This window comes from Sparus aurata, chromosome 16, assembly GCF_900880675.1.
Source record: "Sparus aurata chromosome 16, fSpaAur1.1, whole genome shotgun sequence".
Taxonomy (NCBI): domain Eukaryota; kingdom Metazoa; phylum Chordata; class Actinopteri; order Spariformes; family Sparidae; genus Sparus; species Sparus aurata.
This window is the reverse complement of record NC_044202.1, coordinates 15,787,421-15,931,599: the sequence shown is the minus strand read 5'-3', so window position 1 is coordinate 15,931,599 and position 144,179 is coordinate 15,787,421. Positions and strand designations below refer to the sequence as shown.

General features: G+C 43.3%; 1 long non-coding RNA gene across 1 annotated transcript; it reads left to right on the top strand.

The window, feature by feature from the left end:
• Window positions 1-26,374: 26,374 nt before the first annotated feature.
• LOC115597753 (uncharacterized) lies at window positions 26,375-96,516 on the top strand. Its single transcript, XR_003987151.1, has 4 exons — window positions 26,375-26,608; window positions 26,902-27,002; window positions 51,731-51,855; window positions 96,358-96,516. It is a non-coding gene; the product is annotated as an uncharacterized LOC115597753 (long non-coding RNA).
• The last annotated feature ends 47,663 nt before the right edge of the window (window positions 96,517-144,179 follow it).

Here is a 144,179-nt window from a genome sequence, read left to right as displayed (position 1 = left end):
AGGGCAATGAATTGTGGAATTACCATTTTCTCCTCTCTCTGTCTCTGTCTCTGTCTCTCTCTTTCTGTCTTCTCTCTCCCTCTCTCTCTCTCTCTCTCAAGATCATTATATTAAACACTTAATTATTCATTGGTAATGCCTGTCATGGTGAAATATTGTCCTCTGCCAATCTGAATGCATCATACTGCCGAGGCCTGCCTCTACTTTCCCGAGGTTAATGGCACAGCCCTCACTTGCATTAGCTTGGCTAAATGCAGTGCACCTCATAAGTCAAAGATCCCTAAGTGAGTGGAGAAGTCGTCACCTCGAGCGCTCTCTTTTCCTTTCTCCTTCAGCACGTGGGTCAGTGACATCATCCTCGCACGGGAACTAGCTGTGAACACACACACACACACACACACACACACACACACACACACACACACACACACACACACACACACACTCATACATGTCCGCATTGGATCTTTATTGTTTTATCTGAAGGATGGTTTGGGCTTGACAGAGCGATCGCAGCTGAATGGGGCTCGCCATCGGGGCTTTTAAAGGTGAGGGGTGAATGGATCACTATTCATGCAGTGCACTCATGGACTGAGCATCCATAGACGGCCCCTATAGGGTACAGACTGTTATGACTAAATTATGAGACTGACATTAGTCATTCCATACTGCATGTTCAATTTGGATGGACATAAACAGTATTAAACAGATTACGGGGGGAGATAGTGGTGACAAGGATCTCTCAGGTCTGACGCGGAGATGCATGGCACCCCTCCTCGCGTTAATACACTCTGGCGTGCAATATTTCTTCGGCAAATATGCAGTGCTAACAAAAAATGATAGTTTTGTGCACTTAAGCAAATTGCATGTTGATTACATCTTCCTGATATTGCTGAAATGAAATTCATTTTATCATTGGTTAACAGGGTATTACACCTAATAAGAAATCCTTCCGGGACAAAGAAAAAAAAAGAAAAGAGCAAACATTTAGTTGCGTGCCAATAAACGGGAAATGCTGACTTATGGGTAAACATTTCACGAGCTTTGCAGCTTTTTTTTTTTTTTTTTCTCTGTGGCAAATAAGATGAATATCAAAAAAACAATTAATTTCATTTGAAGGGAGGTCAATCTGTTTTAACCCCGGCTGAATGAAGTGGCAGAGAAAAAGGGGCAAAAAGGATGCCGGAGATTAATACCTTGTCTTAAAAGCCAATATGGATCATTATTTTACAGCCTTCTATTACCTGGTTAAACATGTATGACTTGATGTCAGCACATTATTAAAGGTGCTCTGATGCTTACCTCACCACCGGGCCATCTAGAAAAAGATTGCATCGAGAGAAGTTATTGGAAAAGCGTGCGGTCGCTCTCAGCACATTGCGTACCCGCTGTGAAGGAGTGCAACGTGTTTATATTTGCAGATCTGAATCTGCAGAAAAACACATACTTCAGTTAATTTCCAGCTTTCATTTATGAGCGCTGCACTCAGAATATCGAGCACCTGTGTGGCCTCCAACAGAAAAAAAAGCGTTTGACATTTTTTAAATTGGACCGGACACGTCGTCCACGGATCCATTAACGATGTCGTTGTTTTGCTTTGACTTTCATACTTGAGATTGCTCATTAAAACAAAGAAAGGAGAGTGAAAAAGTCTCCCTTGGGGGGGGGGGGCGCAACAGAAATACCATAGCCGGTTTCCCTTTAAATCATTTGTTTGTTATTAGTTAATGACTCCTGAAATCCAACGGCACATTTGGGTGATGAAATTTCTGACCTTCACTTCACAGTTGACTCTCCCCACTGTAGAGCTCATTAGTGAACCATCTAATCTCATTAGACGATGCTGGGGTAAGGTGGCACGGCGACAAAGTAACCACTCTCTCTCTGTCTGTGTGTCTCTCTCTATCTCTGTCTCTCTCCCTCTCTTTGCTTTGGACCAGGAGCAGAAACAGGTGTGGGAGCGGGCGTGCGAGTCTGGGACAGGCGGAGTCCTCGCTAACCCTTCTCCTCTAATTGCCGCGGATGCCAGTATGCTCGCTCTGCTCGCTGCCTTTCATAACAGTTGGTGTTTGGCAAGAGGCTTTTTTATGTTTGTTTAAGCTGATGATTTGCTACTTATTGTGTCTCAGTCAAAGGGAATACTTTTCGCATCCTTAGTCGAACAGAAAATGTGTGCACGCACCGTCCCTCTGCGGAATGCCGGTTGCCAACTGCTCCAAGACACGCTGCAGTGTGAAAAGCGGCCACTTTTGAAACTTCCAGCAACAATCTGATGTTGATTTAGCTTTTTTTTTTTTTTCTGTAACTATTTACAAGAAACTTCTGCACATAGAGTAAGAGACGGAGGCACTGCAGCACAGCTGTGGGGATTAAACTATGTATGAGCAGCCCTGCCAGTTCTACCAACTCCTTAGGCCTTAGGCATATAGGGCTAGATACTTCCATGTTGACAACAAGGATAATCAAATTTTGGCTTGCTGTAACACGTTAAAGTCTTAAATCATTCATTTCATTTCCTGTTATATTATATGTGAGCTTTGTTCTGGGGTCTGATCTCAGTAAAACAATGAGCTGCTTTTCTGATATACCTTATTGATATTGATATTTTTTTCCCGCTCTCGACATCAGATATCCTCGGCTCCAAACTTAGAATTTACTCCCCTGTCTGCACGTTTTCTCTCCTGCGAGGCTGGCGCTCCGGATCATGTGGAGCCATATTTATCGTTGCAGCTTATTTAAATAATCACAGGCATGTCAGCACACATTATGGCCCTATGTCAAGGTAATAACACATTGTCATTGCTGTTGGGAAGAAAATATTAAACCATAGATCAATGTTTAACAATGCATAATGGACTGGATCTGCATGTTGCCGTTTCCATTTCAGTTGGCCTTTGGCTATATTAGAATAATTTAATGCTCCAAATAATATGAAAAAAAAAAAACAAATCTGTTGTTATTATTACTTTTTTTGATGAATAGTTAAGGGAATCAGTGTAACATGTATTTTCGAATATGAGGGTTGTTTGCACGTGACAGTCGCTTGACCGTAATGTTAGTGAGCCTGTTTTTTTTGTCGATTAAAGAAAAAAGCATAAAGCAAAAAGCACATATATACATTTATATACATTACTTCTGTCTGATTTATGTGCCTGTGAACAGTGCTGCACATTGAAAACAGAACCATAGGAGATGGTAGGGTCGTGTTTCTTGGTAATGCGTATTCGGGGCACCTCGCTGACATCTTTGATGCTTTTATTCCACGCGAGAAACGATTTAAAACTGCAATTACTGATTTTCTTGGTCGCCGGGGGACAGTGGGGACAAGCCGTAAATGCAACGCTGACATCACCAGTTAAAGGTAAAGTGTTAAGGATTTAGTCATCCAGCAGTGTGTTTGCAGATCGCAACCAAATGAACAGCCCCATGTGGTGGCCAAAAAACTTTAAAAATGACCTCTCTGCAGCCGGTGGTTTGTCCATTCTGTGCCACTGTAGAAAACTTGCGGCACAACCATGCACTGCTGACTAATTCACAAATTAAATAATAAAGATAGCTAAACATCACAAATTCCCACAGTTCTGCATATGGTTTGTCCATGTGGTGTTGCCGTACCTAGCAGTCAAAAATGACTCGGTGCAAGCGGGTAGTAATAGACCTGCTCCCTCTGTCGATATAAAAGGCTCATTCCACCAACTGTCAGATTCAGGTGATTATACCCTCATGAAAACATGATTATGAATATTCACATTTCACATTTCTGCCCAAAAATCCTTCATGCTGGACCTTTAAGTTGATAGATCAAACTTCAAACTCCAGCAGATGCAGAGTAACATTAAGGAAAAAATAAAGAAATAAAAAGAAAAAAAACTGTGTACAAGAAACATCGTTTTTTGAGATTCCATTGATGTATGTTGCCATAAGAGGTCTCTATTATATATTTTTGCTGACTGACATACACCAGGCTCCTGTTATCCCCATGTGGGTTGGACCAAACCTACTAACTTTACTCTAGACACCCATGCCAGGTGCATATACACACACACACACACACACACACACACATACACACTCCACACGTCCTCATCATCGCTTGCTGGTGAGTCTGCTCGAGGTTCAATGAACCATCAGGCAGAAAATCTCCCCGGCTGATCCGGAGTCAGTGTGTGTTGGGTGCCGGGGGCCTGCGGCGCTCGCCCCAGGGATTCCTCTTTGGATCAGCTGTTGCTAGCTGAGCCAGCAGCTAACAGAGCCCTGGGGAGCTCCAGGTGGGTCTGATTAGCTCTCCACGGAAGAGAAGGGGTCAAGGGAAGGCAGCTCGGGTTACCTTTGCAGAGGGGGGCAAGGAGGAGGGGAGGGGAAAGAAGAGGAAAGCGGTGTGTGGCGGAACAGGCAAATGAGTGGTTGCGGGGCAGAGAGCGGGGGAATTAGACACATGTCGGCCCGAGGTCTCAATTTTCCCGCAATCAGCACGACACCTGGCCTTGTCTTAATTGGTCAGGATACCTCACCTAATCCATCGCCTGTCCTCCTCAGTGTCTGGAGCCCTCTAAGCTCTGTTCGGCGCTGAGACGAATGGACAAAAGCCAGGGATGAAAAGGGGGGCCCCTCCCTTTGAGGCCTAATCCAATTAGATAACTGTTAGAAAACTGTGAGTCCCCTTAAAGGTAGACACGAACTCCGGCAACCTCCGTGACCTCGGAGAATGCCATCTTGCTAGGAGTCGCAGCAGGGACCCCAATCCCCCCGCTCTTGATCTCTTTGACCAGAGGGTGTGTGTTTTTGTGTGTGTGTGTGTGTGTGTGTGTGTGTGTTTGAGAAAGAGACAGACACGGATAAATGTACCCAACTCGTGTACTGAAGCAGCTAGTTTACATCTCATCTAAGTCTGAAATGAGTCAGTGTCTGAGGGCTCTCTCCTGATAGTTGCGTAACGGCGCTTCTATTTGCTTTTAGTTTAAACTTAATTAACTCTTTAATACTCCAATGTAAACACAAGCAAACAAAATAAAACAAAACAACACGAGAGCCACACTCGCATATAAAAGTACAGAAAGTGCACTACGGGGACCTATCTGATTTATTCCTATTTACAGAGTCATGATCGCCTGAGGTGGCATCTTTGCCAGTAAATATATGAATATGTATCGCTGCCGCTTTTTTGAGACATGCTTTGACTTACACGTTTTTCCCCCCCACACAGCTCCCATTTATATTCATGCAAATACAGAACGTTTCCGGCGCCGCATTCAAAAAAAACAAAAAAAAAACACTGGCGCATTTTTCCCACGTTTGAAACACATCTAAGTATCGTAAAAACTTGTGATGTGCCCCGGCGAACCGGCGTGGCCTCGGAGGCCGCCCCTAAATGTTTGCTAAAGGGGGGCACCGGCTGGCCCTCGTAATACCCCATAATGTCCCTGCATAGTGATCAAACAATGAAATTTAATCAGTGGCCTCCAGTCTACTTCCCATAAAAATGTGTTCTCTAATATAAAGTTCATTTCTATGAATATTAAAGCGGCATATCATCTGTTGAATATTTCATTTGATCTCCACCTTTAATAATGCAAAGTGAGGGAAGGAACATTTGCCCCCCTTTTTTTTTTTTTTCCTATAGAAGATGACTTTGTCCACCATTGTATATAAGTACCACATATTGCATTACAAGCGTGGGTATCTTCTAATATAGGTGCAGCTAAATTGGCACCTCCTGCAATGGATAGTGTGCCACTCACTGCCCGGGGGCATTCTGGCTGTCATTGGAATGCGGCGAATCGGAATGATGAAGGTTCAAAGTGAATGTCTGAGGTGAAGCATTGCTTGATGCGCGCTCGCTTCGGCTGCTAACTATGAATTGGCCGGGTCGCCTGAGACAGGAAGAGGATTTTTTAAAAGGCGACCGAAAGAAATACGGACGCTAAGATAGTTACGTAAGGGCTGCTCGAGCTCCGTCTGCAGCCCTGGATGCTTATCGACTGTAATTGTGAGACATTATAAGGATGCAAATGAAGTGTGTAGACATGGCAACCCTGTCGGAAAAAGCCTTGAGGCTGTCTCCCCTTTGTTTCCTTTCCCCTCTCAGCCATGTTCTAATTGTATTATCCTCGTCATTTATTTGCTTCTCCTCTTGTTTTCCGTCTGCCTCCTCTGAATGTCTTTGTATGGCGCAGTCATCAAGGTGATAATTGCATTGCCAGTCCCCCAGTAAGAGACATTCTTAATTATTTCAACATTAGGCGGTAGTTATACAGGCTATTAATGCTTGACTTCGCAATTATATACTTTGTTTGATTGCCTTTTATCAGCAGGAGACAATGTGCTTATTTGCCGCTGACAAGGGGAGCAGCACAGTTTCATACAAAAGATAAGCGATGTGACATTCCCTGTATGGCTTCCATTCACATGCAAACGTCGCACGTTGCGTTGAAGTGCTTTTAATCTCGCGAACGTTCCCCCCCCCCCCCACCCTGTAAAATAGTTGGAATTGTGTGGACGCTGAATGGGCTGTCAGAGCCCGCTAAAAGCAGTTTCGGGGTCAGTCCGCGCTTTTGAAGACTCGACGCCTGCTTCGCCGGTCTCCTCCTTTTTTAAAAGCCTCGGCGTCATTATCCAGTTGAGATTGCTCCGAGTTGTTGACACCTTCCCCGGAACACATGTTTCCTTGCTCGTGCGGATCGCTCCAGTGCCATGCTTTTTCTTTCTTTGTTTTTTTTTTTTTATGTGCGGAGGAGTTGTTTGACCCTTTGTACTTTACTGCTTGCTGATGCTGGTTTCTTCTGTATCATTCCTGGAGTATCTGACGCCTTGTAACGGTAACGCACTCGAAGTATGTTGCTAATAAGTGACATTTTTATTTTATATGCTTCTTTCTAATGCGATTCAGGCCTAATTACACTGTGGTATACACCTGGCACTAGCCCCCACTACCACATTCCTCTGTCTTTAAAGCCTTGGCCCAGGCATCAAAGCCGCCTGGTTTTGATGATATTTTGGCACCGGTTCGTGTTGGCTGCAACTTAAATGGGATTAGAGTGTTGCGTGGTTTAAAAAAGGCCGCTGCTCTTCATCTCAGCATAACAGGATATTATAAGCACTTTTCAATGTCTAAACTTATAGGAGAAATTACAGGAAACTGCAGGATGGAAAAGGTCCACGTTTAGAAGCATGTCATCAGCCACCTCATCCTCAGCTTATACCGTTCCATCAGTATTATTGACGGACTAACCCCCCTTACCCCTAACGCACCAGAATAGATTTAGATTACCACGCCCCCTCCAGCAGACCGGTCCGGCGAGCGTCCGCTCAAGTGCACCTCTTTGGACAGCGCCCTTAACCGAACGCCGCTCTCCGGCCAATGTGATTACAAGCTAAATTGGATTCAGATATTGCTTGTCAGCGCTCCAGATGTCGAATTCATGACACCTTATGGTTTCGGCTGAACAAAAAAGCGGAGAGCTAGAAGCCGGTATTTAAATGAAAGCGAATTCAGTACACGCTGTTCGCAGATGTGCATTCACATTGTTTGCTAACTGCCAATTCATTGCTTATTCAGTTTTTAATTATTGTCTGTAACTGCCAAGCTGGGCTAGTTTTTGGCTGTCATATTGGTCCACGGTGAGACTGGAAACAGCACTACTGAGGCAGCATGAACTATGCTGCTGACTTAATGACTAAAAAAGAAAAGTTAAAGCTGCATTTGGTCATTTCTGACAACTAGGGGGGTTGCAAGCGCCCAAAATAAGAGTTCAAACACTGCTCGATGTAACGTTGGTTCTGTCCGGATAAAGAGACGTCAACGCCAATAATTACCACTGTAATGATGACGGTGTGAGCATCCACACTGATGAACAATATTGTTCTCTAAGCAGTGGTGCCAAGCACAGGCTGTGCACCTTGGCTGTGTGAATAGGAAACTGAATTTGATGACTTGTTACTGATGTAAAGTGCACTCAGAAACAAACGACAAGACAATCTTCAGAGTCCACATCAGCGCCAAAGACTGCTAATCAGTATTCCACAGGTAAAATGACATGTTTTAATGCGTTATTTGCAGCCTAAACGTAATCTAAGCAATTTAATAAGTTGTGAATGTGATGGTGCCATGGACAGAGATCAGAGATTTCCCAAGGTCCTGTTGTGAGCAGAGATTTCTGGGTCACAGGTCATAAGGAGCTATTGGGTGCTCCTGTGATGTTTTCCCTCAGCTGACTGGAATCAGTCAGCCAGGAGGCTATATATAATAGGGGGGTTGTACTTGCCCTGCTCAGTTGGATGTGTGTCTTCAGGGAGTCAACACAAAATCTGAATTGAGTGCTTTATCCATACATTTTGTTTCCCCCGTGCTCTGTGTCTCCCACTCCACCTTTGTTTTTTGGGTCCAGTCCTTTTGTCCGTCGATCATTTTGATAGAATCAGTGGGTGGCTGCGTGTTTTACTCCAACTGCCACGTTTCAGACACCAAGGGACCGCTTTGCTTTGACCCTTTTTGTGATTATGTGCAGTGTTTTGATAGTTCCCAAACCCGTGACCCCTGTCCGAAACGTAACAATGGCCTGTAAAATCAGATGATTGGCTGTCAGTGTTTTCTATGGTTCATGAAATCCCATTGAATGTGATCCAAATATCGTTCCACTGACATTATAGTTGTGGTGCAGAGTCCACCATCAACTAGCTATTTTATCTAGCTTAATCACAGAAAGCAATATTATGTAGAAATTGCTATTTTGCGTGATTTTGTGACAGTTTCTGAGTGCGACGCCACATTCGTAAATACTAATCCCAGGCCTCTAACAATTTGTCAGACGTAATGTAGGTGCTAACTACAAACAAAACACATTACTTCATAACATTTATTTTAACGTAAAAAGTTGCATACTTTTGGCTTTAACACTCATTTTTAAAGCTGCATTTTATAATTTCTGACCACTAGAGCGTAGCAAGACCCCAAAACAAGAGCTCCAACACAGCGCCAGTTAACATTCAATTCATTATTGCTAAATATTGCTCCCCTTTAAGGCCAGAGGAGCCCTACTGATGCAACATGAGCTATTCTATCCTTGTAACTTCAAATAGTTTTTTAAAGCTCCAACAGATGATCTCTAAACACCAGAGGCCACAAAGAGTAATCCAACTCTCAGAAACGCGGGCCGATGCAACACTTACGCATTACGTTGTTGTGGCGAAGGTGTGAGAAATCAACAACGGCCAGGCTTCACATCGAGGACAACAATGTGAGTTTCCAATAAGTGAAGCATCTCTAGTTGCCTAAAAAGAAAAAGAAATAAAATAATACCATTATTTGAAGTAATTGGGGTGTTAAATTGTTGTCATTGCTGTTGTGTTGTTATGCTTAACAGATGTGTCTTGATGAGCAAATTGTTTTGATGCATAATAAAAGAAGGATATCTGAAGCCGCAGACAGAAAAATCACAGATCCTGTAACTGCATAAATAAAAAGGTTTTCAAAAAAAAGAATGCTTGACTCCAATGCCTTTTGTATAATTCATTTGGAAAACAATTTATGCGTGTGTGTATCTTTTTATTACATAAAAGGCTCCTGTTTTTGCTCTTTTATTTACATTCGTCACTGAGTCTGTCAACAAATTCCTGCTCAGAGCTGCAGTGATGGAGTGGGAGCGCAAACGGGCCAATCAGCAGCGAAACGACTTCATCGCAATTAATATGCAAGCTATATTTTATGTATGCAACAATTAATGTGATTTATTATTGATAACGATGATCAACTGGCTTCCTGCTGTTTTCGAGATGTTCTGTTTTAAAGCCAGAGTGGATAAATTGTTGTGCTACAAACATTTCTGATCTCGCTGACAAATTATCATGGGAAGCAAAGTGATTCTACTGATCAGCAAGCATGTCGTTCTGAGTGCATTAGCACTTGTTTGGTTTCTAAATGCAGTACTTTCGTCCATGTCAGGCTTTTGTAGTACATCAATAATTTTTCCAAACAGTTGTTTAGTCCAGTGGTTTTCAGACTGGGAGACCAACAGGGGTCCTTTAGTGGATTATAGAGGGCCCTGGCAATAGGAGGAATAGAACATTTTAACTTTTATTGCAGTTTTTGGTGGTTGTGTTAAGAAGAAAATGGAATCGGTTGGACATTTTGATTGTTTAAAGTGCTTCTGTTTTGATAAGTGACACTGAAGACTTTATTTTTCAACCTTTGAAACTTATATATTACAAAATAACCTTTTAACACCAGAGACTGCTGTTTTTTTGCACCAGAGACACTTTTTAAATGATGACAAAGCTCTAACCCTAATGAAGTAGTCTATTTAACCCAAACCCCACACTGTTTCCCTATCAACAAAACTTAGCACTTATGTTTTACCTAAACCATGATCTTTGCTTAAACTCACCAAGCTGTTTTTGCTTCTAAACCTTACTCAACCCTATACATAGTACACAGACAAATTATTCTGTCTTGCTGATATGGGCATCAGATCAGACATTTAGAGTGCATGGACAAGCACTATATTTTTTTTTTTCTTTTGTCATTCAATTTGGAGCACATGTTCAAAACAGGTTAGCCGACCAGCACTGGCTGGCTTACAGTTCATGGTACCAGGTCCAGGTGATACACTATTATTAAAAGCAGAGAGGAAACAATGATAGCAACTCTGGAATATAAATGAAAATATGGTAAACTCTCAGCTAGTTACGGGTAGTGCCGCCCAGAAGAAATAATTGCACTGTTCTTCCTCTCAGCCGGTGAAAGTATTTTTGAGGTCACTGAAGGAAATGAATGCTTACACAAAGAGGAAAATCAATCAGATGCTCACCCTCTGTAGTTTTTTTTTTTTTTTTTTGGATCCTGATGCTCGCCGGGCTCTCCTCCAATATTATTAACAGTAATTAACCAGAATATTATTACTATTTACTCATAGAGGGGTGCTTCAATCAAACTGGGGGGAGTGCATTGAGCCACAATAGCCACTATATTCTGCACCCTGAAATCAACCCATACACACTGGCATCCACCCACACACACACATGCAGCTGTGACAAACACATGCACAGCAGTCATTGCCCATGCAGCAGGACATACATCAAGACCACCGTGTGGACATCAAAGATCAAATTACACCTCCCAGTATGAGACACATTGATAACCCCGATGTCAGTAGGAATCCAATCAAAAACTAAATTGTGCCCCACTAAAACGGCCCCCTTGATTAGTTCTCCAATAAAATCCATTTCCTGCCCTCGTGCCTATTTTAGGCGGTTTATTTCCCCTGTGGTATCAGGCAATAGGCCCTACCCAGGACTCCCATCTCAGAAGGCCCGGCGTGATGTGTGTCTGTCTGGAGTGCTTTACAGGGGCTTGATGCTTCTGTCCGCCCCCCGACCATTCCCAATGATTATACAGGACCTACCGTTAGCTTTTCCAATATTCACCGCTGGCTCAACCTTTTGTGTCCACCCCGAGCAGAACGAAATGGGCAGTGCTTTCAGAAAATTGTTGCACCTATTTATTTTTTTATTTTTTATTTTTTTTGTTATACCTCACAGTCCTGAATCGTTGAGCTATCTTGCAGAGAGGCACGGAGAAATGGCACAGATGTAATACAGATCCATCTGGTCGCTCCATCGCGCGGATAGTGCTGTGATTCATTCACCTACAGAAAAAGAGAGACCTCCTGATAAGTGTTCTTACATTTAAAGAAAAGAAAAGAAAAAAAAAACAGGAAAGAACAGAAGTTACATCTGGAGCTGTATTACCATTATTACATGCTTTATGTAAATTCAACTGTAGCACTTCAAGTAATATTTCTCCTTGCTGCGTTCTCATATTTATTACGCTCACTATACCTCTTTGTTAGTCACATTATGTGTTCCCAGGAGTGTGTATTTGCCATTGATGCCTCTCTTCATCCCTGACTCTATAAATTGCTGTTAAACACAAATTATATCTTGAAAATGACCCCAGAGTGCAGGATTGATGCTTCAATCATCCCTCTTTCTCTGGAAGTCAAAAGGGAGACTTTTAGAGTGCTGGAAAAAGAAGTAACTGATTGCTGATTGCAGCGGCATGCGGTGCTGATGGATGACCGTTAGTCACAGTGTATCCGGTAGGTACAGTGCGGCATGAAATATAAAGTGTACTGTAAGTTCTCAGCGCTATAAGTTACACAGAACCAAAACATATTTCTCAACTAAATGTATTTTTGATTGGATTCATTGTTTATTCTGAGCTGAGGGGGTACTGTGAAAACACTTGAATATCTTATCTGAGCTTGGCCTTGAGACTGAAAATATGAAACGAAAAGGTTTTTATTTCAAACTGGAGCTGTGGATTCCACTCAAGAAGCCTGGTTAAAGGTACTGTCGAGTTGTGAGCATGACAGATGCTAGAGAAAAAAAAAAGATGCCTCTGATGCTTGGCCCCTCAATTTTTAATCCCCCTGCTTTACAGAAATGCAATTCTAAATTGTTGGACTGCTGTTGTAAGATGCGTTCCATTCAACAATGTCCTCGAGGATGGCCGCAAACCTTTTGTTGTGCACCGCACACCCCTCTTTCTCCGCAACCATTTTCCTGTCTGTATCTCAGTTATTACTCATGAAGTGCAAAATGCCAAAAATAGGAAACACAAATCGGTCTAATGTTTTGTATAAGGTTCTGGTGACCACAGTCCCATTTTAACAGCTAATAAATCATCATTAACATCAAATTTGTTTATATAATGACTTCATCTTTACTGGCAGCCACAGGCGCACTGGGCCTTCGTCACACACAGTTTGGTTCGGTACTAAAACTACCTGATTAACTAACTACGTTATATATGTAAGTTCAGCTACAAGCGTACATACATTACCTATGTAACTTCAGTTATGTAAAGTACGTGATGTAACTAAAAGACTTTAGTAAGTTACAATAACTCATGTCGACAGTGGTCTCCTGAGTGAAAGTCCGGTGCTCCTTTGACCCAGCCACCCATCCCCGACCTCATCCTCGCCATGCAGCTGTTTATGCTACTTGCTTGACTTCCTTCTTTGCAGCTGTAATAATTCCTACAGCCACGAGGGGTCCCCGCTGAACCAGAAATGGAATCATCAGCCGTAATAAGCACACAGTCAACCTACATGGTCATGTTTTTTCTTGAGAGGATGAGCTGCTTAGAAAGATAATTTTGGACACAAGGCTTGTTTGAGAAGTACATGCATTTTTACATTTATTCAGTTTGAAATGTGCAGAGAACCCCACTGTAAAACATTAAATGCATTGTTTTTGTATAAGCTTTGTATGATCTGTAAATAATGTACCTTTTTTTATGTACCCCCTGAAAGGTTTATATCTAGTGAGTGTATCTAGTTTCTTGTTATTGGGTTTGACCCCAAACATAAGTCGTGTCAGCATGTAGGATAACATGCCGCGCATTTCTTTTGAGCAATCAAAGCCAACATATAAAGTGTTTGATCATGTGTAGTGCTTGTAATGTATCAAACATAACATCAATTTGAAATACCGAGGATGTAAAGCCAATGTCAACAAAAAAACAGGCATCATATCTTGTTGGTATTAATGAAATTGTTTAAAATAATTTTGACACACAATAAAAGGAAGTAAATATTGATCATAAGCCTCTAATTTTAGTTTCTCCTCCTAGACGAAGTGCATCCAGCGGGAGATTACAAATTCACTGTTTCTGCCGGCCGACACCAAATGAAGTGTCCTATCGACCCTTATCTCTTTAAAGGCCGGGTAGTAAAGGGTTAAATGCCATTAATCCTCCGTCTTCTATACAGGAGTGATTTATCATTGGACTTGACAAAAGGTGATTTGTTTACTCATAGATCCGCCCCTTTAGTTATACATCCTGCCGCCTGGTCCACATTCAATCGCTCTCTGTCCGGTGAAAGTATGTGACAGCTTGACATGTTGACGCGTGGACGTAATTGTGTGTCACGCATATAAAGTTTACTAAAATGGAAATTGACCATCCGGTGATGTTTTACAGCAGAATTACCTAATTTACTGTATTGACATTATTGACCTCTTCGCGGCCGGAGAAGGGATTCTGGTGACCTCAGCCAGTAAACACATTGGAGGCGATCAATACGACAAAGTCAGAGTTCACTCGGCTCCCCCCGGCCAGGTTGATTGCGGAATGAACTCCATTAAAAGTTTCCAAGGCCCGAAAGTCAAACATCATTTGGCTCAGACGTCAGAAAGCGTCCCCGGGAAAGCCAAAAGACACGCTGCTGGTAATGGAGTTTGTTTTGCGGGCTTTAATTGCAGGTGCACTCGTGCCAATAAGTGAATTTGTTAAAGGGAGCAACTGTGTCTGAGATTAAAGTCAAAGCGCTCGACTTCAGTAAGCCCTGTCCAAACCGCAGATTTCTGGCCTGGTGACATCTACGTCTCCATTGGCAGCTGTCCTCTTAGATCTCTGGCTGTGTCACCGCGGCGGTGCACAAAGCTCCGGGCCCGTCAGTTCTGCACAACTCAGTGTTTTACTTGTCATCGCCATCGCACTTACAGGGAAGTTTTTTTTTTTGTTTTGTTTTTTCGGTGACACCTCTTTATGCGAGGACACCTGCCATAGTCATTACTCTAATTGTCCGTTTTGTCTCGTGAATGAAGGGCATTCAGAATGAAATTAGGCACTCGAGTCGCCATCACAGTGTTGATTCGATTCAGTAGTCAGACTTGGGAGGTCTACAGTAATTGCATTCAAAATTGAGCACCCCTCCCTCCACCGCCACCGCCACCCACACCCTGCCATCGCCTCCTGATGAAGGCGGCATTTCTGGAGCTTTTCCCCCTCTCCGCTGCCACTCTGTGTATTCTTCCCCTTCTTCCTGCACCAGCCACAGTTCCACACTCTCCTCATCAGTCACCACCCCTTCCCTCTTTCTCCTCTCCGACTCCTCCGTCATCCTCTTCACCCCTCCATCTGCAGCCAAGACTCTCTTTCCCCCCCCCCTCTATTTACAGAGATAAAGCCGTAATGGCTCTCTTTGTGCTACTGACGGCCACTCAGCCGTGGCAGCCCAGTCAACAGATAAATATTTCTTTTCTCTGTCTTCCCTTTATCGCGAGCTCGCTTCAATTAGCGCAAGTTACAGTCATTTAATGAATTCCCTCCGTGACCTTTGCTCCGCTCCCCTCCTTTCAGGGATTTGACTAATTTAACTTTGTCTGAAAGGTTTGCCTGTGGATGTGGATGTGGATGTGGATGTGGGTGTGTGTGTGTGTGTGTGTGTGTGTGTGTGTGTGTGTGTGGCGTGAGCTGGTGGGATTCAGGATGGGGGGGGGGTGATGTGTTTTGTTTGCTGACTGATAAATGGATGTATAATGCAAGTAGATAAAGGTTTTTGCAAAAGGGGACGCGGCTGGGGTTGGCGAAGGGAAGGGAAGAGCCAAGGAGAACATTTACACCCTTCCCCACCTCATCACCACCTCCACCACCAAGCTGTCCAAAGCTGTGACATGTGGGCCGACACTCTCTGTGCCCCTCTCTTCGTTTCCCCTCTCCTCCCCCCCCCCCCCCCCCCCCCCCTCTCTTTCCCTCCCCCTCTTTCCGTAGATAGATATTTTTATTCCTTGGCACCTCAGTATAGATAGGCCATTGGGCTCCTGTCTGCTGGGGCAGCTGGCTGGGGGTTGGAAAGGGATGAAGGATAAGTAGATTCAATCGGGCGTTGCAAATCAACTTTTCCACCAGCATCCTGGGAAGACCTGATAATACAGGTTTTCTAATATCTGACCTGTCTGGCAGAAAGAGAGAGGGAGACTGAGAGGTGGGAGGAGAGCGATGGAGGCAAGAGAGAGCAATGAACACATTGATTTGATGCGGCTAATAGTTCTGCAGTTGATAAGCACGCTGGCGCCAGTCACAAAAATGAAAGGCTAGCAACGGAGTGAAATAAATTGGGTCTTGCTTCTTTTCTTTTTTTCTTTTTTTTTTTTGTCTCAGTCCCGTCAGAGTTTGGACATGTATCAGAGAATTTGGCAGACAGGGCATCGGCGAGGTTTCCTGTTTGTGTCTCTCCACCTGTCAGCCTTCATCCACTCCCCAATTGGAACACTGTTATCATCGCCTGTTTGAGAAAAAAAAACTCAAACACATTCGGGGCTTGCTTATGCGAGTCAAACTCAGACCTGCGAAGGACAAGACAAGGAGTGTGAGGCGCTGTTGACAAAAATGGCAACGGTGTCTTGCGATGTCAGGCGCACTCCTTCCAACAGTGGCTCAATTAACATACGCCTCGCATTTTACGTTCTTCATTCTGACAAGTACAATACGGCGATTTACTGGGTCGCTCAAACAGTCGGTAAGATACCGGGCTTATCATAATATGTAAACATGGCTCAGGTTTTAAAATACAGGAAACAGCTGAAAGCAAAACAGATTCCTTTAACTTAAAGCAACATTATGTAGAAATTGGCTTTTTGTGTCATTTTGCGCCCCTGTTTTGTGAACGCAGAGCCCAGGTCTGTAACAGTTACTCATTTTGTCATACCAGCCTAATGCGATGAAAACCTGAATCTCGAAGTAAACATGTATGTAACGCTGTGATCTTACCCTCTCGCTGCATCAGAAAACAAGTGATTGGGGGACAGAGTGGGTGAGACAGAGACACCACTCACCCTATTGCAAGACCCTGTACCTTCATGATGATTTTGAAGCTGCTGTAGTAATTACAAAGGGAACAAAGGGGGAAGTCAGGAAACAGTATTGTAGAGCGATAAATCTGTGCTGGGTGAACATCACTGAAGGGTGCTTTAAAAAAAAAAAAAAAAAGAATCATGATCCCTATTGTTGTTTAACCTTTAAGGTGCAATATGTAAGAATTGGCCACCTTGAATTTATACTCGCAGCATACCTGCTGCATATCACAAGAACAACTGCTTAATGCTGCTTACCATATTATTTTTATACAGCTCTGACTGTAGCTACTGTTAGCTTGTTAGCTCAGTTAGCTGTGCAGCTAGCCAGACTACCAGGGTAGTGTTTTGTTTACACTGGAGCTTTGGAATGCTGGAAAGAAATAGGTTTTCCTGCTCGTCGCTAGCTGGTTAGCATGCTACATCTATGTTATAAAGTCAAAATTGTTATTTTTTCTGTTGATAATATGAATTATTTTTTGAGTGTTTCGAGCTTAAAATCTTACATACTGAACCTGTAACCAAAGCTGTAGCAGTTCTGGCCTAATCAAAGTGCTCATTTAAAGCCAAACCATAAGCTTTTCCCTCGACCCATCCAAGTGATTCTGATGCCCAAACCTAATCAAACCTGCGTCGTCTCATCCTGAAACTGATTTATTTTTCAACACTGATTTGTAACAGTTTGAAAGAGCACCGAGACAGTGATGTGTTCCCACGGAAACAGGCATGAGATCAGAAGACCCCTTCATGTGTTGTTCCAGAGGATGTTTTGTTGTGTAATTTGGAGGGCTTGCTAAGAGTTCTGGCTTTGAATCTTCATTCTTTTCATGTAAAATGTCACCGTTCATGTAAATTGTGTTCAAAATTTAGACACTCAATTCTTTCTACAACTACATAACGTTCATTTATTTTTTTCTTTTTCTTTGCAGATGTGTACTTAACTTCACTTAAACTCATCATGCAGTTTTTGAAATAGATTTATGAAGAACAATTTACAACCTCAGACCTTGAAACGATGTTTGACACCATTTCACTTCCTCATCTTATTTGAACACATACATAAAAAAAAAAAAAAAAGAATTATATTAACAGCTGACAAATGCTAATCAAACAGGTCTGCTCTTCTCAGGCGGCTGTTTAAAAACCCCAGCCTCCGTGGATCAGGCCTGCTCAGACAGACCAAGCGGAGCTTGCTGTGTCTGTCCAGCCCGGGCTCAGTGTGACAGTGCAGACACTGCCACTCTGACCTTTCCTGATGCTACCAGCTACAACCTAGCCAATACCGGCGCTAACGAGACACTGACATGGCTTGACAGCCAGGGGTGGCACGCAATTATCCTACCGAAGAAAACTGCATGTCGGTGTGTGTGTGTGTGTGTGTGTGTGTGTCTTGGCGAGGTGTGTTTGTGAAGCCAGGGAGAAAGACTCAAAGAGTGCATGCCTGTGTCACCATCTCCTGCAGGTCTCCGCGAAACCCAACAAAGCCGCGTTCCTCTTATTAATGATTGATGTGTCCAAATCTCGGTAGAAGTGCCCTGTCAGATCCCAACACAGGTGGGTTTCATCAACATGAACCCAGTCACCTAGAATGCCTCGCGTTCGGTTAGGGGGTTCTGATCTCAGAATAGGCTGGCCTTGTCTGCTCCCGGTATTGCCTGATGTGACCCATTTATTGACTTTGTTGTCAGCTGCGCTCTTTGAAGTCAGGGTTTTGGCCATAAGCAATTTATTTTTTTTTCCCCTTCTGCACTATTGAAAAAAAAAAAAACCCAACCTTGAAGAGAGTGATATGCGAGCTCACTGTATCCACGTGGACGCTGGAGGGCTGGTTATGGCCGCCACCTGCCAGACTTCTTTGAGTCATCAGAATTCACGTTTTTTTTTTTTTTTTTTTTTTGGGTTTGCTGCGCTTTGCTTGATTTCAGCCGTTACACTTTTGTCAGAGGATTATTTCATAAATAGACGATTAGATTCATCTTCGTCTGATTAACAACGGTTAATTAGCTGGATAAGCTGCTCATCCGCAGCGCGCTGGCGCTGCTCTTCTGGAACATTTCAGATGAGGTGACTTTGAGGATAGTGTCAGTAAATCAATTAAGTCCTCAGTCAATAAATTAAACTGGCAGAAGATAATAAGAGGTACTGTATGTACAGTACGGAAGTGCCACCACCTACTCCTGAATTTGACTTTGACGAATCGATTGAATGGCTCAACCCATACATTTAAACAGATGACAGTATGCAAGGCCGTTATGTTTATTTGTATTGTTTATCTCCAAGTTGCTCCTCACTCGATATAGCCAAGGTTATTAACAGGAGCAATGGTTCATGTGTAGCATTTACAACCGTGAGAGCACAGCCATTTGACAACGCAGCAACTCGCAGTGACTTTGAACGATAAAACACTTCTATAATCCATACATTTGATAAGAACTGCAAAGAGGAAAAACAAAAAATCCCCCCGTTTCCTCAAATCCCTGCAAAGAATGGATGCTTGTATGACAGATGCAAGACACGGATACATTTGACACAAGGCTGTCTGTTGCGCTTTCTCGTCTGTCAGGTCATTGCTCCATCAAATTCCACACGCCGACTACAAGTTGCACATAGTTATTACATCAAAGCAAGTGCATGGAGTATTACAATAATCCAAGAGAGGGGGAGGCGGGCATCAAACGTGGAGGATACTGCAATGGGGAAGTGGGGTCAGGACCTTACGCTGCTGCCTGGATAATAAAAGAAGGATTTGTGCTCGGAACAAAGGAGGAGAGGTGGAGGACTTGGGAGCGACAGCGCCCCGAACAAGAGTGAGCAGCCAGTCAGCCGGAGATGACTAAAATACAATACATGACAATAAATGATTTCACGAAGACAACAGAGTTAAATTGCTCGCCATCGACACTACATCTGGCGGCGCACTGTGGAGCCTCGTAAACACGCTCGCTGTCCATCACTGCCCTGCTGAGCGCTGGAAAATGAAGTTTTTATCGCTTTAAAGGAATTAAAATCAAATGCAAAATGATCTATTCACAAAAGCCCCGTCTTGCATACTTTGATCTTAAAACTCTGTCTGCATTAAGGATAACAATTTTGCTTAACATCAAGCACTTCAATCAGACAGTTAGACACTCTTTGGTGGGAATATGTGCCAACTTCCAAGGGCATGAATCAAAGGAATAAGAGGGAGTTGCTATTCCTTTGTTGCAAAGGCCACTTGGCTCAGATACATCAGTGGCTGAGCTTACTGCAATGCCTCGGAGGACTCAGTGCTCGGCGTTGTTATTGATCTGTCTGTGTAAAGTTTCTGCAGAGTGATTCTGCGTATAAAGCAGCTATGCATTTTTAAAGGCCAGCCGCAGTCCGGGCTGGACATGTAACATTCGTCTATACTCTAAACCCTAATTATAGCAATTCCACACTTGACAAATTGTCATTTTCTGCACTCACCTAGCTTATCGTTGTTCTCAGACGTCCACTTCTTGATGCTCTTAATTTGCAGCCATGTGTTTGTGATTGATGGAAATTTCAGCTTGTGGGGATGGGAAAGTGTTGCGGGACTGATGGGCAGCAGAGGTCACTCTGTGGCTTGTTATTTCAAATATAGCACGCCACGCTCTTAACATTCCTCCCTCTCCCTCTCCCTATAAGTGCGCTGTATTCTTAACAGTGATCCATTGTGGTGCCTATGACAAGAAAATAATGTATTTCTACCAGAGTCTATCAGAGAAATGACTTTGGAGGTAGAGGGAAGAGGAGCTAGATCAATATGTTTCAGGCAGCTGTGAGTGTTTTTGAAACTGAATTTCCACCTTCCTTTGAGTTGTTTTGACCTTGATCTCCAAGAAGATATGTCTCTGCTGCTCCCCGGCTTTCACCACTCTGTGATTATCCTGTACACTATGAAAGATAACCTGCGTGGTGAGCTCCACTTTTCCCTGGCCCCCCTCGCAGCAGCGCCGCGCCATTATCTTGCCAATCCGAAAAAAAAAAGAAAAAAAAAGAAGAAGCTAACAAAAGATGTCACCATGCGGCCATTGCACACCTTCATCCCGCGCACACCCCTCATTATTATTATTATCCCCTTGCTGTCTAACTGTTCTCGGTGATAATTGAATTTAAATGAAGAAAAGGCAAAGGAGAGCGCTCTTTTTTTGTGCCGCGTTAACATGCTGCCATTAAAAGCGCTGGTTGTTTTTAATGGGCCAGGTCTTAAACTATCAAGGCTGCAGACGAGAGGAGAGAGGGGTGTAAAAAAACAGAGACGAGAACGAGGGAGAGATTAGAAAATTGGATTATAATTAGTTTACTGCAAATTGCTCAGGTTCTGGAGCACTTTAAAGCTGTGGGGATCTTCAAATCTTCTTGTTTGTGCGTGGCTCGAGCCTCCACGTGTGCATTATCTGTTTTCAGCCGGGTTTATGATGAGATGCGGGGCCGCTATACTCGGACCGAAGGAAATGGGCATGAATGCGTGATGGGATTTCTGCCAAAATAAACATCCAGCGCTGTCCCCAGATGATTGCTCAAAGGAGAGGTGCTTGTTGAGGCGTCAGCAGACGGAAACACATGTTGTGACAGTTCACACAGAGTGATTCGATGCATGCAGAAATCAAATGATATGCCACAGCCAGGGAGCCCTCCCAATGAAAACAAAATCAGGGCATTAGCATGTTTCAGCTGCGCCTCAATCAAGGTTGTCTGTGGTCTCCGGTTTTTATGTCCCTCAGAAGGATTGGAGACAGGCAGAGCCAAAAAGCAACATCCGTGTGGATATTAGATGGTTTTTTAAGCGAGAATTCTCACCACAGCACCGCGCGCGCCTTTCAACCTGACTGGTTAGCCGAGCAAAAGGAAGCGTCTACAGTTCCATATGGTCATGCTGTGCCAAGATGCAGGAAAGAGCATTAGCCTGACATGGACTTTGATAGATGCACACCACATATTGGCCTCAAGGCTGATAGACGTTTGGAATATAGAAGGTGCATCTGCAGCATCTTTTCATTTTGAGGCTGAAAAGCCTTGATGTCCTCAAAAGAAAAACACAAACCAATGCGATAGTCAGGAATGTGCACTCAAGATTTAGCCAAGAAGCTCACGAATAGGTTGAATTGATTTTTTCTTTTTTTTTTTTTTTGTGTAAAGACACCCTGAGAGTAAGTTCACACATACCGAATGTTGAAATGTCTTTATAGTATGTGCATCATTTCTTGGAACAAATTGGGCAAGTTATACGAGTAATATCAACAGAATCAGTTGTGTGTAGTGCAGTAGTGATGGCAGCTGGAGCCCAAAATGCATTACATTTTCATTATGACCAGAGCAATGCAGCACATAGTAAGGTGCACTCTTGGTGCACCCCATTTATTCTGAATGAAGAGGTGGCTGCTGCAGTTCAATGACCTCTTATCTGATGGTGTGCCGCTGTCATTGAAGCCATCAGAGTGAAAGGATTAAGCCGGGCTTATATCGATATAAGTCCCGAATGGAGCTAAACACACACATGCATACACATACAGTGCACAAACACACACACAAACACATATGCAATATAGCATGTCCTTCTGAAAAACATTAGAAAGGCATATTAGGTCAGAGCTTCTGGGTAGGAAGATATGTTTTCATCTTGCGAGCAGATGAGGAAAAAAAGAAAGTCAATAGAATTCTCTCAGCTAGATATTAAACAAATCAGCCTTGGCCGCCGCTCCATCCCTGGATGTCAATAGTACAATGACATCACATTAAATGTGCACCACAGAGCATTTACATCATGTGTTGGGAAAAGAACTGAGCCGGCGCCTGCTTTGCTGTACTGATGGAGAGGTTAGAGGACGCGGAGTATGCATTGATCACTATTTGCAAGGATGCAAATAACTATTATCCGTCAACAAGTGTGGACACTCAAGTGCACAGTGGATACGCTGCGTGTCAGAGCTTTCACATCTTCACAGTTGCTTAAGACAGAAGGTGACTGTTCTGTCAATATACATGTTGCGATTCCATTGGCTTTTCTTGAGAATACTTGACCTGATCGCACCCTCCTTTTTTCCCTTCATTTTCAGTAAACATGAAAATGTGCTGACAACACGCTCTGCTATTTCTATATATCGGCCTTCCTGTGGGGAACCTTGTGGGGATTTGTTGCAGCAATCAACGCGCGGTCCATCTGACAATTAGATCTGATGACCTTCAGACCGCGTGCTTCTCAAGCACAATGCAGCCCCCACAATGCACCGCTCCGGCAGCGTATCAAACATTTATGTGCCCCGAAATCCTGAAATCCTTTGAAAGCAGTTACTCAAATGATGAGATGGGCGTAGTTTAATATGCAGCTCAAAAAACCTGCTTTAATGTTTCAACATTGTCACCTCAAGGCCTAATAACACAAACAGTGCGATGATTAAAACCACACAGTGTAACGCCGTCTGAAGAAAACTAGTCAGGGAGCTCGCGCTTCCGTGTTGTCCTCTCTGTTTCAGCACGCGTGGTCAGAGTTGCGTGAAGACCTGCCTTTGAACCTACCTGCTTTAATGTTCGCTAATGCAGGATTTCATCAGATAGGACCAAATTACTTCTATGACATGCATAATGTATTGTTATGTCTTTACACATCTCGATCAAGATGAAGAAAAATGTACTTATGTAGAAGAAAAAAAGGTCAGCCCTTCCTGCTGATTTCCCACCGGCTGCAACCTATTGTGTTCCCATCCGTGATGCAGTGATATTTGTCATAGTAAAGTGATTAAAGGGCTTAAAATGTTACAGTGGGGGGTAATCAGGCAGTGAGTTGAATTTTAACTTTCTACAGCTACTGTGCTCTGGAGCTGTGTTGTGATATTACACGCATATCCACCTATCCGCACAGTGCTGACTGGCTGCACGTATTATCACTCTGCTGTAGTGGGGAAAAAATGGTGTGACTTGTTTGTATTTTTGAAAACCAATCACGATCGCCCCCGCTGCGATTGGTGACCCTGCAAAACAGAGAGCAGTAGGGGTGTTGCATTTTTGCAGGCTAACCCAGAAGTTAGCATCACTCAAAAGCTTATGGGATTTTTTCATCTAGATTTAATTTTATTGGAAAAAAAAAAAAGAAGGTTTTTGGCAAATACAAATTTACGACACTTTAATCGTTTTTTGAAGCTTAAATGCAATTGCCGGAAGTAAAAAGAGATGTTTGGCATAAAGAAACAACGGTGTGGCTTAATTAACCTTCTTACTACAATACACTGAACACACTACTGTGAGATGGTTGATCGACAAGTTGGAAATTCAAAGCTGGAATAGATCGCAACTAAGGTCAGCCTGTATACAGACCGACTGATACTTTAGTCTCCCTGTTCCATGTTATTGAGTGTGATGTCCCCTTTCAACTTCCGTTCCGTTTAAAAGTGGGTTATTTACTAGAGAGTAACTGCAGTTATAGGTATGTGTTATAAACACCACAACATGAAGTGTTCTCAGCCGAAGGAGAAGAAGATCGTATTTATCTCCTTTCTGAGATTTTTGTGCTGGTGTCAAACGGAGTGATTTATTTTGAAAAACTCCGGATGTTATGTTGTTGTTGTTTGGCCGTGTAACTTCCGGTTAGCTTTGCGCTGTATTCGGTTGCGGATTCGTGTTCATCATCATCATAGCAGGTGGAGAGGTGAGCCTTAGTAGAACTACTAAGGCTAAGGTGTAGCAAGCTTTTCAAAAGTGTGGGGGATGGATGTGGTGGTGGTGATGTTTTTAAAAACTATTTTGGGACGGGGGGGCTGGTATGTAACACTGTTACTGTGATGATAAATGACACTTAAAGGTGAAATATGGATGATGAGCTGAATGCCGCCATCTAGTGTCTCAAGAACGAGTTGTGACAACAAAAAAGTAATTCCAGCGGTCGGGTTGCCAGGTTTGTCTCTATTTTGAGACCTATGTAAATACAGATAGCTAGCTAGAATATTCTTTATTATAGCCACTGACCGCAATGGTGAAAGTGAACCAGCAATACTAGACAGGGCAGGAGGATTGAGCCGCCTCCGTTTACTGGGTGTGGGGGTCGATGGGTCACGATCAGTATTCTCATACCTAGGATCAACGTGATATAATGAAAATAAGTATAGCAGAGGAGTTTGACCGACAGGTAACGTTAGCTAAGTTAGCAAGCGAGTTAGCTTACCGATCCAGGAGAAAGTTCGCCATTTCCGCGTGTGTTTTGATGCTGTGGAAATCCTTTACCTGAGTCCATCGAGCATATGCTTCACCGATATTTACTCTGGTTTTTGCTCTTCTCCGGTCACTCAGCTGCTGGGACAGATAACACACCTTCGCTGGGGCTCTGAAGAGCTTGCAGACTCCGCCATTTTACCCAGTGTCAGCCTAGCTGTGCCGAGCTTTGCCGAGCATTGCCGAGGTTGCGAAATTGGCAACCCGCAATGCCGGCCGCTATTTGGCTGGTACGATGTAAACAGGAATTCATTGTCGAACCCGTCAAAATTTCTTAAATTATTTATTTCAGACTAAATATAATTTTTCAAGGAAATGCATTACTTTTAATCTGCGCCCCTCTAAACGCCCCATGGATGTATTATTTTTGAAAAAATATAGCTTTTAATAAGCATATTACATATTCAACCTTTAAATATTGAATCTGTGTCTATAATAACTATACCCTGACATGTAAATGTGACATCTGTCTTAGTTCATTTAATTTAACTTAAAATATGGACAACTGACTGCATAATATATGAATCAGAAACAGAAATGCTTTACAGCTGCTCCCATTCGAAGTCAAGAATATGCAGAAAAATAGTAGTAGTAATAATAATAATAATAATAATAATAATAATAATAATAATAATAATAATAATAAACTATGCTGCATATTTATAATAGAAGCCTATTGCAACTGTACTTTGTTTTTTACCATTAAATGTTATTTTATACATTATCATATTTTATAATGTTCTGTCATGGAGTATATCACTTCACTGCTAAAAGAAAAGAGAGCTGCTCACTGCCAGTTGCAGCTTCTTATCATGATCTGCAGTCTTTGTTAATTTTTTGTCATGATTGTTATTATTAGTGCTTAGATTATCAAAAATCACAGTTACATGTCAGGATGTGGTTATTATAGACAGATTAAATATTTAACTGTTAAATGTCATCACAGTAACAGCGTTACATACATTAGTAGCTGTAAACACATACAAACATTATAAAACACATCCTGTGGTTTGGTGTCGACCTGTATACTGAACGTATCAGGAGTAATCAACGTTTTATTTATAATCATCAGAGAACGTTACAGACATTGTTTTTGGTTGCTCTCCGTTTCCAGAGAATTCACAGAGAAGCTGGAGAAGTTTGTGACATTTTCATCCCGGATTTTTGTGAGGAAGGAATTAAACGCCTGTTCCAAATAAACGCCTGGTCTGTTAAGTGGTTGAGACAAATACACGCCCGGGTATTATTTGGTATTTTACGGTAGATCCCGCCTTATCAGCACGAGCTGAACAATAAATCTAACATAGCAAGAGAGGCGGGACTTAAGGCATAACAGCCAATCATCAGCCGGTAAGTCCCAAAGCCGGTGTCATGTTTGAAGCAGCCAGCAACAGGAGAGGGAGGAGAGAGGAGGCAGCTGCAGGGAGCGCAGACACAGAGCGGCCAGAGAAACTGAGCGACTGTAAAACTACGTTTGTGCAAAACTGCGGAAAAACTGCAGAAAAAGTGTGGGTGTTGAACCCTTTCACCGGGAAAAGCACCCTAATCCCCCACGGGTGCGACGCCCCGGCCTACAACTCCCTGCAAAAGAAAAGCTAACAGCGGCTAGCTTGTTTAGTCGTGTACCTCCAGTGTTTGTTCAGGTACAGGAAGCTGCCATTTTTCACTGTAGGTTGCTGGCCTGAGACAGGGACTTTCAAAATGGTCATAGACAGCAATAGGGGAAGACGGAAGTCGTCGGCTAATTGCAGGCTCATACCCACATCCGGTGAGTGAACAGGCAAACTTAAAAACTTTTATCGTGGCCAAAATGATTACATAAATATTATTGATGGGGTTTAAGTCCAGATCTGCTATACTATCAGCTTTAATTTAACATTAAAAGTTATAAATAGTCAATTAAAGCATAAAGTATGTGCACAGTGACCTAGAGCGCAGATTAATGTTTAGGTGCTCAAAAAATTGAAACCTAAGGCTAATTTAATTTAACACATTTTTTTTTTTTTTTTTAATAGTTAACACCTTTTTTTTCTTCCCCTCTCTTCTGTCTCTTTTAAACAGGGCTCTGCTTCGCTCTGGGCTGTAGGAGGCACCGTGTTTGTTCTCACAGATGAGTCCCACTGAGAGAGTTATTGGGCACCGGCCTAGTGGCAAAAAGGAAGGTAATTTTTCATAAAGAACCATGGTGTGAGGAAGCCCGAAGTCCACCAGTATGTCTCTGCTGCAATCTTACACATCAAACTGTCTCTGATATGACCTTCCTTATGGCGAGTGGAAGCGCAGAGGTCTTAGTTAACTGTAAATCCTATCGCGATGGATATTTCTCCCTTCACTTTGCTCGGAAATCAAACTGTTTAAAAAGCATTTAAAAATCTGACAACAGCCTTTGTTTGTTTGTTTCCCCTCTATGCTGATGCCAAGTTTGTGATCCCTGTTTTATAACATCTCACTGTGAATCACGTTGCCTGTAGATCGGGTGTATACTTGTGTTCCTCAACTCAGGATCGCTCATCAGCTTGCGAGTTAAACATCCCCCCACTCAAATTACACCAATCTCAAAGCGAGTCATATTGACTAAGACAGAACCGTATGGTGTCATAACTAATAACTCAGCGTCTTGATTTACCATCCATAATTCACTCCAGCAAGGCACTTACTGTCTCGGAATAAATTGGAATATTTAAGCAAACAGATATATGCCTTGTGGCATTTAAATAAGTAATACATCTGCCTCCCAAGTGTTTTCAAATCTGAAAAAAAAAAGAGTGCAATCCAGTATACAAGTTTGATGCACCGCTCACCAGAATGAGTGTTTTATTTTTCATGCTTTTGCCATCCATTAGCTGTGTTTTTGAGCCAGGTTGACACACTTTGAAATACAGTTATTCAAAATGTTGGAGTCAGATTGAACATTCACTTGCCACACTGAGATGCGGCATGCAACGGTGCGTATGGATGCGGTGCATTGCGGGCTTTTGCGCCTCCCCTCCAAGTGAGCTCGTGGCGAGATGCTCAAAGTGTGCATTTGTGACAACTACTTGGAAGAGCACACGTTGGTGTCATGTCTGAAAAAGCCTATACTAAGAATATAGTGCTTTCTTTCATTTCTGATCACCACTTTTATCAACAACAGAAACTGTAGCCGGAGTTCAATTCCTCCATTCTTTTGCTGCATAATCATTGCTAAGCTGAAGCTGAGATAATGTAGATATGACTCCACAACATGTTCCATTCAACAGACCTCCGCCTGAAAGGTGCTTAAGGCATGGGGTTGGATGGGTGGGGGTGTATTGGGGTGGGGGGTGCCTTCCACCTCCTCCAAGCTCTTAAGTCACTCTCCAGCTCTGACCCATGAGTTACTCACTGAGCTGGCTCCTGCCTCGCTTTTTCAAATGCTAATGACGAGCAGCGCTGAAAGCCTCAAATTGGGCCATGCAATTCAGCCTGTGGTGTTTGGTGAGGCCCTGCTCATGTTGGAGACCGTGGTCTCTCCCCTGCCTCCCCCCCCCTCCCCTCCTGGTCTTTTGTGTGCTGCGGTAATAGGCACAGATGTTCCTCTTGCCTCACACAGGGCCACTTTCCCCCTAATCGCCACCTTGTATGTGGACAGCTTTCACCTGCCCCAGCAACTCCCTCTCTCTCCTTTTTCCTCACTCCCTCTCCAGTTCTCCCCCACCCTTTCTTACACTTTTTCTTTTTCTTTGCACCACTCCCCCGACCTCTGCGAGATGGCCTTCCCTGATGCCCCCCAAATTTCTCCTTCTCCGGATCCCGATTGTTTAAACGTTGAATTGTGGCGATGGAGAAAGGCAAGGCGAGAAGGGGATGGACGGACAGAGGGTGTAAAAAGAGGCCAGGGTGATTTTTTTGTGTGTGTGATTTGGGAATGGGTTAAAAAGGGGAAAGGAAAAAAAAAAGGAATATGGGCGAGACTCTCCTTGCTCCAGCTGGAGAGAATTTGGAACATAATACCCTTGTAGCAGCTCGGCCAAACCTCAATGCTGATGGTGCATTTAGGCTGCCTCCCTCTATTGGGCTAGTGGACTGAGGAGCAAGAGGGGAGAGGAGAGAGGGAGCTTAAAAATTGGACCGAAGTGCAGCTTGCCTCATGGCCCCTGTGGTGTGGTGTGATTTTTCGCCTTGGTCTCAAACTGAGTGTGGAAATGTGTCAAAATTTGGTCTCTGTGGGGACCCCCGCGCAAGAAAAAAGAAACTCACCCTCTCACCGGTGTTCTTCCAGCAACAGAACTTTGATAAGTATCTTAATCACCCTGAAATGAGACCATTGCAGGTGCCTGTGAAGCTTAATGGCGCATGATGATGTGAGTTATGTTAGAATTCAAAAGTTGGAAAAACACACAGTTTGTGGTAACATTTAATAAAAAGGCAACCCAAAACCACCTTATTGCTCTCAGAAGATCGTATGACATCACATTTTCTTTTCACGTTCTGTCTACTTCTCGCTCCTCATGACAATCCAGATATACAGTTCACTCAGAAAGCTTCAGTTTTTTTTTTTTAATACAAGTGGGCTTATTTTCACAGCACTGCTTGTATCTACGCTGCAGTACGTGCGCTACAGTGAAACCCAGTTGTTATCCTCGGTCTCCAGAAAGAACCTGACTTTCCCCCAGTTTGGCAGATGACTGGAGCATTAATGCATAGATAAAGAAGAGCTTCAGTTGAACAGCTAAGGATTAAATCAATGGATTCTCTTTGGTGGCTTAGTATAGTGAGTATGTGCCTTATACTGTTTCGCTGTTGGAGGGAAGAAGCTTCTAAGAAAACGCCAGTCTGAGGCCAAATAATTAATCATTACTGTGCATGGCACTATAGCAGGAGCGAGGGATTTTAAAATCAATATAGTTTTTTCTGTCTTCCAACACATATTCATTTAATGCAACACCCAGGCCGCGTCAGGTTCGAGGATGTGATGATTGCTCAGAGAGGAGAGTGGGAGAAAAGAGTCTGATTTCTGTTGTGATGCTGTGTGCGGCGCATCTGACACTTTTGTGATGTATCCTGACAGTTTTATGGTTCAGCAGAGACCTCTTTATTGCGTGCCTTCGCTGAGTGCATCATACTGTAATCATAACTTAACCACGACCTTGGCCCGGCGCGGGTGGGAAAAGGAGGCTGCAGCGTCGATTGTGATGCAACGCGAGATGAGATAAGAGCTCATGGAGGTCATTGATTTGGTTTTTTTACACAGACCTATGGCCCTCAAAGCAAACTTGAGGTGAGGGCGAACTAACTTGCTCGGTTACGTCAGAGTTTATCACTAAACTTAAAGGGTCACTCCACTAACTTTGCACATTTAAGCTTTTTAACGGGTCTTGAGGAGTACTTCTACGTATGTGAACAAAGTTATACAAAAGTCTTTTGTGGCTCCAGAGGAAGCTGAATGTAATCTGATAAATTGCACCTCAGTGATGTTACTCAGTAGCCAAGTTGCATTATGGGTAATGTAGTTGGCAGGTTTTGAAAAGGAAGACGAATAAAATAATAAATACGAATTAAAAAAAGGCAAAATCGATGGTTCTGCTGTCTTGATTTTGATCCCCACAGTGTCATAGATTCTTGCAGAGATGACACTTTTTTGTAGGCTAACCCAGAAGTTAACATCAACCTGGTTCCCTTGTCAAAGAGCCAGTGGGATTCTCAATTGAATGTTGGATTGCTAACTTATTTTTGGGTTTTAGGAGTCATTCATTCAGCACTTTACAGGAGTGCGATGGCAGACCAGTGGACTGCTTCTTTAAAACCTGCTGCCAACATCACCCACAATGCAACTTGATGCCACTGAGTGACACATTTGGAAGCAGTTCATCAGATTGCGTTCAGCTTCATCTGGAGCAACAAAATACTTTTTTTCACAAATGCAGCAGCGCTCCCTCAAACCTGTAAACACACTTTAATGTGTGAAATTGTTGGAGTTAACCTTTACTTTATCCAGGAGGCAGGAGGATGTCGCCAGAAAGGTTCCAGTGTTACTCACTGAAATAGCATCTGACAGTGAATGTGAACTTAACTGAAGGTGATGCTCTTGCTGTACAGTATTCAGTAGCTCCCACACAAACAAAAACAAACACACACACACACATGCTATGCCCAGCACGTTCAGAGCGGTGTGATTATTCAGCCTTTCGTCAGCTGTTTGATTGCTTCTCTCAAAGGGCAAAGCCCTGCAGTAGCTTGCATGCAGGATAATTAGTGTTGTGATTGTACTCAATAACCACGGGTGCCTGTCTGCGAGAGCCCACAGGCCACTTTGGTCAGTTTGACTTGATGCACACCAAAGGAACTTGCACTTATTGAGCCAATCAAGCAAATTATTGCAGGTTACAAGGGTTTTGATGATATATTTATGCAGCATATGTATGACAAGACTGCTGATTCTGTAACAGCAACAACAGCCGCACCTTCCATCTGCTGAATAGTCTGATTCATATTCTGCGGAGGCCTGAAACTTTTCCAAGGCTGTAATACAAAACACTGTCATCTGATCACTTTTTCACACGCTCGGCTGATTGGATTTACCTCTCCGGGAGTTTAATTGCAGCTCATTATTTGCAATTTCATAAACCGGTGTGGGCGAGATTAAACTAAAGATGCTGCTCGTAAGCCGTTCAGAAAACATCGCCTCTCTCGCGTGCGTTCGAGCATCCCGTCTCTGCCTGTAGCCACTCACGGTACCCAGTGACCAAACAGCTTCGCCGCGCACAAGATGTGTGTCAATATTTGACCATTTTCCTCCAGAAGAGAAAGAAAACATGTATTTGTGTGGTAGACAATAGATTTTGAAGTCGCCACAAAATACTGTTTATTAGTGGATTTACCTGGAGGGGAGGGGGGGTGTTGAATCATGAATCATTTCAGCGACATTTCAGTCAAGTCTTATTCAAAGATGTTTATTTTCAACATTCAAGGCATTTTAAAATGCCTTCAGTGGCAAAGGGCAGTGGTAGCGTGTCGACGATCTAAAGCATAATTAAACTTTTTCTTTTTTTATTTCATTCACTCTGAAGAAAGACAAAACAGCACGCTGCGTCCACTTTGCTTCACAGGGACACATTTGCATTGCGTGATTAGGTGATCGACATATTTCTCTGACATCCCCGTGTCAGACAGCACATTTGCAAAGTCTTTGCAGGTCTTAATGAATATTGAGTGGTCTATCTCTTTTGCCTCCCAATTAATGAATAGATGTTGGTAATTATTTGACCAATGCCTCTCTCTCATGACATGTCCCATATCCATCACTAAGTTAAAAATAAATTAAAATCAATACAGCCAGCAGACTCTTAGGACAGTGTCAGTGCTTCCTATGGAGGGACCCATGCAGGTCTGAATAACAACTATTGATCCTCCTTGAGGAATATTCTCTTTTATCACCTCCCCTCCTCTATATGCGCACACATGCACACACACAAGATAAGTGTTTCTTCTCCCTCTTCTTTCTCCACCCTAGTTACACACATTGGCAGCCGCTGACAAAACCTAGTCTTGTTTGTTGTTATCGTCCCATCCGGCGATAAAGAATGCAAAAAGATCGGGGAAAAGTCGGAAACAAAAAAAAAGAGGCAGAGCTCTTGCCGATAAAAGCCGGCGCGGCTGTGATTTATATTTCAAGCAACTCCCTCGCCTGTCCCCGTGCCTCCGTCCCCTGTGTGGTAGGTGGCCATTGTGTAAACAGCTCCTTGAAAAACAAATGGCTTCCCTAAATCGTTGTAAAGAGCTGTGGCAGCTCGATCCTGGCGGAGGCCCTGGGAGAGAGAGGACGGGAGATAACGTGTGTCAGCAAACATTGACTGGGCTTTATCACAATGAGGTTTCTGTGTTGGAGGAGCTAAGAGGCTGGCCGGCTAATCGTCCTCCACAGAGAGCACACATTCCTACAGGTCAGGGCTCAGGGTTATATGTGTGTGTTTGTGTGTATGTGTGGACAGAAGGACTTTTGGTATGTTTATGCTCAGAGAAAAATGCAATTTTGTCATTTTTTTTTCCCCCCTCCACACTCTGTCGGCTAACTTTGCATGCTGTGACCTGCGATAAGCCCGACGGAAAAGCGGTGTTTGCAGTTATGACTGTGATGACTATTTGTTTACCCTTATCTAAACTGCGTGATAAATCACAGACGAAAAGTAACATCTGGCGTGGTAGGGAGTCGGAAAGGAGGACGAGGACCGTGTGTGCTTTTGTTTTGCCTCTCTTTTTTTCTTTTAAATGGAGGGGTCACTCTCAGCTGCCGGGGAGAGGGTGAGAGTTTACTGCTCAAGGACAGACCGGGGAATTAAGTTTCACACAAGCATGAAGGGGTTTACTCTCTTAACAAACGACATCCGAGGAGAAAGACACACTAAAAGCACTCAGGGTGATTCCGCTTCAGCTGTGAGGTTAGCCTCGAGGCATCTTTTCCTCGCGGTTCATGACTCGGGAGTTTTGCCCCTTGTGTGTCTTTAAGTGTTTTCTGCTCCGTTCTTCTAGGGCACCGCACCTCAGTGCAATAACACCCCTTCTGTCTGTCCTCCATCCACCCGGCTGCAGTTGCGAATCCCGGCCAACAGATGTCAGCCTCTCCAGTTGGTTTCCAAAACCCTGCTTTGAAAAAAAAAAAAAGCCATGCTGTCGGTGCGTTCAAAGCCTCAGACAGTGCACTGAGACTTAGAGAATTAGCAATGCAGAAGACATGCTGGTCTGAGATTTACTTTGATATACATCATGTATGTTAATGTAATTCTTTATTGATCCCCCCAGGGGAAAGTCTCTTTTTTTTTTTAGCTGCGTCCCGGTGGGGGAGGTCAGAGTGATGGGTCAGATACAGCATTACACCCCCCCCCACCCCCAACTCACCCGGAGCTGGAAGGGGACCAGTGTCTTGTTCAGTGACACTTCAACACGATGAATGCGTCCTGACACGGGGCTTTGAACCCTGGTCATGTGATTGAAAATAGCCTATGGTATCGCCACCTTTCAAGAAGGAAATAAAAAAAAAACAATCTGAATGTCGGTGCACACTGGGTTTCCTCAGAGGGGGTCAACTCTGCCCTATCCCTAAAAAAAAAAATTGCTGTTCGGTCTTTGCCACGCATAAAGCCGAACGGTTTAATCCTGTTTAGCCGTCGGGCCTGTGATACCTCCTGGGGAATCGCTGCTATCCTTATCGTATTTATCCAGTGATGACAGATTAGTGGGCGTTAAATGCACTTCACATACAGTAGACATCGGCCCCCTGATTGGTACAGCGAGTTTCAGGGAGGGAGGGCGCAGACACAGAGCATCTTTTTTCTGTTGTCAAAAAAAAGATGAATGAAAACCCACTCACTGAGTCGGCCGCATACTGGAACAAGATAATTCTTGGCAATAAGTCTCAAAGTGAACATCGTAATAATTCAGCGTTCTTCGCAGCGACTGCTGCATCTGAAACTACTGCTCCGACAAAGCGATACAGTTTGCAGTGGAGAAATATCCTGTCAGGGGTTTTGCATGGACACTGTGGGTTTTTGCATGCCAGGGAGTGGTTTTTAGAAGGTTCCAGCATGGAGTTGTGTGCATATACTGTTCAGTTACTATGAAAAAAAAAAAAGCTGTTGGGATAATGCTCATGAGCTCACATACAAACACACACACACACACACACACACACACACACTAAGGAGCTGAATGTGCAGGGTGAGTCTGTTCCTTCCAGGCAAGGGCTTGTCTGAGAATCTAAGAGGCAGGCAGGCAGGAAGGCACGAGGTGGAGACCTCTTCAGATCTGGCTGCTATTAACAGTCTTGTGATCTGCTCATGTTTACCTACTCTCACAACACTAGTACTTGGGGCTGTGTGGAGCATGGGACGCGGGGCCCGGCCCCTTTGAAGTGAAGTTGATCCCTCAGACTACGCTCTTGGTAATTGCACCTTCTCTCCCTCTCTCTCTTTCTCTCTTTCTCTTTGACCCCCCCCCCCCCCCCCCCCCCCAACCTTCTCTCGCCTTTCCACATTTTTTTTCCCTTTCTCACCCAGATGAGGTTTAGAGGATGCAGATGGGGAGCTTTAACTGTGATTGTAGGCCTCTTCACGTCCCCGCTCCGCTCCGCGCCAAATAAAAAAGCGGAAAAAGTAAAAACATATAGAGTGTTTTTCCAAGTGCTCAAAGGTGTTTAAGTGGAAAAAACATCTTAGCAGTAGTGAGGGATTTTCATGCGAGAGAGCTTATCATCGTCGCTGATACTGTAACTCCCTCTTCTTCTTTTTTCTCTGCCGCATAGCTTAAAAAAATCATGTCTTTCCACCATAATTCACTCTACCAGATTTAGATTATCATAATTGAAAAGTGGAAGCGAACGCAATGTGAACAGACGGAGCATAAAATGTCCATGTTAAGCAGCAGATGACAAAAAATGCCATTTGTTTGTGCACTTACTGTCTGTCGATAAAGTAGCCGTAATGACACTTGATTTGAATTTTGTCTTTTTTTTTGTCAGAGATGTTTACTCCATCCACTGTCAGTGACGGTGCGCCGTGTTCAGTGGCGTGTGGCGTGGAACACCTGTGTGTTGTTGTAATTACTTTGATTATACCTACTATGGGGTATTACAGCAGTCTGGAGAGAGGGTCCAATTTAACCTGCAGTGAATTTCAATTCTAACTGAAAACAAGAGAGAGAGAGAGAAAAAAAAAATTGCTTGCTGGAATATTTAATCAGCGGAGAGATATTCGTATGGTTGCACGCTGTGAGCTCCTGTGTGTGTGTGTATGTGTGTGTGTGTGTGTGTGTGTGTCTGTGTGTGTGTGTGTGTGTGTCTGTGTGTGTTTGTGTGCGAATATAATAAGCAACAGGGATGCATATTGGACTGTGGAGTTCAAGGGTTGCACTTTTCCTTTGCTTTTGATCAGTTTGCCGTGATGGGTATTGGTCTGCATCCAGACATATGACAGTCCAGGGGGCCTCATTGGTGAAGCCTGCTCTCCCAAAAGATGCCAGGTGCCTGATTCGGAACAAATGCTCACAAACAGAAACACAAACACACCAGAGGGACCCCGTGTGTGTGTGTGCATGTGTGTATGTGTGTGTGTGTGTGTATTCCCCTCTTTGACTAGCAGAAGGGTAAGGTTGGCAGGTATTGAACTGCGTTGAAGTAGAACGAGCAGCCATGGGCATCTCCCGGTTCATGACGCTAGTCAGAAAACTGACAAACCAAAGCTGCTTTTTATTCTGCAGCTACAATGTAAATGGAGCTCCCTCCTGTCCCTCATGCAATCACCCCAGACCCACTAACTGTACAGACAGTGTGTTGGATTCCCTCTCTTCCTCCCTCACTTTCTCTTTTCCTGTCTGTCTCTCGCGGTCCTTATATATCTCCGTCTCTCTCCCTCCACTCTGCTCCCCCTTGTCTAGTTAGAGGGCAGATATACCTTTCTTGCCAGACATGAGAAACCTATACTTTATCACTGCCACATACGGGGAAAGGTATTTTCTCCCAAAGGGGAAACTGGCATGCAATTATAATGTTCTCGCTGCCCCAAACATCCTTCGCAAAATATATAGCATCCTGTTTTTGACTTACATGAGTTTATGATCTCTTACATGGCACCGCAGTGCTGCATGTCTACTGTGGGTGTTTCTCTTTATGTCCCCTCATGGCTGATTCACTCAACAGTGCAAAAGGCTATTTAAACTGACCTGCAACTGTGAAATGGTTGTCATCTGTCATTTATTTGGAATATGACTATATTCAGAATTTGATACAGGTCATGACATGGTTTGGATATTCAGATATTTTCAGATATTGTTCTGGTTATTAGCACAGGAAATGCTAAAGTCTGTTGGGGCCCAATGCCAAAAAATTCCAGGGTGGCCCTCCAACCAGCATTCATGGCCATTATGTTTTAAATAGTCTAAAAAAATGTTTTCAAATGTTCAAATCAAACAGTATTTTAAAATATAAAACCATTAAAAACTGCAACAATAGGTCGATGACTAAACAACTCCAGCTATGCAATGCAAGTTCAGTGGGAATCACATGGTGGGGCCCCCTTAGGGATGTTTCCTACTGAGATGTCCATTCAAATTATCCATTGGTTTTTTAAGGGTTAAGGGTGTGTGATCAGTAGCTGAGACATATCTCTGGGGTAAAGTTGCTCTTTGGCTGTCAGGGTCAGCTCTGTGCGTCGCTTAGTCACCAGTTTGCTTGACTGGGGTAGAGATGCATGCAAAACATGACGGTCCATATTTCCAGTCAGAAGGAGAAACATGCTTACTTCAAAAAATTATAAAGACTTTAATATCAAATGGTTTTTGGATGTGCATATTTATTGCAGCAGCGACTTTTTTCAAAAGTTGGTTGAAAGGGTGAAATAAGGAGGCTGTGTCTGTTTATACACAGCAGTATGTAGACTGAATTGTTGGAATGGAATGGAATATTCCTTTTCATCAGCCATGAAACAGCTAAGTGTGAATATTTTTTGGAATAATGTGGAAAGACAATATTTTATGAATGCAAACGTCAATTAACCAGATGGTTTCATACACAGGACCCTCTGGAAAGGTGCCACTAGAACTGTTTGCATCCTTTCCATCGAGAAAAGCCTTCACCGTTGTTCTTTGCTTTTTTTTTCCTGATAAAACAGACTCTCCAATTCTGATAAGACTGACACTATTGCGGCATCTATGCTAAATGGGCCCCCAGAAGCAGCACAAGACAATTGAAGACAATTTTTCTACTGGCCAAACAGTGTAACTACAACGACATGTTGGCCCCCAGAAAAAAATTTTTCACATAAGCCTACATTGTGAAAGGACCCCCATGAAGTAAATAAATAAATAGTTTCACTATTTAATGTGTTCCATTTGGTTGGATTACATCTGGAAAGTCTACAAGAGTTGCAAGATTAAATCATTTTATATCTATTCTATAAGTTAGCCAGGTAATAAACCGGAAATAAGCTTTCTTGAGTAGTGGAAGTCTCTCCTGCACAAGCTTTATGGGCCCCACAACATGGGTATTTTTATGCCTGGGAAGTCAATATTATTTGGCTTCATGTGCCACTGTGCAGCTTTCATAGGAATCAACAGGGCTCCATCTCCAATGCTATATCTAGATTTTCCTTATTAGATCGATGATGCTAACCTCCTGAGGAGCCACCATTGTTGTTTTCAAACAAACAGTTGCTTCGACGGCCGCAGCCGCGAGCAGGACGCTGATTTGTTGAACCACTGTGGTTCGCCCACAAGTGCATAACTTGAAGCCTAGGAAGATAGATTTACGAGTTCACGTGATCGCACGACCTCGTGCTCCGGCTGCCGCCCAAGGTAAGTAGTCACTGACAGAATAAATGCTTCTCCAGGGCAAGATGGATTGAAAACAGCCTTTGTAATTATAAATGTTTCACATCCAAACAACGCAACCTTTAGTTTCACGTGTGTTTTATCCATATAAATACTCTCACGGAGATAGTGCAAACACACCTGTGATAAGTTGTGGTAAATTGCAGACAAATAAATTGAACAAGTAAATGGACAAAATTACACGTGACAGCACTTTGAGATGTCTGGAAGCAGTTTCTGGAGGCTGCACACTGCTGCAAGCGTGCCCGTCATACTAGCCGGCTCTCACCATCAGAGTGGTAAAGTGGGACAGATGTTGAGGGTTAGAGAGGCCCCAGTGGGATAGTGAGAATGATGGTTTGGCAGGGAGTGCGGGACAATAAAGGGAGGAGACGGGAGAGGCCAGGGTTTTCCTTTCACTACACCTGACCTGCCCTAGAACCTGTTCAGCCTCATCCGAAATGAAAGAAAGGTGCCCTTTGTCGTGCCCAACACTAATTTAAATTTACACTTTCACAACAAGGATTCCCGACGTGCCTCGTGAGAAAGAAGAGGGAGACGAGGCTTTTCGAAAAACGCTGTTGAGACCGCGGAGGAGTGTGGGTTTCAAACATTTAAGAGGGCGCCTGCGTAGAATAACATCCCCCTAGAAAGACGGGGAGCGGAGAGCTTCAAAGTGAGGAGACATAAAAGTGCATTCTGAAGAGTCCAGTTATCAATTCCTGATTCATTGAGGGTAGCGGATCAATAACTGTCCTCTTGAATTACAGGACAAGGCTTTGAAGTGAGCAGTGGGCGTACAGTAGAAACATAATGCTGTATATTTTGTTTTCCTGCAACTGATGCTCCACGGATTTTATAAACCAAGTATCAAACTTCACAGATTTTTTTTATATTCCAAACAGTGCACCAAACATGTCTAATAAATGAACATCAGTTAGTCCAGTTTGCATGTCCCAGAAAGAGCTTGAGTTTCAAGTTTCAGTACATTCAGAGCAATGAAAATGGATGCTCTGGGTTTTTACTGGATAACTTTTCTTTTTGTGGGTATAAAAAAAACACCCTGCTTCTTTTGTAGGAAAGGCGCTGTTTTGTCAGATTGGTATTCAAGTTATCGCCGGATGCTGCATAATTTGAGGCTGCAGCTGCCAGAGCATGGCAGACCTTCCATTGGTTTTACATTTTATGAGAGTTTACATACGCCATGTTTCTTCAAGTGGAAAATTGTTTTCTGCATGATGCCAACAGGTGGACTCATTAGAGAGTCAACATAATCTTGGTAATCATTCCTCTCTGCAATTAGAAATATTGATCATTTACATATTATCCCAAGCCACGGTTGAGTTTATTGTTTGACTCAGTAATGTTTTCGAGGGCCAAACATCTGTAGCAAACAGCAGTCGGGATGGGTGTTAGAGACGTGGACTGTGCTTCGACTGTGAATAAAAATGTGAACATTAAAAAAGGAAGCACGCTCGACTAGATTTGTTTCACGTGGTTGTGGCGACTATGAGGGACACAAAGGAGAAAATTAGGTGATGTAATCTGAGATAAGCAAAGTCCACACAAGGAGGAGGGAGGGGTTGGTGGACGGGACAAATGAGGACTGGAGTTTCAGAAGGCCGCTGTTTGTGCCACATGAAAAACCAAAAGTCATCTTAAACATCTTATACACTACCACACACTGATTGCTTTACATTACTACCATAGCTTGCTTATATCAATCCAAACCATGATCTTTTCCTGACCATAAACCAAGTTGTTTCTGGGGCCTAAACCTAACCAAACCTGTCGAGGCGAGCCATACCATGCAGTGGAAAAACGTCTGAGCAGGTGAACGAGTGTTCCCGAGTGATGAACACGGGCCGTCCTGTCAAGCACAGCTCGTGTCAACTTCCACCCCTTTCCGTCTTCCGGCCCCAATCGGCCTGCAGATGTTGACCGTGGACTGAAAGGTTGGCTCGGGGGCATTTTAGTTCGCTGCACTTTGTTGTCTACCTCTCACTTTGCGAACCAAACCTCGCCGGCCTGGCCTCCCAGGTCAACCACAACACTGACTCGCTTCTAGCTTGTCAACGTGTCAGGGTGCATGCAGGCGTGCTTGAGAGGATGGAAGGGCCGAGGCGGGGAGAAAGGGAGACAGACACATGAAAGGCTTGGATGTTGTGAAGATGGTAGTTGGAGATGGCCCTCTGAAAACGATGTTCACATTATACTCTGCCTAAAGGGGGAAAAAAAAAAAAAAGAGCAGTCCAGTGGAAATGAAATGACCCCTCTGGACCTGCTGTCATGTGACATCTTTGTTTTCCAAGCCTGTGGTCCAACCTATACGCAGCACATACCTGTTCCAGCAGCATGAATCACATTTCCTCTCCTAATCTATTTTGGGTTGCTTCTGTGGACTGGAAACTAATTAATTATGGTGCTATACATACTTGACAGCTATGGATCATCATGTAAATGTTCCCACAGCGGCTGCACCAACCCCTGCATTCTGCCGCAGCCCCTAGTATAATCTCTACATGTGTTCTCAGACACATTAAAACCGTTCTCACAACAAGTCCTGTCATTCTGCTTGAACCGCTAAAAACATTTCCAGCGTCACATCGCATTAGATCAGCGGGCGAAACGAGACGCCACACTTTAAAAAACATTCCTTTTTTTAAACACTTCGCTTTTTGTGGGATGAAGCAGGGATTTGAATCGCGTGGCGTTTTTAAAGAGGATTTTCACCGCGGGGAAACAAATCCGTCTTTCTGAATAGGTCTGTTTTGAGACTTGCACGATGATAAGTCCCGGGCCTCTCGGTTCCACCACAGTCTGTTGACGCAGCGTACACAGATGTTGTCCTGGCCAGTAGGGGACAGATGCCCCGGTGGACGTAAACCACTGTGTCCCCCTCTCTCCATACAGTTTAAGTCACTGTCCAAACAGGATTAGTGCCGTACTTCAAAGTGTCAGAACAATTACAGCACCGACATCAGCGTGATTTGGGGGTTATGGCTGACGGTGATGAACGCCTACTAGCTCTCAGTTGTCACCGCCCTCTCTCCACCTCCATCTGCTCCTTTTACTCATGCATCAGATTGGGCATTTTTTTGGGACAAAAGATGCAGCGGTCCATCAGAGGCCTGGGAGGATGATCTGCTGGGATGATTAAAGATGGCCGTTGGTCATCAGCAAACCCAATCCAGTGCTTTGGTTTTTTTTTTTTTATTTCCAGGGTGGCGAATGCATTTCCATGGTGTTTCCTTTTATCTGATCGAGGAGACAAATGGACAGATGCATTAAACAAATGGTGTCTGATGCAATCAAAACTAGTCGGTATCTATGGCGCATCCTTAAGGTAATAAAATTGTCAGGAAGTAATAATAGATAGCCTTTTATTGTTTGAAATTCTAAAGAGGAGAAAAACAATTAAAAAAACTTAAATCCAGCAGAGAAGAACTAGGATCCAACAAGACATAATGCTATCAGAAACTGCAGAATGTGCCATTTTGTTCCTCTATGCTAATCTAACTTTTCGGTGCGGTGTGGTACAGATTTGAATCATTCCTTGATATATTCTGTGAGGTGGGGGGGTGGGGAAGTAAGTTCATCACTTGATGAAAAATGAATTGATGGAAAAAAATGTACCTTGAATGTCCCGGACAAATACATCCATAAGCCACTTACGTAGATAAGCTAAGTGGCAAACCTTACTCACTCCTTTTAATATGCCTCGCTGGCGCGCAGAGAAAGAGGGAAAGCAGTACAGATATGACGTACCCTCTTGCTCCCCCTCATTAATCTTAATAAAACAATTGACCCCTGAATAGCTTATTCCTGCCCTGCACCATTAGGCTGCATGACCGAGGCTTTAAATATTAAGCAGGCTTTGTAAAATTTGATAAAATGTTTAGTAAATGGCACAAGGCGCGGTACACTCACAGGCTTTTTTCTCTTACCCCCTCGTGTTGTAAATGATAGATATGTTTTTATCAGACAGAATGCTGTTTTAAGCAGCGTTGTGGTATTGATATTTGCCGTTCGGCTTGCATGATTTAAGACGGCAGATACACGCGAGCCCATCAGGCTTTTTACCTCCCCTGCCTTTCGCAACTTACTGCTCTGACATAATCTAGTGGTGCATTTTCATGATTTAAAAAAAAAGACAGCGGCGAGTGCGAGCTTCACTCACCGCCTGCGAGAAAGCTATAAGCCGCTTCTCGTCTGTGTTATGCTGCGCTTTTCCTGCCCCTTTGCCCCCTCAGACCGCGGCGATGGAGCGCAGTACATCACACAATATACAGTAATTTGTCTCTGATTAAAATTTCTGCTGAGCTTTGAAGCCCATACTGGTGTTCTGTGCTGAAGTGGTCTTCCTCGTCTGGTAAAAATTGAAAGCCTTTTCATCTCAGAGGGCTTAAGGGGTCAAAGGCACACCAAATAACCCTCCCTGTTGTGTTTCTTCTCCCCCCCCCCACTCCTCAGAAGCTTGTAACAAACTGCACCTTTGTCGGACGCGGCCTCTGTCAGGCCAGGGCTGGGGGGGACTGCCCTCGGGTTCAGGCTTTGGAGACCCTGTCAGCTTCAAAATGGGGTCTGCTTTATTTCACCCTCTGACCTCGGGCCCGAAAAGAGCCACGCAGGAAAAACAGAGAGATATACGATACATCAAGGGCCAGTGAAACTCCACGGCTGGGAAATGAGGAAGCTGCAAACTGCAGAGTGAGCAGAAAATGAAGGAGCTTATTGTAGGGGGGATTTTTTTAACACCACAATTCCTATTTGGGGGTGAATCAAGGTTGCTACATTGCCAAATTTTGCCTCTTGATGGATAGACTATGTAAAGAAATGTATTGTTGCAACTCTGTAAATAACCTGATATGAAAGTGAACCGTCCGTCGTGAGCTTTGCATACGATTCGCGCCTTCCCTGCTTCCAATCATTTATAGATAAATAAATAGATAACACTGGATCAGGAATGAGGTAAATTCATTAAACAGAACCGTGCGGGCGTCCAATTTTCTTTAAGTGTGAATTTAAAGATAATGAAGTGCAACATTTGATAAGAGCCAGCAAGGAGAGAATGCTCATTTGCGCCCGGATTGAGATTGACAAAACCATTACATGTAAGATTTTTCTATTTTCTGGGAGAAATTGAGATCCGTGGATGAATTCTCAAGTTTGACTCATCTGCACTAAATGAATGGAATTGATTGACTTGGAGATGTTGCTGCATAGCCAATCAATCTAAAGAGGGACAACCCAGGGGGATGCGGAGAGGAAGGGCCTCCTTTTGTTTTGGGGCCCGATGTCATCCAGTCCTTGACCTTGGGGAGGGGAAAGGGGGGTGGGGGGGTTCCGGGCCTCGGCGCTGAGGCCTGGGTGAGAATGCTGGGATAAGGGCTTGGATGCTCAATATGGGAGAGCGGGGCTTTCAAGCTCAGGGTCACGGGGTCAGCATCAATGCTCAGGAGTATTAATGAGTGACCTTCGGAAAATGGTGGAGGAGGACGGCGGGATGGAGGGAGGAGGTGAAAAAAAAAATGAAGGAAAGGGGGTGGGCGGGGTGAGTGGCAGAGGGAAAACTGTAAAGCCCTGAGAGAATGGAGGCTGAGACCTGTTTCTCCAAGATAACAGAGATTGGCCTATGAAAATGCATCCATCACAAGGCCACTAAGCCGGAGCCTTCTTTTGTGTGTCCATGTCGGCTGAGAGCGAGGGCCGATGAGGGGTTGCGGGGGGGGAGGCGGATGGGATGGTGTTGGCGTTGGTGGGGGCCAATCTGCGGAGATGGAAACAGGGGTTAGGGGAGGAGAGAAAGGGTAAGGGAGGAAAGGGTCGCTCAGGCCAGGCTGGCTTGGACAACTGAAGTGGGAACGCTCCATTGCTTATACAACAGCGAGCAGATCTCTAAGAAGATAGAGGCCCACCAGTCTTTTGAATTTGGGGGAGGGGGCGCTGCAGCGGCTAACGTGTAGGAGATTTCTAATTGTGTCAGCGAGCGCTTGGCTGAGGGGTTTTGTGACGAAGCGGTTTTGGACGGCGCGAGGTGGAGAGGAAGAGCTATCGCTGTAATGCTCTTTAAGGTTAAAGGCTCAGGTACTACTCCTTCGATAAGGCTTTCAGAGTACGTTCTGAGGAAAATATTAGCATCGAGTGCATGTAACAATTAACCTGCTTGTATCCTCGCCAGTGAGTAGATTCTGTTTTAAAAAAAGAGCACCTCCTTGTATATTGATTTTGAATTTATTTCAAATACTTTTCCTCGCCTCAGTCATAATAAACTTTGAAGCACATTCTTTGCTCGTTTTTTTTTTTTCTTTTTTGCTGTGCTTAAAGTGCGCTGCCAGAGTCTTTTTCCTTTTAAAATAGTGAGCTTGTCACCCAGAGTACAGTGCATATCCATCTCCTTTTTTACATCCCAGATCAATGCTATCTGCAGGAGCGCAGGAACAGGATCGTCAACGTCCCACCGACTCGTGTTTTCCTCCCCTTCAACTGCTGCGCTCTCCAGAATTTCCAAGAAAACATTCTCCCTCCCCTCCACGTCGCTGCGCGTTCGCCTCCTGACGTGACGAGCAGGTTGACAACAGATGAGCAACAGAGGAGAGATAGATTGTGCAGAGCGTGGGGGAAGGCTGCTCCTTGCTGACGACTCCTGTTTTGCATTGGAAGTGGCACACTGACGCATTCAAATTAATGTGGCTGCCTTCAACTTTTCGCTTTTTTTTTATATCTCTCTCCTTCTTTACCCCTTGGGCTTTTTAATTTTCACCGGCCCCTTCTTCTCCGCGGCTTCTGTCCATCCTGGAGACAGATGCACCATAGGCGCTTTAAGGCTCCGTAATGTATACATTATTCATATCACTCCACAAAAGGTGCTCATTAAACTTTACATGGCCAATGGAGTAGGCAGCCACAGATTGAAAGTGTTGCCCATATCACAAATGTCACAGTGGATTGACAGAGAAAGGAGAGTGTGTTACTGGGGGTTTGATTTGAAGATGGCTTTGATTTAACTCCAGGGTTATTTGCATCTGGCTTTTTATCTATCCTCCACCGCTTTTTTTTGTATTTGCGTTTTGAAAACACAAGATTCAAGGGTAAAAATGCACATTTTATGAACAGAAATGCAACATTTACTGGGATTATTAAAGGGGCACTACGTTGTTTTAGAGAAGAAAGTCAGAACTGAGGTACTGATTCAAACTGTTTCCGTTAATGACCAAACAAGCTATTCTCAGACGAAAAATAAGGCCCCCCAGACCACTGTTTGAAATAGTGGCAGGGTCCGCCAAACATAAGTTAAACAGTATGAAATTGTGCTGTCCTTTAAGGTCAGTTTGTTTGTTTAGTGTGTTGAGGCATACATTTTTAGTCGATGAAAGTCTTTCTCTTCTGACTTAAATTCCTCCACTAAAACTACAAAGTACACCTTTAAATATAAATATATCTGTCTTGCCAAACAGATACAGAGCAGTAAGATGCTGCAAGAAGGAGCAGGACTTTGACTTACGTATGTATGTATGCATAAACCCCATACACAGTAATTCGACATCAAATGCATCTTTAAATGTGCCTAAACCCTAGCAGCGCTTCTCTCATCACAAACAAGCTGCCACGAAGGGCCCTTTGGGTAAGACCTACACGCTTTCTCTTTTCCTTGGCCGGGGTCTCAGCAGAGAATTCATCCCTCAATAATACAACACTTAACCCTCCTGTATTGTCCATAAAAGGGCCGGGGGCTTGGCAGGTACAGTAAACTGGTGGGACTAACAAAAGCTCGGCGTCGAGCTGAGAAAAACATCCACACAGGGAAATGAGCTGTCATTACAGTAGCAAGGCAGCACTCAGGCACTTCTCTGTATGCGCTCATCTCTTCTGCTTGCTACCCCCAAGGTCCTCTTGCACTCATAAATACATAATTACGCCCACCGCCCGCCATGATGATTTCTGTTTTCATCAGCTGTCAGAAATGACCTGAATTACCCATCACTGTTTGACCCAAATGCAGCCGTCAGATATGTTAATCACAGCTTACATAACCACTCAGCCCTCTCTCCACCGACTTAAACTGTGTGTACGCGTGTGCCTGAAACCCCTTTAAATAGCACCTGTCACCAACAGAACAAAATAAAGAAGAAGAAGAGAAAAAAAAAAATGAATGGAAGAAATTTTAAACTCCAGATGAGGTGTTTTGCATCCATAAATTAACCTTGACTTTGACGTGTCTCGGCGGGAGGCGTGCCGAGCTGTACCTTTTTAATGTTTAACATGACAGAAAAGGCAGAAAAACAGCAAAGGCTGATGTCCCTGAAAGCTGTGACCTGAACTCATCCGGCATGCCGAGTGAGGAGGCGGGAAACAAGATAAATGTTACGTTGACTTCAAGAAATATTTTGACAGTGGAAATTAAATATGTATTTATGTAGATATTGTGACGATAGTATTAAAAGGATGTACACAATTCTGCTTTTCATACTTTCGATGATGAATTCATCAGTTCTATTTATTCCATGCATGTCTTCGCCATGGAAAATTGACTGTGCTGTATAGAAGTGAACTGGGAAGACCTCCTTCGGGCACTTTAAGTTCATCCCCATTCATTTTCTATGGGACTCTGAGACCCCACCATAACCTCGCTCTGGTGTTTTTAGAGTCAAGCGTGTTTGACATTTTAGTGTTTGAACTCATGTAGCCGGGTACAAGAAGAGTGTTCTCCTCAGACTAAACATGGCCGAGGTCACAGTGGGATTTGTAGGTACAATCCAACAGTCTGATGCCATTAATATTTCTTTGTGGCACATTTATAGAACAAATCCTAACTCCAGCCACATCAATATATTATGACAAAATTATCTGCCTTTTTCCGAGTCCACATAAATTCATAGCCGGCGGTTGTTTGCATTTTGTGTAAGATGTTTGCACAGCGTGTCTAACGGATCATTTTGTAAAAGTACCAGTTGTTCAAGTACATTACATTATCTTGCTCCCATATCTGTTGTATGTAGCTGTAATTAGAGGCAGAATTTTATCGGCTAATCACGAGTAACATACAAGTAAGAATTTAATTTTTCGCTGTCAGCGCAAAAGCATCACGGCAACAAGTTGCAGAAAAAAAGGCTTTTTTGCAATGTTATCTCATTAGCGGTGATTATAACAGATATCATCTTGTATTATTGTGTGAACCGAACATATCCCCGAGCTAAAGTCCTTCCCCCAGCCCAACGCCTGTTTCCACATAACACCGGGTAGATTTCGCTCTGCCGTCTTTTCTTTGCATAAACAGTGCCTGCAGTCAGAGCCTGCTCTGATCAAAGGGACAAATCTATCCAGGAGCAATCAGGTTGCAGCGCTAGGCTGGGCTGCTGACAACTCCAGGCTCTTTGATCAGAAATACATCATCTTCAGCAGGCTGCCTGCCTGGATGCCTTTGTCTGGGGCCAGGAAATAGGGGAAGTGATAGCTCCCTCTTGGTGCTCCTCTTCGCTGCTACGCCTTTTGGCAGGCAAGATGAAAGCTACCCCAATTATAAGTGAAAATACCCCCAATGAACTGAGCTGAGCTTCTGGGGTGCAAGCTAGAGCCACCACCCCCTCCGCCATATCATCGCTAAATCTCTATACGCTGTCTATGCATGATGGTACAAAAGATATTGTCAATTTCTCTTTTCTCTACCCCTGTCTTTCGGGGGGAAATGAGACTTTGCTTGAGATAGTGTGCCAGTGCAATTGAGGTCACGTCCAAAAGCATCGGCCTCCCTTCTCCCAATTTAGTAACCGCAGTTCTAATAACATGGTCTTCTCGGTGAAGGGAAAAGAAAAGTGAATGTCTGGGCCCTCTAAGCGCACCTCCTTTGCTCCCCCTCCCCTGCTTTCAACCCCTTGACTATGAGCTAAAGCGATTTATTTTTTTTTTCCACACAGCTTCAAGAGGTGGAACAGGAGATGTTGAATGATGGACAGGTGTGCAGGCATTGTGCTGTTCTGCTCTGCACTGAAGGAGATCATTGATTTGCATTACAGTCCCACACATAAAACACAACCCCTTCACACGCACACACACACACACACACACACACACACGCCCCCATCCACATCTTACTGTTCCACCCCTATGACTGCACCACCTCCCACATGGCAGCCCACACCCCCAGCTCCTAATCAAGGAGTGAATGTTTATCTCACTTCCTGTCTTTTATAGGGGTGGGGTGTTATCTCCGGCTTCTGGTAGCACCTCACCTGGGCTGACCTGAGAGGGGAAAGCTATCACGCCTCGGAACTGGCTTTTACAAGATGATGTCAAAACCATACATTACCTCACAGAGAATATACATCTGGATGCATTAAACTGAGGGTTATTGCGGGAGACTTAACCTTTCTCACTGTCACGCTTGCCTCATATCTTGGCTCAAAACAAATCAAACCAATTTCACTTTGAATATATTACCCAAACATTTCTCTCTTTTTTTGCTATCTTGAATCATGCAGGGAAAAAAAAAAATAAAGAATGAAAGAAAAAAAGAAGAAGCAACAACACCCAGGGACGCCGGTGCCGCTTAAAGGTGTAATCCCCCGCGTCAACAGCCTCGCAAGCATATCAGGTGTCTTTAAGCTCATCCACCTGTCAGTGAGCTCTTCCAGCAATTACACATCTGTCAAGTGTCACCTATCTCAGCTCTCACTGACAAGGGTTATGTCAAGCAGTCAGCCATTACGGCGGCCCAAATGGAGTCTGCATTGTTTAGAGCCAGCAGGAAGTGGCTGTGGCATGGAAGAGTGAGCAGGGTCTCCATAGTGGGACTGGGAAGCCAAGCTAACGGTTAGTTTCGGATACGGAGGAAGGGAGGGGGGGCTCGTGTCCAGATCTCTTTTCTCGCGTCTACTCATATTTCTCAGAGCTGGAACGGCAGCGAGGGTGTTTTTTTGTTCACTACAGCCTCCGGACTCATCCGGGCTGGTTAAATCTTTGCCCAGGGCAACGGCTTTTATATGCATGAGCTTGATTTGACCTGTCTTCAGGCTGTGAAGAGGGGTATGCAAAAGAGAAAAAATCTGGCTGAATATTAAATATGATATCAGGTTTAGCCTTTCCACTTGCTTTAATAGTGTCTCACAGACTTATTGTTAGTTTGAAACAGATTCTGTGTGTTTTAATGGTTCTCATTCCCCTCTGTAGTTTATTTTGCCCTGTGGTGGAAGAGACACCTTGAGAAGAAGCGGCCTTGCAGAGATTTCATCAGCTATTTGTTACTGAGAAACTTAAAGCAATCATTTGCCATTTTAATAATATGAAATATGCCTCCTTGCTAAGACCTACATGTAAAGATTGATACTGTTAGCAATATCTGTCCAGTAAATCTGAGGCTTCAGCCAGTAGCCAGTTAGCTTAGGTTAGCACAAACGACCGGAAACAGGAAAATGGCTAGCATGGCTTCCTCCAGAGGTAAAAAAATAATGAATACATTTTCCTACCAGTGCCACTAAAGCTCCAGACACTTATGAACCCATTATGTCTCTGATTTATGTTTAGTCTGTACAAAATATGTGTGAAAATGACAAGTCGTTGGTCAATCCTTTAGCTTACGCTAGCATGGGTCCCTACAATGGCTGGAAAAATATGCCAAAATATGTCAGTACCACAAGAAAAGTCACTTATTAACATGATATGTCACTGATAAATGTTTAAAGAGGCTCTATGTAAGAATTTGTGGCAATTTTCATGTGTTTTTCACTGTTTTATTGGCCATATTTGAGCAGACTGTAATGTGAAGACAAAAACGAGACCTTTCCCGCCTCTCCCGGTTGCCTACACAAGTCTGTGGACGATTTGTTTAAGTTGTTTGACGCCGCTGGACTGTGGATGTGACTTCATGCACGTTCTCGGGTGCCACGTCTCAGTGCCCGTCTCTGCTCCGCAACAGTTGCTAACGTTGCAGGCTGTTCAAAAATAATGACCGACTTTCACAGAATCCCTTTAATCCATTTGAAAATCAGGAAAAAAATGAAAAGTTGTTGGTCAGTCAGCTGGGAGATTCCTTTTTTAGCCATTGAGACTATTATCATGATCTCCTCTGTAAAAACAAACCTCGACATCACTGATTGTATACCAAAAACCGTAAAACATTGCCAAAGTATCTTGAACGAGACAACCATTTAATTCTGTAAGCCAATATTGTATGCACCATATGGGTGTCACACTGCTTTTAAGGGTCTTCAAAGACTCCTTCTAAACACTTCTCGGCCCTCTTGAATATTTTATTGTGTATTACCATCTGAGAGAATCATCAGATCGTGTCCCCTCTGTGTGGCCTGTTGTAATGGCTGTTAACACTCCATCTTTGTTGCTCTCTCGGCTGAATTTTGTATCACAGGTGCTATACTCAGTGTTAAAAGCTCGCAAGTGGAGAAAGAAAGATTGAATCTGGGTCACTTTTATGCTCTCGTCCGTCGAACCGCTACATCTCCTCAGGCCTGAGACGCAAGGCACATTGTCAAGTATTAATGAAGAAAATGTCCCTGTAGGGCTGGTGTTTGTCAAACCAAATTACATACATTCAGTTGGAAAGGTGAGGATTAATCTTTCAAATCCCTTCTGGATGTGTAGGATGCACCGTGCAATTCCACACTGGAAATAACCCCCCTGACACTGACGCGAGTTGGCTGAGCAGAAGCATTGTGCTGTTATGGTATACATACTGCAGGACGTGATGCCAGTAAACCAGCAAATGTGCTGACAGCCATACAGTGGCTCCTATACAGTAGCTGCAGCAGCTGGTAAATATGCACACACTCTCAAAAAAACTGGGACAGGATAGATTCTAGCGGGCCATGCCAGCAACGGTTTTGTGTTTTGATTATTGTGTTTTTTTTTCCATTTTTGTCTTTTTCATCGAAATGAAAAATTCCGACTGGAGACGAACGTAACAAAAGGAGCAAATGTGAGGCAGGCTTTGAAAATAACCGGAGCTACGCAGCAATGATGTCTTGCTCAGGTGGTCATACAGGCAGCGGTGGGAGCTTAAAACACATGCAAATGTTTCTTTCATTTTCATTGTAATCACAGGAACATGGAGCACGTGCAAAAATACATAGTCGAACCATGTAAAACAACCAGACAAACAAATAAGCAAAAGAAAAAAAAAAACTCTGCTAAAACACCAACTGTATGTCAATAGCTGTGTATTTTTTTCTGGCAAAATTGCTTTTTTCTTTTTTTTTTTTTTCACAAAATGCTTCTCAGTGATAGTTGAAGCTTTAGTCCCATGTGGCGGTTTTATTTGGATGCCAAGAGAGAGAAAAAAATAAAATCTCAGTCAATGAAATGCCATTGACAATACGGAGACGGGCCTCTGTGAGAACGGCAAAGGCAATCCACATCCTCGCTCATTTATGGTGGGGATTTGGTCTACCATGGGAAAGAAGCACAGGAGGTGGATCTGTAGAGTTCCCCCCACCTCCATCTCTCCTGCTAGTGTCTTGCTGAGATTTAAATAAGCCTAAAGATTACTTGAGGGCCTTTAAATGCAAATTTTGGTGAGTGTGCAAAGCCCCTCCTGTAAACCTCAGCCTTATCATTTGCCTCCCAGATTAGGGCCTGTCTGAGACGGGAAGCTGGCTCCAGGCCCCCCAATAAGCTGCAGGCCAGGGGCCACTCCAGTGAGAGAGAGATGGATGGAGAGGAAAGGAGCTTGCTGTGGCTATGTGTGCCAAGGTCAGTGGTGGCTGCACTCACAATAATCAGCGAGTATCAAGAGACTTACATCTGGGGGTTTGCTTATCTCACTGTGTGTTTGTGTGTCTCCGTGTGCCAGCGCGCTCGTGTTTGTGTGTTTTTAGCGCCCTCGAACACAAGCATGGCGCGCTCAGTCATGACGGCTCCGAGCCAGGATCTTTGACAGATTAGGCAATAATCAATTAACAAATTAAGGAAAAGTATGCCTTACTGCCTTGTATCCCATGCATTATAAAACACTTTGCTGCACAGCTACAGCAATTGGCCCAGTGTCGTGCACTTTTTTTTAGTGGGGGATAACAGATGTTAGAAATGGCTTTGATAGGTATATTGGCTCAGAGGAAAAATCCAAGAGTATTTATAGTTTGGAACATGAAAGGATCATGGCTTGTGGATGCATTTATATTTGAATGGCACCCACTTCATTACTTAATGATTTGAAAAGGCTGTTAGAGGAGCTGAGCCTGAGCCAGCGAACCCATGACCCCGCTGAGTCAATGTGCTAAGCAGACACAGGCTCTGCTTCAGGCAGCTACACTTCTCACACCACAGAAATATGACACACGGAATGAAAGAGAATATATTAGATTTAAATACACCAGCCTGTGCACAAATGAAATCTCACACATAAGCTTGTTTAAGCAGCAATATTCAATATCTTAACCCTTAAAATGGATCAACTGACTATGTGTAATGTGCAGGGGGTCGCTTTAGTGACAAACTCGCAGAGAGCTGTCACCATCGCTGCAGCTCTCCTCAGTTCTTCGGCTCTCTCAGCTTCGGCTTGGTAAAAGGTTTGGCTGTAACTATTATCATTCTGCGATAAAGAGAAAAAAACCCCAAAACACTCTTGCTTATTTGATTCGTTACGCCAATTACATTAGTAATACATAAGCTGGAGCAGAATGCAATGATGGTGCGCCTGTGAAATAGTGCGGAGGGGAACTTGTTGAAACATTTGCATGGGGGAGGCAAGTCCAGACATTAAAAAAAGCTAAATCCCTGCAAGAAAAAAATATAACGGCTGCCAGGTTAATGTGAGGGTAACTGTGTTTTTGAAAACGCTAGCACGCAGATAATGTAAGGGAGGAGAATGTGACTGAAATGGTCAACCTATTGCAGACTCACGGTGTCCACGGGATGCATCGTTTCTACGCTTACAATTCATTTTGTATGCAAGCAGCTGTGAAATGCCTGTTGACAGCGTTGGGTCGTGTTGCGAGAAACGGGCCGATGATATTGAAATACTTTGAGGGCTGTTGCTGAAACACAGATTATAGAAAATCTGGAAATAGCTTTTGAGACCTTTTATTGACTTTGTATTTAAAGAGAGAGTTCCTGTTGACTTCAATAAAACGAATACAGAGTTGTCTTTGAGCCAGAACCTACCAGCCATTACTGGAACTGCAGCTTAAGCCAACTCTGCGTTGGCTTCAGGGGTGAACTGTAATGGTTACCGTTAGCTGCTAAGTGGTGTGACTCAGGCAGATGTTGCACAAGGGCACTACCATAGAAGCTATTTGGGAGCCTACATTTACTTCCCCTGCTCTGATGTTTTGGCTCTCCATGCCTCCACTTCACAAACCACGGGCCTCTGGTCTGAAGTCTGCAAAACCATCCATTTCTCTCTGTATCAGACTATCTGAGGCACCGAGGTCACTGAGCTGCGCCACCATCCGTCAGTGTAAATCCACAGTACAGCATTATGTCACTCCACCCTCACTGTAGCCTACTTTCCGTGCATCTGGCACAGTGTGTCGGCACAGCTGGTGTCAACAAGGACCTATGCTGTCAAAAAGCACCAAACTCAGGTCAAGGTCATGTAGGGAAAAGTTAGTGATGGTGGGAGGAAGGGTGGTGGCAGTTGTGACTGATGTTGTGCTTGACTGCTCTCTGTCTACAACAACCACCCACCTCCCCCTAACAAACACGCGCTCACACACACACACACACACACACACACACACACACACACACACACACACACACACACAGAATCCCCCTTTCATCCCCTTTTTCTTTAGAATGTCTCCTTGTCATACAGCCTCCCCTCCTCCCTCCCAGGTGCTCAGAAACAATGTGGATGAGGTAGAGGACATGAGGAGCCCACCAGAGAGAGAACAGATGTCACATGCCTCTTGCACCACGCTTGGGGATGTGTATGTGTGTGTGTGTTCTGCGCTGTGACAGGTAGCGTGTCGTGGTTGAAAGGTAAAGCCGGGCCTTACTCCCAGAAGGAAATGGAATGAAATGGGGGGCAATAAGGGGGAAGGGGCACCAGGATGAAAAGAAATGTATGAAAATAGGGCCTGGGTGTAGACACCTTGTTGTCTAGTGTTCAGTGTGAACTTTACAACAGGCTGTCAGACAGGACTGTAACAAGGCACCCCATTTGCCTGAAGAAAACGTTGGCAGTTTATGTTTCTGCAAACCATGGATACTTTCCAATTTGTCATATGTACCATATTGACATTTCTACAATACAATGTTCACATTACTTATGCTGAGGTTCTTTGGTAGGCTGGATGAGAAGGCTACCAAGCCAGTGACCAATGTTCTCGATGGTGTTTCAACATCTGTGTGAAACCACTGGATGTTTTTCACAAGATGTCGAGTCGAATCCAGCCGCATTTGTGGCGACGAAACCGTGTATTTTAAGCCAAAACATGATCTTTTCCTAACCCTTGCCCAGTGGTTTTTGTGCCTAAACCTAACCACAGCTTAAGCAGAGCATTGCGACAATATGAAAATTGAAAACTGATCATCAAGAAATGCAAAGTTACGACGTAAAGCAATGCAAAATTTCAACAGATTCATGGTGTGCAGAGTGGTACATTATTTTCATTTTGATCTTTGCAAAAGACCCCTGATAATCAATAAACAAACAATTAAATGTGCATTACATTTAAATCCCTGCCCCTGAAAGAGCTGGCGTAAATCACTGGGACAACCACCTCAGAGTGGAAAGTCATTTACTGCTGTTACAGCTGACAAGACGAGGTCTTTTGTCATGGCAGCATGCGCGCTTTCATTTATCATTCATGGGTCATATTGTTCTAGATTGGTGATTAGACAGTTGGCAGATTCAGAGCTGCATTAATGGCCTGAACATATGCACCTACACAAGCATACACATCGATTAGAGGTTACCTTTCAAAAAAAAAAAAATGGAAAAAAATCAAAGGTATCAGCCCTTTTGTTAGCTTCCTTGAAAGCAGTATCTCTGGTGAATTCAGAAGTACAGCATGTTCTCGATCAAGATAGCCTCACCTTTGTCATAATTACACATGCACACATGTGGCCCGCTTAATGTACACTCACCTGTGAATTAGCTCATTAGAAATCACGCTGATAACAGACCCGTCATGTCCACCTACCACGTCGAGAGTGATCCACTGTGTCCCCTGTGATACCTCCCTCTGTGATAATGTACATATTCATTATTCAACACTGGCTGTCAGATTAACAGAATATTCGGCAGATTAGCTGGTTAGCTGTCTGGTGGTCTTGCCTTTTATCCAGCGACTAGAGTGCCCTGACTGACTAAGCACATCATAATGGCAGCAATCCCAAGTGGTATGTTTGGTGCAGGAGGAGGAGACCTGCTTTTGACACTTTGGATCTGCTCTGACTTTTCTGAAAGGTTTGGATGGATTACGCTGTCTCTAAATCTTTGCATGGACTGATCATAACTACTGTATGTACATGTATGTGTTTGAATATTTACATGCCACGTTTGACCACAAGGGAAAAGGATTTATCCTTCAGTCTGAGTCAGAGGTATTCTGTACCTTCCAGGTACTGAAGCTGATGAATATCTGGTAGAGCTTAAGCGTTCAAAGCCACCTTCATGTTGTGGCTGGTGAGTCCTGCATGATAAGCAGGCGTCTATTTCCTGCAGCACAGGTTCTCTGTTTGGATGATGAAGAAATCAGACCCGAGCGCCTCCCCCCCAGAAAACGCGCTGGAAATAAATGCATGCATGTGTATTTGTGTATGTGCGCGAGCGTGTTTATGCGAGTGTGTTTGTGTGCGCAAACCAAACTGTTTAATCTGAGCCAGTCATTGAGTTTCTCATGGTTTTGGCAGCTTTTGCGTCTTTCGTTTGAAGGTGACATCACTCAGAGGATTCTCCACTCCAGTGTGCACATTATGTGAGTCAAGCTACAGAATGTGTGTGAGCGTGTGTGTGTGTGTGTGTGCGCGTGTTGCACATATGCTGACAATTATACGTCCGTTTCCAGAGGGAAACCAGTGAGCAGGATGAAAAGTGTTTTTGAACCTACATTACATAAGTGTACAATCAGTGGGTATGGTAGTGATTCAAACTATGGTAAACATGTTGGCAAGAACTAATCAGAGGATCTTTCATCTTCTAGTGTTGCAGTTTATTCATCATTCTGGCACAGGGATGTATGCTCTGGGGTTTGTGTCGAGGGTGTAACCTGTATATGCATGTGTGTGTGTGCAGGGGCCGAAAGAGACTGAAGGTGCACAAACGTGTCTGTTCCCATAAATAATTAACATCAGCCATTTTACAGCAGCAGCATTACAGTCTGCAGCTTTTTTTTTTTTCTTTCATCCAGAGCAGATGAGGCAAGATCCTCATCAACCCTGCGTATTCCAACAAACACTAAGGTTAAAATCATTAATAGTTGGAGCGGATTTTATTGGACAGGCCTTTATTAATGTTTTACAAGAGGATTGCCTCATTCTCGAATTACCGTCCGGGCTGAATGTATCGCTGATTTGGCCTTTAGTCTGGGACCGGCGCAACACTCTTCTCGGTCCCATTCGCCGGGCCCCCTGAGTGTTTACAATTTGCCTTCCGTTGTAAAAAAATCGGACTGGTCTGACACTCCGTTGCGGTTGACTTTTGTTCACTCCGAGGTGCCATGTCCCTGTTCTGTATGTTCAGCAGAAGCAGCCAGAAGAGCGCAGTGGGGGCATCGTTAAAGAGCCTCACAGGATATTGAAATAATGACTGTTGTTTGCAAAAACAGGATAGCCCAACTCAAATCATTTCCTCATGTATTTGTCCTGGGCGATCATAAAATCTTCCGAGAACACTCAAAGTTGTCTGCGGTCTGCTAATCCAATATAGAACGGGGCACATAGAAAAGAAACATTGCCTCTAACTACCTAGTTATCTGGCTGAGTCTGCCAAGCAGCCCGAATCTGTTCTGATTTTTGGCCTATCAGTCTGGAGAGTGAGGGCACAGGCAGTGAATTAATGGTCAGGAGATTTATTTGTTTGGTGTAATAAGGACTGTAAAACAGTAAGAGCTCTGTGCAGCCTTGCAGGCCCCCCTGCCCCGTGGGTACAATCAAATGTTGCCAGTAAATCAATAGAGCTGGAAGAGGTTTTTATAACCTGAGTTTAACACCAGGCTCTAAGTGCTCCAGGTGGCAGGTCATTTGTTCATTATCCCAACTTATCACAATAAACAATGGCAACTCTGATTGGACTGCTCTGCTACCACGAGAGGGGAAAAAATTGGAAAGGAGGAAGACAAAAAAAAATCTCAGGTGGGCAAAAAGAGGGCTAATAAGGAAGGCAGAGAGTGGGCAGGAGACAGAGGAGCAGCAGAAGATTAACCGCCGTAATTACGCACAGGAGCACAGAGGAGGGCTGGGACAGTAGGAGTAACAGATAGCGCGAGAGCTCTACAAGCTGTCAGCCTGCACAGATGACTCCTCTGATGCCACCGTTTGCAATCGTGCCTCTCTCTTGCAGTGGTGCCAACAGGTTTGGGCTTTTAATATTGTAAATACAAGCAGTGAGGCCTGGCGCACGCCTCACTGTCAAGAGAAGACTTCATTAATTTCGTGGCCTCTTTAAACTCCCGAGCTGTGCTGCAAAAGTGACTGAGAAGTATCTAATGTAACATATGACCTCAGATCATTGAGAGATAATTGTACTCGAAGGGGCACTATGTAGTTTTGGAGAAGAATTTTAATATGTACACTGTTAATGAGGCATTAATACAAACTCTGAATTATTTGTTTTTCCTTAACTGAATAAACAAGCTGTTCTCAGAGGGAAATAATGTCGCCACAACACCTTTTGAAGCTAGAAAGGAGGCAGGGTCCGCCAAATGTATGCAAAGTAAAGCAGTATGAAGCTGTGTAGTGCACCTTTAAACCACTACAGAGATACGGCCCGGGTACAGGCTTCGTTTCTACCAAAACACTGTTAAAAAAGGAGCTCTAAACACCACGCTCGTGCAGTAGGTAAAGCAGTAAAATGAGCCTACATGCTGTTTGCAGATGGCTTTACCCAAAGGACCTTACAGTAATGCGAGTGCATTTTTGTGACCCCACTGGGAATTGAACTCCTAACCCATGACAACCACATGCTTTATCAACTGAACTTCACCGGGCCACATAGTTCCGCACCTTGTAAAGGTGAGCGGCGTGTTTGTGTAAGACACCCAGAAACAGGAACCACATGAATTATCGCAGAGCCAAAAAAAAATAAAAAAAAAAATTCTCCAATCTCGGTTATTCAAATTGGGTGCACTTAATTTATGACTCCTGTACAGGAGCGTGGCAGCTGGAGTTTGTAATTATACAACACACTCTTTCGACTCTGCTGCAGACACACTGCTGCATAATTTACATGTCTATTAGCTCATCAATTACAGTGTAATTACTCAGATGCACAACTAGCTTTTTACCATATTATAGAGCACGTCATCAAATGAATAAGCGAGCAAACAAACAAACAAGTAAACAAGGCGATAAAGACGGCGCAAACAAAGAGATAACTTGAAACGCTTTTCCGGCGTGAGACGCGACGTCACCGTGGTTCATCCAGCAGCGTTTACACTTCTTCATCCCTCCGACTCGCCTTCGTGTGTCTCAGTCTGAGAGTGCCTTATCCACGGCTTATCATCTCCACTTGTTTACCCCTGATTCCACTGTTCTGCAGACCGTCTCATGAGTCATTACTCTGATTAATAAGCCTATCATGTGAAACAAAAATACTGTGGCGTCGCATCTCAAGGCTCATCGTCTCTCCCATGAGCTGTTTCTTCTTTGTCTTCTTCTTCTCCTCTCTCTCTCTATTTTTTTGGCCTCTTTCGCCGCCCCCTCCATCTCTCCTTCACTTTTGGATGAATTAATGACGGAGTGATTTTTAAGAATGCATTATGCATGATAAGAATTGGTCTGTAATGGAAACAAACAGAGACAGTGGCGCAGGTCGGTGGTGGCAAATCTATTGACCATCAGCGGCGCCTTCATCCAGTATGCATTACTTATAGAGGCTGGATTTGCTTTTGTGCTGTGAATACTAATACTTGAGCCAACCGCGAGCAGCTCAGAGTGCTGATGACCAATATGGTTTGAATTCTGTATCGATAACCTTAGAGGGATGTGACTGAAAGATGCAAGACTCCCTGGGAACTGACCTGTCATGTGTATAGGGTTGGGTCGGTAACATGTGAGTTTCAAACAGCGTTTCTCTAAAATACAAATGGAAATGGATGAACCAGCAATAACTTTAAATACCCAATGGATGAGGTTAAACAAAATGGATAGGACTGATCCCATCACCCACTCGCTTGGGGCGCAGTCTCGAAGACATCTTTACTGCAGCTCTCCCATGTTACACAGTCACTCTTTCTCAAAAACGCCTGCGTCATACACAGACTCAGGCAAGGTTTCCTTGAAATATACCTTTTAATAAACAGACGCCTCGTTTCTTTGCAGCATTGGGGCTCTCATTGAGCCCATATAGATTCAGAACAGCCCATTCAGCATTCAGCGCAATCACTGCTGTTGTTTTGGCTGCTGCAGGTCATAGCGGTGATAAATCTGGGAAAGTTAGCCTTGGTAATGGACTCCAGAAGGGGTCTGGGAGTTAAACAGTGATGAGCAATGGAAACTGTGGTCAGCAAGAGAGCAGCTGTAACCCTCTAACAGGCGTGGACAAGATGGGAGGAAGGAAACAGCCAAACGTTCAGAGGCCCAGCGATGGGTCTATTTTAGGAGAGGGGGCTGTAGGGAGAGGAGGAGGGTGATCCACCAGAGCAGCAGCAGTTGAGCAGCACATGTGGGGAAATGCTGCGGGCTGACTGTTGAAGGAGCTCAGCAGGAGAACAAGAGATGAATAGCTTGTACGGAGGCACTGTTAATTCCAAAAAAATTGTTTTTAATGTTGGGTGTGTCTTGAGAGTTTGTGTAAAGGGTAAGCGGAGCTTCACAAGTATAGCCCTGGAAAAAGATATGTGGCGAGCCACTGTTGCATAATCCTCCAGAGACGTGGTTAGAAAACTAGCAAAGGCAAATGTGTTTTAAAGAGGAAGAGAGCAAGAGAGAGAAGCCTGCTGCTGTTTTGTTATAAGTGCTGTCTCAGGTTTCTCTCCTCTCCTTTTCACCTTTGACCCCAAAATGATCCTCGATTAATGCCATTTGTTGAACACAACAGATTCTTTGTGAACATGCAAACAGAAATAGCTCAGGTATTGATATGTATATTAGCCCCCACGGGCTCCGTCCTCTCTGCAGCTGAACGATTTCTATTGACGAGTATTTGCTGCCACCACAAGTTATTGTGTAAATAATTGATCTAATTGATCAGGCTCAATGGAAATCATCAAAATGACTGGTTTAACGCGTGAAGATGTTTCTTGGGAATCAATACTGATTATTGCTCAGAAGGGCCTGACTGTTATTGCGAGGTCACCTATCAGATGGCCTTAGCTGTTTACATTTTAATCTGGTTTTATTTGTGTTTTTGAGCTCCAAAGATTCATGCCATAAGGCTGAAACCCCCTTGTCTGGCTTATGTCTTGACAAAGTAAATAAATGATCCAGTACCCTCTCTGGTCGGGTTGGAATGTCAAAGGTCAGGGGGTCAGAGCTGCAAGCAGCCAAATTAGGTTTGAGGACACCATACGCTCAGTTCCCCTCTATTTGATTACTGCCTACCCATGCGCCCTAGAACATGGACAAACGAGCCGAGCACAGCTCACTGGAAAGTTAGATGTTGGAAACGTGAAGGTGAACATACGAGCATAGTGATTTAGTCACCTTCAACATCCAACACTCCAAACTTTTTAGCTCTGTTTTGATTGATTATATGGTTGAAACAAATAGTGAATTTGATGTAAAGCAACCATGTTGAGACGGTTAGGTAAAGTATTTGGCAGTGCGCAGCGTCGCCATGGGAGGAAAAGAGTGCTATGTGTCTGTTATTGTTGTAAGTTAGGACTTCTCCTGCACAATCTGTCATTTGTTTTCAGGGCAGTAGGCAACCCACAGGGAATGGATCTCATTTCCATCATTAAAGAGGCTTCAAGGCATTTGAAGTAAACAAATTAGACTTGGTGGTTCAGATGGCTCAAATGACAATATTTCTCAATAATTGGAAATGATAAAGAACGTCTTTGATATGTTAGAGGCTTCACCATGTCTAGAAAGCAGTGCGAAGGGAAGCCTGTGGTTTCCCTCCACAATCTCAGACTCATTATAAATCTTCACAGTGATACATTTTATAATGCTGTGTTTGGCTGAATAAACAGTTATGATTTGGCACAAAACAGACACCGTGGACGCCTGATTTGAGCGAGCTGCCAGCCTCTCTGTGTACACGATGGAAAGCAGGGAGCCGAGAAGCCTCTCCGGTGGAAATTATGAATATAAAGTCATGCATTATAGATTTGCAAGTGAATTTATTTATTCTCCTGCAAAAGTCGGAAATGTAAGCCGGCCAAATCAATGTGGGAGAGTTCATCTCTGTCCACCTAATCATTTGCTAATGGCTACTATCAATTGTCTGCCCACGGCCTCTGCATCCAACACTGTTGCAATTAAAGTCAACAAGCACATACTGTACTGTCGGCTAAAGGTGCTTTAGCATGGGATTCCAGGTTAATGTATTGATTATCTTCTGCATGGTAAATTGGATTTATTCCACATCATCAGTCTTGTTTATTTATTTATAATAACACTGTAATTTATCAAAAGATGAAAGATTTCCTATCCCGCTGATGGGTGAGAGCGTTAGCTGTCAAGGTAATCCGATGTATTGTTTTTATCTTAAAGTATAGCGCGCTCCATTGTTTTTGATTTATGCGGCAAGCGCTCTTAAATAATAAAGTAAATCTAGGGAAAGAGACTCAGAATTTGCAGGAAAGAACAAAGCGAGTCCTCAGAGAAAGAATAACAGACCTAAATGTGCAGCGCTGTGGTAGTGCAACACTGTACAGCGCTTGTATGTCACACAGACTTAACAGCAGCTTGCACTTTTTGAACATGTTATTTATTTATTTATTTGCTTGCTAGCTGGCCCTGCGCCCTCATCCTCGTGCCTCTGCCAGCATCGACAAACACATCACAATACGGAGGACTGCTTGCTTTTGGAGTGTTATTATTTATTCATGCTGCCCTAGAGTCTTCCTGTCCATTCCAGACATTGTTTTAGCGTTTCTGTCACTGTTTTTGTAAAGACAGTGACACTGGTCTAACTACATCTGCAGATGACTAAAGGGAGTAGTGGCGAGTTGTGTATGGCGTGTGGTGTGTGTATGTGTTGTACCTATGTGTGCGTACGCGTGTGCGTCCGTGCTGGCGACACACACTGTATAGTTCTGTCTGCCTGCATTAGTGTGTGGCCTTTTGGTGTAGCAGTGAATCTATATGGTAAACATTTATTGACTGTAACTATTAACTACTTAATTTAACTATATTCAGTGTGTATGCAATATTGTCATGTTTGTTTACAGAATATAAATCTAATTACTTTTACATTTCTGAGCCAGAGACAATTTGATTTGTATTCCTCAGGTCACTGGTCTAAGGAACCCTTAGCTGATACGAATACAGAGCAGGGACCCCCTAACACCTATGTACATAATAAACTGGGCCAACAGAATGGTGAAGCTAACTTGCCAATATGTTTCAATGATATGTAGCTAGCCACACATCCTCATACGAAATCCTTAAATACCAACGCTGCTCTGTCACACGATTTGTATCTCATGCGGATGCACAACATACCCTTCAGCCAACCAAAGCCTTCCTTTGGCGTCTTTATGCTTGGATCCCAAAGAATCTGGTATTTCGCCCAGGTCGGCTCGGTTTTGAAAGACGTGGCAATGCATGCTGCAGCCGGACCTCCATGACCGCCTCAGAGTTCACGTTGTTTTTCATGAGTATGCGTATCTGATCCATCTATGTGCAGAGATGGAGGGTGATATTCTGCCTCGCAAGACAGTTTGGGTGGTTTTATGAGAAGTTTTTTCTGTTGGAAAACCTTTTGGAAAGGTACGATAGGTCTTTAGGTGATTCAGTATAAAACTGCTCAATTAGCAGGGTGTTAGAACGATGGACTGGCTAAGTTGATTGTGCAGATGACTTTCATGAGGGCGGCGAGAGTTTGCGTCCCACGTGTAATTATGGTTTGGTTTTATGGCTTTTTACTTTTGGACTTAGTGGGTTTTTTGTGTTTTAGGTATTTAAAAGAATATTTCCAATTTTCGGTCAGAGTTTGGCTAGATTTAGGCAATAAAACTACTTGGTCGGATTTAGGACATAAAACAACAAGATCAGATTTTGACATTGATAAAACTTGGTTAGGTTTTGGAAAAGACCACGGCGTTGATCCAGTTGATAACTCAGGGTTCACTTTCAGTTTCACATGGGTCAGAAGCAGCAATGATCACCAAAAATAGAATAAGTCAGCCAAGACTCCGCCCCCCTGGGCAAAATACCAAGTTTTAGGGAGTCCAATCTTTGTGCACCCTGCCAGAAAGCCTTTGGGGAAATCACAAAACGTTGGTGTTTGACGCCATGGGAATCAGAACAAGCTAAGTGAGCTAACAAGTTCAAACTTATGGATAGGTGCTGGAAGGTGATGAAGCGGAACGTTAGGTTAGCTTAACATGATTGCAGGAGGAATCATGGGTAGCCTATCATCAGTGTTGTTGGAATTTATCTTTGCTGATAACATATACTATTCCTGTCAATTTTCAGCCAGTAACTATTTATTTATTCTTTTCAAATTTTTCTAATTATTTCACTTCCCACGTTATTATGATTATTGTTACATGTGGAGGTGTGTTGCCATGCTCCTGAAGTCACTCCCAGGCTCAGGAGACCCTGCATGCATAACACAGTGTGTGTGGGGGTCTCCACAGTAATATCTCCTCCTCTGGCATTGATGTAGACTAATGTAGCCCACCTCCCCTTGGGTAAACCTGTCTGGATCGTCTCATAAGAATCCCATTCATCCATCCATCCGTCCCGTAATAAAATGGTCTAAGCCGAGAGAGGCCGTTTGATTGCTGCCGGCCAGCTAGACGGCGGCTATTCACCATAATATAATATTCCCCCTGTAGTCTGCACTTTAAACCTGTCTCACACTGACAAGCGTGCATCACCCTGTGGGGTCAGCGGGGTCTCCCATCACTGTCCAACCACCTAGTCTGACTGACGCAAATCCTTTAGAATTGCCTGTTTTGAGCCTGAGCACGCGTCCCCTGTTGACACTTCTCGCACGTCTGCAGATCTCCAGTAACAATATCACCTATGGAATCAATCTCCGCGCCGTGTTTGAGGCCTATGGAAAGCCATTGATCAGCGCTTTGATGTCATGGCCTTTCATAAATTGTGACCTTTTTAGTATTGGCATGCCCCGTCACCGCCGGAGAGAGTCATGCTCGTGACTCACTCCAGTGAAAAGACTGGAAGTGCGAGGCAAACCAGTGTCACAGGTGTCAATGCAGCTGCTCCTTATTGACAATTAGGCTCCTCTGGACGACTGAAATGAAATCGGAGATGACAAGACCCCCCCGACTTTGATCCTGACCCGACACCTCATATCAGAAATATGTAACTGTAGCCCCTCCAGGGCAATTCAGTTTTTTTTATTAAGAAATAAAAAAAGTCAATGCTTGTATGAACTATGTTTTTTTTTTTAAGGGCGGGTTATAAGAAACGAGAAGATTGGTACTGTAGTAGTCATTCCCATATATATTTAAAAGGAGATGTCCAACAGGCAGCATTATGTGTTTTATGTGCTCGGGGGGCATTTCCAGTGACACAGAGCCATCTCGTGCTATTCTTTCTCTCTCCTACGCTCGGAGCAGTTTGAGTTTTCAGCAGAAGACAGCAGTCAGAAGTACTTCAGCTTGTTAAAATTGACCATAAACAGCTCATTGTTTTAAGAGGGCCAGGCACGGTCATTTGATACCGGCACTAGACTTGCTTCTCGCCCCTTAGCTATCCTGTTATTTCACTCTCATAGTACACATCGGGGTTCTGGGGATGAAATATTGGCAGTGTAAGGCGAGCAAATACTGCTTGCGAAAGATGCGTATGGAGTATTCTTTACACTAGGGGAAAACGTTAGGAGCTGAGACTCGAAGCTCACGGTGGATATTATCATTACAGGGCACTATAACGGCTTCATTTTGCTTTCATGTAGTAGAGTGTCACTTGTATCAAAGCTGTTTTTCCTCAGTACCTTTTTCTATTTGCATTTTTCTTTGAAATCGTTCGTGTTGAAACAAATGAACTTAGAGCAGCATGTGGTAAAAAACATGATCAGAAAACGGCAGAAAAAAAAATCACATTTTAAAAAAAAAAAAAATCTGAGTTGTTTGTTTGGATGAAGGCAAAATTCCTTTTCTGTGAAGATAAAAGAGATGGTGCTTTCAGTACCCCACCTGTCTCTTTTCCACAGTCCTCTTCCTCCACACCCTCCTCTCTCTGTTTCTCTCTTTCATATTCAGCCCGTCATCGGTGTGCCTGACGGCAGTCTGATGTGTTCTCAGCGTGCTCCTTTACATGCACATGTCAGCGCAGTTGAATGAGTCACCCGAACTGACAGCAGATGGTGCTCTTTGGGTAGGAGAGGCCTGCTCCGTCCGCTCAGCCTGCTCTCCGTGCAATCTATCATCATTCTCCTTCTCTGTCTTCTCCCCCAAGACCACTGAGGAGACTCTGGACCACCATCCTCTGTGCCATCATTTACCTTTGTGCAGGGGAATGTCAGCCTGCTCAGCCTTGGGCTTTTATCCAGGGAGCTTGCGGCAGCTAGTCGACGTGCAGTTTAGACAGGGATCCATGGGGCACTTCTTAATGATGTGGTTCAGTGATAAACCGGGGAAGACTGACTGACTGACTGAAAATTGTCTCGGTGCGGCAGGAAAAGCAGGAACGAGAAAGAGAAGCATTGTAGATAGACTGCCGGAGGAAGGCAGAGTGAGCAGTTCACAGAAGTTTAATGCTTTAAACTTTTAGAACTCGTCTCAGTCTCCAAATGTTTGCATTATCAAGTGAATGAAAGATGGTTCTCCTGCAGCAGGGGCATAATTTCAATAAACCTTAAAGTGGTTGAGGCTACGGGAACACTGTAAAATAAGAAATCCTTATCGATTAGCATTCATTAAATGTGCACACAAGACACATTTTACTCAGGAGTGTCTATAATGTGATATAAACGCCATAATGAATTCATTAGGGAACCTGATATACAGTGTGTAGGATTTAGCTGTTCACAAGCTCTCTGACCCGTTTCTGCAATGCAAATGTTTTAATATGCCGGAGTGTTGCTTGGAGCCAATCAGGTATATTGCAGTGATTAGATTAAAATCCGATTTTTCCGTCAACTCAGCAAAGCTGTATCGGTAGTCAATTAAGATCTGTCATAATGTGATGGAGGACAGTTTGAAATGATCCCCTGCTCTGCTAAATGTATGACAGGCTACTACTAAAAGGGTCAGCGCCGTGACCTTGATCCACCAGAGGCTTTAAATACACAATCTGCTGGTTTCAGCATATGCAATATTTCTCGTAGTATCCAAGTGAAACGTCAATGAAGTGTGTCTGCAGGCGCTCGTGCAGACGGTCCTTTATACGTTTTCCATTTTCCCACACAATAGAAATCAATGCACAAGTAATTCACATATTCATTAAGAAAATATGTCCACAGTTCTAAGCCTATTTGTGAATTAGCTGACAAATTATTCCTTTCACATTAGTGCTTTGACTGAGCGGCGGGTAGTGGGATTCAGACTTGGACACCTTTTTTTTTTTTCCCCCCCACTCTGTTAATAGTCCTACTTAATACTCATCAATCACAGCAGTCAAAAAATATTGATCGCTGGCTAGATTAAATCAGAGTTATTCCACTGCGATGGCTATTACAAAGTACAGCTATTACAGTGAAACAGTTCTTGATTTACTATGAGAGAGGATCTGCTGCCTTGTTGTAGTGAATTGCACTGAGCTACTGTATGTGTGTGTGTGTGCGTGTAGTTCAATCCAGCTGACTCCATCATCAATCCATTTTTTCTTTTACCACAGCGTGTATCTGCATTTCCATTCACCACCTGGAGCTTTATTACAAAATAACCATGCATAAAATTAAACTTTGACCGCTTTGTTTTGTGATCGTGAGTGTTTGTGGGGGGACCACGCGAGGTGGATGTTGCACTGTGTGACATCATCTTTGCATAACGCGGATGACCCATAGGTATGTGTGTCAGATATGATGTCACCAGAAACAGTCACAGTCGCATTACTAACACAGCCCTGGCACCTGCGACACTTTGGACAGCGTCTGAATCATACAAATGAGCTGATAATCGACTGTGCACGGAAACCATGATATTCTCCATCTAATACAACCTGTTTTTTAAGCCACACTGGCAGTAAAGAACCACGCTCTGCTGGAGATGTACTGTCTGCCCCGTTTGACCTCTGTTGACTTCATCACCGGGGAGTTATGAAAGCCCTGTGAGTAGCGGCCCTGTTCTCTGCCTGCACTTGTGCAAGCTGAAACGCCTTCAGACAGGTGCTGCAGAGTGTGCCTCACTGCACCGAAAACAGCTGGGGCCGGTCATCAGCGCTCACTGGAGATGACATCACCTGACAAGTGTTCATCTGACTCATCTCCCGCTCTCTGGCTCCATCTCGGGCCCCTGACACATGCTTCACCTCGGAGGCACTTGTACAGGAAACCGGGGGGCCAGACAGGACGGGTAGCTGCGGGCTTTAAGTTCAGTCATGCTCATGCGCCGTGCCAAGAAAGGGGGTGAGGTAAGAGGGCAGAGGCAGGTGATGCAGTCTCGCTCATCATCACACTTTGGCAGGTGCGATGCTTTGCATCAGTGCATCACTGGCCCTTTTAATATCTCAAAGAAGAATGCTGCACTCAGTGTGTCATATATTAGGGCTGTTAGAGAAGAAATAAGCCGGACACAAAGGGCAATTAAACTAGAGGAGTCAAGAGTAGGAACAAGGCTATTCCACTTTAGTGTGTAGGGTTGTGAATCAGGGAAGGTCCATCCCTGCCTAGGACATAAAACAGTGATCTCTTTAATTACCTAGCATAAAACCCACGGCATAATATTCTCACCCCAGTATTATACAGGACTGAAGTCGTATGATTCTCTGGAGGTGACTGTCTCGTAGCGTGGCAAGGGGAAAGATGGAGGTAATGTAAATGGATGGGCTCTTTTGTAGACCGCTGTAAAAAGCAATCAATTAATTTGGTAATTTATACATTTCAGTAGAAGGTGAACTGGATGGAATATGTGATTTGCCATTAAACTGTCCAGCACATCATTCTTAACTTTAGATGGCTTAGCATGCTGTGAATGTCTGGCGAACGTGCTCCGTGGCTTCACAGCGCGTTTTGAGGCGCTGTAGTGCCTTTTTAATTTTCAGTCTTCCCATCCCATGCTTGTAAGTACTGATGTTATATATCTGTTTATTTATACAGCAGAAATAATACGATATATGTAACTTTATTGTACCTAATGATTATAAAGACAATTCTCCACTCATACATGTGGTGTGGCAAATATCTGCTTTTTCCGGTATATATTCTTTTGCTTCTGGTGCCAAACTCTACAGTTTATTTCCATAGTAACCGTATCTCATTGTGTTTTCATCCATAATTTTGTTTAAATACTGCTATTGTACATATGTTGTTAATAGGCTATGTTCATTTTTGTATATAGTGTCATTTAGTTAATAGCGCAGGTTTAGCAAGGTTAGCCTGTCAGCTAGCCTAGATGGCTTCCCAAATAGTTCGGCATAAACACATAACAATAGAACCAGTCACCCATCTCTGTGATTCATGCTTAAATTCCTTATCCAGCAGCTGAGGTCGGAGCTTTACTGCTTGCTTTCTCAAGATGGTGAACGTCAGTCGCCTTCATTTTGGGCAGCTCTTCCAAGCACCGAGTGCAAAAAACAGAGCCACAGAAATGTTAGCGTGTGGCTAGCTAACGTCACTAATGGTTAAAAAAAAAGTTAAAAACGCTACAAACAACAACGAACAGTCAACTAGTAACAATGTCTACAAAGAAAACTGTGAAAAGTGAAAATTTTTAACGAAGTTACTGATGAAAAAGCACCAAAACAACTGTAGACGTGTACCATAGAGTTAGAAACCAGCTTCACCAGTTTGCAAAGCGGATATACATCACACTAAGTTGTGCAAGTGGCGAATGCATTTTTCATAATAAAGGCTTCTAAAGTGAAATGACATTGATTGACTATACTGAGTGATTGATTGACTGTACTGATTGATTGATCGACTGTACTGATTGTATGACACATCCACTGATTTAAAAAAAATAATAATAGGAAAACCACTAATTAGGCTTCAGTTAAGTAAGGCTAATGAATATATAAAGAAGTACACTGTATATATAGAGAGAGAGTGTCTGATTATGGTGGCAGTTACAGTAATCATGCTTATGATAAAGATGATGACGCCTCATAAAATCATAGCTGAGGTGTTATTATTGCACTGCTCTCTCAGCCCCTCCTCTCTTCCATAGCGCATCAGATAAGTGCGCGCTGGTGCCGCCGCGCGAACAGCATTACATCATCTCACTCCTTCCCGGCAAAGCGAGCCACCGTGCGATGAGATCAGAGCCCCCTTGTTATCCCAGTAGCAGAGCAGACTGCTGCAGGACCTAAAGGATCCACTTCACAGCCAGGGGAAAAATATGCGAGACGGCTGTTTTGTCTGCCGCCCCACACGACCCAAAAAATGGGAGCTCGGCTCAGGTTCATTCACAGGTGAAGCCTCTATTTCAGGTGCAGAGCAGAGGAAGTCTGTCGGGGGGGCTTTAAATACACTCGCATACAAACAGATAGTATACACAGACACTCGGAAACTTGCAAATCCCCCCAAAAACCACCCTGTGGTGTTTGCTGTGTGATCACAGAGCATACAAATCATTTTCTAGATCAAAGACTCCTCGTAACTCGGAGAGCTTATTCAGTTTAAATCTTTTTATATCTCTTCCGAATTATCCCCAGTTTTACAGCAAACACAAACCCAGACGTAGGAGTTTCATTTATTGGGTGAGATTCACTTTGTTGTGTAACAAAAAACAGATTTTTTTTTTTTGTCTCATCACTGGTTCTCAATGAAGATTTAGCTTTATCAGATGTATGTTATTCTGGGCAGTGCTCTGTGTCCTTCCCCCCTCTGGGTTACCGAGTGCTCAGTTGCCATTTGGGATTCAGCTGTATGAAGATGAATGGATGGATGATCTGATTCTTGTGGACCTAGGTGACTCCTGCCCGGCTCCGGTTACACAGTCTCCGCCCTCGCCCCCTTTCTCCCATTCTGGTTATCCTGTCTGTGACACCGTAATGATGACAAAGACTAACAAGTAAACAGCAGCATCCAGCACCACAGAGGACCCTTTTATGGCGCAATGAAAGTGAGGGATGAAGCGCAGTTGTCATCCAGGAGAGCTCCAGCAAATCACCGCGCAACAGCGAAACAGTCGGGGCGGCGGAGTGGAGATGACCGTGGCGGGCGCTGGCATTGAGTTGAGCTGTTTGTCAACAATCAGTCGATCTGTCAGTGTAAAGCAGCGCAACAAATCAGCTCAGCCACCAGTCTCTGTCCGTGGCAGAGTGCTGGGGGAAAAAAAAAAAAAGATCTGTGTCACCGCCGCTGGAAGCTGAGCGCACACTCACATACCTTAGTATGACTTGGTGTTACTAATGAGGAGCTGATCCTGCTTTAAAGTGGTGTCAGATTTACAGTTTTAACAAGTTTTCCACTTTGAAGTGCCACATTAAAACCTCATTAAGTCAAAAGTAATGCAAATACATTTGTTTTGTTCAACATTTTTGGCCTCTATATCCTGATTAGCTGGCGCTTTAGACGTTTAGGTTTTTTTTTTTTTCACTCCGCAAAGTGGATGAGTTTAAAAATGCAGCCTGACAGCTTGTGGCTCACCAAATGTTTTCTCTTTTTTTTTCCTTTCACTCCCCGGGTTGCCAATGCCTTCATGCCTACTTCTCCCTTTTGTTGCCTGTCCCATGCCAAGTTTCAGCAGCTGTGACAACACAGGGACCAGAGACTTGAAGAGATATATTGTTAAACACAAACCCGTCACGCACGCTGCCATTCAAACACCCCCCTCTAACTAGATTAACATGTTGCCGGCGCTCTGACGACTACAACTTACATACTTCTTTTTTTTTTTTTTCACTGCTCTCCGCACAGGGAGCCGGGACAGTCTAATGACCTCGTGCAAACCTCGCTGTGCTCGAACACACAGGAACACATGTGCACATGAACACACACGCACTTTCACACTTTTTTCTCCTCCATGAAATCAGCGCTCAGACGCCGTGGCCACGCTTGCAGTTGTCCCCTTTCACTGCTCTTACCATTGTCGGGTAAAGCGCCATTGTGAGCCCAAAAAGGATTAGAAAGCGGGGAATAAAGAGCAAGCTGCACACATTTCCAAACTTCTTTAAGATGCTGCCCACAGTGATATAATACACCGCCGCCGGTACACAATGCAAGCGGGAGCTTTCGGGGGGAGATGTAATCCCTCAGGTCACTGGTTACACATGGTAAGACATTCTTAAACACACACACACTCAACCTTGTATTCTGTAGTGCTGGATTTGTGTGATTAAATGTGTATTGTCAAGTGCGGGGTGGATGCATAGTTATCAATATTAATCATCAGCCGAGCATATGGCCCTCAATCACCGCTTGATTAATCAATATATTGACATTATCACACCTGCACAAGATAAATCACCCATGAACATGAGCTTGTTGTGCAGTTCATTCAATATACATGAGGGAATCATTCAAGGGGTAACATCCCTGTGGTACAGCTGAGGACGGCCTGAAGGTGATGCAGCATGTAGGAGGCACGCGCGTGTGTGCGCTCGTTTACCTCACGCACGCGGCGCAGGAGACGGCGTGTGGAAATGCATGTTCCACTCTGATGACATCACCGTCTTGGCTAGGTAGCAGGGGCATTTTCCATAGGCTGTCTTCTGTTGCTGTGGAGAGGCCTCCACCAATCCCCTCCCCTTTCCCTCCTTAATGTATACAACACCGGCTCCGTGAATGATCTGTGACATCGCTTCCTTGGGCCGATCCAAAGACAACATTATGTGACCGTTCGGAATTCAACACCACCGCCGCCGCCACCCACCGCCCCTCCCTCCATCCCCACAAACCCCCTTTCAGCTTTGGAATCGCCTGACGCAGGCCGTTTAGGGCCATTTGTCGCCTACTGTGTGAGGAGAATACTGAGCCGGGCCTCATGAGGGTCTGATATGACATGTGACAGCCCATCATCTGAGCCGTACTTAATGTTAACTAAGCATTTCCATTTAACTGGATCTCTTGGTCCTGGCTTGTACGAATACTAAGGGTGTTCCGCATGTCAGTTTGTTTGGGGATCTTAAGCATGATACAGTAAACACTGAGCGCAGCGGCCCGGAAGAGAATTGACCAGCTTTGTATACAGTCTGTGATTTAACACTGAGCAGAGCTCAGGCAGAGAACTGCTGACAACACTGTCCATTACTCTGGCCTCTCTGACCACAGACCATGCACAGTACATGAAGTGTGCGCGCCGTAAATCCTCGGCTGTTTTGCTCGATATTCACACCTGACACCAGCCGAAGATCTATACCTGTCTTGAAATGTCTCTGTGCCCCCTTGTCTCAATAGCCGCGTCCCTTGGTAGACATTTAAAGAGGCGTGGGCAGCTAAAGCATTCTTTCTCTTGGGCTTTTCGGAGAAGAAAAGGGTTCAAGAGGTCAGAGATATGTGTTATTTTCCCACCGGTGCAATACTCAGGATGTGTCAGAGCCATGTGTCAGGGAATGACAGCGGAGAAGAAAGACGGCAGGAGAGGTAGATCTGGCAGACAAAGGCCAGACTTCACACAGAAAGCTTGAGATCAATGGATCGGCAGGCTATGCACCCTACATACACTCGCCAGCAAACGCACGGTGCTGCGATTTGATGGCGAGATTGACCTATCCGGGGCCTGTCATGAAAACTCGAGCAAGACATACGGACAAACACACAAGGAGACGGACGGAAACGCACACAAATGAAACACTTCCACCTCGATACCTCGCCGGGTGCATTCTGGGTGCTCCACAACAGTCCCCCTCCCCGAGCTTGTCATCTTGACGAATGGATCTGGGTAACTGTCAATTAAAATGAAATCCCATCTGTGGAGTAGAACGAGGAGGACACATTGAATGCAGCACACACACACACATTATACACACACACCCACGCATGCAAACACAAAGCACGGTTGTGGAGACCAGTCTGAGCTTCTGCCCAGAGACAGGGGTTGATCCACACGCTGGGCTTCATGTGGGCAATACATCAAACAGACAACATTATCCCTGACTACACCTCTGAAAACTTCAACATGATTAATTATAATTAATTAGCAAAATGCTACGTGTTGGCTAATTTATCATATTTGCATTATTCAAAAATCCATCATCAAAATGTAGCCAGCAGCAGGCCTCCTGTATTTTTTTTTCTCTCTCTCTTTATAATTATTTTGCAACATAGTGCTAAATCAGCAAGTTGCAGTTTTTGCGTTTTTCAGTCACTCCCTGGAGATGATCCCAGACAGTCGTTGGTAAGCAGTTTAGTTTTCAGCCTTTGTGGAATTCCAGCTCAAAATGAATTTGTTTTCGGTGTGTGTGTGTGTGTGTGCGGATGCTAATTCATTTTAAAGCACATTTGTCAGTTATATCGATCACTGATTGACATCTTGTAACCTTGCTGAATAAGGCACGTTTGTCAATTTGTGCTGTTTAATAAAGTAGAGCATTCACGTGGTACAGAACGCATTTCTGAGACGGGGCGTGGGGGGGTGAGCCGGCGTCGTTAAGCTTTATAAATATTTATAAATAAGTATCGTCTGAGGCTTCCTTTTTCTTTTTCAGGTTTACAAAAAAGCTGCTAAGCTGTTTTAAAGTGTTCTCCATTTAAAAGCAGAACTATGACAACCATGTATTACTAATGACCTCAGCCGGGACTCCAGCCAATCCCTTTTATGCAAAATCATCACTATATGATTGAGACCAAAAGTGGTGGTGAAAGTCAGTATGCAAGCCTCATTACCCCAATTAATGGCGATTCTTATTGCATAAGCAAAACTCATCTGAGGGTAGAAGTCAATACCTTTGTCATGGTTATGATAATGGCCTTAAATGCTCATCTGTAGTCATATGTGCAGGGAGAACTTCGGAGACTGACACTGAAGGACATCAATGCTGCAATATAGGTAATTAAAATGAGTGCGTCCTAGCCATTGCAATTAAACAGGGAAAAGTGTGTCAGGGCCTGTGTATGATTTGTGTCATTAATTTTCATTACCAAGTGTTTATTAACCTTTTTATCTTGTGCCATCCTGATGCTAGTCTGCTCGGTGTATATCACCACCTTGGGTGTGTGTGTGTGTGTGTGTGTGTTTGTGGGCCCTCCTGGTGTTTTTTTTTTTTTCCCCCACCTCCTAAAGAATGTTTCGATCATGGGAAATTTCACGTGCGTTCCGGGGGAACTGTAAATGTTTGTGTTCTTTAATACGCAGTGCATTCATCAGCGGCGGGTGAAAAAAAAAACTGCGCGGCATTAGCAGTCGGTCCGATGAAGGTAACGTTATGACTCGTAATTAAATTTGAAATTAAGTGATATTTCATCTCTTCTCGTTAATTAGAAAAGAGGTCTTCTGCGATATAATTATTTATTTTCAGCAATGGGAGAGGACAGTCGTAATCCTCTGAGTGATGTTAGGTGTTATTGCACATCAGGTGAGGTGGCGGCGTGCATGCATACATGCATTTGAGATGTCCTCTGCGTCCTCATGTTCAAGTGAGGTTCCAGAGATTTTCGGAGCTCATCCGTTGCTCGATAGCTACAAGGCCAGCCGAGGTGTATTTTAGTATTAACTGATGTGTATCTGTTAACGTCAAAGCTCTGATCTTGATTCAGTCGACTACAGCACCAAAAAAAAAAAACACAATTGAAGGGGATCTGCAAGATGGCACGCATTAATCAGGCTATAATGATATTACCATTTCCTTTTTGTGCATCTGGGGGAAAGTGAAAGTGTTGCTCAATGGTGATCACTATCGAAGCTTAAAGCGACAATCCCTGTTAAAGATGCATAGAGGTATGGATAGTGGCTGGTAAGGGATTAAGAGCACGATCTCTCATTCCAGCCCCATGCATTCTCGGTAATGTCAAGAGGGGATCTGGAGAATAAATACCTTTGCCCAGATACATGGATACCGATGCCACCCCAGTCACCTGGTCTTAACTTTGATCAGTAATTTTCTAGTAACGAGATTCCTCTGATTTCATTAAATAGTCATTTCGCACCTGGAAGCCCAAGGCTTTGCAGAGAGATCAATGATCTAATCACGTTACCGTTAAGCCAATTGGCTTGAAAGTCCTTTGTGATATCCCTTTACTGTTTTAATGACTTAGTTCAGATTAAACAGGTTTTAGGAGCCAGGGATTAAGGGACACATCCATTGAGGTGGAAAAAGCTTTTTCTGATGCATAATTTATTGCAAAGAAAGGGAAAGGATTATCGAGGGGCCATGTGCCCGCCACTCAACATCCACTGGTCAGTGATTAGAACGGAGACCTCGGGACAGGAGAGATATAACTCGGCTTAAAAAAATGATTCAGTTCCTCCTTTTGTCGTCAAAAATAAGACGCGGCATTAATAACGGGTCTGGAAGCGTCTCGCAGCTACTGTTCATGACTCACCACTTCCTCTTCGCGAAGCATTGAGTGTTGTGTTCAAAGCCCTAATGAGTCAACCTCATTAACCAGCAGATTTAAACAATGACTTGCTAACCATGTACTGTGTACGGTGGTGGTGGGTGATGATTATCTGACTCAGTGAGGGAGCCGCAACATCTAATTTGCACAATTAGTGTTTTATTAGTCACATACCGAACTCACCTGATGGCTGCCTGAGGTGTAGTAATTAATCCATAAATACATAGCTTCAAAACATTCTGCTTTTTTTAAAGACAAATATTGTTTTCGTAACATAAATGACTTGATTCTCCTGTCCGAGAGGGCTGCAACTCATCTACAGTCCGCTCAGTTATACAAATGTCTGACATGCGAGGACTGCTGTATTTCTCCCGCAGACAGAGTGCGCGCTTGTCGGCCCCCCTGGCAACACGTGTTCCCTCGAACTACCTCATATACGGCTGGCACTGAGCAAACATGTAAATAAACATAATAAAACACAGCAGAGTCACATCTGCCAGTGAAAAGGAATAGCTCTGCTGGCACGAGCCCCACTCCCGTAGCTTTGTGGAGGTTCTAAAAAGTTAATTATGAATTGGAGACATGTGGTTGAACACTTTCCAGGCATATTTTGTCTCTCGCTGCCCTGCTCTCCCCTCCCCTGATTTTTTTTTTTTTTTTCTGGCTCTTGCTTCATCCTTTTTTTTTATTTTTACCAAAACTGTCCTTTTCTTTCCAGCCCTGTTTTTTTATTTTTTTATTTCTTTCGCCGCGGTAATCTTCCTCAGGCTCCTCAATTATGTGTCCATGGGCAGGAAGAGCCATTTGCTCCCGCTTGAATACCATGAATAGCAATAACAGGTGCTTCAAAAACACATTACCAAACACAATTAGAGCAGACAATGCTTCTATAACCTGCTAGGGCCACAAACTCACAGCCCTGTAAACACATATTTGCTTTTAAATGAATTTTATTCTCTGTCTCTGCTGGCGGGGTCCTTTATTATGTCTCTGTGCACGTGTTCTCCTCCTGTGAGTAATTTTTAATGTATGTAATTGGCTGGAATGGGAGTGGATTTATGAAATAAGATACAAAAAAAAAAAACCTGAATAAACCCTCAGGTGTGATGTTTAACAGAGCCTTTTTCATGCACTTGCCGTTAGTAGATGAATTGCCGTTCTGTTGGCCCGAGGATACCAAAGCTGAGTTTTTTTATTGGTTCACCTGGTGCCTATAAAAGCCACTGGTAGGCTGTTACTGTGTCAGTGACAAACGGCTGATTCACCATGCACTGACTAATCTAATGCAGCCAAGAGAGAGCAAAGCGAAGGCCTGAGAGCTTCATCTTCCTCACACACCCTACTCTAGTGAAACACTCCAAACACTGCCCCTGGCTGTGCAGGAAGTCAGGATTATGAGTACACACTCCGATACTCGTCTCGCTTTGTCTGAAAGTGTGCGAGAGCTGGAGCAAGGAGTGGAAGTGAAACATGATTATGAAAGGAGCAGTAGACTTAAAACACATGTTGAATATGTGATCCTTTTGTTGTTTTTGACACAGAGATGGCAGGTTCTCATGATATGCCTGAAAATAACACAGCTCATTTACTGAATAGGGAGGATGCAGTGCGAAGATAGTGACGTTTCACATGCTAAACATCAGAGTTTGGTAAAAACTAAACTTTTCTCATAAACACCTCTTAACTCTGTGTGCACCGTTACGTTTGAGTGACTTTTCAAGTCTTTAAACACAGGCTTGATTTATATCTGAGTGAGTCGAGCTGTTGAGTCAGCTAAATAAAGGAAACAGAATCCTTGCTTTATATGGTGTTTGTTTCATCAGTGAAGCATATGGTCTGGTATAAAAAAGTATGCCTGCACTTCCCCCTATTTTTTACACAGGACAAGAAAAATAATTGTCCTTGTTGGCAGTGTAGCCCGGACGTTGCAAGACAAATTAGCTATACAAGACTGAAATGAGACTAAAAGGCGAAGTTTTGTCTACACAAAAATGGCTTCAGGTTTTGTTGACTAAAATGCAACTGAAATTAATGTACATATGGTAAAGATCTAACACTAAATAAAAATCTAAATCATGGCACTGGTGGAGCACATACCTCCACTAAGGCCCCGGATCCATACCTTTCATACCAGTTTAATGCGAAAAGGTAATGGGATCCATTTTGTAGCACGGACATGGTGAAAACAATGACCACCTTGGTGGAGACAGGAAGATGCCAAAATGACAAACCAATCACCAGAGAAAATGTCCGTTATGTATTTTTCTTCAAACCATCCATGTTAAAAACGTGTCTCTTTATGGTCCAAATTCTCGTTCATTTTCAAATTTTAACACTGGTTTTGGTCTGGTTTTGGCCTACGTGTGTCTGTCGCCACAAGCACATCCGACACCTGTCCAGATGTCTTGTTAAAAATACCCAGTTCTGGCTGCAAATTGTCCCAATGTCTTGCCAATATTATCCAGTTTTGTTGCCACTAGCACGGCAGGAAAAATGTCTTGACATCTCGTTAAAAGTGCGTCGTGGTTACCTGCCTTCATATGATAAAGCGGGGTGTCACCTGACTGTCAGGCCATCACACCACCCCCTTCACCTCCTGACATAGAAGTCACCTCATATACATGATCTAAACACGATATAACATACAAATGATAAAAAAATGTTGTCTGGTGACTGGGCTGCAAAATGGTTTAAGAAAGTAAACAACAATTAATTACATTAATTTGATTAGGTTTCATGTAACCACCAACATTTAATGAGTACAAAAAGCATTACCTCGAATACTGTGTGTCTGGGTCTGAATGCTATTCTTCTTTGACTGACTTATTCTATGAAAACCATGTCTGTTCCCTGGAAAAGCATAATTAGTCAGGACCAGGCTTAATCCACCTCAGGGAACGTAGCCCAGGATGTACCGTTAATGGAGGCATTTTTGCTGCACAGCAACACCTGCTAATTCTGTGTTATCTTATAGTGCGGGAGATTGTCAAACTGCATTATTACACCTGTCTGAAGAGCAACATACAATAGATGTGTAAGCCCGCTGCACACCGCCTTCTGTCTAAGCATGTGGCGCTCGGCTTATCATGATTAATTATCACATCCAAACGTCCACGTGTCAGTGTTGACTCTGAAAAACAAACATGAGTATGTCTTTGTGGTGCGGCGGAGTTTGACTCATGCGGTGAAGTTATTAATCTGTTCTCCCCAACTCATCTCATTGTCCCCTGTATAATGACAGTCTGTGTTAATTGTGACTGTTTATAAAATGGAGCTCGACGTCAGAGCCAAGCTGCGCTAATCTCATCATCCTCGTTTTCTTTCTCTGCACCACTAGGTTTGAAAATCAACTATTGATGTTCCTTATTACATTAGGTGAGCTGCTTGATGGCAACACACAGCTGCAGGCCGTTTGTATGGATATCCTATTGATCTGATTTACATATATAGAGAGTTTGTTGTTTGTTGCTGAGCAGACACTGTGTGTCTGGAAGTGAACTATTGAAAATGTGACATTCTCCGTCACTGTGAAGAGAGTTTTTCTTAATACAGCTGGTGACACAAGTTTTATCACAGGAGCCACTGCTCTATATTGTAGTAAAATGTGTCTGTGGAAGTATCCAGATATGGCAATTCTGATAGCGATTAGCAAGTTGTATCCTTCATCCATTCATGTTTTTATTAGTTGGCAATGGGAAGAGCTTCAGCTAACATTGCACTTTGAGTGCACAACAAAAAACATGTTATGTTAGTACTGAATGCTAACAAATCATTAATTGAACATGTTTCATGCTTTAAAGTGTATTGAAGAAAGCCCCTATGGGAAAGTGGAACCTTGGTAAGCTACAATGGGGAAGAAATATGGAGTGCAACAGAGGTGACATATTTTTGTAGGTAAACCTGGAGGTTAGCATCGCCCTGGTTCCCTCAGCTAAAGGCCTTTAGGATTTTCTTAATGAATTTTGGATTATTGCTGAAAATAAAGCCTGTGGCAAAGGAATGTTTATGCTGCTTACACATTTTGTTGAGCCTTTGTGATTTTAGGCCAAAATGAAACCAACAGAAGCAAAAAGCTAATGTTGGGCTGTAAACGAACCACACTGCAGCTGCGTGACTTCAAGGTCACCGATATTTAGCATCCTACTACGCTTAAGTATGCACACAAGTGATTAATCTATAAATTGTAAAGTTGTAAAATTAGAGTTAGAATAGTTTGCCTGTAAAGACCAACTAGTGACAAGGTGACTCCCCGTGTTTGGCATGATGATGCCCTCAGCAACCCCTGTAGTCTCATTTTGCCATGTTAGGAACACACGTAAACACTTGATTATAATTCAAACATGAACAAAATGTATTAATTTAATTGTTAATTGTTGACCTCATTTCAGGCATTTATCTAAAAATCCATAGATTTCAAGATGAAGGAACCGGAAGTCCAAAAATACTAACCGATTTCCATGTTTTAGGACTCTGAGTGGTGTACATTCTCAGAGTTGAAATATACGCAAACATTTTCTCTGTAACAGCCTAAGTTTAGTGATGAAACTTAGGAATGGTATATTTTATAAAACCTGCCCTGGGCCGCTTAACTATTCTTGCACAGTCAACGAGTTGCTCATCAACAAACTACATTCATCATAGAAAATACAAGAAAATCAAGGAAGCAGGCTATTTTGGTGTTCAAAGCATGTGTGCATGCACAGCGAGCTCAGCTTGTAATTGTGCAACACTGAGACGGTAACACACTGCACAACGTACTGTATCGACACTTCTAGAAGCATATTTAACTTTGCATTAGTTTGCTGCTGTGATCTGGTGCTAGTTGTAAACGATGCTGCCCTAATTTCATGGCTTTCCGGGGCGAGCAAAGGAATCCTGCCTCATTTGTCTCTAATTTGTTCCCAGTGCACATATGAGAGGGGTTATAAATACATTAGTCCTCTCCATAGCGCGGCGCGCTGGGGGGCCGCCGGGCAATCAAGCAGCTCGCTGTACGTATAGTGCTGCTTTTTACCCATTCCAACAGGGGCGGCGTGGAGATGGGACAGCATGTACCATCTACCTCATGCAGAGACTGTTAGCAGGTTGCACGGTCCCAGAGGTGGGCCGCCTGCGCCGCGCATTAAAGCCTTGAGCGTTGGACGGATCGGATGCGAGCCGGTGCAACAAAGGGAACTGTGGGCCATGCAGATACAAAAACTACTCCTATCTCTCATCCCCTTGATGCAATCCACCGGTGGTTTGAGTCAGTGGTGCGGAAACATCAATTAAAACATGACGATTATCACTAAATTTGTCATTAGCCCTGAGGAGGAAGCAGCCACGGCCAGAATTTTTCTGTCTTTTCTCTCGCAGACACACATGCACATGAGTATTGCCTGCGGGACTTTGCAGAGAGAGAGATAGGTCTTAACTTGTTCTCCACTTGGGAGGAAATCAAATCCTGCTGCATTTTCATCAGCTGTCAGTGTCAGACAGATATTTCTGCCGGGCTGGGCAGGAAATTAGGCTGTTAAGCTTTTCACAAGGCCCCTCGTCATTTTGCCTGCTTTGCTACAGATGTTCTATCAAAGTACGTCATTGTAACCATCTATCTTTCCCATGGCTAAATACCTTCTTTCAGTAGACCCAAAATGTAGTTCTGTTCTCTCCCGACCCTTTGTTCTCTCTTCCTCTGCTCCTCTCTCTCGCTGTCTGCTGATATCTTGGCTTAATTTGCGCCTGCTTTGGGTTCAAGCACAAAATCAATTCCGAGGAGGTCAGCAGGGGTCACTGGCCAGGCCAGAGCCAGAGCAAAGTGGATTACTGATTATCATGCAGGCAACATGGCCTCCATATCGGGACAATCGGCGACCTAGATATCGCATCTGTATTATGCACTGTCTGAGAACCAATCACAAGATTTGAAATGTGGAGAAGAGGTGGGAGCCAGTGTAGCATAGAAAAACCAACACACATTCATTCACATGATTCAAACCTTATTTCCAGCCCAAGAAATGGGTGTTGGGGTAATGTTTTTCATTCCAATAAGAAGGAGGAGGCAGATGTATGAATTCTCAATGCCTGTTTTTAGGAAAGGGATCGTGATGGCTTTTTTTCCTTTTTGTTTTCTTTCGGAGACAAAGCTCCAAACAAAATGTGTCTATAAATTCACTGTGAACAAACACTGCAGAATAAGAGGTTCTCGGGTTATGATTGTAACTCTCAATGAAAACTGTCACCATACATTCAGACACCCTGCCATTGACTGTGACACTGGAGACAAAGGATATCACATACCAAACTCGTATTTAATACCATGCAGCAGTTAGAGGAGCACAATCAATGCCATCAACTCTGGGCCGTGCTAACGTGTGAGGCTGTTGAATGTTGTGATGATCGGCTGCGTAAGAAGCAGAGGATTCTGTGAGCAATGTGAGAATAGGGCAGAAGAATATAACTTTTCACTATTGCAGGGTTATTACTTTGTATCGTTGTGTAAGATGCATTGTGTTTAGACTTTTCAGCGTTCACTTATTCACAAAGGGCTAGCTTAGCTTATGAGTTGCTGGTTGGAGGCAGAGGAAACAGCGAGCCTGGCTATATCCAAAGGTTACAAAATCCAGCTACCTGCATCTCCAGAGCTAATTACTTAACATACACAGACTGCAGGAAGTGACTTGCCTAACAGATAAATGGTAATAATAGCAGCTGATTGTTGTTTTTACAGTTGGATGTTTAAATGGAGTAGACCATCGACTATTCATGGATGGCAGCCCTCCTGCTCCATGTTAGTATCTTTTTTCCCCAAGATGGGTTCTGTCATTTTAGGTAGTTCTGATCACACTGATGTATGTTCAAGTGTTAATTGTGCTGATGAGCTTGGCTTCAATTAGTTAAATGTGGATTTTTTTTGTCTAAAACATTCAAATTAAGTGAAGTAAGTTCAGTTAAGTAAAAAAAAAAAAAAAAGAAGCAGAACCTGAAGAATTTTGATGTTAATGAGTGAGCTTTAGAAGTTTGCTTGGGGCGGACTTTGTTGTTTCACCTGTTTTCAGTCTTTGTGCTAGCTAATCAGCTTCGGGCTGTAGCCTTATATTCAATGGGTATCAACCTTCTCATCACATTGCCACCAGACAGCAAAAAAAACGTATCATTCAAAAATATTGCACAATAGCTTGAACTTGTTTACGCTCAGTAAATGTTTCCCTCAAAATACAATCAGAGAATTAAAAATGAGACTTGCATTACCTTAGAGACGTCCTCTCCATGGACGTGGTCTTCCACCACTGCAGTCATAAGACATTTGAGAGGCCTGATTGGAAGATACAGCGTTTGACATCGAGCAACCACAGCATCAACAGCAGATATGTTTGTATATGTAAATTATACCATTCTGTTCTCTGAGTTATGAGTTTATGAGGGGAGGAGGCGGACGTGATGAAATGTCAATTGAAAGATTTACACATATTCACATGCCCATCAGTCCTACTATTCCTCAGAAGCCTTGACATGCTTGCTTCGGCGCTGTTTTTCTTGAGCGCTATGCGTTTTCATACAGTCAGTTTTATAGGCCACAAACTGGATAATTGATTTGCCTCGCTTTTTATTTTTAGATTTGAATGACATTCCAGGGAATTTTTCCAATTGTCATGATCTCATTTGTACTTCCTCCTTTGCTTGCCGAGATGTCGATGGGGGATCTGGAGGTACCGCGGCATTTCAAAAGGGGGGCACATTACGCAGCACTTTTATCCAAGTTCGATTGGAACAGCTGCAGTTCCCTGGTTTCTTTTTCTCTTTATCCCCCCCCCCCCCCCTTCCCTCTTGTAAGGAGCCCTCTCAACTAATCTATCATCCTCTCTCTCTCTCTCTCTCTCTCTACTTAAACTTGACTTTACTATTGGAAGGAAAAGGTAGAATGAAAGGGAAATAGGATCTCATTATTTCAGACCCACCGCTCACTCTGCTCATGATTGATCATTATCAAAAAAAAAACCCATTTGGAAGCAAGTGATTTCTGCTTTAGAGGAGAAGGCATACATAGGTCTATTAAAAAAATGATATCCAAAGTCCTCACAGAATAAACGAAAGCGTACTTCCTCTGTGCAGGTGCGGAGATGGAAATTATCAATCTTTCACCCTGCACATAAAATGCGCTTTTTCAATAGGGTGCGTTGTTGTTTTTATGAATGTTAACAAAGTTACTTGCAGGAGCTTTTGGGGTTTGCAACTGAGTACATTTACTCAAATACTGCACTAAAGTAGCATTTGAGGGTCTTTACTTGAATGGTTCCTTTTCATGCAGCTTTGTACTTCTACTGAACTGCACCTCAAAGGCAAATAGTACTTTCCACTCTATTATATTTGTCTGGCAGCTCAATTGAAAACCATGTATCTCCAAATGTGGTGATTTTGAGTCATCAACTGAAGGATAGATTGTTCTTTTCTGGGTTGAAGAAAATTATCCTACTTGGTAAGATAAACAAGCTATTTGTAGACCGTCTTGGTTCAGCTTGAACATTTGAAAAGTTGACTTGTAGAGACTGGACAGCGACGCTACTGACATATGATGATCTCGCAGCATAGTAATCTTGAATCTTGCAGTACATACAAACCCCATGTTATATTACTGTAAAGGATAAAAGGACTATCTTCTATAGAAATGTCTTTCATTCATCCATATTATTGAATGTACAATTCTTGGAAGTCAGTAACTTGCTTTCAGTGTTACCTACTAACTTGCAAAGCTTTGTGGGTAAAGTGTGTTACAAAATCAGGGTTCTATAGTACGAGCACTGTGAACACAACTGCATGTCATAGATTAAAATGATGTAAAATGCACATGTCCATTTGTGTTTGTGTCACTACCACACCAGTAGTAATATCTTAATATCGAACAATCGCTTCTGATTTATGTTCTGATTTATGTAAGGGTGTGCAGGCCAGGGAGGTGGATGGGCATGCAGAATATCTCATATGCCCCGTCACAGACCAGTGATCGCTGCTCGTCTTTTTACTGACTGTAACCACCATACCGTACTCATACTGAGTTTTAGAAGCCGAACCAAAACCATATCTTAACAAAAGTTTATATCCCAACATTAACCATACAGCAGATCCTCTGCACCAATATTGGCACTGAATTAAAAAAATAAATAAATAATGTCATGATTAAATGGCATCAGTATGTTGTCAAATATGAACCTTCTTTTAGGGTAGGATCTTTAATAACAGCATTGTGATTTATTCTATCATCATAGTGTAGTATTACTCATACTCATCTCTGTATACTATAGTTCTCAGTATTGCCAATTTGGGGCACATTCAGATTAAAATCTCATCTTTCATCATTAGTTACTGCAGTGATGCGGCCGAGCAATGCGAGACAAGGCAAGGAAAAGTTGGCCGTAAAAGGAAGAAATTTATATTTTTTCCAGACAGTCTGAACGCAGCCGTGACCTCTTGTGCCTCTTTTTAAAGCGAGTACAGTGACTCTGGAACAATGAGCTCCCAAACTGTATAAGACATCAAACCAGGGTAGACACTGATGACAACAAAAGACAAAAGGCCATGTGAAAGAGCAGCTTTATGAGCTACTCTATGCACTCTAACCTGTCAGACAGAGTTTTGGGGGTCTTGGCCTGGCTGCCAGTAGATATGACATGCCATAAGGGAGCATGCCCTTTGGGAGTGGTCTAAAACTACACAGTTGGAGGGTTGGACATACAGCATATTTCTGCTCCACACTTACACTGACTGTATGCAGTTCAGATAACTGCTCTTGACATTAACTGTAACAGTGCTGGCATTGCATTACAGCGTAGCCGTTTTTAATATTGGGGTTAAATACACAGCACTCTGGCAACTTTAATTGCACAAATCCCAAGTTGTATAAGGATCACTGCCAACTGCAACTGCTAGCCGCAACTTCCACTGATATATCTCTAAAAGTAGATGGGGGGAAAATATTAAATGATCCATGGAAATGGGGCTCATGAAATCCAGAACATGAGTAGCCTCCGGCATGCCACACACTTGCTGACCTCACACCTCGCATGGCACCCCAGACACCGCAAACGTATGCTCATTCATGTAAGACGTGTGCCTTTGCTGCAGCTTAATTTCAGTTCCCTCAGACCGAGCACAGCGACGGTGTGCGCCTGCGAGGGAACAACGCACCCAGGTGACTGTTCGCCAGTTTAGAAGAAGTTCAAGCCACTCCGGGAGGGCATTTATATGCGCTCAGCACATCTTTGTCCCACAGGCCAGAATTTACAAATAGATTTCAAATTAGAGCCTCTGCTTTAATTTTCTAATGCAGTGACCCATTCTGCAGCAGTGTAATGGGAGGTCCCAGTGTGACAATTAAAATAAATCACGTCTGAACAGAATTCACCATATGTATTCATGCCTCATCAGTAACTGAATTGACGTAAATGATTTATCCCAGGGAACTTAAATACCAATGCCCATACCACATAGGGCGGCCACCCCGCGAGCACTCAAGTTCTACATGCGTTTTCAACAGCCCTGCTGTGTATAATGAAATTGACTTGTCTAAGATGAATGAAGAGACGTGGAGAGAGAGACAACGGTGAGCTGTTCGAAACACACTGACCTTACTCAGAGTGATGTGCTTGCAGATAGAACTTGTTGTTGCCTCTCCTGAATGTTTTGGTAACACTTTGTAATAACCATTATTAATAAATGTTAAATGTTAAATTCATAGTTACTTGCGCTTTAGTTAATAGTTATTTCCCTGTTAATAAATAATTACATGCTTTATAACCCATTTATTAAGCATTGTACTGTAGATCAATAAACATCAGTTGCAACTTTATAATTAGCGGTTGCGCAATTAATGGTTTATACAGCATTTTGTTGTTTGTTAAGGGGGAAATAACTATTTGCTTAAGCCTACTTAACTTAAAGGAGAACTTCGGTCGATTTAAACATGCAGCTTCATTGCTCAAGCTACCCTTGACTTGCGAGTACCGAAGACGCGAACAAATTTGGTCCAGCCATTACAGAGCTCCGTGAACGGAGATGTAGCATTGAACGCTAACTGCATGGGGTCAGAACTTCACGCTGTGTTTTAAGCATCTTAACATGCTCCACATCTCACACCAGAAGTTATGCAACATCAGCAGACACCTTAGCACACAGCACTGTAGCGTGTATGACTCAAAATGAATAAAAAAGTAGTTAAAATAGTGTGTTTGTGCAAGGAGCTACTTACCTGTTTGTTGACATCCGCGTCTTCCGGTAGCTAGACCAAACTAGTGTATCCACCGAGTGTGCACTTAACAGGCTTAACAGGCTATTGTAAGGCTCATGGCTCATGACAGGTTGTAACATGGACATGTACATTATGAACATACACACGAAAATGCTGGAATACGTTTCCGTCTCCGCCAGTGAGGGAGTAAGTGCACGCTCGACGGATTGACTAGTTTGGTCTAGCTACCGGAACACACGGATGTCAACAAACAGGTAAGTAGCTGCTTGCACAAACACACTATTTTAACTACTTTTTTATTCAGTTTGAGTCATACACGCTACAGTGCTGTGTGCTAAGGTGTCTGCTGATGTTGCATAACTTCTGGTGTGAGATGTGGAGCATGTTAAGATACTTAAAACACAGCGTGAAGTTCTGACCCCATGCAGTTAGCGTTCAATGCTACATCTCCGTTCACGGAGCTCTGTAATGGCTGGACCAAATTTGTTCGCATCTTCGGTACTCGCAAGTCAAGGGTAGCTTGAGCAATGAAGCTGCATGTTTAAATCGACCGAAGTTCTCCTTTAAAATTCACCATATTGATGATGGTTATCAGGGCAGCATCCAGGATTTTATAAATACAGAGGTCATGTCCCACCCAACCCCCACCCCTGAAGACTACAGTATAAATCTATGCATTTCAATGCATTATGCCAGGATCAGTAATCAATAAGGAAGTAATATCGGTGCCAGCCCACAGGTTAAAGCTGACAAAAGTAGTAGAAGATAAGAAACAAATCTGGCAAATTTTGACTGAAAGTTAATTCTTTGCAAAAAAGAGCTTATTAACATGTGTAACACTTTATAATAACCATGATTTATAAATGGTAAGTTTATAGTAAATTAGATTTAGATAGTCATTTCACTATAAAGAAACAATGAAATGGTTAATGAAACACACAACTTTTAAATTAACAATCACCTAATAAATGGTCTATAAAGCATTTCATTGAAACAATCAAATAACTATAAACGAAAGGTTAAATAGCTATAAATTTGCCATTTGTAATGATATACAATTGTTTATTTTCTATTACATGAAAGATGATATAAAGTCTGACCAAATATATATATTGAAATATTAAAGACCTATAAAATATCAAGGACATGACCTCAGTGTCCTCAACAGTAGCTCATTATTAAGTGTTTTTCAATGTTATAATCCGCTGACTCTAACAATTCTTTCGTTTGCTTCAACTTCAGAAAATGTGCTTTTCATGCAAACCAGAAACTCTTCAATGAACTCAATCTTACTTGCCAGACAAAGAACTCTTTTTTTCTTCTGGCTCAAAAAAAAAAGAAAGAAAAAAAGCCAATCGGCAATTAAGTACCACCGTAATGATTAGACCACATTTGAACCTTACCAGGCCAAAGAAGAAAAAAAAAATGTGACACCATGGGCTCCCTTCAGGTTTTATTAAGAAAGACAGCTACAGTGTGTAAAAAAGTCCTTTGATTAAAGTGGGGAAGCACACTTTGAGCTCTAAATATCATTATGCGCTCATGTGGAGCTACTTACACTGTTTTAGTCGCAGAGCCCCCGCCGGCCATTAAAATAACTTGGATGCGTTGCCCACTGTGTCTAACCAGTCACCTTCCTCCTGATTTTGACATCCTCATCCTCATGCGCTGCTTCACCCTCATCAGCTTTACTTTCTCTGCTTTTGATTAATCCTGTCTCATTTGAGATTTTGAAACTATCAATGGGAATTATTCAAATCCCCGAGGTATGAAATAGCTATGAGGAGGCTGTGGAAGACACTCATTAACCCCAAATGGAGGGGAGCCCACAGTAAATCTCGATGAATTCTCTCTGTCATAGAAATCTGATTAGTTACGGTGGCTGTACTTAATCCCAGTTGAAGGTAGAAGTTAATTTTGTCCAGTGTGTATGGAGCTATTCAAGATATGAAAAAAAGAAGCATTATGTTTTTCTGCCACATGCTGCTTTTAAAGTATATATTACCAGGAGTTTCATAATAATAATAATAATTCTGTAGAGACTTTGGTTTATACATTTATGAAATTGGAGGGCTTAAAACTGCAGAAAATACAACTTATCGCAAAAAAAGGGGAAAAGAAATATTAAGTCATCAGCCCAAGTCTGTGACAGTTTGCTCCGACTGAATGAATCTAATAGTGCCAGATTTGGACCCATAACATTGCACTCATATGGATTTAATCACTGGGATGTAATGGCTTGTTCAAAGGCCCCTACAGATTGTGTTCTATTGATCACGCCGCTGTAGTTAGTTCTGCACTTCCATCCTCAGAGGCATGTCTTTATCCTTTGTTAATTAATGGAGGATTTTTATTATTTTAATTTTTTGCATAAAGTCATGAAATGCGCCACGGACAACCAGCTGAAGACATCTTGCCACATATACCAAAAACTCGACGCTCTTCCCTGGAGGGACTTGTTTTAGCTGTAGCACCACCATCCAAATTGGATCAACAGCTGCTGTATATGATTCCATAATTTGCGGCATAATATGTCCCATTAATGCCGGAGCACTCGCAGGCATCGCGCAGACAGTTGATGCAAACCTCTCAGGATGTGCTCTGCTTATTCTCTGCCTTATTTTCCCAGAAAACATGGCACAGACTGGTGCCGCTGCCATTCTCTTACATGCAGATGTCAATTATAGAGGTGGCAGAGAGTGGTGAGCTGTGCTGCACATCTGCCTGTGGATGATGTCTCCCAGAGCGCCGCGCAAAACCGATGAAGCGTGAATCTCAGCCATCAGTTGGCAAGACTCACCTTAACATAATGTGAGCAAGACAGTGCCAAACCGAAAAGGAGTCTCTCTTTCTTTCTTTCTTTTTTTCTTTCTTTCTTATTCTTTTTATCCTTTTGTCCTTCATGGGTCACATGGCCTGCAGGGTATATGGGGCATGTCTGTGCTTTACGTCTTCCTCTGTGCTCGTGATGGGGGGGTTCTTCTTCATCGCACCCAGACCTCTGTCGCCTGCTGTGTTATTAGGCAAATACAGTACATTAGGGACAGACCAGCTCCACCACTGTTGTCATCGAGAACATCTAGTTATCACATCTCGCGCTCAACCACCTGCTGAGTTCACAGAGCCATCAGCATCCCCCATGACCCGCTTGTGTCTCTGTATGTCTCTGCTGGAGACCTTGGATATGTTAAACACCCCCATACGGCCAGGGACCAAGTTTTATTTTTCCATACGCAACATCTCCCTCAGAAAATAGTAAGCTCACAACGCTTGTTTGCACCGACACATGTACACATACACACACACACACACACACACACACACACACACACACACACACACACACACACACACACACACACACACACACACACAAACAAACAAACTTCAATTTGCGCATTGTCGGGAACGTAGGCCACCTCCGGTCCCTGTGCCGACTTGTACCGGAGCGACTCTGTTTGTGCCATACTGTCTCCCAAGCTGTTTGTCATCGTCAACGCGACTGTTTCCAAAAGCACTGGGCTCTAAGTGTGTGGATTACAGCGGTATACATTTGTATAATGCCTGTGATAATGGGATAAAGCAGCTTCCGTGGGAGAAATCTGTATGGAGAATGGATTATGCCAAAGCTCTGCCTATGGGATGTCGAACCCAGGAGTTATCACAAGCAGTCAGCATCTCAAGTGGGTGCGTTGCCTCAGAAAAAGTGTTCCGATGCTGCATTTCATGTCCGCGTTCTATTCTCTGGAGAGAAAACATGAGATGGGGAGGCCACAGTCGTGTATGTTTTAGTTAGTAATTACCATAGGAGCACTCGAAAAAGGATGAGATATAGCGGCACCGTTGCAAATTTGCATTTGCTTTACATTAGGACGGTCCCGTTTTATTTATTGTTCTCTCGTCCATGATACAGGAACCCACTGAACTAGTTTGTATGTTTCTCTTGATAGCCATTATAGAGGAAAATTAGCATTTCCATGCATACAAAAGCAATTACCTTCAATTTAGACACATTTCATAGAAACATGTCCCCAATTAGAGGGCCATTTCAGGGGACAGATAAGACGAGCAGCTCTCACGTTGAACATCTGAGGTCTGGACAGACAGCGCGTCCCGCTTTCCCCCTGATCCCTATCTCTGTCCACGGCTTATGAGGAGTTCAGTATGCAGCTCTTACTCATTTCAAGCGCGGCTAATTTCACCCTGAATAACGGCACTGGTGGCGAGAAACAAATGCTGCTGTGCTGATAGTGATGCTTTGATATTTGCACAACAGCGACTGGACAGTCACGCAGGCCGGAACTCTTTATTGTCTGCATCAAAGGCGGCTGTCCCTTTTTTTATTATTATTTTTTTTTTATGTGCCTGGTATGTTTATAATAAAGTTGCTGGCAGATCTTAACAAGATTTAGCATAATATGAATTGAAAAACTGTATTTTTCTCTAATTCCTTTATCGGCTCTAATGGTTTTTACGCGGGTACACTTGAGTGCCCTTCCTCAGCCGCGTCCTGTCGCCATTTACATGAGGAGGAGAAATCTCAGATGACATCTCCGAATCTGCCCATTCATTAGCCCAAACAGGCTTATCTGCTTAAAGACTTTGGCTAAGACCCCATTTTCACTGAGGAATGACTCACCTCCATATTGCCGCGTTATTCACTAACAGCAACAATTACGTCACCCTGTTACTGGCTGTTGGAGATTATGGAGTTTTTTGTGCAAATCCTCTTCTACGTGGTATCCAATGCTCCGCCAGAGGTGTGTGTGTGTGTGTGTGTGCACGCGGGGACGGAAGGATGACGCTCAGCACACCTCGGCTCTTGAGCAACCTGAGTGATTTTAAGGAGTTTGCCGATGGTTATAGGGAGGAGAGAAGGTGGTGGAAGGAGAAGATGATGATGACGGGATTGATGACTAGGATGAGATCAGCCAAGTTTAGTTCAGCAGTGAGGGAGTCAGAGGACAAACAAGTGCATACTTTTCCAAAGGCAAATGTTTACATCTTGGATAATCAAGGGTGTATTTAACACATGAAGTACTACCCTGATATTTTCCAGACATTACCCAGAGGAGCCGTACGTGTACTGTAAATACAAGAGTCAGTTGGCGGGACATTTAATTGACTCTACCCTGCCAGCTCCCAAGTGCAAAGTCCGTTTAATGTTCGATTGAGCCTTTGTCTGAATATTGTCCTTGTCAATGAGAATTCACAGCAAGTGAGTGTAGTTGCTTCGTATTCTTCTCTTTTTCACTTGCCTGTAAATTGCTTCCCACTCTTTTGTTGATATTGTTGATATGTCCAAATTAGGGGTGTCGCAACATTGCGGTATTAATGAAAACCCTGATATTAGAAAATAAAATATTGATGTTGTGTTGCTAATACACATACGATGATATTGTCTGACTAGTCCAGCAAAGCAGTTTGACCTTGTGCGTTATGATTAAAGACTCTTTCCTCTTTCCCTTTACATTCATAGTTTGGGTGTTTACCAAAAAAGGGTAAAAAAAACGCACAGTACACAAAATTTAAGATTTTATTTGAAAAAGATCGTATAGATATTGCGTTAAAATCGCTACCTTAAATTTGTTTAGCCCCGATAATCTTGCAGTGAAAATGTGATATAATGACAGAATGTAATTCATATAGTCAAATCAATATCATTGCAAAAGTAATAGTACTAATAATAGCATTCCCCTTTTTCACATTCAGAACCTGGAGATGGTTAGCTTAGCTTACAGTTAAGACAGTAAGCAGGGATACATAGCTAACCTGGCTAAAAATTCAGCAACTCGGTTAGCCCAGCTCAGTGTTTTGATGTTGTAACACTTTGCACATAATTCTCCATAAACTGCAACAACTTGTTGTTTTTACATTTCAGTCTTTAAACAGGCAAATAGAACAAGATATACTGTTCAAGTATCATCAAAGGAAAACGTTTTAATATCCGTACTTGTGAAGTGAAATTCTCATCGGGTAGCTGACTGAAGTCTATTTATTCAAGTTGAGGAAAAAAAAAATACTTGTTCTGTAAATACAACTCTTACTCTTTCTGTGATCAAAAACATCAATCTGAAGTGCAGCTCAGAAGTTTTCTTATGAATATTAGATGTAGCAACTTCTGATCGAGCACTATTTAATTTCAGGCTTAAATAAACAACTTCTGGTTAGTTCTGCCCGTCTGAGTATGGATGCAGATAATTTAGGTGGTTGAACAGGTACAGTACTTCATCGTCTATATCAGTTAATACATTTTAATAGTTCTTTATGCTATGCTAACGGGCTGCTGGATCAAATCATCTACCTCACTGATGATATCAGACTAACCCAGCTACATTTTTAAGTATGTGGAAGTATGAGCAGACGCACAGTGGTAAAATAAAATAAAAAAATACTCTTACAGATAATCTTATCTGCACCGTGGTGGTTGTATCCTGGATGGTTATTTCTGCTGTATTGCAGTTAGGGTCTCATGATTCTGCCATTTGTTTATTTGGGAACCATATATACTTGGGAGGAATGGCCCAGGATTGTGAACTCAATCACAGTGCGAGAGGATGTCAGCGCGCAGGGCGCTCCCCGTGAATCACACACTGAAAGGCTATCACCCAAACCTCCAAGGTCCACTGCCAACTCATCAGTCATCACGGACCATGCCGGGCCACAGACCGATCAGCCATGCACACCCTCTGGTCACTGGGGACATCCACAAACTCAGCCCCTCCTTCCCCCTTCCCCTATATCCATACCAATATCCATAGTCTCCGCTGAAACCATAGCATAACATATTCCAAGGTCTGAGTGTGACTTTGCCTCTCAAAATTCTGTCACTCTGCCTAGATTGTGTATGAAACCGAAGGCCACAACAGAGGCTTGTTTTGTCACACTGGCTGCTCTTTCAAGATGGATTTTCATACTTTCATTTATAGCTGTTACGTTTTCAGGTAGCAGTTATCAAGCACTTCAAGCCCTCAATTACAGAGCCAAATATAACATTTCATGAAAATACACAACGTGATACAGTTTTGGTTATGTTCATTTTGTGTTTATGTATTTGCTTGCTATGGTTTGATCAACTTTTGAGTGCAAGATTTAAGTGCGTACTGATTTTTTATTGGAATAACTATAAAACTGTTGAACTGGCCAGACCTCAGAGATATTCCCTATATAACAGACAAATATCTGCTGACAAATATCTTTTTCCACCATTTTAAATGAATATAATTACAAGTTACCCTGTTCAATGTGTTAATGTTACTTTGCAAATTCAAATTCAAACAAGAGAACCAATCTTAACACCTGCCAAGCTTTGAGCGTATCCTACCTAATGTCTGCACAGAGCCCAAAGGATACTAACAAACAACACCCAACCCAGCCACAGTCCTTTTTAATTTTTGGATGAACTTGTCCTTTAAGTCGTATGTCATGAACTGCAGTATTGGACAAGTTACGTTTCCGGTGCAAGATAAAAACCTCGTAAGCTCAACGAAGTCATTAGGATTCATCTTCTGAGGATCATGACTTTTTCTGACACCTTTCCAAGGCAATCCATCCAGTTGTCGAAATCTCAGCACAACAGGCGGATATTCCCCAGATGCTGTGGTGAAAAAAACCCCACATATTGTACGTTTTAAACAGTCCAACATGATGTGGGCGATGAGGTCTGAAGAAAACATGCATAAATGAGTGACAAGAGCTGCGGCGGGACATGAGGGATAATGCAAATTTGCATGATTACACGGACAGATGAGTGATTTACCTGCGCTTAAGTCTGACAGCCATTTTAAATGAAGGACATATGAGTGGCATCTGATCCTGTATTCTTTAACTGTAGCTCCTGAACGAGGAGCCTGCATCATATCCCATAATTGATGTATGACCGTCAGGAGGCGCAGGATGCAGGGAATGGTGTTTATCTAGCGAATTTCACCACCGGGACACAGATGCATTATGGGATACGCGATGAAGGTTGATCCAGCGGTTGACACAAGTGAACCACTTCGTGATTCAAAACACTTTTTTTTAAAAGTATTATCTGCCTAGTTCACCCTCTGCGGCTTATTCGAGCCGCTGTGCATGCTACGCAGACGTGCACGCCTCTCACATTTGGCACTATCATGCCTCGCCAAAGCCACATTAGAAAAATAGATGATATGACAATTTCACACATATGGCGTTATCCTTTGCCTCACTCCGATTCACCTGTGGCCAAGCAATCTTCCTCAAGTAAGCACAATAATAAGTAATTACCATAATGTTTGAATAAAAAAAAAAAAAAGAGAGAAGAAGAAAAAAAAAACTTTGAATGGAAGCAGGAGTCGGGGGGGTGGGGGGGGTGGGGGGGGGGGGGGGGGGGTTGTAGGGGAGGAGAAATATTTGATTAATCTTCTTAACACGTTTCATGTGCAGATTCTTTGAGTTAATTTCAAGGACCATGCCTAAAGGAGATTACCTCCCCATGCTCCTGCACATTTGCTCATGAGTGATTTTGTTTATTCATGTTTTATATTATAATGCTCCTCCTGCCGTCTGCAGCCACAGAACCAACGGCAAAAATGCAATTTATTTCCCGCTCTGCACACGATGGAGACAGCTGATAATGTCACAAGGAAATATGAAGACTGCTGGGACGGGACCAAACAGCCTACTATTTATGTATGGAATATAAATAAAATATTTTTGCAGAGGGTTTTCTTAACCCACATGGGCGCACGCACACAGACACACACGTACACTCAACTCTCCCTCCCAAAAAAGTTGAGTGTCATTAAATTTGTTTTCAACCAACACTTAAGGCGGGCTGGTGTGTGTGTGTTTGTGTGCGTCTTTGTGATTTTGATTTACATATCTGTCATCTGTCAGTGGGTCGGCATGCATCTGCAATAACATGGGTCATTACAGAGAGTCATATAAAGAAAAGGTCAAAGATGCGTTCAGGTTCTCCGGGGTGGCAGATTATGCTTCTGCTCGGTTGCCAATCACACTTATCATCGATGGCGTATGGAAAGCTCGTCCCGGCCGCTGAACGTTCCTCCCTCGTATGAAAACCCATCTACTGTATGTTGTCATGACATATACGACACAGCCCACTCATATTTCACTGACGCGACTCAGTTATGAACATGCATCAAAGTCCCTTTCACCACTCCTGCTAATATGGATTTATCTGCTCCTCTGGCAGTGATGGGACGGCTGACGTAACTGTTTACAGTGACTCCTCTGCTCCCCCTCCGGATGACGAGGACGATGATGATGACGACCGACGCTCTTTTGCCCGGCAGACTGCCCGGATGGCAGGATTTATGGCCCGCCGGTGCCCATCCTCGGCACAAGAACACATTGTCTCTGGGTAGATCGTTCAGCCTGTCCTTGCTTTATTGATCTCACTCCTCGCGAGTTCACAACTTCCGCGTTCCTGGTGCATCGGCTGACAGGAGAGAGATTTAGTGGAGGGATGAGGTCAGATAGAGGAAGAGAGATGGAGGTAGAGGAGAGGAGAGAGGAAGAGGGCGGTGGATAGAGAAGGACAACGGGAAAACAGAGAAGGGAGGGAAATAAAGAGACAGGGATAAGGGAAGAAGAGGGAGTGAGGGAGGTGGAAGGAGAGAGTTACTTCCTCTGGGAGGATGCAGCTCTAGGCCAGGTCAGAGAAGATTGATACTTGTGAGTGTGTAGAAGCCTGCTGAATTAGCCTCCGGTACAGTAGAAATCCACTGGTAAACACAGCCAGCGGCTCTCAAAGGTGTTCACATCAATCTCAGGACTCGTTTTGCGGCGCAAAGTGTACCCGCACGTGCACTCATATCGCGCACGTGTATTCGACGCACTGAAGTGGCCAGTAAAACAAACATCTCAGAGTCTGACTTCGGCACTCGTTCCATCATCTTTTCACCTGATGATTTTCCTTTTAGCACTTTTAAAAAAACACGCTGAGACGCTCAGCGTCCTCGCCATGTAGACGATGTGTGCACAGGCATGCTCAAACATGTGTTGACAGGCATTCACTGTACTCCAAGGTGACACACAGTGTGCTCCGGCCATTCGCCTCCTCAGGAGCCTTTGGTCGTAGTGGCCCCCTCAAATCCTGTTTCAGACATGACTTTGAATGACCTCCTCCCGTTTCTTCTGCCTTTCTCTTTTCAGAGAGCTTTAGCTTTTTTTTCCCCCCAGAGTCCACAAGATTACATTAGAGACTCTGTGCTGTTCACAAAGCCCACAGGGAGCGTGAAGAAGGCAAGGCAGGCGACTTACATAAGGCCAAACTCACAACCCAGTGGCCCAGAGGGAGGACCGAGACATGGCTCTATAATGTTTATGTCAACCCTTGTAGCCTAATTGGCTTGGCAATCATGGAATATGAACTGTTTGTGTGTCAGTGAGTGGTGGGTGGGTCTTGAGAGTATTCTCGATGTGTTTATACAATGCACTGTACATTTGCTCTCTGTTTGTGTACACTATTCATTGTTCATGACTTGTCTGGTGCGTCATTCACCAATCCGCTGTCGGAACATTCATTAGCTGTGCATAAGGAGCCGCTCTGCAGCGTAACCCCTTATCTTTTGAACTCAGACACTGTGATAGGGATTTCAGAATGACTGGAGATCAGAGTGCAACTCCATTCAATTACTCCTCCGCCATTTGAAAAGGAGACAGACTTCCAAATGGAGCCAGAGAGCCTGAAATGTGAATTGGCATGGCATTCTTTTCAAAAGACAAGGGAGAGAAAAAAGAAATGTTGGCGATATCTTATTGAAGTAGTGAACAGGAAAATAAAATGAAATGCGGCTGTGTGCTGTGCCATCAGCATGGGGAGCCTTTGATAATCAGACTTTTTATTCTTTTACTGGAGTCGGTGAATGTAGAGTACACACAGAGCAGCACACACGGGAGACGAGCAGAGAGATTCGGGGTGCGTGATCCAAAAACGAAATGGGTCATCAAATTACCCCTGTGATTGTGTGTACCTGCCCAATTATGATTGATCTTTGCAAGAGAAAACAAAGTGGTGTATTTTATTTGCATGTTAAAAGATGCTGTCTCTCTCTCTCCCTCTCTCTCTCCCAGCACCATAATTATCTCAAATGTGAAATGCTATTTAGGTATTCATAATTTATTTCTGTGTGGGGAGGACACAATAGACAAGCGTGCAACGCTCTGCCAAGCCCCAGATTTTTTTTTTTTTTTTTTTTTTTTTTTTTGTTAATTGAAAATCTCATTTGCATGAGGAGAAAATCAAACACTCATTTCCATACATGAGATTATAAAAAGATAACTGCTAGTGTTTGTTGTTCCATATTTGATCTGAGCATTTCCACCTAATTGCTAAATGCTGCAAATAGGGCTAGAGTGTAACCTCCAAACTAATGTTCACAAGGCGACTGGATGTTATGTTTCGGTTCAGATGCCTCACTCTATTTTCTATCTGTGTTCTTTTCCAAAGTTTGCATGTGCAATCAGGCGGATGCGTGAGCTCCCACGATTCCATATCAGAAACACAGAAAATGCATAGCTTGCTTAGCTGGGCGTCTGCCAACTTCATAAACAGCGGTGCCAGCCCAGCTGGATGTTGTGCAGGGAGGCACGTGCATGGAGCGGACTGTAGCAGCCAGAGCCACTGATCTTCTCTATGATTTGTGTGTGAGAGATCAGAGGTGTCCTGTTTCACCCCTAACAAACAACCCCATGTATTCTAACTTGCCTCTCCTCCTCCCGCTCTCTCGCGCACACACAAACACAACCCCGTCTATTCCAGGCGGACACCATTACAGACCCGGCCTCAGCCTCTGTTCCCTACTTGAAGCTCATTAATGCAGCCTCCTACATGGGCGGACATTGGGAGATTCCCCCCCTCCCTCTTCCCCGCTCCCCCAAAAAAACATGATTAATATGGGGGTTCATTTTGAAACCCCCACGTAAAAAAAACGGCCTGAGCACTGACGTGCACGACTTACACAAACAGCACCGACACATTACTGTCTCGCGCGTTATGAATCAGTGATGGTAATCTTAGATGAGGCCATAAACAGCGAAGTAAACTGTTATTGGATGAGGGTTTTTTTTTCTTTTTTGTAAACACAGCCTGTGGGGATTTGCTGTTGATGTAGTATGATTTACTCAGAGACTATAAGGAAAAGTAACATTGCAGTTGTTTTATACCTCATCTTGAATGTTTACAATTTTTTAACTTTATTTCAGCACGGCATGCTCGTTAGCACCTGTCGAGAGCTTCAACAATTGACACAACTTTTGAGGCTTTTGACAGGTGCTAACTACCTATTATCTACTTATTAACTACCCATTAACAACTAAGTGCATTCAATTCCTCTGTGTGCTCCATGTTACCTGCCGTACACTCCGACAGGGTCAAGAAATTGTAAACATCCGGGTTTGATTCACCATCAATGATTAGGTTACGATCTTCATGTGTTACTCGTAGAGGATACAGAAACCTAAACCCTGTGGTTTGCTCACACAGGTGATGATGAGGTGATAAGGGCTACGTTGTGTTTTTTTTTTTTTTTCCTCCCCCGCTGAGGTGAATAATGTAGCCGGGATGCTGTGTACGGATTCCTACTGTTTGTCTGTTGCGAAGCTAAATCCCTCGATTCGTAAACACATCTGCATCTGCACAGCCGGCGCTCCCACAGCTGTGGCGTGTGACGACCTCTATTCAGTAGCCGGGAAAGGACAACTGTCAAATTAAATGACATAAGGTATATTTTATTTCTCAGTGCGTCTGACCTAAGCATTTTGCCTCAGAAATATGTGCTATGTATTTTCATCTCGGGCTCCGGCGCAGGTAATTGAAAAGCATTGCTCAGTGTAGCGTATGCACTCAGACATGCGATGAGGCCACCATTACAGTTCAGCATGGCCTGGAGGGATGAGGGGATGGAGGGATGGAAGAGCTGCGTGCCATGATAGAAAATTTTAGATTAACTGGGACTCTTCACACTCCCCCCCAATGTCAACGGGTAAAGACCGGAGACACCTGGAAATCTCAAAAAACACAATTATAACAGCTACGAAGAAGTATTTTTATTGTTATTATTACTAAAGGGTAGCGACGTAATCTTTGTCCAACTGGAAGTATACTGCACTCAAGACCTTAAATCTTCTTCTTAAATGACACATGTGATTTTTTTCTTTTCTTTCCCCCTCTCTTTTTTAATTTTTTTTTTTCCATATGGCCTTCACGGGGAGTGTGCAGTAAATGGGGAGGGAGCGTGAATACTCAGTGCCTCATGTAATAAGCATATAATTAAACTCCTCTGACAATTACATCATGCATTATCAGCCTAAGCCAGATCCATTACTCCTCTCGATCAATGGCTTGGCCACAATAGGCCTCCTACTCTGACCACACCAGGGACCGGCGGCCAGGCAGCTGCAGCCTCCTTTGCTGTATTGCAGCACCAGTAAGTGCTGTTAGTGACATCCAACACCAAGGGTTTGAATGGGGAGAGGGAGGAGGGCCGGCTACTTAATGCTAGGTGAAGGGAAGGAGGAAATGGGAATTAGTCGTGATGAGGACGGCGAGGAGGTGGTGCAGCTACTTGCTGAGGCTCTAGAGTGTAATGATGAGTCATGGTAGAGTGAATTAGAGCGTGGTCCTCTTTCCTCTGCAGTATCGGAGATTGCTAACTCTAATAATGAAATCCTCAAAGATTACTGGGGTCGAGCAAAGGCTAGTCCAGCGCCGGGTTGCATAATGATTATGAATTAAACATCAGAGGAAGTTCCAGCCAAGCATGTGGGCTCACAGAGATACGTTTTAAACTCCGGGTACATCAACAATTCAGATATGGAATATTTTAAAGTCGGCCCTTTCATTCCGTAATGACTGCGCGAGTAATGCATTCAGGGTGGAAAAAGAAAGGGAATTAAGTTGTGGCATGGCCTCAAAGTCAAGCTTTCCTTCAAGAGATCATCAGCTATTATCGCATATTCGATGGCATCGTTGGCAGGAGGAACTCAGGAGCGCGAGCACATGCGTGCCATCTGCCAATGTGATGTGAGAAGGGTATGAGATTATAATTTTGATCAGTCTGCCAAATCCCCTCTGCCTGTCAGAGTGGTCTGAGAGGAGCGACCGCAGGCCCTGCGAATAGATTAAATCAGCCCAACCTCTTTCTGGCTCCATCTGCTTTCCACTCTTTCCTTTCTCACTCTTTCACTCTCTAACCTCTATTCATCTATTCCCCCACTCATCTGTCCATTTCATCTTTTTTTTCTTCTTCCTCCCATGCTCTCCTGCTCCTTTTCACCAAAAAATTATTACATTACACGTCCAGAGAACATCCATTAGCTCGGAAACATGTTCTTTCTTCTCCTTCACCTCCTCCTCCTTCTCCTTCTTCTTCTTCGCTCCCTCTCCTTCCAGGAATTGGCTAAGGCAATGTTATTTCAGATTATACAGTTGTTAAAGCTCATTTTAAGCTAACAACGGGACATCAAAAGCGGTGAACCCTGCACAGAGGGGGAGGAGGAGGTGTTGATGGAGTTTCTGGGCAGGTGAGAAATGGAGAGGGGCTGTGAAGAAAAGACCTGATCAGATGGAAGGGGGAGATTAGAGAGGGAATTATTAATGGGGCCAGGGCCCTTTGGAGCAGGAGATTTGTTTGGAGGAAGATGCAAAACTGCATGCGAGATAATCGAGCGAGGGGAAGAAAACTGATTTTCTCTCCTTTAGCACAATATGAAATCGGGAGATATGAGGATCTGGACAGGGTGTATCGCTTTTACTCTTTTCTTCAGAATCATTTTAATCATAGAATACAATATGAGGATTAAAGAAGTACGCTAAAGTGTTAAATGTAATGCCCTGATAACTTGCATTGTGCAGGTGATGCTAGAAAATGGCCCTGGAATAAAAAAAATAAAAAAAAACTATGTCCTTTTCTGAAATATGTGCTGCTGTATTTTTTTTTTTACTCTGTATTCTTTCCTGGAGCAAGCAGGTCACCCCAAAGGGAGCTGGAGTGATTGATGCCCTGGTGTCGTGCTGATTGACTTCATGGTTGCATACCCTGGAAGAAGGGATGAGGTACAGATGAGGTTCACTGTGGTGGGGCAATCACAGCCACCCAGGACATACTTCATTTTCTAGGCCCCCTTCTCCCCACGGATCGGTCCGCCATCCACCCACACACCTTGCAGGTTGAGCGGGCTAAAGGCAGGGCGGGTTCTCGCCGTAAACTGTGACCCCCGCGTGAGCGCACTTGTTTTGCTTTCTTGTTTGATGGGGAATTTAGGGGTCAGTTGGTCTTGAACTGTGCACTCCCAGGAGGTCAATATGACCATTGTGTTCTGACATGGAAGGGCTGCAGACTGGGGAGTTACCTGTGGCGTCTGTCTGTCAGTCAGTTTGTATGTGGATTCAAGGAGGCAGTGTATAGATTGTGTGCACTAAATGCACCTCTGCTGTGATTCCATACCACCACAGGCTTTTTGATTTCTCTCGATTCGAGCTGTAATCTTCGGGGATTACTTGCTTTTAAAATGCATTTTGAGCCTCTAAAATAATATATTATTAGAGGTACACTTTAGAAATGACATGTACGAGGGGCTGTATCTTAAACACAAAGTGGCTTGTGCACTGCACAGGCCTGGTACTGTATTTATATTGGGGTTGCACATGATGAGAAACAGATGGAGTGTGTCAAAGATAAAAGGGAAGGAAGTATGAAGTATGACTAAGGTTATAATGATGGGGAGCCAAGACCCAGGAGACCAAATACACATTTCTCTAACTCTCTCTCTCTCTCTCTCTCTCTCTGTGTCCCTCTCTCTCTCTCTCTCTCTCTCTCTCTCTCTCTCTCTCTCTCTCTCTCTCTCTCTCTCTCTTTCTTGCTCTCTGTTTTGCATTTGCTGATTTTCCTTTTTTTTCCTGCCTGGTCTTTGAGATGTTTGCTTATTTAGCCTCGAACCAGATTCACACCGGATCAATCTGCGGTACAGCAGAGCCCCCCCACCACCACACACACACACACACACACACACACACACACACACGCACACACACACACGGCAGTTATTGGTCCGTACAGAAGTGGGGGGGGGGGAAGAAAAACTGTAGCGAGGGAAGTCTTAAGTGGCCGAGTGCTGGCTGGTAGTGAAGCCAGACTAATATCAAGCTCATTGCTCAGTTCTTCAGCCGGTATCGATCTACCATAATGTATGTTTAGCTGATCCTGTTCTGAACTCCTTTCAGTAAACAGGCCGCGGTCAATACTGTCACACCATGTTTGACTAACACCCTCCATGCCAAGCCAACGACCAGCGCCTCACTGACTTGTTGAGTGAAGCGAGTTGGAGCGAGGAAAACAAAAAAAGGCAGCTTCTTAAAACCAGCCGGCATTAAACTGCACCAGAGCGGCGGCAACGGCGGCAGTGACGCTAATGGGCAACAGAGTCCCAAACTGTCATGTAACAGCGTTGTTTGTGTCATCTCCGAGAGCCAGCCCCCCATGTGCACCTGCTGCTGGTGGGGTTCATTATGGATTTCTCTAATGGCTTTTAGAGTTTTAATAGCAGGGTTTTGCATGGAGCGGGTAATGAATAACTCGATGTCGTCCCTGTGCCTAATGAGAGTGCCCACTGTTTCTCGGAGACACGAGGAAGAGGCGAGCATGGCAGGCAGCTCCTGGAAGCCGTCTTTATTTATTCATTTGTACATATTTGTTTGCGTGATGGATTATTTGTGCAACTGTCTCATTTTGGGGGGGAACACAAAGAACTTATCCAGTCTTGTTGACTTGGTAAATCCTTTTTTGTGTGCCTATTTTATTTTTATTTTTCTGGAGAATGCTTCTTAGCTTTTTTTGCAACGGCCAATATGCTTCCCACACAACAGAAAAATAAGCCAGGGAACATCAGGGGGGAAACAACAGGGGAGGGTGATGGCATTACACACCTGTGGTCCTAATGAGGCTGGCTGCTCCAGTATCAGTCATATCCACTAACTGGGTTTTCAGCCTGCCATTTCTTTCACATGGGGGGAAACAAAATAGGAAAAAAACAAGACGTGTGAAGTAATAAGAAGCTGAATTCTGATTTAATTTGAATCCATAACTGGGAAGAGATCCTCCAACCTCTAGCCTTACTAGTAAAAGACATACGCCTGAATTCACTGCTGGGGAAACTTTGGGTCCTGGTGTTCATGTAGATGCCAGCACCTTTGCAGATCAAGTACACACCATCGTGGTAACAACAGCCCCCCCCCCCCCCCCCCCGCAATGCAAAAACTGCAAAAACTGCTCACAAACGGCCATAGGAACATGACAAACAGCTGAAGAGGTCGACCTGGTCTGCAAACTCTCAGCCCAGTGACCGGAATAGAATGTTAGCATTGCATGTTTTCAGCACGGATGCATTAAGAATGTGTATGTGTCAAAAGTTACCTTATTAACAATTCTACAATTTGTGTCATGTTACGTTCAGATTCTATGTGAGCTGACTTCCATGTTGGGCATGTTTGGGCAAGAAGACGAAAAAGCCAGAACCCGCCATTCGGAACAGTGTCTCCACATTTGCAAGTGCTAAACCACCACATATGTTTAATTCGGGACATCGGTACATTCAATTCAGATGTATTCCATGTATTCTCTATCAGTTCCTATGTATTTCTTAGGTATCTGATCTGCAGTGTCAGTAGAGCGACAGTTTGGTCAGATGGTAAAAAAATAAGAGTTTAACTCTTACAACCCCAATCAATATGACCTCTAGAAAACACATTGGCATAATCAATCACTCGGTCGCTTGTTTTAAAATTCCATCTTTCAGCAGCAGGTGACAGCATGGATTACCATTAATACCATTCATTCAGATACCTGTGCTCCCTCCGCCTCACGCGGGGCAATACTTTTTTTGCCGCCAAATGTTTGATGAAAAATAGAAAGTGGGGCGAAGACTCTGCTCTTCAAGCACTTTTTCTGATGAATCACTGTTATGTTGGTGGTGTTGTCTCTCGGCGGAATGAGCCGGTTCGATATTCTCGCTCTGTCTCCTCCGGAGCAATAGACAGCTGTCTGTTCTCGCAAATTGACTGCAGGTGCTGATGTAATGAAAGCAGCGCCGGCTTCTATGGAGAACAAGAGCGGAATAACGCCCAAGCAAAGGTCATATGCAGAAATGATATAATGTGCATAGCTCAGATGAATACTGCGCACTAAACGCACAGGAACGAGGTGGGGGGGGCTTCTGCTCCTTTTCATGGAGAATGCCGTTGAGGGAAATGCAAAGTAAGTGAGTTAAAGCCTTTATCCCCTATTGATTCGCCTTATTGAATCTGTACCAATCACAGCAGAGGAGATGTAAAAGAGAGAAAAGGCGCTTGCGGAGGAATGTTCAAGTTTAAGGGAAAATTGAATTGTTGAATGTGCAAAATATCTTCCTGATATTCACATCAGTGAGATGTTTTGTGCTTCATTTGTACTATATAGAGCTGTCACACTGCAGGAAAGAGAAATCAAACTGTATGCACGTGATGGGAGATACAGAACCTACCATTGAATTCAAACTAATGCTTCACTGCCATCATTTTCAAGGTGAAACGCCCAGTCCTACATAATGCAACGTCCTCTCCTCTTGGGTTTGGCAACAATTGCTCCTGTAAATATCGACCCCGTACTATTCTAATGTACTGCAATGAATGAGAATATGGCCTTTTCTCTGAGACGGACCGTCCACATTAACTAATGTGTGACACATAGCGGTATGGGCATGTTGTCCCCTGTACAGCATGTGCACTTTGTCAGAAGAGTTTTGAAATCAATCAGCCCCGTGTGAGTTATTCACAGTCCAACATCAAAAAGGCATTACTTATCTAAGGCTTTTAATTTCCAATCCATCTGTCAAGCCAGTTGAAATATGGAATCTCATTACTTTGAACAAGTGGGGAGGGGGACAACATAAATCATTTTATTTTCATCTTAGCTGTGACAGAGTCTGTTTAGAACCGGACCAGGGAGAAATGGCGGAGAAAGTGGGGAGCCTGAGAGCGAAAGTGACAATCAGAAGAAGAGAGAGAGAGATCTGAAGTGACACCTGGAGGGACAGAGAGTTGGAGAGAGGGGAGGGTGGAGGGGTTACTTTTTCACTTAGTTGATTTTTTTCACATTTTTTCGCCTGCATCCCCTTAAAAAGTATGTTATATATATATATTATATATATCTTTAAAGTATACTCCGTATCGATAAATCTGCTTATCATTTTCACAATCCATTAATCAGAAGTCGATAAAATGTCCAAAGTGGCGTCTTTAATTGCTTCCAAAACCCAAAGACTTTTCATTTACTATCATAAGTGACAAGCGAAACACCTAAGGTGCAGTGTGTAGTTTTGAAGCTCGAACCAGCACATTTTTGACATTTTTGCTTGAAAAATGACTGAAACCATTAATTTTATTTTGAGCGCACAAATCAATTAACCGACTAATGAAACATTTCAGCTTTATTTACTAGTCATTGAGTCAACCTGCAAATAAGAAGAAGAAGAAAAGGGGCAAATTGGATTTTTCAAGATGTATTTAGTTTTTCCTACGTACTGCAGATCTTGCTCCATATGAAATAATAATAAAAAAAGCAATTGCAAATAGGCTAATATTTGTTAAAGAGAATTAAATGAATAGAGTGCAAGTGTAATGCAAAGAGGCACGTATTTATTAGGATGCTGGTCGTTCGGTACGCCGGTATTCACTTCCATACATGCCCACAGGGGGGGCATTTTTCTGCTAATTATTCATGTCACCCTGGGAGGGACTGAGGCACAAATCGAGTGTAGTGCCCCTTTAAATCCATCACTGTACCATAGTCTAATAATTCATGTCTATTACAGACCCTCTGAATTATTAATTTGCCAAGATAATGAAAATATGCTAATTAGAGAATTGCCATAGAGAAAAATAATGCATAACACTCCTCAGCCATCATAATTAGGATAAGTAATTATTTAAGCATTACTTTGTGAAGTTGAGTTATTACGACCTGTCAGGTCCCTGTGAAGGATCAGAACGCCGAATTGTGTTTGATTGACGGCAACATTTTTTGATGACTCATTTCGAGGAAATACCGTCCTGACAGGTTTCTGAGCGTCTGGGTGAAGATTGTAGAAATGATTGCCTGCGTTACTGCGGGCGGAATACAAAAAAAAAAAAAAATGCTGTTGCATGCAAGAATGCACAGGCATTATGTTTATGCGGGCAAACAGTATTGAGTCCTGTCGTCCCTTACAGGCTTTTGCTTTGGTCGTATAGATTGTGAAAACAATTTGAAACGCGGCCCGAAGAGTGAAACAGCACTTCTTCCCGAACTGTCGCCCTTCACTCAGCTGCTTCTGATTAAGCAAAGGAAACCCTTCCATCCCTCTCCCTCGGCCTGCTCTTTTTTTTCCTTCGTACTTTTTTCTTCTCCCCTCTTTCATGATGGGGCCGCCGAGCGATTTCCAACAGAGAACTATTCTGAAAGTTTATCAACAGCTCCTAGTCAATCCGTTCCTCCCTCTTTGTGCTCTCTTCTCCGGCGTCCCTTTTCCTTCTTCCTCCCCCTCGGGGCCTGCTAGAAAGGAGAGCTCTGTCATGGCCCTGTGGAGAGAAAATGGCGGAATTCATCCCATGCTGTGTCGGTGATAACACTCCCAAGCGTGACACATCCCGCCTCAGATTACAAGCAGAGGATTCATTCCTTGCATTCTCCTTGTCACCTCGCCTTCAATGCCAGCATTAAGTAATTTGCCATAGAATAATGGGCTCTATCAGGGGAGAGGCCCTGCCTGCGAGAGAGAGCGGCTGTCTGTGCAGCCATCATGTCACATGAATGACATACAATGTGGTTTGCATGCATAAGGTTTATAAACAGAAATGTACAAAAAGCACACATGCACGCATTGGAGCGACAAAACAAAGCGCGCCACGCTGAGCACGCACCCACACACCAAGTTCTGCAGAGAGAACAGCGCAGCACGGATTCTTTATCAGAAACATGGCTGCCTTAGCCTCCAGTACCATTCTGTAAGTGACCCAGATTACAATAAATGACACTAACTGTGAGTTATCAGCTGATCTGTGAACTCACCACCGGATGCAGCGCAGTAGCTGTAGCCGGAGAGAAAATACTGCTGACTAATGTCTCTCTCTGTGTGCCTGGCTGGTGCCAGAGCTGATGTAACTCTGCCAGGAAGCAGTCTGTTAACAGATATTTGAGTCGCAGCAATTGCCAGCCAAGACTGAGTCACTTGATTCTTCAATGGGCTCTTTTTTTTTTTTTTTTTGCCATGCTAGATCTACTGTATGAAAATAGATAACATTTCCAGACAAAAGCTACTGAATGATGTCACTGACAGTAAACAGAGCACGGGAAAAATGCTGTTTGTTGGATGTTATTTATTACAATGTGAGATTCGACAAGAGTTTCTAACAAGACAGACCTTTAGAAACCATTACAACTGACAAACATCTATTAAGTCTCTGATAAGATTACAGTATCTGTCTGACATGGCACCTCATTTACACATTGCATTAGCATACAATCTGTAGCTGGACATCCCATCTGGATAAGGAACATACATGTTAACAGCATTGTAAATGGACTGTGTTTGGATTAGCCACGGTCACACTGCGATCGGATCTCAGCTAGATATTAATCCCAATTCATCTAACAGGACTGTAAACTCTAGTGATATGTCTATCCCGAAAGCAATACTAAGAATACTAAGAAGATTATCCACTATCCACTATCCGCCAAACCAAGCCATGTCACATCATGGCCCGGCTTGACGGCATACTTCACTTTTTTTCCCACGACTCACAGCACCAAAATCAGCTGAGCTCAGCCCCCTCTCATCCCTCCAGACGGCCAGTTCAAGCCTCGGAATGAACCAATTCACGCGTTTCACCCTTGTACCGTTCCTTTCATTTTAATAGCAACACCGTTCCCCCACCCTTCCTTTCCTCCCCTCCTGCGGTACTCTGCTTAACAACGATGACCCTCGCTGACCCCGACACAACCTCACTGTCTTCTCCTGAGTAGCTAATGGCCGGCAGGCCTCATCTCTCCATTGACCCCTCGCCCATACCGAGGTGAATTATGGCACCTGAGCGGCGGTCTAATGCGGCAGGTCCTGACACAGAGACATCAGTCCAGAAGGGCCGGTCTGGGCAGGCTAATGATGCAGACACTGGTGAATGGCCGGCAATGTTAGAGAGAGACAGAGACAGACAGGGAGAGAGAGAAGGAGAGGGGGCGGGCGGATGGAGGGGGGAGCTTATTAAGGCTGATTGCCTCATCATTGTGTAGGGAAGACAAGCAGAAAGACTATGGAGTTCATTCCTCCAGGGTGACTCTGTTTCTGCCCGACTTCATTCCAGGCGCTGATCAATGAATTGATTATGGACTTGATATGAGAGCTGATTGCAAATCTTGCGGATACCGAACACTGCTGCCGACTAGCTGATGTGACAGTCTTTTGAAGTAACATCTCACCTTGCCCATTATTCACGTTGTGTTTGTACTGCGCAGATAAAACGTCAGCCGGGAGAGGTCTCTGAAGGTCAGTTCCTAACACGCCTGGCCACGTTTTTTTTAATTTGAAAGAAATTAGATTTCGCATCACGCTCTTCGAAGGCAAATACTGTTTGTTTGCGTGTGTTTATTGGCTGCTCACATCCCTCTTTTCTCTCAGTCACAGGCTAGAATAGATTCCCTGCAGTGTCAGACTGCACTGCACAACATGCTTCTCCTCTGGGATCTGGACACATTCTGCCTCCTGCTGTCAGGCTCAGGAGACCCACTTCCCTCCACTTCCACTCCCCCCTCTCCTTTTTCCCTCCTCCTTCTCCCCTATTACCCCCTCTTTTCCCTGGCCTGAGACAGAGGACGTGTGATGACAGAGGTGTCAGCACAGGTCACAGTGATCCTCTCCTACCGTTCTGTTCCCACTGGCCCCAGGAGTCGATGCATTCCTCCCCGTTCTCGGTCTCCATCAATCTGCTCTCTGTGCTCTCGGGATCCACATTCCTTCCCATCAAGAGCTTCCACTGTCCAGCCTGGCAGGGGTCTGGTTACTCTGGACTGTAGTCGGAGAGAAGTCTGTGTGAATGTTTCTCTCTCTCTAATCCCTCATCTCTTCTTCTAGTCGTCCAGATTAGTCATTGTGCGCGGGTCTCTCTCCTTTTTCATTCCGTCTACCTACTTATCCCTTCTCCCTCCCCGGTCAGTGTGTGTTTCTCACCGTCTCTGTGCCCTTCTCCTCACTCTCTGTAACTTCCAGGCCATCCTCCATGTATGTCCTCTAGTCAGGGTTCCAAATTAGCACCTGCCAGGGGCCAAATGGCAGTAATATTTGTCTTCTAAGGAGAGATCAATAAGGGTCATTTAACACACACTTCTCCATTACTTTGTCACAGAGTAGCATTTAAATGCCTTTTGGGCTCTTACCAAATGTCACCTCTCTTGTGTATTACAGCATTCAGTGGTGGAAAAATACATTTACTCAAGTACTAAACTCAACTTCAAATTTGATGTACTTGTACTTCAGTTTTTTCATATTATACAACTTTATTCAGCTACTCTACTACATCTCAGAGACAGATGTTATACTTTTCACCACTGTTATTTGTCTGTCAGCTAGTGTTGTTAGTTCTCAGAATACATTTTTTTAATACCCTTCCTGTCCTTTGAAAACCATGTATTTCAAAATAATGAAATTTTCAATTTCTTGATGACACTGAAGGATTAAGTGTTTGTTTATATGTGATGGAAGTCCTCCTACTTCTTCAGGTAAATTAAGTATTTAAAAACCATATTGGAATAGCTGGAAAAAGCACGGTCAAAAAGCCAAAAATTAAAAAAACACATACTGTTTTTTCTAAGCTCATGAAAAGTTGACTTCCAAGAGGTACGTGTTTCTACCGGGACAGCAACGGCACAAACACATGATGATTTATAGATTATGACTGTAGATTTAACTACTCAAAAGCAGTTAAAACAGCAGTCAAACACAAGATACACATGGATGTAATAATACAACACAGAGAAGGAACATTTTACTACATCGTACTTGTACTTTTTACTTTTTGAAAGTACATTTTACAGATTATACGTATTCTTTCTGTCTTTTTTCCCCACCAGCCTTTTAAATGTAAGCAGAATTTTATGTCTGTGTTCAGGGTAAGCTTCATACAATATTGTTTCACAACAAAACATACAGTAAGTCCATGCTTTTATATCTGAGACCTGTACAAGACTGTTGAACAAACAGTGTGCACCAACAGTGTGTCGTCCATCCTTCTATGACCACGTCTCTTCCGTTTAGGGTCAAGGCTACCTCGCTGAGCCCATCCCAGCATGCACTGGAGGAGAGGGTACTGGTTACCAGTCTCCCACAGGGCTCACATAGACGGACAAACAAATTCACACTTATATTCACACCTACGGGCAATTTACAGTTTCCAGTTGAGCTAACCTGGATGTCTTTGGACAAGCTGTTTGCACAGCTCCTGGTGTATATCTGTGAAACCCTACGTGCGGAGCTAACTTCTGGGGTGGTCAACAAAAGGCCACTATCTCTGGGTGACTCGACTCTCTGCTTGATAAATTCCCTGCGTCGCACAGGCTGTTTATTGGCTTCCTGCTTTGGTGGTTCTATAGATGGATGCAGTCCCTAAACTTCTGGAGGTAGGCAGGTCCTCTGACTGAGTATTCATTTCATATTAATTACAAACTCAACAAAGTATTTCAAGAAAAACATTAAATGTGTGGTCCTCTATGAATTTGCATTCATCAATGTTTTTGAAATAACAATGGGCCAAAGTATAGATATCAGGTGTCTGATATCTGCTGTGTTTTACTGTTTCATGGTATTGGCTTTTAGCTGTTTCAGGAGTCGTGTTAAATTATTGCCGGTGAAAACCAGTGGCAGACATAGGATATTTGAGGGGCAGGGGTGAAAAGGGGCATCAGCTGTATGTGGTGGGGAACCAGGGTGCAAAAAGGGCACCCTAGAGGGCATTTTATCATATTTTATCTACCATAGGGGCATCCAAGAGGGCGATTTTGCAGAGTTTCTTTGAATGTGAGGGCTCCAGGGAGAGGTACATTTCTTTTTTAAAAACACTACCAGTCCACCAGTGGTAAAAACCCTATATTTCCTGATTTTTACTGCTTTATAACAAAAGCTAAAAGAAGAGTCAGTGCTGGACTTTCAGTTCATCCGGTAGCCGTAAACATGAATCCAAGTGTTGGCTTATATTGCTTCATGTTACTTGCTTCAGCGTTACTACTGCTCTGCTCTGCTGATCATTGTTGGTAGCTCATCTCTGTCAATGAAGTAAGCACAATGATTTGACTTTTTCATGTTGAAGATATTGATAGGATGATAATGTGTCCTGCGTCAGTGTTGTCAAATCCAATGGGACATTGTTGTATTTTCAGCATAACAACATATATCCTGTTTTAACGATTTCCAACCTCCTAGTTTCAGCAGGAGCTAGCTCACATGTTTTATGCATAGAGGGAGTCTACACGTCTACAGCTGTCCTGAAGTTTTATTCAACTTCCATTTCTTTCTTACTCCGATCTTTTCCAATATTACAGCCCTGCACTGTATCCCATCGCCCGGGGCAATATTAGCGACAGACAGTATTAAACAAGAAAGCTAAAATCAGATTTTTTCCCACCCCATGAGTGTTCACTTTGCTAAAGTTCTCATTACCTGAGGGAGACAAGGGCTAGAGAAGTCTCATTTCAGCGAGATTTCAGAAGCCAGGTGCCCAGACCTTATATCTTTATATTCAATGTTTCAGATGCAATCTCCTCCACACCCTCTCCTCTTGGTTATGAAGTAACCCCTGCCAAATACATTGGCTTTTCTCCCTTGGCTAATCTCACATCATCACATCAGGCCTGTTGTATTGATTTCTGGGGAAAGTAGTCCTAAATTGCTCTTCCTTTGTCAATCTGAGGCTTGTTACCAGGCAACAGGATGACCCCCCCCCCCCTCACCGACCCTACACACACTACACACAACCCCAAAAACGCGCACGCACTCCAACACTCGCGCACACAAACACACATGCTCAATTACACTCTTGACATAGTGCCAAAAATGCAATCTGAGAGTACCTTTTCCCCCTCGTCTAATGTGAGATATGAAACGGTGCTGGTGACAAACGTGTTTTCAGCACATGCAAACTCCAAATCAGTGTTGGAAGGTAAAGCCATGTCTTTATTGAAGGTATAAAATTACTCGACTAGAAATTTCTAGCATAAAACCCCTTTTCTCCTTTAGATGTCGGTTTAAAAAGTGCACTGTGCAGTTTTGGAGAAGACATTTTTAAACGAAAATAGAAAGATCACTGTTGACTGAATGTTATGCCTGAACAAACTAAACATGCAAACTCTAATTCGACCAGTTAAGCATACTACACTTAAACTCACTTCCTACTACTACTGCTACGCTTTCATACTGTTTTACTTTGTTTCTATTTGGCGGACCCTGACACTTTTTCTAGCCTCAACTAATGTTCTGGGGACATTGTTACAACCTTATTGCTTTTGTAAATATTAAAGTTCTGAGTTTTCATTCTTCTCCACATAGTGCCCCTGTATAGGGAAATTCCCCTGGAAAAGCGTCCACAATAGCATCTGTTGAGGCCTTGGGATTCAAGACACAGGAATATTCACGCTCCCCTAATTTTGATTAAAAATACGTCTTGTAGCGACTTTGTGGCATTTTGATGAATGATGAAAAAATGTAGGCTTTTTCTGTTAGAAACAGTGTAGTGTGTGTAATAATTTAATAGCACGAATGCCGAGCTGGAGGCCATTTGGTTAAATATCGCCTTTCACATTAGAAGTGATGACTGTCAAGTCAAATTCCTGAGAAAGAAATTTCAGCTAAGACAAATTGTCTCTGGCTTTTTTTGATAGATTGTCCAAATATTTAAATACAATTATTCAAATACAATTCTTCACATTAATCACATTTGGACAATGCTCTTCTGTTCCCGGCACCGATCTTTCATTTGTAACTGCCCCTAACCCCCTTCAATCTAAAGTGGGGAAACTCACTGGAGTAATTTCTGTCTAATTCCAATATTCAATCTGAAACGCATGGAATAGATGCACACACACTGCAGAGGGCACACATTCACAACCTCAGAGGGGTGGAACGACATTGGTAGCCAATAGGCTGGGTTGTGGGAAGGCTGGGTGGCTGGGTGTTTTGGGGGGGGGGATTAAATTTTGGACCACCTGCTTCTATCACCTGGGACATATTTTACATGATTGAGCCAAGTGCTCGAGATTGGACACACATGACAACATTCAGGCAGCCAGGCTGGATACGAATGTGCATTTTTGGCAAGAAACCGTGGGCAATATTTGTACCTCCGCTGCTGCTCCTATCTCCTTTTATGTCTCTTACACCCAATAAGTTATTCCAAACAAACAGACAACTGACGGATAGGGATTGAGGTTTTTAATGAGAAAGAGACAGACAGAAGCGGAAATGAAACACTGGTCGCCCATACAAATTGCTATAATAACCACATCTACATTAAAGCTTTGTAATAACTTATACAGCATTGCTTTATTGAGGTGGGGAGGGAGAAAAAAAAAAGAAAGAAGAAGAAAATAAATGCCTATCTGCAGTGTTTCTGAATTAATATCTCATTATGGTTCCGCATCATCATTTTTTGGTCTCATTTTAAAAAGGCAGGGGATTACACACTAATTACATATTGCATGGTGGGGGAACGTCTCTGCTGGTGATGAATAAAAGTCCAACTGCTCACAGGGAAGTGTTCCTTTTTTCACTGGGGGGGGGATGCTGCTCTTTATCAATCAAGTTGGCTGCACAGGAAAGAGGATAATGAATCGGAGTAAGACCTCTTGATCCCAGTCATTTCTGTTTATTTGTCACTGTCTCCAGATCGTTCTTGTTAGTCGATTTATTCCCTTTCATTAAAAAAAGTCCTCCCTGAGACTTGTGTTTTGAGGATCTTACCCCGCGATATATACGAGCTTGAATGACATTCCTGTATATCGCCGGTTTTCATCGTAATTTGGTCAAACTTGAAACAAATTTCCTCCTCTGTGTTCATGAAAAGATTTCTGTATTCATGCACATTCACTGACTCCTTCATGTCACGAGGGTTTTATCTCCCCTCGTGCACATATTCAGAACATGGAACTGGAAAAAAAAAAAAAAAAGAATTCCCTCGCCATCACATCTTTCCACTGATGAAATTGGCTCCTTTTAGAAATGATTCCAAATGTGCATGTGTCTATGTCTGTGCGCGCGCGCGTGTGTGTGTGTGTGTGTGTGTGTGTGTGTGTGTGTGTGTGTGTGTGTGTGTGTGTGTGTGTGTGTGTGTGTGTGTGTGTGTGTGTGTGTGTGTACCCACATCGCAGGGAGGCTGCAGTGATAGCCTCGGGCTGCACTCCTCTGTATGTATCTGATCTAGGCCTAATGAAGCTGAAAGCCTGGCAGTTGTGAGGAGCATCTGCAGAGCCACAGAGTGATGGGCATCTCATTCTGCTGCCGTGTCCCAGGGGGTCCACACACATCTGAGGACCCTGCCTGCTGTTTGCACAGTGACTCGGTGCCCCCGTGTATCCGCGCTGCAGAAGGTCATGCCACATATGCTGTGGATGCCATCTGGAAGGTCTGCTTGACTGCCACAACAGCCTCTCATGCAACCCTGGACTGGTGATATAACTGGCTCAGAGGCTGACCAAATACATTTTTTTTTTTTTGGGGGGGGGGGGATGAAACTGCCAGGTTTTTTTTTTTTCTTTTTTTGTTTACATGCATACCTCCACATGTAATCAGTGTGAATAGTTGGACTGATCCCGGTAATTATTTATGTTTTCTGTTCTTGTTCGCTGTCTTGACACCACTGCAAATCTAACGCTGAATCTGAGGAGAAAATTACTTGACACTAATAAAATAAACCGTCTGTGGAGCAAGATAGTTTCATTTCAAGGTGCAATATTCAAATTCATACTAAAAAAAAATGGGGGACAGCATATCACCGGAATAACCATGAACTGCCACATACTTTCGCTGTGGTTGGCTAGTTAGCTCAGTTAGCTGTGCAGCTAGCAGTCTTGACAGGGAGCTCAGAGCACCCTGGAGTTTTGGTTTTTACATTGGTAGCACAGGAGCTTTGAACTGGAGCCGGGCAGGGCTAGTTAGCACCTACATAACATCTGACAAATTGTTACCAACATGGGACTTGTATTTCTTAGCGTGTTGCATCCAGAAAGTATGGGGGGGGGGGGGCAAATCGCACAAAATACCAACTTCGACATAATGTTGCTTTAATTGACTGCATACCTTTAGTACGCTTGTCAACACACAAACGCAACTGACACCCAACTGAACTGTACGAAGCACAGTGCGCATGTCACCCTCTTAGAGATATGGACAGTTGTTGTTTTGATGAATCAGCGACGTGCTTATCCAAGGCTTGTCTAATTGTGTTGTTAATCTCAGCTCTTTTGTGCATCTAAACAGCCTTTGTTTTCTTTTTTTCCCCTCTGCCTTGTATTATTATTATTATTCATTCCTTCATGTTGATGCTTCCCAATTTCCACGATCCAGAAACGATTACATTACAGGCATTAATATGGTGAGTGAGTCCCGTGCAACAGGGTCCAGGCCGCTGTACCCCATACATCTAAATATAGATTTAATAACAGAGGCTGTTTTTTTCATCAGGGGCCTGAAATGCTTACAGTGCATTCTGCAACTCCCTGTCTTTCTCTCCCTCTCTTCTTCTCTCGCCATACATATGAACATCAAAATACTCGTCCGGAAAAGGAGAAGAACTACTGTAGCTCCCTCTCTTCCTCCGTCTCTCCGTAATGAGGAGAGCAAAGAAGAATGCATGTCTTACCATTTGCTTTTCAGGCTACATTAACCACAGAGCCAGAAGAGATGCTCCTTGGCAGATTTCATAACCGTGGTGTAATAAAAAAAAAAAAAAAAAGGGGGACCTCTAACCAGTGGTGCTCTGCAGCGAAATGCATTTGGGCAAAATGACTAACTGATGGGCCTCCTTTCTCTCCCGCTCCAGCTCAACTAAAGCTTCTGACAACTCCTCCGCGGTGTTCTTTTGTCGCTCATCTGCGTCGCCACGATGATGAGGGCTCACGTTTTTCAGAATAGGCGGGAGAATGGGACAGATGCACACACCAGGAAACATGAGAGGTCTTGGCAGCAAGAGGACAGCACGTTATTGGATGAGAGAGGAAGGCGGCTTCAAGTAAACCCGCCAGGCGTCGCGCGGGACAAGCGGCGATGTACCCGCTCCATCCTGACACGTCGAGAAAACATCTTGCAGCGAAAACGCCTTGCCAGGAAGCTTTAACGTCAGTGCGTCTCCCGCTCAATTCTTGTGTCAATTAGTTTAGATTACCTCATAGGAAATCAAATTACCGCTCTGATGTGAAGGTGTTATTTATCAAAATTTGCAACACAGTGAATTCATAATAGATCCGGTGGAAACCGCCCTCGTCTCTCTTTCAACCACTGTATTCCTGTGGTCTCCCTGCTTAGTCTGCAGTCAGCCGGTGGTTCTGTGTGTCTCTGTGCAGCTTCCATTGGGTATATTGAATGTGTCTGACCCACACTGTCTTTTATGGAACGTCTTCCAGTGGTTCCTAATTACCTTTGGTTTTATGGTCAGACCTGTGTCAGTCCCCCGCTCAATTTGTTCCTGTGAAATATGGCTCGGCCTTGGGTTCAAGTAGGGGAGAAAACACGGTGCATTGATTAATCAAGGCATGCAGGTTCAACCTCTGTTCCCGGAGAAGTCAATCCAATGACAAGTTTTCACCTGGGGCACATTCGAGAAGTCTGAAGTTGCCTCCTCTCTTTAATTAATTTCCTTACATCTTCCCTCCATCGCTCTTTCTCTCTCCTCCTCTTTCCTTCAGCTGATTATGTTTCAAAATGTTCCGAGTCTTTATGAGAATTAAAAACTAAATTATGCAAGCGGACAAATTGTTAACGCAGGACATTTTGCTTGTTCGGTGAATGCAGTGTGGAAAAAAAGATTCTAGACTGGCCCTCAGAAAAGATGATGCTTCATGTTGTCTGAGAGAACATAGAGTGGTGTTATGTGTGGTAAACACACTCTCGACACAACATGTGGGGCTGTAGATGAGGAAATGACAGGCCTGCTTGACTTTTACTGTCTGAACGACAAAACTGCTTTGCAAGTGGAGTAATCCAAACATTTTATTGTTAAAACACCCGAGAAACAAGTCACAGAAAGTACTTTTTACCTTTTACCTCTTTACATTTCGCTTTGCAATGTGTGCATCTGTTGCATGTGTGATTTTAAAGGTGCACTGTGTAGTTTTGTGGAACACATTTTTAATCAGAAGAGAGAGAGATCTTCTTTGACAGATTTTTTTATGCCTTAACAAAGTAAATAAACAAATCCTCTTCGTTTTCATGTCTGAATAAACAAACTGACCTTAAAGCCCAACACAATTTAACAGTTTTTTACTTTGTTTATATTTGGGGGACCCTGCCACCTTTCTAGCTTCAAGGATCTGGGGATCTTATTTTCCTCTGAGAACAGCTTCTTTATTAAGGTATGGAGCACGTTTGTATTATTACCTCATTAATATTGTAAGCATTCAAATTCTGAGTTTGAATTTCTTCTCCAAAAATATTTCGTGCCCCTTTTAAGAGCAACGATCTAATGAAAATGAAACTGACACGCTCCATACATTGGTTAAAAACAACCAAATGAAATGGCCATAGTTCGCAAAAAATTGAAAAACATTTGGGGGAGCAATTTTACCCCGCAAGGTTATCTAAATGCCTTTGATGTCTCCGCAGTTTGCTTTATTAGGGAAGTGTCTTAGCTTACCATGAGCAGTGAGACAATTACAAAGACAATTTCACGGGGAGGGTTTCTATAATCATCAATGCATGCTGGGAGCCCATATCAGAGTAAGTTTCATTTGGACTGAAGAGAATTCATTTGTAGTTTATAACTCACAATGCAGCCATTAGCAACCGCACTCAATCAGAGATTTTGAAAAGAGAGCGAGAGAGTGAGAGAGGGGAGGGAGAAAAAGTGAGGATGGAAATTGTGAAAACAACATGCAAATTAAAGCTTTTGAGCTCGAGTAAATGAGCGACTTAAATGATTTATCCGGCGCAGATTAAGTGCAGCCCTTTAAGTATGCATTGTTGAGTCTCTGGACCGAACACACACACAAATTCATTCAAAAAACAAATTCATGAGAGCAGTAGGATTCATGCAAAAAAAAAAGAAATGTCAAAAAACTTAACTTGAAGTGAACGCAAGTCTGCAACAACCGAGGCTGAACTTGTTGTTTTGGGGTTTTTTTTAGGTTCAGAGAGAAACCCGAGCTGGCCCGACACCGGGGCCCGCTTACAGTAATCCCCATTATGCATGCTTACATCAGGCTGCGGCGTTGTTTTGATGAAAACATAACAAGTCATAATGAATGGAAATGAATGTATGTTTGCGGGATCAAAATAGCACATAATTACACTATTACCCCTGACGATACAGGTATGCCCCCTTCTAACACCGCAAACATCAAGGTCTCTCCAGCAAATATTTCCTTGAGGTTAGTTTGTAAACAAATTAAATTCATTAAGGGGGGGATGACTGGAGGTAAACACCAGCATGCCTCACGCGTCGCTCCTAGCCTACACTGCCAGTGATTTTTTGCCCTGCTGAGGTGAATATAACGCGATTCACTCGGCGCAATGCCGTCGGACGTAAAGCATAGCAGGTGATTTTGCATTAATGCACAGGGCTGATTATTATTGGTTTAAATTAGGATGCATTTCCCCCCGAAGCTCAGGGTTTATTGTGTTTAGAATATCATCACGTTAATGACGGTTTTATGATGAATGAGTTTGCGCCACGCCATGATAGACGTGGCTATTAGGGGCTAAAAGGAGATGGGACCCGCACCCACAGGAGCCGCAGCAATTAGTTTCAGCCAGATCAGAGGGTGTTGGCATAATGACCTGATTCTGGCAGCTTATTCTATTCCTGATCTCTAATCATGGCCGCCACTGGCATCTTCCTCGTTCTCTCTCTATTTATCTCTGTCCTCTCCCTCCTGGTCTGGGGATATGCGTTAATGAAATAATAAAGACTAATGTGAATGTAGCGGAGGCCGAGTGACCACTCACACGTGGCTCTCTTGCTTTAGCGACTACAATTACACAGTAAGTTTGATCGGCGGTGATAGACAAAACAGCAGGGGCTCATAAATATGGATGGAGAGTCTGAGAAAATAAATTAACAGGGCCTGGCCTCTCGGCTGCCCCACTTAGACTGTCAATTACGGACCTGACAGGAGCCTTGCGAAAGAGCCACACTAGGATGACACACTCGCGCACGCACGCACACACACACACACACACATACACAGTCATTAAACTGTGCATTTGAGACCATTGTGAAGCCATACAGCAGTCCCCTGCTTCATTATCAGCACACAGAGTTCATGCTTTCTGACATGTATCAAGAGCTTAGCGTTATTGAGGAGTGTCAGCCGGTGCACAAAATCCAATACATAAAAAAAAAAAAAAAAAAGAGAGAGAGAAAAGAATGACAGAAATTCTCATTTTCAGATAATGTAAAAAATATTTTAAGTCGGAGCAGGTTTCCAGGTGGTTTTTCGAGGGAGTTGCGCAAAGACATTTTGGAGGCCAGGGGGCTTAAAATGAAACAGACAGGCCAAAATAGAATCTGCATCTTATAACCGGTGGAAGGGAGGAATTGTGAACCCTTTTATTTTTTTTTTTGAGTGGGGTCACTGTTTTTACATGACTTTTTATTTTCAAAACGTGGCAGTGATATTTAAATTATGTATGGCGAGAGGATGACCCGTTATAAGAGGGCAAAGAGTGGAAGGACAAAACAGGCAGGAATTTGAAGACCTATTTGGACCATGTCGGCGCGCGTGTCTCCTGGATCCATGTTCTGCGTGACGGGGTCAGCCCTGCGGTTTCAATACCGGCGATAAGTCACCTCCTGACCTGAGATGCTGGCTCGGAGCCAATTTATGACGGTTTGCAGAGAGAATGAGCATAAATTTGCATGTGTCAATATATCAATACGATGTGATGCACGGATGCAATTTAGCTCCTTGTTTTGGTTGTTTTATATCATGTATTATATAATTTATTTACGGCATTTATAGACCCTAAATTTTGTGTGCACATATTGGTGGCTTCGGTTCGCATCTGCTCATTTCTCCATGTGAAAACACTCAAGGAGAAGTGGATGGGACCACGGTTTTGCAGCCTCGCGAAGGTATATGGAGAGTTATTGATTTTTCCTTAAAGACACTGATGATCCACAAATATCAGCTGCCATAATAATCTAAAAGCAATAACATTTCTCCTGCCAACCTCCCTTTTTTTATATATAAGGAGCCAGAATGTCTGTGCAGATTATCCTCAGCCTGCACATAGCAGAGGGTCCAGTGGTGGTGGGGGGGGGTCCAGAGTGCAGGCCATCCTACAACACCACTCCGCTTCTAATGAAAATTGGAGCCAATTGCAGACCCAAGAGGTCTGCGTTGTGTTCTGCCGGCAAGTCCAGCAAGGAAAAATACCGCCTTCAGCCTTTTCTAAAAAGAAAAGAAAAAAAAATTGCTTCTAAGCATTTTGAATAATGAATCTCACAAGTTACCTTTGAGGATGTCGGGCTCTGGATAAGCAGTCAGATGTGTGAACAAACAATCCACCAGAGTATTACGCACCATACAAAACGAATGCATATTGACTCCAGCAGCATCAAAGAGATGGAAACTTTTAATTTTCTTTCTCCAGGATACTGCTGAGGCCGTGCAAGTGAAGGTATTAAAAAAAAGTTAATCTATTTATAGTTTTACGCGATAGATGTGCGTAAAGAGAGTATCGGAGGAGGGATCGGAATTTGAAGAGAAGTGAGTTTTTTTTTCTTTGGGAGAGATTAAATATTCAGTGTTTTTGCCAAAGATTGCCAACATTAACGGTTCAGCCAATGAGCGTTTAGATAGTTGATTAACCGAGATGCGAGAGCGAGGAGTGAAAGGTCCCAGACGTTACACTCGTACTGTAAACAGCGCAGAGTCCGAGGACAGTTGCTCTTTCTTCAAATTCTTATAAAAAATGAGGAGAGAGAAGCCGAGCAGACGGTATCCACGTCGCGTCAGTCAATCAATCAATCAGACAACACAGATGGCATCTCAGCGAAGCACATTTTTCTCTCCGTGAACCCTCAGAAGTTAATCATCTGCTGTACCACTTTTACACCAAAAGTAGCGAGTGTGTTCAGGTTTTTTCTTCTTTTTTTTTTAACACAGGCGATCGACTCCTTCACCATTGCCAGAAGGCGAGCTCGCCTTTCTGTTTTGTTATTTTTGAAGATTGATCTTAATCAATAACATTCTGAATCAGACACAGCGTTTTTTTTTTTTTTTTTTTTCCAGAGCCGGTGATTGAAGTTGCCGAGGAGTGAGACATCTCGCTTCTTTTTCTTGTTGTCATCTCCGTTTAGTGTTGCACATGTGAAAGAAAGCGGTGGTTACTTTTTTGATATTTTTTACTTTGGTCTCTCTTTCAAAGTCAGCACAAGTCGAATGATGTTCGGGCACTGCTTGAGCAGAGATGGACTGAAAATGGGTGTTGGGGTCATTTGGTGTGGGAGTGATGCCGATTGTACCCATTCCCATTAAACAGAAAAGCCAGACATTAGTGGGTGTTAGTTGTTCATTTATTTCGTCCAGTGTGAACGGGGTATTAGAGATAAAACTTTCACTGTACATCCTCGCTTGTTACTAATTACAACATTTTTAAGAGTAGCAAATGCGCCCGGTCCAAATGAACTCTCCTGCCACCGTTTGTGGAAAAAAAAGGGGGCTGTGTTCAAACCGACGGTGATGGGGAGACAACAACTTCCCAGAGTCATACAATCCTGCTGTGAGTGTTACAAACTGTTGTGTAGTGTTTTGGTGCCTTTAAGCCTTTAAACGCGTTAATCTGTTACTCCAACTGGATTACCCGGATCGTGTTTCATCATCTCACGGGTACCTTAAATGTCGTGCCCCCACCAACGCGGCCCCATGTAGTGGTTTTAATGCAGGGCTGTTTTTTGTCACAATCTCTGCTGATAGTCAATGACTGCTGCCTTCTTTTTCCTACAGAGATGACAATGCTCAATGGATCTCAATTTCAGATTACATTTCTCCTCAAATACAATAACTTTCTCAATCTTTCCTCTTCAATCTACTGTGAATGCAGTTCAATTATTGATTCAGTTTTATAAAATAATAATTTATAAATGAAACCAAGAGTTTCCCCAAACAATTAGCCGACCCAGTGAAGATGCTCCTTTAATATTTTTCCCTGGACAGTTAGAGGGTCATTTGAACATCTCCGAACTTTAATTTTAACCAGAAATGGCACCTGAAGCAGATGCGAACGAGTCGCTCTCAGCGAGTCAAATGATTTCATTGCTTTTCTGTGATCAGCAGACTGTTCTTTATATAGTATAAAGTCTTTGTTGTCACAAAAGCAGGAGAGATCGGCGCCTGCCAATAGAAGCAAAAAGCTTTAGAGACGGATTGAAAAGCCGCAACTCTCTGCCAATTCTCCATGATCATTAACTCATTGACAATTTGTCAGCAAATTAGGCATAGTCTGCGTCAGGTTTCCAGGCAATTTCCTTGTGCACCATAAAGTTGTTTATCTACCGCGCTTCCTGGTAGAAAAAAAATATATATAAATAGAAAAATAATAAACACCCTGTGAGGGAAACAAATCTTCATGCTTTGGCCGGTAAATTAATGAGAACTGTCCATACTACCCTGTATCAGGTAAAAGGGAAGAGACTGCCGAAGTCCATATTGGACATGGAAGACGATTAGTCTGGAAGACAGCGATGTTGACGATGTGTGATATCTACTGTGCCACCTAGAGTAAGTTGCCATAACGGTATCTTATTGATCCGAATCATCGACGGCATAAAGTAAGTTTCACTGCCCCGTGGACATATTCAATTGTATTGATAGAGGCATGTTGAGAGGATCAACTGCATGTCTATACCATACTGCGTGTGGGAGGAATAGCAGAATGATACACAGCCGATTAGTCAAGTTAAGTTACACCCACAACAGTCTAGACCGCATACGAGCTGCGGTGTACACATGACCGACATATCAAACGAATGTGTAAGTGTGCCGGGCGTCTCATGTACGTCCCTGCTGTCCCCTTCGCAGGTTTTTTTTCCAAGACGTGGAATTAATTCTGTGTCTAAATAAAAGGGGGGAAAAAGATAATATGCTAATTGTAGCGTGTACAAAAGCTCCGCTGTGCGCGTGACTGGACGGGCAGATGGACAGATTTCAGTAGCTGTAACTAAAGGATAGATTAGTGGTTAATCTTGTTGTAGGGGTTTCTTCTTTCACTCCGAAATCATTCCAGGAAACAAGAGCAGATTTGAAATCCATCCAAATCTAATTAAAACGCCCGATACAAAGGACTGTGCTTTTTTGACAGTTTGATTGGAGGGATGAGAGGCACGGCGAGGGGAGGGCCTATACTGTAACCATTTCACAGGAGGCTCCATGCCGTGTTGTTCTTAGGAGGGGGTGCCTTTTGTTGTTACTGGAGACAGATAGGCATTCCTGATAAATGTGAAAATGTGTCAAAACTCCGGAGGGAAGCCGGGAAAGTACCAGAGGTAAATTTGGCCTACTTGGGCGCCGTTACAGCTATTGTGCGACTGTCAGTAAGTTCACCCACATTGTACTGTATTTTTTGCTGATGCGGTGCCTGCTTAGTAAATTACTACTTCCTGCGGCGCTGCTATGTTGCTATGCAGGCTGCAGTTGTCAAGTATTTTCATTGTGAAATAAAGTTAAAATCCAGTTTAAGGGATTGCTTTTAAAAGGAGCAGGAACACAATCTACTCACTCCCATGGTGATGGAAAATCAGATAAAGTTCTGCAGTCCACAAAACTTACCTGGAGCTTAAGAGCAATTCAACTGAAGTAGATGGGGACTTGTTTCAAAATGTCAAAAACAACCAGATAAAAGCCTAACATGGCTCCATACAGCATGAATTCAGAATAAGCTATGTCTCCAAGAAGCCCTGAGATCCAAAATTGAGTTGATATGACGTTATTTGAACTTATTTTTGAGTCAAAACCTTGTCTGTGGCTGCTAAGTGTTAAGTGTTAGCTGTCTAAAGTGGGTGCATGAGCTTGACTGCACTTCTAAGGTAATAATAGCATTTTTGGGGGGTTCTCTGGGCTCTGAAACTTTACTTATACCAAACGAGCTGAATGAATGCATGGTATGTTTGTTTTTTAACATTTTAAAACTAGTCCCCATTTACCTCAGATGTTAAGGAGAATGAATCAATGTTTCATTGCTGCCAAACTCCAGAGATGTTTTGAGGACTACAAAAGCTTCAACTGACTTTCCATCAGTGTGGGGGTGAGCAGATGATGACTGAATTTTTCATTTTGGGTGAACCTTACTTTCAGACTTTTCATTTTTAAGAAAGTTTATTTCTAATAAAAAACACTCCACAACATCTGAAATGACCACTGCTGAACTGCCGACTCTACCTAAATAACTGGGCATGAAGCCACAAGGCAATATGAGAGAGTGGCTAGCTTCTCATGGACAGGACTTCACATGCTGTCTGACCACAGGCAAAAAAAGAGAAATCAATATTTCTTTACAGACCTGGGAGACTCTGAGGGCTTGCTTAACGCCCTAACAACATGCTTCAGAGCTCTGTCTGTCCTGTAAACCTATCGGATCTCTGCAATCTCCAACTCTGCCCGGCGACAGGCCCTCCCGGGCACCCCACTCGTACTTTACTGTCTGGCCCCTGTAGTCCCAGCCCTTGCAGCCCCCTGTCCCAGTCCCTGCTACCTCTCGCTCCCCAGCCTCTACATCAGCAACAGCAGTGCTGTTAGCATTGTTAATGGCTATTGTTATGAATGAGGACCTCTGCTCCTCTTTCTTCATTGGCAGGCCCTGGGCAGGCAGATGGATAGGCTGCTACTCCTTCTCTGCTATCAGGACAGCCCAGACGCTGGGCCCGGGACTGGCGGAACAAAGTAGGAGGAATGATGCCCCGGTGGGGAGAAAAGGGCGAGAGGGACCAAGGCGGAGAGGAGGGCAAAGGGGGGAAAGGGATGAGGGAGGAGAGTCAAGGGAAGACGGCGACAGAGAGAAAAAAAAAAAAAGAAGCAGAATGGGAGGGGGCAAGAGACAAAGGTGAAGGAGCAAGGGAGCAATAGAAGGGAGCAGGTCTCTCCTCCCCTGAATAAATTTGGAGCGCCATTGTGAGGGCTGTATGAGAGGAGTGTGGCTGCTGTCTGTGGCAGAGGCCTATATTCTCAGCAGCCTGTGGAGAAGAAAAGAGGAGGGGGGTGAGGGGCACACACTGCCCCGTTACTGGCCCCCTGCCGTACCCCCCCATAACCCCCCCCCACACACACACACACACTCATGCACCCCTGCCTGGTGATGAATGGTGGTACTTGCTGAAAGTGAAGCCTGCTGGTGAGCCTTGGCTCAGGCTGGGAGGCAGGGGGAGACTGCTTGGAAGATCACGGGGACAAACTCAGCAAAAGGCTGCCCTTCACTCGCCCATATACTTCACCAAGATGGCAGGCCCGCTGTTGGCACACAACCACAGAAACGGGTGACAGAAAAAAAGAAAAGGAGACTAAACTTGCGCCTAAAGAGAGCTCTCTCTAGCAGAATCATAATCAAATCCACCAAGGCCCATTTTTTTGTTTTTTGTGCATTCTCCAACACTGTGAGAGAAGAATCCTGGCAGAGGAAAAGGCACAACACTTGCAATAAACAGCAACTGTTACTATACGACTGTTGCAAATTAATCCCGCATGTTCTTCTCATGTTATATCTGGAGCAGGAACAACTCGTCTTCACTATTGATCATGATCTCACCTCCATAAATTACTTATTGCGGTCTGGAACGTCAGCCAAGACATTTGCTACAACCGCAAAAAAATGGAAAATACTAATTGCTCGCTCAAATAATGAACATACTATTTGCTGACTGCATCACAAAATATGCTGCTCTGTAGATATGATTTGTTTTATTTTTTTTTCATTTGGCTGTGTACATAAAAAATAAAAATAAAAAAACAAATCCCATGTCAAACAACACTGCTTTCTTGCAATCTCTCTAATGAGTGGTGTCTCTGGTCCTCACTACACACTTCCCCTTCTCGCTCGGCCTCATTTTCTCTCTATGTCACACACACACACACACACAAAATGAGAAAGTGCTCTAAAGCAGACCTTGCCGTATTAGAGAAAGAGACAGGGAGATGGAGAGAAAAGTAGGAGGAGAGATGGAGAGAGAGCCTGGGGGCTGGCCTCTGTCCCGGCTCCCCCAGCCTCTCTGGATCCCAGCCATCTGCCACAGCTGCTGCCTGGCTTTAACTGCCACTCTAATTGACAATGAACCCAGAGCCCTGTGATAATTGTGGCTGCTTGGTGACTTGGGCAGGTAATGCCTCCCTTTCAGGATTTATCAGGCCCCATCTGTTCCTCGTAGTGCTATATGTGGCAGAAAAGGCCCCCTGCCCGACCATCAGCACTCGCCACTACTTCATCCCCTACCTCCTCCTTCTCCTTTAGTACACCATCCCCTTTCTACCCCCCCCAATCCATCCCTCAATCTGCAATCCCCCCCTCCCGCCCTGCTTGGTCTTCATGTGCATTGTCATAGCCAACCAATATCCTGCTCCCTAACGGCTCCTCGGTCTCCTCCTCCAGTTGCTGAGCAAATATTGGGGCTGTTTTCGTGAAAGGATGCTTATTAGAGAACAGCTCCCTGGCTGGGGGGGGCAGCCACACCCACCAGAGGGCACAGCTCCGAGGCTTGGATTGTTTGTTCAATCATTAACTAAAAATAAAAGACTGCTTGCCGTTGCCCGAAAACTCCCCCTTTTTCCCCTCTGTTCTGTTGCGTGAGATGAATGTTGTGCGCGGTAAGTCAAGAACAACTGGGGGGGGGGGGGGATTGTAACCTCACACCCTCGCCAACACCACAACACCACCTTTGCTCTGTTGATTTGATAGTACCCATCGTTCTCACGTGGGGGTGGGGGGGACAATTGAGATCTCTGCAGTGTTAGCAGGTGTTGTGTCCAATGGTGTTTGATTATTGCTATGCTCAATCTTGATCAAGTCTGCTCGCCAGCGGTCCCCCACGTTCTGAACTGTCACTGTCAACAACATTGCACATTTAGCATGTCAGGAATTGTAATGCTGATAAATTGACAGATAATTCTCGTATCATTCTCTATGTAAATAATTGACAATTCCAGTATGGAGCTTTTTGTGAATATACTCGGCGTAAACTTCCAAAGTCGGAGAGTTTAGCCCTTTTTTTTTTTTTTTTTTTTTCTTTTTTAAGCCAGTCAACAGCTGTTCTTCAGATGCTTTTCGGAAACTGTTATGACAACAGGTTGTCTCTGAACGTATCTGTTTCTAACAAAGGCAAAAAAAAAAGAAAAAAGATATGGTCCTAAATAGTATCATCCGAAGATGCAGACAGGAAGCACACACCACCACGGGCACGGGGGAGGCCGTGCCAAATGCTTTTTTTCTATTGCCAGATTAATGTCAGATACTGGCAGATAACGGGAAAATATGTCAGCCTTACTTTCCAGAAATGGACAGATCTTGGCCATGTGCTGCCTAATTGTGGGCAGTGTTTCCTATCTGTTAGGAGCAGATATAATTTTCAGACAGAATGATCAGATATGGTACACATTTACTATCATCATCCTAAATGGACAATACATATTTATTTATAGCGCGATTCGGAGCGCGGTTGGCTGTTCATAGGGTCAGGTACAACGTGTACTGCCACAGCTCACTTGGGCGGGCGCCACAGTGTGTTGTTGTTTGATGCCAGAAAAAAAAAGAAAAAGGAAGAAAGACACAAGAATGCTTCAGTGGTTTTTGATCAGCGCAGAAATCAAGTCATAACTGTTTATGGAATTATTTTCCCAATTCGCAGCGGGATTTTTTTTTTTTTCTCTTTTTCTTTTTTTTTTCTGCTCTTCACTTAATTATTGTATGTTGCCTAAATTAACGGTAATTGTGTTTCATGGAACAACACTGGTTCGAGCTTCCTTCCCTGTTTGTAAACTACGCATAGAAAACATGTTTTACAAACCATTAAGCTCACAAATTTATTCACACAAATAAAAACCAGCCATCTGTAATTTAGCATTATTTCAGTGCATTAGGAACAGAACATTTAACTCAGCCATAATTTTAGGCTTTGAATTAGAGCTTGGATGAGAAGGCACTCTAAACAGGAGTGGCGTGTGGACACAGGATATCACACGAGAGTGGGAAAATGTCATGCGGAGAGTTTATGAATATGAAACAGGGTTACGATTGAGACACAGAAAAGGCATTCCGCGTAGCTGACATTCAATCATTTAACGAGTTGGTTGTAGGGAAAATAGATATTTGAATATGGATGTGATATAAAAGCATTGCTGCATCACAGGAGCTGCGACCAGCGAATGGGAATAATGACTCCCACTCTTTTGCCGAGATTACGACATGAAATTGCTTCGTTCTCTGACATTTACCAAACTGTTCGGGACCTAGGCCTGATTCACCCGTGCATCCCCTTTTCTAATACCTCATCACTTTCAGAGCAGTTTTCCGGGATTTCAGGCGCAAGGACATGTTTAGGCCGTGAAAAGCCTCCACCCTGCCAGATTCAGCAAGGCATGTGATACAGAAACAGCAAGGTCCCTCACTCTCTGACACACCTACACACTCACAAACATACACACAGAAACACGCTCACTCACAAATTCATCCTGCTGACAACCCACCACTCCTAATCCCTCCTCATCATGGCTGCCTGAGCCCTCAGGGTTTCAGTCATTTGCCGTGTATCTACCTCTGGATACTGACGCTGCTGTGTTGCCCCGCTCAGGTGCAGGTGTGTGTGTTTGTGTGTGCGTGTGTGTGCACGCTCAAAATGCGGTCGCATGATTCCAAAACAGGAATCAGCTGGCTAAATGCCATGCTAACCTTCAGAGTGCTCGCTTGCAAAGTAATCTTAACGGTTAACAAAATGGAATTAACGCCTCTGATGGTTAATAGATTTTTTTTTTTTTTACTTGTCAGCAAATGAACAGCTTGAGAATTTTGGTTTAAGAACATAAGCAGGACTGTAGCGGAGTGAAAATGTATGTAAATTCTTGAAATTGCGTTTATGCAGCACCCCCTCAGTGTTCAAGCCTCCTTTACATGTGATAGTGTACTCGAACAGGGTTCACTCACAGCCTCTATTGCAAATTGTAAGATTGCCTACTTTGTTCTCAGTCGGATCTCCAGCACCGTTCTATCTCGTTAACGCAGAGCATCAAGCAGCCCACTACCCATTTGTGCTACGTTGGATTAAAAAAAAAAAAAAAAGGCAAACCCACCACACTGAGGCTAACAGGAAGAAGCAAGGTGATCAACATGTGACTTTTTAAACATGCTGCATCAAATAATAATCTGTTGTATAAAAGAACACAAACTAATGGTTTACTCACTAGCACATAAGTTCAATACATTTTTAAATGTGTTCTTTAACTAATCAGTTTTTTTTATGCAGTTTGCTCTGGTAGTGGTTTGTGTCTATGTGAAATCCATATTGACTTGCTGTGTATTCCCAAGAACATTGTGTTATGGCTGTAATAAAAAAAAAATAAAAAATACAAGGGGGTTTACTGAGTAGCAGCTGTGGTAGTTACATTTCATGTCAGATTTTTAGTTTCTTAAACTAATGAAAAGGTTTCAAAATAATGACTTAGACTAGCAAAATGATTCGGGCTTTTTCCAAAAATGTCTTAGTATCTCAAAATGATAAGACATCCTCTTAAATGAGTCACTTAGTATCTCAAAATAATGAGCAAGTATCTCAAAATGAGAAGCGTTCTCAAATGAGTGAATAATGGCGTTGACTTGTCTACTTATCTTTAATCCAAAGTAATGGGAAGTTTACTAAAATAAGTTCTCAAACTAAAGAATAATTATCTCCGAATAATGAGTTATGTCTAACTAATGAGTCATCTCAAAATAATGAGACGTTATCTCAGTCCAAGTCACTCATTTGAGAAAGCTTCTCATTTTGAGATACTAAATCATTATTTTCAAATACCAAGTCATTATGTGAGATACTAAGTCATTATATGAGATAATTTTTTGATATACTACATCGTTATGTCCAAATACTAAGTCTCTATCTTGAGATACTTAGTCATCATATAAGAAACTAAGTCATTCTTAAACTCCACAAATCTCTTTATGAATAAAGAATTAAGCTCTGCACTCAAAACCATGTTCTCTCTTCTCAGTTCTCTCCCCCCAAACCATATACACAGCTACCATATGAACATTTCCACAGAACATTAATTCAAAGACTGATGTGACAAATGTAGCCCACTACTGTCAGAATACTGTTTATAGATGTTTGGCTTAACAAGGCCATGTTACATTCCAATGTATAAAACTGAGAGGATTTTTTTTTTTTTTTTTACTGTAATGATTAAATCCGTGCACAAATTCAAAAAGGAAACAAAACAAATGTATTTACTGTGATTCTACCCCCACAGCTCTGATTAGAAGTTCAAATTCCCATGGACATTTTTAATGAATATGCATTTCACGTATTCCGTCGAAACTTTTTAAATCACATGCAATCTGTAAGGCAGGAATCTGATGATAGTTCAGAGGATGCAATGTGTTGGATCAGGCTAATTAAACGCAAAAACTGCTCTCGGAGCTCTCTGACTCACATATAAGTGAGTACAAAGGCAATGACATGATCTTAATCAAAATGACAAGAACATTAAAAATGTAGCATTGCTCAACACAGGCAAAGATAAGAATCGATTTGGGCTGCTGATGATGGTTATCACCATTAATTATTGAATTAGTTCTCCATCGTCATATAAGTGCACTGCGGCATCCTTCAGGAAAAGGGACAGGAACATGCCTCTCTCTCTGTGCTAATGTACAATTTTGCTTTGCTATTCTACTATGGGCCCTCAAGCTAAATTCACACTTACAAGTTAGACATGTAAACATAACATACCCACTTGATCCTTACGTCTCAGAGAAGATGACTGGTTGTGCTGTCTTTCTCTCTTCCTATTGGTCTTTATCTCTCTGAAACGTGCCAGTGGATTGAACGCTAGCTGGTGCGATAGGACACATCTCCAGCTTTCTCTTGTAATAACTACAGAGTCCCGTGTGTTGTGAGCCTGTGATCCTGCGAGCCTGCGGCCCATCAGAAACACCATGTCCCTCAAGGTGCATTAATCCGACAGGCAAGGCTTGACGCTGAGGGCTGGGGGCCCAGCTATCTCCTGCCTTGGCCTCCCAGGATGGCCCTGCTTAGGCAGAGGAGCTCCCCACTGACCCCCGGGCTACAGGGGCGCCGAGATTAGCGGCTTTGTAACTTTGTATCTGTCACAGGCCAGTGCTGTGGGGATGGACGGGCCTGGATTAGCACAGGGGAGAGAGGAGAGCTATTCTACATTTCACACACAGCTAAGAGGGGATTCGGGATTCTGGTCACTGCCAACTGGGAGATGAAGTGTAGATGAGAGTTTTGGAAGATATTGCATGCATGTGTATGTGTGCGGGTCTGTTTCAGGATGTTTGAAGTAGAATTAAAACAAAGATTAGAAAGTTAATCCCGGGTTTTGAGAGATGTACTGTTCACTGTTCACTGGAGGAGATGTCCCATCACAAGAAACCCACTTGCACCACACGATATTCAAGATGTGGCTTTATACCTCCGCCGAGAGGACGTGTTGTCACCTGTCCATGTGTTGGTTGGGTCGATTGGATCAGCAAGTGATGGATCCAGGGATCTTTTTGCCTTTATTCATTAAAAGTCCCTATGAAACTAACGGCGGAGTGTTATTTGCTTGTTATGTCTACGTTTCCTGGTCGAGGATATTGTTTGCTGTTTATTCTAGCCAATAGTGTAAGCGTGCTGCCTTTGAATTATGCCCGCTGCCAGGCTGCTATGTGTCAAAGTAGCCGACTCTGTCTGACTGGTCGGTTCAGACAGAGCAACCGGGGAACATCAGAGGGACGCTCCTATAAAATATGATACTGTTTCACCCAAATATATGAATAAAGTTTTAATTGTTGTTTTTGTTGCAGCAATCAGCCCCTAGAAAACATCCCACTCCAGCAGTGTTTTCTAGCTCTGAGTCACCCAATCGCCACTTAAAACAACATCACGGAAGTTTTTTCATTTTTTTTATTGATTGTTCCAGAATTGTGTAAGAACACTTGGCATTTTGTTTTTCAGGATGAAGACTTGACTGGATTTTGATATAAAATTGCAACGAAATTGAGGTTCTATAAATTTTTATCCCAGTCTAAGTCATGTATTGTTAAATAGCTGAACAACATGACCGTAGATGTGATCTAAAAGGGTTAAAGGCATTTTTCTTTACAGCTCAACTTTGATATTGTTTTTCTTGTTGTCGACCTAGTATTCTTCAACAACACAATGGAGATTATGATTCCATCTGCACCATGTTGTTGCCCTAGCGCTTGGCTGTTACAGATCTGGTGAGCTTAAAGGGGCTATATGTACGAATTTTGATTTAAAACGTTAAATAAATGAAACTCTGTCAACAAAATGTGAAGAACTGGACGTCTGTGTATAATGTTGAAGAGATATCTACTGAAGTTAGCGTGCCAACTAGCGAGCCCCCAGGCCTGAATACCCCTTTTCTCCTAGTCGTCCAAATCTCCTAGCAGTGTAAACACTAACTACTCCCCTTGTAGTCCAGCTAGCTTCATAGTTAAGTGAGCTAACAAGCTAATCCTAGCTACAGTCATGGATGTATGTATAAAAAGAGAGCACAGTCAGCAGCAGTTAGCAGTTACTCTAGTGATATTCTGCCCCTATTTGTTGGGAGTATGGACTGAAGTTGGCCAATTCCTACATATAGCACCTTTGAACTATGATTTAGCAGTTATGGGTGGATTTAAGTTTTTAGTGATACAGAATTAAATAAGACTCTTTTTCATTAATTTTACACACCTTATTAAGACACTGGTTTTGTAAACTCAATATAAAAACATCTGGGTCAACGTCCATGTTTACCACAAAACAACATCAACCAGCTTTGACTGAATGCTGCGAGGATCCAAAGCTAATCAAGAATCTCTACACTATTTATTGTGTACTGAAATGCTTTTGAGGATCTTCCCATTCAATGAGGCACAATGGGCCGGGGTGAATAATCCGAGCAGCAAACATAATGCTAATCAGACACTCAATCATGCCAAACAATACACGGTGGACACTAAATAGGAAGATGACTGTATAGTTCACGTGAATGGTCACCCTGCAGGTTCCAGGTTACATTGATAGCGGAGCATTGTGAGGGCCCATTACCATATGTTTTAGCCATTGTCATTAGCCTGCTATTTGTCGGTCAAGGGACCCTGACACGGCAGAGAAGGAGCGCTCATTTATCATAAACACACAACAGTGAGTCGGGCACTCACAAAGAGACCTCGTACCTCTGCATTAATATTCATTGCTTCATTGGAATTGGTCTGCTATCAACAATACTTAACAATAAAACATTATACCCTTTCTTCCTTTTTCTCTCTGTTCCACTCTAAGAACTCTTACTTGCTCTGGGTTTTCCCTGTACATTTTTTTCTATTATGAGAAGTCTCTTTTTTTTCTTTTTAGTGTCATTCTTTCTCCACTTTGCGTAATGGTGTCAAGGTTAATAGCCTTAGTAATAGTGCTTACACTGCATATTCCCAAATTCCCAGGCTCTGCCGGGGAAGAAGATCACATATTCTTCAAAAACGTGGCAACTGAGGAAACATGCAAACCACTAAAGCGTTACTTGTTAGCATTATTAAGTGAGCCCGTCCTTCACAATACAAGCTATGGCAGTTACAAGGCAATACTTAAAAGTCTCTGTCTAAGTCAACTGTCACAGATGGAAGGACGGACGGACAGAACCACCTTTCAGACGACTTGGCTTGGCCCCTTCGCTAAATGGCATCCGACAGCCAGACTCATCAGTGTCTCATCTGTGCTGTTTACACTGTTTAATTGTTTGACAGTTCCTGTTTATGCTGTGTCACTTCCAATCCTCGCCGCCTCCATTAAACGGCCGAGCTTTCCTTCCGATAAATGAGCGGCATGTGAAATTTGCCAGTGGCCGCACTGCTGGATGTGATCAAACAAAACGTGGCTGTCCGGCTTCCTGCAGGCGTCACTCTCACATCCTGGAACTGAGGCGAGGTCAATCAACACTTAAGGCACTATTTGTACGGCGTGTGTGCATGTGAGTATGTGTGTGTGCGTGAGTTACTCTCAATTTCCCTGCAGCTGTTTTTTTTTTTTTTTTTTCACCAGACACCACAAAGTGGGAGGCCTGATCGAGAATCAGTTGAGCCATTGAAGTCTGTTATAAATAAGATGGTTAAGAGGACCTCCATGGGCAGTGATCCTGGATCGCTACTTTTAAGAAGCTTGATATATACGGGTCATTGACTTAAGATGACTTATTAGCACACATGCGCTGCAGGTAATGGAAGCGTAGTTATACAAGCTTGCACTTTGCATGCCATGACTATTCAACCTTCAACAACTCCTGTATAGCCGAGAACAGTGGACTCGGGGGAGAGAGAGAGAGAGCGAGTGAGCGAGACTGAGGGAGAGCAAAACAGACAGCCAGAGGGAGGAAAGAGAGAGCCGGTGGAGAGAGTCGGCGAGTCATAGAGAGAGAGAGAAAGAGCGCGGGCCTGCGAAGATGAAAGACAATGCAATCAATAAGATATATAAGATAACAAATAATGCCCTGGGTATCTCATTAATCGTAACATAGGCTTATTATGCTGAGCACAGGTTTATAAAGCTGGGTCACTTTGGCTCTCTTTATTGAAATATCAGCAAAGGTGAGGGGAGGTAAAACACCACTGAGACTAAAAACTTGCAGTGGCTTCAGCAAAAATGTGGGACAGAAGGTCACCCACTCGCCTACAAAGGTGGGGAGCCTGTTGTTTGCTGTTGCACGCCGAAACATATGGGGCCCGTTTTCCAAGGAGAGGATTTTAGATGACTTTTCATTTCGGCGCGCGCTTAAACCGCTAATGGCCGACGATTACACCATGCACTTAAAAAAACGTGCAAACTTTCCAGAACAACTCACACGGGCTGTAAAAGCGACCTGCTGTTTTGCACATCAGGTTGTGTGTGTTGCTCCGTGAGTTGCGTGTTATTGTAGACACTGTGATGACATTGGACCCTCCGTCATTCCTCCCTTCACGCGCAAGAAGAAAAAAATGATAGCTTATCCCTCGATGCCCTTGAAGGCAAGGTGTCTCTACATAGTATATCCATCACAATCAACACCAGATCATTTATATTAAATGCCTTCTTCTTCGTCTTCTTCTTCTTCTTCTTCCTCTTCTTCTTTTTTTTTTTCTTTTTTAAAAGACATCCCGAATGGAGGTTGAATTTAAACAGAGCAATAAACAGTGATCGTCGAACGCAACTTGTCCTTCTAATTTACAGCCTGGAGCTGGGCACTGGGCTAAGGAGAGGGGAAGGTTGGGAGTCCAGATGCATAATGACCCTACGCATTTCCACCTGATCTCTATTCTCTGGGTGCCATGGCTTTCTGCCATAAAGGTGCATAAAATCCATTAGCGGGGACCACGGTTTACAAAGAGTAATATTGTAATTTCCATAAATGCAATGTCTGTTGGTCTTTCCATTAATCTTGATGACATTTCAGCATGATAATTTATTTATATATATGTATACACGTCGCCTCTTTTAATAGCAAATTAATAAAATGAACTGTTATTAGCATAAAACATGGCTTGCCGTTTTGATTGGGATTACAGTCCCCGGGTAGCCAGGTCAACACCTAGCTTAATCCTCATTTTTAAATTGGTAAAGTACGCTGTCAACTTGCTGTGACTGGAAAAAGCTCTCAGCTCATCACATGCACCGTTTCACAGACCTTATTGCTGTCTGGTCTGACGTTGACTTGTTCCAATTTTACTTCTACCGTTCTGTGGGTTGTTATTTGATTGTTTTTCGTACATTTTTTATCTGTCATCTTATTTTTGGTGTATCCGAATGCTTGCAAGTGGGTATGAATAGCTCGAGACATATGAGCAATCATGAATCATCAAGATGACAGCAGGGATAAAAACTCTCAAACTCTAAGAAAGTCTCAAACAAGGGGGGGGGGGACGCGTTCTAGTGACGTGTATCTGCATTACAAAGCATTTCAGCTTCAGGATTAAACACATTCCCCAATTACCGAGCACATTCTGCATGTGAGCCTAAAAGCAGCTTAGTGACTGCGAGCATGACATCACCTCGCAGAGTAATGCTGATTCACATACATTCTACCGCAATTGTCGTTTCTCCACAAATCACTAAATCTCCACAAATGTCACCCAGTGCAGAGTGCCACATGGCCTTCTCCCTCACATTAGTCTGCCTGCAGACAGAGAGAAATGTTACCTTCATCAGACACTGATCAGTGAGTTCCACAACATTGCCCCCAAATGTATCGGGGCATGTATATGCGGGACCTTTTCCATGAATTGGAAATTTTCCATCCCTGAATTTTGCGTATGACTAATGGCGTATTGTTTTCTGACTTACAAAGACGGATATGGTGCGAGCAATGCCACTGCATAAATAGGCAAGCGGGACGTGCTTCATTAATAAACTAACTCGCGCATTTTTCTTTTTGCGATGTGATAGGTCGCTGTTGGTTTTATCATGGGATTTGCTGCTTGAACTAGCAAATAGCAAGTGCTGTTATAGCATCAGACTGCTATATAATTGATTGAGATCCAGGCCCTGTCGTTTTCTGGATGGTGGTGGCGGCGGCAGGCACAAGCTGTGTGCAGGATAATGCAAGGGCTTTGACCCAGGGCCCCCTGGCAAGTCGCAGCTCACCTATAAAAAATTTCCATGGATGATTAATACAGGAATCGTGTCAGCTTATTAGGGCTCAATTCAGCAGCCAGTGGAAGGGTGTGAGCATGCATGCTAAGAGCTATCCAAAACAGGCGAGCCTGGAATAGCCTGGTGAAGTCTGGGTGACTCGGATATGACTTATGCGTACGCACACACAGACGCACACACAAACATACATAGAACCAATCTGAATCCAGTCCACCCTACCACACCATTTCACTGCGCAGTGAAATGCTTGAATGAAGATGGATAGGATTTCCTGGAATGTAATCCGGAGGAGGCTGCTGGTCATTGCCGGACCCCATCTTGGTTTCCGAGCGTTGCTGTCACTTACTCACCCAGCCAGCTCGTTCCGTGGTGGGTCTAAATGCGATGGGCTTCACATGCCCTTGATTCCCCTACAAAGGGAAATTACCAGGGATGCTGAATATAAGCCAGGCATTCATGGCCATGCCTTTGCAGATGTCCAAAGTCAAGGTCTCGGTCACTTTGGCCCTCTGCCCGTCCCTTCCCCAACTCCGCTGATCAATATGTCATAGAGCACGGCCCAATCAAAGTGAAATACTTGGGACACGCCTCCTAATAACATATTTGCAGCCATAAATGTAAAGATTAACGATAACAAATGACCGAGCCAGCCTTATGTATGCCCTGACGCTCTCCCAATGCATGAAATTTCAGGCTAGCCGCTGCTTGTCTTCAGGTTCATTACCTCCACACGGAGGCATGGGGGGGTTTCAATCATACCACCCCAAAAATATAACCCCCCATTCTGCACACAAACTCGCACACACAAACACACACATGCACGCACACACACCGCCTCCTCCTCTCATAATGAAAACATAGGTTAGGCACACATTAATCAATGCAGACACCAAGTTCTATGCAATCTAAATGGGGTAAACATCCCCTGAGCATTCATTACCATTTTGTGTCAGGCTAAAGAAGTGAAATAAAAAATAGAAGAAAAAATACATTAGTATATTGATTCTTATACTGTTTTTTTTAATTTTTTTTTTATAGGTGTCAGCCCGTACGGGAATGGGTTGTACACAAAACCTTGTGAACCTGTGCGTTATAAAAATCCTCACGACTTTGAAGCTTACCCTTACAAGAACATATATAAGTGAAATAGGCCATTTAGCCTTAAGTCCATAAATGCAAATTGTGACAAAAGCGGAGATATAATGTGAATGTAGGTTACAGCCACATCGTAAATATTGACACAGTAAAGTGTAATATGTGTTGAAATGGAGCCTTGTAAAAGCAAAGGGGTTGTGACCCTGATTGTAAAGGGAAAATAAGACTACAAAAGAGCAAATTCCTTCCCATAATAAACTTTACAGCACATCTCTTTTAAATTTCAGAATAATCGCCTGTTTTCAAGCTGGGTTATATTGTTTCAACATCTAGAAATGTTGGTGGCTAATCGTTACCGCCGCTCCTCCATATCACCACTGAAGTTTCCTCCATCTCTCATCTGTCTTAAACATACTCCCCACTCTCCACTGTTCCTGTAGGGCAGTGGTAAGTCATAGCACGACATTCAGACATTAGAAATGCAACAGTCTAGGCACAGCCCTGACCCGAGGGGGGGTGGAGAAGAGAGGAGAGGAAGGCAAGGGGGGAGGGATTGACATGCAGAGGCTCTCAGCGCTGTTGGCCTACAACAGAAGAGCCCTTAACCAAATGAGAGGGCTGGTCTGGATGTCTTCCACGAGCCTCTGTGGGCCTCAGCAGGCCAGGAGCTGGATGAAAGCATAGCTATGATGTATCCACAGGCTCAGACGGTTGAGAACATCTGGGGTCTAAAACAAGATCCCTTCCTGATTCATCTTGTCTTAGAGGAGGAAAAAAAAAACTGTTGCAGATTTAAAAGGGGTGTGTGTGTGTGTGTGTGTGTGTGTGTGTGTGTGTGTGTGTGTGTGTGTGTGTGTGTGTGTGTGTGTGTGTGTGTGTGTGTGTGTGTGTGTGTGCGTGCGCATGCTTGCTTAGATTGCTATTTTTGTGTGGACTTTTGCTTTAAGCCAGCAGTGTGAGGACATGTTTGCTTCATGAGGACATATTGCATGATCCTCTGAATTTTGAAAGGCTGTTTGAAGGATAACACTGTTTTAAGGTTAGGGTTAGGATAGGTTAGGTTTAGTTTAGAGGACTGCAAATACCAACAGGCATCTGGTAGGCACCCTACGGTATGGATAAGATGTAGGGATGAGTGTACAAAACTAAATGAATCCTAAAAAAAACGCAGTAGAGCTGAAACATTTGTTTTCGTGTTGAATGAATGAAAATATCAGCATTGATGACAAAAGTCATTCCTTTGACTCCATTAGGGGACAGTCAGGGTTACAGGATGCATGGCCGCTGCCTCGTGTGATCTAGAGACTTGGATTGTCGTCTATTTCTACACGCAGTTCTTTCCAAAAATAGGACTGACAATGACCTGTAGACAGTCATATCCAAGTCATGCCAGCATTTCACTACAGTCTACATGTCTGTATCTTTAGAACATGTCACGGACTTGAAGAGAACACACAAGAGTTGAGGGTCAGTTTCTTTCTTGCACTTTCAATTTTCTTCCTCTCTCCCTCTCTTTCCCCCTCGTGCTTTCTCGCTCATTCAAAGGGGTTAACAAAAAAGGCATCATTATATTTATTGATAACGATCAAAGGCAAACTCCGCACCACAGCTGCGATGCAGCCTATGTGGACACAAACACGCAAGTGTGCAGCAGCAGCTCAGCAACGCCGCCGCCGCGCAGTACACAGGCCTCCACTGTGTCCAGCCTGTAAGGGTTAAGCACATAATTGTGATTTTTAAAGGAACAATCCAATAATGAGGATCCTGTCATAATCTACTCATCACCATGCCAATGGAAAGTCGGGTGACGTTTCCACAAACTTTTTTTATTGAAACTGTTTTACACCATTAAAAGGTCAGCCACACCAAATTCCCCAAAATATGATATTAACGCTCTTTTTTAAGTGAAAATCTTTACTGTAGCTGCTGTGCTAAAAACATCTAAAGTCAGTTTACAGTCCAAATAATTTCTTTTCAATTTGGGATCATCCGGAAACTGTAATCACAGCAACCACCTGATTTTCCACCTGCATGAGGGAAAGTAGATAATGACAACATTTTCATTTTTGGCTAATACACAACAGTCACTGGTAAAGGATTCATGTTATACTTGGAGAACACATGTTCATGTATGCGGAAACTGTGAATTATTCCTGATCTTCATGTAACCCTGAACTTCATGCTGCCCAGCACACCTAATTCTGCTCTGTTGACACTATCAATGATACGGTCACACCTCAGAAGAGGGATTCAGACCAGTAAATAAACATCAGTCAGGACACAGATAAAGCAGTTATCACCGCAGCCTGCAGCCATGATGAGCCTACCAGAGAGACAGTACCAGTTGCCCTTTACCGCAGTGCAAATTACATGCAGAAGTGGCATGTCAGACATGTGTGACTGTTGGCCTATGAATACATAGGCAGTAATCAACATTGTTTAAAATGCTCATTTGCATATGCATGCATCATTAATTCTATGCAAATGAGGCAGCGGGGACTGCACGAGTGTGACTCTCCTTGTAACCCAATAGTATAGCTGTCAGAGGAAGGTTACAAAGGGAGGCAAAGTCATTAGTTTGTAACAGTTCTCTTATACAGCTTCAGTCCTTGTCCTGATGATTAATTAAGAAGATGCACAAAAGTAACTTTTCGGTGATGTATGCGCTTCTGTATGCTTCTCAATGTCTTAATAGTGCACATGCATTGATAATGGTGCATACACAAGCATGTAGCCTCGGGAGGATTAACAATAAGAGGCTGTCTGTGGGCATTTGTGCCATAAATGCATCGGCCCATTATGTTAGACTTACCATCCTTGGTAATGTTATCTTCTTTTTTTTTTCAATTATGCATGCTTGCACTTAAGAAGCATTATTTATAAGTGATTATTTATTTCCCTCGCACGATCAAAGATGAACATGTCGCAATGCTTACAGTGGACGAAGCATCCTGCAGGACATCCCGTCCCATTGATCCTGACAATCACAACTGACTGAAATGCCACTGGGACACTGAAAAAAAAAAAAAAAAATCTGCGGTTTCACAGAAAGAAAAACTTGTGCTGTAAAGTGCCTCCCATATGCTCCACGTGCAGGAGGTTCAGAAAGAGGCCGGAATGTTCTCATACTCATCAGGGCTGGTAAATGATGGTACTCTCAATGAACTCGATATGCATAATGCAGGAGAGATGTTCTAATAACAAAAATACGGCATCAATAATGAATTGTCAGAGCGGACTCGCACAACAAACTGCTCTCACACCTACTACTTCACTTCGTCCTCCGCCGTCTCCTTTCTACTCTGTAATGAATCAGTCTGGCGCTGAGGAGAAAAAAGGTGGCATCAGCAAATATAGATGGGAATGACACCTTCTGGAGTTTGGAGAAGTTGAAGAGGCGTCTAATAACGCCGCTCCCCCCCCCCCCCCCCCCCACCCCCCCCGCTGCCCTCCCGCCTCCCTCTCGACGTGTATCCCCCTTAGCTGATGCGATGCTTCCGGAGGGGCCTAAGAAGACACATGATGACAGCCATGCTCAGAAGAAGATGGTAACAAGACATGATGCATAACACATGAGAGAGGCTGGGGTGTCATTACAGAGGGACGAGCAGGCTTCATCAAGCACATCACAAATACATTTTAGATGACACCTCCACTTGTGATGCGCTTACTTCCCGAGAAAAAATAACATTTATTACCCCCGTTATGTTTATTGGAAATATGCAGATGTATTAGACAGCTGTAGAGGACCCGGGGTGTAGATGAATTACTGGATTCCCATTTGTTTTACATAAACTTTTTTTTTCTATCACTTTAAAATACTTTTTCTTTGTTTCTTTTTTTATTTTTCCCCTCTTCACAGAATATTGGATATTAGTATTCTGATGCTGATAGACTGTCCCTTTTCACCGCTGCGCTCAGAATAAATTTGATATGCCTGAGTGCCTCCAGTAGACTTTGTTTTGCCTCCAAAAAGCGGTTGTTATAGACTCAATAAACATCCAAGCCTCGCGTTCCCCCTCTTTTTTTTAATTCTTTTTTTTTTCCAGTGAGAGAGCTTCCCAAAAACTGTCATGATTACTTTGGAAAAGAGCCTATATGAAAAGTTATGCAAATGGACTATTTAGCAGAATGCTCCTACCAGTGACATATGCTTGTGGCCAGGAACATTAAATCCTTACAAGGTCCATGTGAATCACGTGTTCGCAATTTGGAAGCTGCAGTGATGTATTTTCTAATTCCTGGCAGGCTCAATTTTTGATTTTTTTTCTGTAGACTTCTGGGAAGGTTAAAAAAGAAACATGTTACGAGGTACATCAGAGACAATCATCAAAAAATTTGGCTAACTAGACATGCAATTACATCTCTGAATATTTTTCCAAAACAATTATGTCACAATATAATTGTGCCAGGCTTAAGCCTTATTATCTCAGCCGTGCATTTATTATGTAATACGAAATACTTGGAGTTGAAGCACATCGTGGATATGGCAGGTTGTTATCAAAAACAAATATTAAGAATAGCTGTTCACATCATGACATTTTTACTTAAAGTTATATATAATTTGCATATAGAGAGAATCTTACGTGCATGAGACGTGCATATATGTATGTTTCCCTAGCCACACCTTATATGTCACAAAAAACAACATCCTCAAGTGCTTCATTACGACTGCTTTCTGTATTAAGTTTGAGCAACTACATTTATAGGCATGGAGCTAAATACTTTTTCTCATGTTCTGTACATGAGCACAATTTTGAGGTACTTATACTCATTTCCCATTTCCCACATCAGGCGTGTCGGAGCAGGAACACGTCTCAGATGGTAAATCT